The sequence below is a fragment of the Triticum urartu genome, chromosome 4A (genome assembly GCF_056163025.1).
Source record: "Triticum urartu cultivar PI428250 chromosome 4A, HENAU_Tu73, whole genome shotgun sequence".
Classification (NCBI taxonomy): Eukaryota; Viridiplantae; Streptophyta; class Magnoliopsida; order Poales; family Poaceae; genus Triticum; species Triticum urartu.
Window position 1 is genome coordinate 72,426,166 of NC_141876.1, and position 144,179 is coordinate 72,570,344.

At 46.6% G+C, this 144,179-nt stretch overlaps 5 protein-coding genes across 5 annotated transcripts; all 5 read left to right on the forward strand.

The window, feature by feature from the left end:
• Positions 1-2,544: 2,544 nt before the first annotated feature.
• Positions 2,545-48,062, forward strand: LOC147974837 (uncharacterized). The gene is made up of 5 exons (XM_087520166.1): positions 2,545-2,706; positions 2,821-3,189; positions 3,288-3,495; positions 47,362-47,642; positions 47,754-48,062. The coding sequence occupies exons 1-5, from the start codon at positions 2,545-2,547 to the stop codon at positions 48,060-48,062; spliced, it is 1,329 nt and encodes a 442-aa protein (XP_087376292.1).
• A 4,793-nt stretch (positions 48,063-52,855) lies between these two features.
• LOC147974838 (protein neprosin-like) lies at positions 52,856-59,746 on the forward strand. The gene is made up of 5 exons (XM_087519561.1): positions 52,856-53,111; positions 53,846-54,001; positions 58,481-58,534; positions 58,629-58,760; positions 59,258-59,746. Exons 1-5 carry the CDS (start codon positions 52,899-52,901, stop codon positions 59,630-59,632), a joined length of 930 nt encoding a protein of 309 aa, XP_087375687.1. The 5' UTR covers positions 52,856-52,898; the 3' UTR covers positions 59,633-59,746.
• A 3,574-nt stretch (positions 59,747-63,320) lies between these two features.
• On the forward strand, positions 63,321-67,258 carry LOC125550731 (uncharacterized). The gene is made up of 3 exons (XM_087517817.1): positions 63,321-63,555; positions 64,963-65,134; positions 66,940-67,258. Exons 1-3 carry the CDS (start codon positions 63,411-63,413, stop codon positions 67,028-67,030), a joined length of 408 nt encoding a protein of 135 aa, XP_087373943.1. The 5' UTR covers positions 63,321-63,410; the 3' UTR covers positions 67,031-67,258.
• Positions 67,259-67,653: 395 nt separating this feature from the next.
• On the forward strand, positions 67,654-69,400 carry LHCB5 (light harvesting complex of photosystem II 5). The gene is made up of 6 exons (XM_048713822.2): positions 67,654-67,958; positions 68,071-68,155; positions 68,363-68,413; positions 68,535-68,655; positions 68,752-68,886; positions 68,970-69,400. Exons 1-6 carry the CDS (start codon positions 67,751-67,753, stop codon positions 69,228-69,230), a joined length of 861 nt encoding a protein of 286 aa, XP_048569779.1. The 5' UTR covers positions 67,654-67,750; the 3' UTR covers positions 69,231-69,400.
• Positions 69,401-75,242: 5,842 nt separating this feature from the next.
• On the forward strand, positions 75,243-76,603 carry LOC147974839 (serine/threonine-protein phosphatase 7 long form homolog). Its single transcript, XM_087519562.1, has 4 exons — positions 75,243-75,335; positions 75,413-75,850; positions 75,941-76,233; positions 76,312-76,603. Exons 1-4 carry the CDS (start codon positions 75,243-75,245, stop codon positions 76,601-76,603), a joined length of 1,116 nt encoding a protein of 371 aa, XP_087375688.1.
• The last annotated feature ends 67,576 nt before the right edge of the window (positions 76,604-144,179 follow it).

Sequence of the window (144,179 nt, forward strand, 5' to 3'; positions counted from 1 at the left end):
GTTATGTGTTTTGGTGACCGAAGTTTGTTCGGAGTCCCGGATGAGATCACGGACATGATGAAGAGTCTTGAAATGGTTGAGAGGTAAAGATTGATATATTGGAAGGTTATATACGGACACCGGAATGGTTCCGAAGAGGTTCGGGGATTTTTCGGAGTACTGGGAGGTTACCGGAACCCCCCGGGAAAGTTAATGGGCCTCATGGGCCATAGTGGAGAGAGGGAGGAAGGCCACAAGAGGAGCTCTCCGTTGGAAGGAAGGGGGTCCGAATCCTACAATGAGTGGAGTCCTAGCAGGACTCCCCCCCCCATGGCGCAACACCCCTAGGGTCGGGCACCTCCTCCTCCCCTACTTTATATACGGGGCGGGGGGCACCCCAAAGACACACCAATAGTTCTCTTAGCCGTGTGCGGTGCCCCCCCCCACACAGTTTACTCCTTCGGCCATAGCATCGTAGTGCTTAGGCGAAGCCCTGCGTGGATCACAACACATCACTATCACCACGCCGTCGTGCTGACGGAACTCTCCCTCGACCCTCTGCTGGATCAAGAGTTCAAGGGACGTCATCGAGTTGAACGTGTGCTGAAAATGGAGGTGTCGTACGTTCGGTACTTGGATCGGTTGGATCATGAAGATGTTCGAATACATCAACCGCGTTAACCTAACGCTTGCGCTTTTGGTCTACGAGGGTATGTGGACACACTCTCCCCTCTCGTTTCTATGCATCTCCTAGATAGATCTTGCCTGATCATAGGAAATTTTTTGAAATTGCATGCTACGTTCCCCAACACCATGTACTATGTCTGAGCTTTAAAGCGCCGCACCGTGGCCATGCAGCAGGCGCCACCGTTCCCGGCCGCCCGTCAGCCCCCTTGGCCCACCCCCCCTGCACCGGGGCGTCCCGCCCAGGCTCCCCCAGCACACAAGGCCACGGCCGCGGCGCGCCCGCTCCGTCGGTAAACCTCGGCCGAGCAACTCGAGCGCCGTCGTTAGGGGATGTCCTACAACTGTGACGAGCCCTACGTTCCGGGGCACTTCCGCCCGCGACTCTTCTACTTGGAGGTTGTGGACTACATCGAGGAGGATGCCGCCGCCGCCATGTTCGGCGACCTACCCACCCCATTTGACATAGAGGTTGCCCCGAGACCCGCCCATGCGAACGCCCTCGTGGTATCACTCCATGCCCTCGTGGGTATACGGGTGAAAAAATTATGCTGCTACCGGTGATGATCAATGGGGAGCGCTTCCTCGCCCTGCTGGATATGGGCTCCACCCATAACTTCCTGCCCGGGTCCACCATGCGCCGCTTGGTGCTCCAAACGACTGGCAGGGAGCAGCTCCAGGTTATCGTGGCCAACAATGATCGCTTACACTGCCAGGGTATTGCTCAGCATGTCCCCATCATCATCAGCGACAAGCACTTCACAATCACATGCATCGGAATAGACTTGCGTTGCTTCAACTTCATCCTCGTCGTCGACTTTTGCGGACCCTGGGTCCCATCCTTTGGGACTTCGATGCCATGACGATAATCTTCTGGCGCCTAGGTCGCCACGTTCGGTGGGAGGGCATGGGTGGCGCCGCTGCCCAGCTGATGGTGACCGCCATCGACCCTGAGCAACCCCTATTGGCTTGCCTTTTGCAGCAGCACAGTGCCCTCTTCGATGAGCCATAGGGCCTCCCACCAGCCCGACCCTACGACCACCGCATTCACCTGCTACCGGGCATTGCCCCCGTCACCGTGCGACCATATCGCTACCACCAGCTGCAGAAGGATGAGCTGGAGCAGCAATGCTCGGTCATGCTCGCCCAGGGCATCATCCGGGCCACTACCTCGCCGTTCTCGGCGCCGGTGCTCCTCGTTCGCAAGGCCGACGCTCGTGGCGGTTCTACATCGACTACCGTGCTCTTAACACCAAGACATGCAAGGACAAATTTCCCATCCCCGTCGTTGATGAACTCCTGGACGAGCTACACGGGGCACGCTTCTTCACCAAGCTCGACCTCCGCTCGGGCTACCACCAAGTGCGGATGCACCTGGACGACATCCCTAAGACGACCTTTCGCACACATCACGGTCACTTCGAGTTCTTTGTGATGCCCTTTGGCCTCTCCAATGCCCCAACGACATTTCAAACCGTGATGAACGATGTACTCCACCCCTACTTGCAGCGGTTTGTGCTCGTTTTCTTTGACGACATCCTCATCTACAGCTCGTTGTGGGCGGAGCACCTGCAGCACGTGGCCATCGTATTCAACGAGCTTCGGGCGCACCATCTGCACCTCAAGAGCTCGAAGTGCTCATCCGGCACGCCATCTGTTGCGTATCTCGACCACGTCATATCGGTGAAGCGAGTCGCCATGGATGCTGACAAGGTCGCAGCCATCGCGGCTTGGCCAACGCTGCACTAGCCGCGGGCCCTCCGTGGTTTTCTGGGCCTCGTGGGCTATAACCGGAAGTTCATCCGGGAGTTCGGCCTCATCACGGCGCCGCTCACATGACTATTGCGCCACGACGCCTTCACCACGGGGCCGGTCCTCCAGATGCCTAACTTCGACAAGCTGTTCACAGTGGACTGTGATGCCTCGGGCGTGGGGTTTGGCTCCATCCTTCATCAGGGCGCAGGGTCGCTCGTGTTCTTCAGCGGGCCTTTCACCGTGTGCCATCACAAGCTCGCGGCCTACGAGAAGGAGCTCATCGGCTTGGTGTAGGTTGTGCGCCACTAGCGGCCGTATCTATGGGAGCGGTCGTTCCTTATTCGCACGGATCACTACAACCTCAAGTTTCTGTTGGACCAGCGCTTATCCACCATCCCGTAGCACCAGTGGATCAGCAAGCTCTTTGGGTTCGACTTCATCATCGAGTACCGGCCGGGTCGCCTCAAGACCGTGGCGGACGCACTGTCCCGCCGCAACGCCGACCATGACGCGGGCGCCGTCAACACCGAGGGGGCTGCCCTTTGCACCCGCTCAGGGCCCTCGTTCACCTTCATCGATGACATCCGCCGAGCCACGGCAACCTTCGCAGATGTGCGGCACCTCCATCAGCGCCTCGATGCAGGCGAGTTGCAGGAGCCGTGCACCTGGACGACGGCTTATTACTCCTGCACGGGCGGCGCCTCTTCGTGCCAGATCACGGCGATCTACGTCACCAGACCATGTTGCTGGCACACTCGGCCGGCCACGAGGGTGTGCAGAAGACCCTCCACCGCCTCCGATCAGTTTTCTACATCCTCGGTGACAGTGCGCTGGTACGAGACTAGGTGCGGTCTTGCATGATGTGCCAGTGCAAAAAGACGGAGACATTGCAACCGGCGGGACTGCCACAGCCCCTGGAGGTTCCCTCTCAAGTCTGGGCGGACATCTCCATGGATTTTATCAAGGGCCTTCCCAAGGTGGGCGGCAAGTCCGCTATTCTTACGGTGGTCGACCGCTCCTCCAAGTACGCGCACTTCATCGCGCTCGGCCACCCCTACACCGCCACCTCCCTCACACGTGCTTTCTTCAATGGCATCGTCCGCCTCCATGATACGTCCATTTTGCATCATGCTTTTATATCGATATTTATTGCATTATGAGTTGTTATTACACATTCTGTCACAATACTTATGCCTATTCTCTCTTATTTTGCAAGGTTTACATGAAGAGGGGGAATGCCGGCAGCTGGAATTCTGGGATGGAAAAGGAGCAAATATTGGAGACCTATTCTGCACAACTCCAAAAGTCCTGAAACTTCACGGGAGCACGTTTCATAATATATAAAAAATATTGGGCGAAAGAAGTACTAGAGAGGGGCCACCCATCATCCACGAGGGTGGGGGCGTGCCCTACCCCCTGGGCGCGCCCCTACCTCGTGGGGCCCATGGCAGCCCTTTTATGCCCATCTTTGGCTATATGGAGTCTTTCGTCGAGGAAAAAAAATCATAAGCTAGCTCACGGGACGAAACTCCGCCGCCACGAGGCGGAACCTTGGCAGAACCAATCTAGGGCTCCGACGGAGCTGTTCTGCCAGGGAAACTTCCCTCCGGGAGGGGGAAATCATCACCATCGATCCTCTCATATGGAGGGGGTCAATCTCCATCAACATCTTCACCAGCACCATCTCATCTCAAACCTTAGTTCATCTCTTGTATCAAATCTTTGTCCCAAAGCCTCAAATTGGTACTTGTGGGTTGCTAGTAGTGTTGATTACTCTTTGTAGTTGATGCTAGTTGGTTTATTCAGTGGAAGATCATATGTTCAGATCCTTTATGCATATTAATACCCCTCTGATTATGAACATTTGTTCCTGAGGACATGGGAGAAGTCTTGCTATAAGTAGTCATGTGAATTTGGTATGTGTTCGATATTTTGATGAGATGTATGTTGTCTTTCCTCTAGTGGTGTCATGTGAACGTCGACTACATGACACTTCACCATTGTTTAGTGTAGGATCGAAAGTATGTCTAGAGGGGGGGTGATTAGACTACTTGACCAAATAAAAACTTAACCTTTTCCCAATTTTAGTTCTTGGCAGATTTTAGCTATTGTAGGACAAGTCAAGCAATCATCACACAATTCAAGCAAGCATGCAAAGAGTATATTGGCAGCAGAAAGTAAAGCATGCAACTTGCAAGAATGTAAAGGGAAGGGTTTGGAGAATTCAAACGCAATTGGAGACACGGATGTTTTTCCCGTGGTTCGGATAGGTGGTGCTATCCTACATCCACGTTGATTGAGACTTCAACCCACGAAGGGTAACGGTTGTGCGAGTCCACGGAGGGCTCCACCCACGAAGGGTAACGGTTGCGCGAGTCCACAGAGGGATCCACCCACGAAGGGTCCACGAAGAAGCAACCACCCACGAAGGGTCCACGAAGAAGCAACCTTGTCTATCCCACCATGGCCATCGCCCACGAAGGACTTGCCTCACTAGCGGTAGATCTTCACGAAGTAGGCGATCTCCTTGCCCTTACAAACTCCTTAGTTCAACTCCACAATCTTGTCGGAGGCTCCCAAGTGACACCTAGCCAATCTAGGAGACACCACTCTCCAAGAAGTAACAAATGGTGTGTTGATGATGAACTCCTTGCTCTTGTGCTTCAAATGATAGTCTCCCCAACACTCAACTCTCTCTCATAGGATTTGGATTTTGTGGAAAGAAGATTTGAGTGGAAAGCAACTTGGGGAAGGCTAGAGATCAAGATTCATATGGTAGGAATGGAATATCTTGGTCTCAACACATGAGTAGGTGGTTCTCTCTCAGAACATATGAGTTGGAATTGTGTATGTGTTCTGATGGCTCTCTCCACGAATGAAGAGGAGGTGGAGGGGTATATATAGCCTCCACACGAAATCCAACCGTTACACACAGTTGTCCAATCTCGGTGGGACCGAATCAACAAACTCGGTCGGACCGAAAAGGTAAACCTAGTGACCGTTAGAGATTTTCGGTGGGACTGACATGCAACTCGGTAGGACCGATATGGTTAGGGTTTGGGCATAACGTAATCTTGGTGAGACCGATTACACAAACTCGGTGAGACCGAGTTTGGTAATAAGCTAACCAGAGAGTTGGTCAGGTAAACTCGGTGGGACCGATTTGCTCTTTCGATGAGACCGAAAAGTTACAAAAAGGAAACAAAGAGTTTACACTGCAATCTCGGTGGGACCGATTCGCTCTTTCGGTGAGACCGAAAAGTTACGAAAGGGAAACAGAGAGTTTGCAATCCCATCTCGGTGAGACCGAGATCCCTATCGGTAGAACCGAATTGATTAGGGTTTCTGGCAGTGGCTATGACAGGTGAAACTCGGTGGCGCCGGATAGGAATAATCGGTAGGTCCGAGTTTGGCTTTGGGTTTAGGTCATATGTGGAAGTGGGAAAGTAGCTGAGGATTTTGGAGCATATCATTAAGCACATGAAGCAAGAGGCTCATTAAGCAACACCTTATCCCTCCTTGATAGTATTGGCTTTTCCTATAGACTCAATGTGATCTTGGATCACTAAAATATAAAATGAAGAGTCTTGAGCTTTTGAGCTTGAGCCAATCCTTTGTCCTTAAGCAAGAGGCTCATTAAGCAACACCTTATCCCTCCTTGATAGTATTGGCTTTTCCTATAGACTCAATGTGATCTTGGATCACTAAAATATAAAATGAAGAGTCTTGAGCTTTTGAGCTTGAGCCAATCCTTTGTCCTTAGCATTTCGAGGGTTCCACTTTCACATCCATGCCATGCCAATCATTGAGCTTTCCTGAAATAGTCATCTTGGAATAGCATTAGCTCAATGAGCTATATGTTGTTATGAATTACCAAAACCACCTAGGGATAGTTGCACTTTCAATCTCCCCCTTTTTGGTAATTGATGACAACATATAGATCAAAGCTTCGACAAATGATAATAAGCATGAAATATATCGTCGCTTTGAGAAGTATGTGACAAGTAAGAGCTCCCCCTAAATTTGTGCATATTTAAAATTTGCTTTGGACTGCAAATGCACAAAGAGTTAGAGTCATGGGTTACTCTTCCATGTCACATACATCTTGGTGGAGCGCTTAAAATGATAAGAATGAAATACATGCACTCATCACCAAGAATAGTGAATGATCACATAAGATAGATAAGATGATAATATTAAGCAAACATTAAGTGTAGCTTATGATCAAACACATGATCATCAATGTCTCACGAGCAATGACATAGTATCTCACACAAAAGCAAACAAAGTTCGAAAAACCACCAAATAAAACAAGAGAGAATAAAAGCAACACTCTCTCTCGAAGCCTATGATCTATACATTTTCTCCCCCTTTGGCAACAAGTTACCAAAAAGTTCCTAGAAAATGCATAGTGCTAAGTCGACACTCAGGCTTGATCTTCAGGTGGTGGTGGAGTCCGGAGCACTCCAAGGACGAAGCCTTCTGTAGACATGGTCAAAGTCGAGGCTGAAGTGGACGCTGGAGCTGGTGGAACTGAGGCTGTAGCTGGTGCAAAAGTGGTGGCTCTGGTGTCAGCAACTGGCACTGCATGTGATCTCTGAGCTCTTGGCACTCTGGCAAATGCATCAGTTGTAGTCTTGCCTCTCCTCTCCTGCATGTCATCCTGAAGTTGTTCCACTGCAGACTGAATCTCTGTTACTTTGACATCCAAGTCATAGAACTTTTGTTCCATGATCCTCTCTAAGCTCTGCTGATTCTGAGTGAGGGTGGCCAGTCCTTGCTCAATCCTCAGTGTGGATGCAATCAAGTAACCAAGCTGCTCTTGTTTGGTTTTCAAGAAATACTCAGATGCCTCCTCTTGAGTTGGCATCTTGGCAGCTTTCTCCTTCCTCGCCTTCTCCTTCTTTGCTTGTGCGTGTGCAGATGATGGTTCATTCTCATTCATGACAACTTGATTATCTTCAAAATCTGGACGGATGGGCAGGTGTTCCTTGTCCAATAAGTATATGCCTGTGCCCATCTTGGAGTTGATTAACTCCTGAATTTTTGGGGCATATCCACAGCTCCTCTTCTGATCAGTTGCTGTCCTCTTAATGGTCTCTACCATGAGGCTCATCACTTTGAACTTCTGTGGCACATCAAATATATGAAGCAAATTGATCGCATGGCCTCTGATCATCTTGTGATCTCCAGACTTGGGCAGTAGGGTGTGCCTAAGAATCCAGTTGATAGTTGGCAGCCCTGACAGAAGATAGTGTACTGAGCCAAACTTGAACGTATCAAGTGCTTCATTTGGAATCTCCTTGTACATGTTTGACATTGAGTTGTGGTCCATCTTCTTCTTGGCATAAATGTCCAAGTCATCGTCATGCTCTTCTGGGGCATTAATCAGCTGAGCCCATTCAGCAACTGTAGACTGGTACCTTGTACCTTCAGACATCCAAGTTATCCTACCATCTGGATAGAAGTGTGCCATGGAGTAGAATTGCATAATAAGTTCCTCGTTCCACTTTGTGAGCTTCTGCCCAACAAAGTCTGCTACTCCACAAGCATTGAAGCTGTCTTGCACTCCAGGATAGTGCTCTTCATTGTCCTTGATGTACTCCCAATCAACCCATCTCATGTTACAAACTATGGGCTTCTTGTCCAACAAAACAGTCTCATAGAAGTCCTGTTGTTCCTTAGTGTGAAACTTGTAATCAACAGTAGTTCTTCTCCTTGAAGCATACGGATCTGCTTCTCTCCACTTGCTCAGCCTTGAGTCTCTTCTGAGCTTTATGTCCTCAGCCACAGGATGAGCATCATTGTGGTCTGGGATCTTGGGCTTGAGCTTTCTCAGAACATGCTCTTCATCATCTTCTTCAACAACAGTCTCAGGCACTGGGACCTTGTTCTTTTCAGTTGCAGGTATGCTCCTCGTATTTCTCTTTGGAGCTGTCTTGACCTTTGATGCAGCCTTGGGTGCTTCCTTGGGCTTAGATGCAGTAGCCCCTGATTTGATAGCATCACCCATTATCTTGGGTGCCTTAGGTGCTGGTGCAGCAACCTCTTCTTCTTCCTCTTCTTCCATGATGGAAGCCTTTCCAAGCACTCTGGCTACGGTCTTCTTGACCCTTTCCTTCCTTTTCTTTCCTTCAGCAGCAACTGGCTCTATGGTTGCAGGCTTTTTAGGAATCTGAGTTGAGGCTCTGGCCTTTGGCATAGGCTGCCTACCTGCTGGCCTTTTGATTTTCAATCCTGGCTTTGTGCCTTGAGCTGAGCCATGTTCCTTCTCGAGCACTACTCTCTTTGAGGTTGCTTCCTCTTCTGCCACATAGTCCTCATCCTCTGATTCTGAGGTTCTCTTCTTCCTTTGTCTTGTGGCAGCTTTTGGCAGATTGCTAGGGGTGCTCCTGCTGCCTTCATCTGAAGAACTTGAGGGACTAGTGCCCTCACTCATCTGCACTGGCTGTTCTGACATGTTCTGGCTATCACTTTGGTCTGACATGATGAACAAGCTGACTGCTGACCCTGTGAATAGTTTATAGATGAGGTAGAGTGGATGAGCATCACAAAATGCAGAGATTTTTGCAAAAGAATGATTCAAAATCTTAGTTTTAGTTTCCCACTGAAAGCATCTCGGATCTACCGATTTTTAAACTTGGTGATACCGAAGCAGTTTTGGAACCTAAACTAGTGAACTCGGTCAGACCGAGTCACAGTTCGGTGGCACCGAGACTGCTAGGGTTTCACAAAGTTCCAAAATTGGTCACACCGATAAGTAATTCTCGGTCAGACCGAGTCTCACTTGTACAATGGCATGAGCCAAATCGGTGGGACCGAGGTTTTCAACTCGGTGGGTCCGAGATGGTTTCGGCGGAAACCTAACCCTAAAATTTTCGAATCAAAACTAATCTACGAACGCATTGACTGGATAGGAGTGTTTCAATCGTGGCAAGAATCATTAAGAACACAATGTGCTAGGAATCGGACGGGGAATAGCACTGTGATTGAGTCCATACCCTAGTTCGGCGGAGACTCGCTATGGCGGCAACGACAGGGTTGAATTCCGTTGACGGCGATGGAGACCAGCGACTGGAGGCGGCTGGCGGCGAGGAGACGACCCGGAGACCAAGTTGGCAGAGCAGGCTATCGCGCGGGCGAAGGGGTTCGGAGAAATTTCCAAATTTTTTCCCGTGACTATATATAGCCCGACCCTGTCGGTGTGACCGAGTGGAACAACTCGGTGGCACCGAGATGCAAAACTGTATACAGTTGTTGCAACTCGGTGTGACCGAATGGTTCAAATCGGTTGCACTGAGATCGAAAACCTAGATCAACTTAATGATCTCGGTAGGACCAAAAGTAGGGTATCGGTCAGACCGAGAATCATAAAGAGGTTTTGGAAGTTTAAGTCTATGACGAATCGGGGACTCCGAGCGCTCCTCACACAGAGTGGTTCGAATCTGACTTGATCAAATTTTGTGATGTAGCATGAATAGAGTTTGAGACGAGAAAAGCATAGATAGCTAGAGGAGGTTCTTAGGCATTCTTGTCCATCCACTTGGCAAAAGGAAATAAAACCAAACAATCAAAACAACAAGTGGATGTCCTCGAATGAGTAAAATATGCAACCAGCATGCTCACACAATAAGATGGCAATTGAAATATGTGACAAGGCATGCACAACCAATTCTAGCATCTATCAAGCAATTTGCGATGACAAGGTCATCTACATATGAGTATATTGACTTAGGAGTCAAGTGAGAACACTTGATCATAGGTCATACTCGTCGTTTAAGCTCAAGTGGGGTTACCACTTTTACATAAAGCATTGTTGTGTTCACATCTTTAGAGTTGCTTTAGCTCAAGTCTTAGAGTAAAGCTCCCCCTAGATGTGATATCCCCCCTTAGAGGGATGAATTAACCTCGGGTTTTGTCGATGATGACTTCATGTAGATGTTGAAGATGTGGATGCTCAATGTTGATGTAGATCACTTGGAGCTATCCATTTGAGTGAATTGCACTTTCAATACCTACATGGGTTAGTCCCACAAGGAACAAACAAGGATATCCATGGACATAGAGTGATGCACACACAAGATTATGTCCATGGAAACTTTTAGGTTACCTTGTCCCTTATCTTACCAACAAGAGGGTTTGTGACTCCTTGAACTAGTGCAAGATGTGGAAGTTGATTGCACTTGTTCTTGCCAAAATGATAAGAGTGAAGTATGTTGGCGGAGTCACCCTCAAGAACTTTCTAGTTCTTCTTCTTTTGGATCCACACCATCTTGATGGGAATCCTTGGAGTTGTAGTCATACTTGATGAAGTGGAACTTGAAGTAGTCTTGGGAATCCACTTGACTAAGGTCTTAGGAGCTTCTTCAAATGCATCAATTTCCTCTTGAAGCTTGTCCTTGCCTTTTTGCTTGTAGTCTTGTGGTGGGAGATCATCTTGAGCTTGTGTCCCCTTGAAAGAAGTATCATACTTCTCTTGTTGAGGAACAAACTTTGTCTTGGGGTATTGATCTTCTTCCCACTCAACTCCATTGGCATTGAATTTTCGTTCAAAACCAACACCTTGATTCTTCCGGTGCATTCCTTGCTTGCGCACAATTTCCTCGAATTGCTTACTCCCGGCAAGGCTTTTGTACACTCCTTTCTCTATAATTCCCTTCAATAAGCTATTTTCTTGCTCAAGTGTAACTTGGCTAAGAGAATCATTAGTGGAATCAAGAGAACTACTAGAAGCAACAATATTGGATTTAGCATGATCATTGTTACTGCTAGAGGAAGAATCTTTCTTGTTCTTGTTACTAGACTTGACTTGAGGCATGTAAGTGGATAAGAGTAAACGCTTGGCAATGTAAGAAGAACTTTTCTTGCGGAGATCATCATTGATTGCTTTTAAGAACTCATGCTCTTGCTCAAGATTGAGCTTTTCAAAGCGTAATTTCTCATGAGCTCTTAAAAGTTCTCGATGATCTTCGAAGATAGTTTCATGAGCTAACTTAAGAGTGTTTAGTTCTTTAGTTAGAGCCTCAATCTTCTCCTTAGCATTGTCATTCGTTTTATCTTGATTAGCATGATTAATTGACGTTTCATCATAGTATTCATCACTAGAGTTGTCAACAAGCAAATCATCACCTAACAAGTCATCTTCATCACTATTGAAATCAACATACTCGGGGTGTGTTACCTTAGGACCTTTGGCCATGAAGCATCTTCCAATTCCTTCATTTGGTGAGTCAAATATGTCGTAGGAGTTGGTTGACACAAGTGCTAGACCGGCAACACCTTCATCTTGAGTATCTTCGGAGTCGGAGTGATAACTTCTCTCGGAGTGGCTGTCGGAGTCGGAGCCAGATACCCATTCACCAACATGAGCTTGATGTCTTCGTTTTGTGTAGCTCCTTGATGATTTTTCCTTCCTTTCCGAATCCTTGCTTCTCCATGAGTATCTTCGTTCATAACGATCATCTCTACTCCTTCTCTCTCTTGGTGGTGATTCTTTGCTTCTTCTTTTTGGAGAATCTTCTCTTCTCTTGTAGGGAGCTGTACACTCATTGGAATAGTGTCCGGGTTTTCCACAACTGTAGCAGTTTCGCTCTCGACTAGAAGATCTTTTGTCATTGTAGGACCTTGACTTGAAGCTTCTATCTTTGCTTCTACTCTTGTAGAACTTGTTGAAGTTTTTCACCATTAAGCTCAATTCTTCATTGAATTTTTGTTTCTCACTTGATGTTGTAGGGGCTTCACATGAGGCTTTGTAGGCACCACTTGATTTGTTGTGAAGTTCCTCTTTATCCTTAAGTGACATCTCATGAGAAACAATTCTTCCAATCACCTCCGTTGGCTTGAGATCTTTGTAATTGGGCATCATTTGGATCAATGTGCACACGGTATCATATTTTCCATCCAAGGCTCTTAGAATCTTCTTGATGATGAATCTATCGGTCATCTCTTCACTTCCTAAGCCGGCAATCTCATTTGTGATGAGAGCAAGCCTAGAGTACATTTCAGCGACACCTTCACCATCCTTCATTTTGAACTTGTCAAGTTGACTTTGAAGCACATCCAACTTGGATTCCTTGACGGAGTCGGTACCTTCGTGCATATCAATCAAAGTGTCCCAAATTTCCTTTGCATTCTCAAGACGGCTGATTTTGTTGAATTCTTCGGGGCACAATCCGTTGAAGAGAATATCACAAGCTTGAGCATTGTATTGCAACATCTTCAACTCATCCGCGGTAGCTTCACGGTTTGGTTCTTTCCCATCAAAGAAGTCACCTTGCAAACCAACACACACAATAGCCCAAACGGCGGGGTTATGTCCAAGAATATGCATTTTCATTTTATGCTTCCAACTAGCAAAATTAGTACCATCAAAGTAAGGACCTCTACGGTGATAATTTCCCTCGCTAGACGCCATACTCTCCTAGGTTGTGAAACCAAGGCTATGACCACCAAAAGCTATGGAGATCAAAGCAAATGGAGACCAAAGCTCTGATTCCACTTGTAGGATCGAAAGTATGTCTAGAGGGGGGGGTTATTAGACTACTTGACCAAATAAAAACTTAACCTTTTCCCAATTTTAGTTCTTGGCAGATTTTAGCTATTGTAGGACAAGTCAAGCAATCATCACACAATTCAAGCAAGCATGCAAAGAGTATATTGGCAGCGGAAAGTAAAGCATGCAACTTGCAAGGATGTAAAGGGAAGGGTTTGGATAATTCAAACGCAATTGGAGACACAGATGTTTTTCCCGTGGTTCGGATAGGTGGTGCTATCCTACATCCACGTTGATGGAGACTTCAACCCACGAAGGGTAACGGTTGCGCGAGTCCATGGAGGGCTCCACCCACGAAGGGTAACGGTTGCGCGAGTCCACGGAGGGCTCCACCCACGAAGGGTCCACGAAGAAGCAACCTTGTCTATCCCACCATGGCCATCGCCCACGAAGGACTTGCCTCACTAGCGGTAGATCTTCACGAAGTAGGCGATCTCCTTGCCCTTACAAACTCCTTGGTTCAACTCCACAATCTTGTTGGAGGCTCCCAAGTGACACCTAGCCAATCTAGGAGACACCACTCTCCAAGAAGTAACAAATGGTGTGTTGATGATGAACTCCTTGCTCTTGTGCTTCAAATGATAGTCTCCCCAACACTCAACTCTCTCTCATAGGATTTGGATTTTGTGGAAAGAAGATTTGAGTGGAAAGCAACTTGGGGAAGGCTAGAGATCAAGATTCATATGGTAGGAATGGAATATCTTGGTCTCAACACATGAGTAGGTGGTTCTCTCTCAGAACATATGAGTTGGAATTGTGTATGTGTTCTGATGGCTCTCTCCATGAATGAAGAGGAGGTGGAGGGGTATATATAGCCTCCACACAAAATCCAACCGTTACACACAGTTTTCCAATCTCGGTGAGACCGAATCAACAAACTCGGTCGGACCGAAAAGGTAAACCTAGTGACCGTTAGAGATTTTCGGTGGGACTGACATGCAACTCGGTAGGACCGATATGGTTAGGGTTTGGGCATAACGTAATCTCGGTGAGACCGATTACACAAACTCGGTGAGACTGAGTTTGGTAATAAGCTAACCAGAGAGTTGGTCAGGTAAACTCGGTGGGACCGATTTGCTCTTTCGGTGAGACCGAAAAGTTACAAAAAGGAAACAAAGAGTTTACACTGCAATCTCGGTGGGACCGATTCGCTCTTTCGGTGAGACTGAAAAGTTATGAAAGGGAAACAGAGAGTTTGCAATCCCATCTCGGTGAGACCGAGATCCCTATCGGTAGAACCGAATTGATTAGGGTTTCTGGCAGTGGCTATGACAGGTGAAACTCGGTGGCGCCGGATAGGAATAATCGGTAGGTCCGAGTTTGGCTTTGGGTTTAGGTCATATGTGGAAGTGGGAAAGTAGCTGAGGATTTTGGAGCATATCATTAAGCACATGAAGCAAGAGGCTCATTAAGCAACACCTCATCCCTCCTTGATAGTATTGGCTTTTCCTATAGACTCAATGTGATCTTGGATCACTAAAATATAAAATGAAGAGTCTTGAGCTTTTGAGCTTGAGCCAATCCTTTGTCCTTAGCATTGTGAGGGTTCCACTTTCACATCCATGCCATGCCAATCATTGAGCTTTCCTGAAATAGTCATCTTGGAATAGCATTAGCTCAATGAGCTATATGTTGTTATGAATTACCAAAACCACCTAGGGATAGTTGCACTTTCATTTAGGCCTAGGTGAAGGCATTGGGAAGTAATAAGTAGATGATGGGTTGCTAGAGTGACAGAAGCTTAAACCCTAGTTTATGCGTTGCTTCGTAAGGGGCTGATTTGGATCCATATGTTTCATGCTATGGTTAGGTTTACCTTAATACTTCTTTTGTTGTTGCAGATGCTTGCAATAGGGGTTAATCATAAGTGGGATGCTTGTCCAAGGAAGAACAGTACAAAAGCACCGGTCCACCCACATATCAAATTATCAAAGTACCGAACGCGAATCATATGAATGTGATGAAAACTAGCTTGACGATAATTCCCATGTGTCCTCCGGAGCGCTTTCCTTTATATAAGAGTTTGTCCAGGCTTGTCCTTTGCTACAAAAAGGATTCACACATATTGATGCACCTTATTTACTTTTATTGCTTGTTACCCGTTACAAATTACCTTATCACAAAACTATCTATTACCGATAATTTCAGTGCTTGCAGAGAATACCTTACTGAAAACTACTTATCATTTCCTTCTACTCCTCGTTGGGTTCGACACTCTTACTTATCAAAAGCACTATGATAGATCCCCTATACTTGTGGGTCATCAAGAATCTTTTCTGCCACCGTTAACGGGGAGTGAAGCACCTTTGGTAGCTGGAATTTGGTAAGGAAAATTTTATATAGTGTGCTGAAATTTACTGTCACTTGTTACTATGGAACAAAATCCTTTGAGGGGCTTGTTCGGGGTATCTTTACCCCGACCAGTAGAGCAAAGAGTTGCTCCTCAACCTTCTGAAAATGTTTACTTTGAAATTCCTTCGGGTATGATAGAGAAACTGCTAGCTAATCCTTTCACAGGTGATGGAACATTACATCCCGATTTGCACCTAATCTATGTGGATGAAGTTTATGGATTATTTAAGCTTGCAGGTATGCCCGAGGATGTTATCAAGAAGAAGGTTGATACGTCTCCATCGTATCTATAATTTTTGATTGTTCCATGCCAATATTCTACAACTTTCATATACTTTTGGCAACTTTTTATACTATTTTTTAGACTAACATAGTGATCTAGTGCCCACTGCCAGTTCCTATTTGTTGCATGTTTTTTGTTTCACAGAAAATCCATATCAAACGGAGTCCAAACGGGATAAAAATGGACAGAGATTTTTTTTTGGAATATATGTGATTTTTGGGAAGTGAAATCAACGCGAGACGATGCTCGAGGGGCCCATGAGGCAGGGGGCGCGCTCCAATGGGGCAGGCGCGCCCCTGACCCTCGTGGCCACCCCGTAAGGCGGTTGATGTCCTTCTTTCGCCTCAAGAAAGCTAATATCCGGATAGAGATCGTGTTAAAATTTCAGCCCAATCGGAGTTACGAATCTCCGGGAATATAAGAAACGGTGAAAGGGTAGAATCTGAGAACGCAGAAACAGAGAGAGACAGAGAGACAGATCAAATCTCGGAGGGGCTCTCGCCCCTCCCGTGCCATGGAGGCCATGGACCAGAGGGGAAACCCTTATCCCATCTAGGGAGGAGGTCAAGGAATAAGAAGAAGGAGGGGGGATCTCTCCCCCTCACTTCCGATGGCACCGGAGTGCCACCGGGGGCCATCATCATCACTGCCATCTTCACCAACAACTTCACCGCCATCATCACCAACTCTTCCCCCCTCTATGCAGCGGTGTAACCTCTCTCTTACCCGCTGTAATCTCTACTTAAACATGGTGCTCAACGCTATATATTATTTCCCAATGATGTATGGCTATCCTATGATGTTTGAGTAGATCTGTTTTGTCCTATGGGCTATTTGATGATCAAGATTGGTTTGAGTTGCATGTTTTGTTATTGGTGCTGTCCTATGGTGCTCTCCGTGTCGCGCAAGCGTGAGGGATCCCCGCTGTAGGGTGTTGCAATGCATTCATGATTCGCTTATAGTGGGTTGTGTGAGCTGGTCCTTTAAGTTTGAGTGGGAGGTATTTGATGGCGTGTAGGTCATCACCGCGGGCCATGTGGATATGAAGGAGATAGTCCTCGATCCATACCGCAGGATCTGTTGTGCCATCGTATGATTCAATGTTCACGGGTTTGAAACCCCCGGGAATTTGATGATCCATTACTTCATCTATGAAGCATAGTGGGTGTGCGGCGCCTCTGTATTGGGCTATATCACGATGCAGCTCAAACGAGCTTTGTCTACTGTGTTCGGCCCGGCCGGATTTACTGTATCCGGCGTGACGGGTATCGTCTCGTGCCGTGGGGCGCCCACGTGATCCGTAGATCGATCTTGTTTGTCTTGCCTTGCCTCCAATATGTCTCGCAGGTCTGGCGCATTTTCCCATGCCTTGGTATTTTTTAGCGGCATCGGGGTGCAGCTTGAGTGGAGGGCCGAGAGGCCTCTCTGTCGCAGCCACGGGGTGGCTGGTCGGCCGCATCACGCACTGGTGATGTAGGTTTAGGTGCTTCCTCCTCTAATTGGGGTAGCAACCTGCGCTCTGGCTAGCTCTTGGAGGGGCGTTCAAGTTCATACTCTTCGGCCGCAAGGACTTCAGTCCATCTGTTGGCTAGCAAATCTTGATCAGCTCTAAGTTGTTGCTGTATTTTCTTGAGGCTGCTCGCCGTGGCCATAAGCCTGCGTTTGAAACGCTCCTGTTCGACGGGATCCTTTGGCATGACAAATTTGTCGTCGTCGAAGCTTGCTTCGTCTTCGGAGGGAGGCATATAATTATCGTTGAGGGAGTCCTGGATAAGGGGGTGTTCAAATAGCCGGACTATACCTTCAGCCGGACTCCTGGACTATGAAGATACAAGATTGAAGACTTCGTCCCGTGTCCGGAAGGGACTTTCCTTAGCGTGGAAGGCAAGCTTGGCGATACGGATATTCATATCTCCTACCATTGTAACCGACTTTGTGTAACCCTAACCCTCTCTGGTGTCTATATAAACCGGAGGGTTTTAGTCCGTAGGACAACATAGACAACAACAATCATACCATAGGCTAGCTTCTAGGGTTTAGCCTCTCTGATCTCGTGGTAGATCTACTCTTGTACTACCCATATCATCAATATTAATCGAGCAGGAAGTAGGGTTTTACCTCCATCGAGAGGGCCCGAACCTGGGTAAAACTTCGTGTCCCTTGCCTCCTGTTACCATCCGGCCTAGATGCACAGTTCGGGACCCCCTACCCGAGATCCGCCGGTTTTGACACCGACATTGGTGCTTTCATTGAGAGTACCTCTATGTCGTCGCCATCAGGAAGGATGCCTCGCCCCGTCTTTAAAGACGGCACCGTTGCTAAGGGAGCTTTGGCTGTCAGCCAAACCCTTCGGCTAGGTGGTTTTCTTATGACCGCCTGTTCGGCTTCTGCGCCGACGATGACCTCTCGAGCCATCGAAAACAATCTTCATGTCAGCTTGGAACTTGCCGAGCAGTTAGATCCAATGGAGCTCTCCTCCATAAACGAGCTCTTGGATCGCTTCGCCGCCCTGGGAGTCGCTACGGATTATGACCAGATTGGGCCTAAACCCGATCTGAGAGAGATTAACTCTCCCCAAGTCACCCATCATGTTGCCATGGTAGAGGGACAGTGCGACGGCCCCTCATCTATCTTAAGGACTCGTTACGTCCGGATTCCCGATCCCTCCAAGCCGGATACCCGTGGAGGGGAGGATATCACTCAAGACCTGAACTTAGAGTCAGGCGACGGACTGGATTCATTGGACAACATCCAGGAATCCAAATTCTCGAGTTCAGAAATTCCTCGGCCTCTGAGCCTCAGATGGGGTGAGGCTTCGGATTTAATTCCACCCACCCACCCGAACATTAGCGATCTATCCCAAATTAGGCAAGAGCCCGAAGAGACAGTACATCATTACTGGGCCAGATTCCTCCTGGTTATGAACAGGATAAAGGACTGCCGCGAGGAAGACGCGATTTCATTCTTCTGCAATAATTGCACGGACAAGGGAATCCTCAACGCCATAAGTCGTCGTGATATCACACGTTTCGCTGACTTGGCGTCCATAGTATGAAAGTACTGTGCGATGGAAAGCGCCTGGAAAACCGAAATAAAATTTTGGGACAATCCGGCCCTGAATGCAAACCCAGTCCGAAATAAAAGGGTGCATCATCGCCAGACACCCGGGTCAAACACCAAAAAGCAAAAACCCTCTACAGGGCATGGAACCGTATTGGAAGGATGGCTTAATGGACCCTGTAAAATTCACAGTACAGAGGACGCCACACCAACTCACAGCCTTAGAGCATGTTGGATACTCCGGCATGTGGCCAAAATTGGTGAAAATCTCCTAATTCCGGAGGCCACAGAAAGCCACCCCAGAGACACCAATACGATATTAACAGTCTTCGAGACTTTCGCATCAAATAATATGCGAAAAAGGACACTCCGCAGCCTTGCCAAACTCTACCAAGTAGCAACAATAAATCCATGGAGTGACACGGCTATTACCTTTAACGCCAGTGATGAACCTAAATTCCGAACAGCCCGAGCACCTGCCGCATTGGTCCTCAGTCCAGTAGTGGACGGCTTTCGTCTTACCAAGGTACTCATGGACGGCGGCGGCGGACTGAACCTCATTTATGAGGAAACCCTTCAAAAAATGGAAATATACTAGAACCGCATTGAGCGAAGCAGCACAACCTTTAGAGGAATAATCCCCAGTCGGGAAGCGCGCTGTACAGGGTACAGGAAAAATCACACTAGATGTGGTGTTCGGCACGCCGGATAATTACAGGTCCGAAGAGGTCACATTCCATGTGGCTCCGTTCAGCAGCGGTTATCACGCTCTACTAGGGCGGGAAGCGTTTACAATCTTCCAAGCAATACCCCATTACGGGTACATGAAGCTCAAGATGCCCAGGCCCAACGGGATCATCACTCTCGCTAGTGATCCGGACATAGCACTCTGCGCCGAAAACAAGACAGCCGCACTGGCCCTTGAGGCACTATCCGAAGCCCTAGCGGCTGAGGAACTAACTGCGTTGCGCTCCACGGTGAATAGAGACGACGTGGTACTCGACAAAAGATCCAAGTCCACCTCCTTTAAACCGGCGGACGAAATAGTCAAATTCCAGGTCCATCCAACGGACCCCAATAAAACAGCTTCCATCGGGGCACATTTAAGCCCTGATGTAGATGCCACACTGCGAGAGTTCCTACGAGAGAACTGGGACATTTTCGCCTGGCACCCTTCAGACATGCCAGGAATCCCACGCAGGCTGGCCGAGCACAGCTTAAATATCCTAAAAGAATTCAAACCTGTCAAGCAAGCTCTTCGGCGTTTTTCCGAACCTAAGAGACAGGCCATGGGAGAAGAGCTAGCAAAGTTATTGGAGGCCGGATTCATAGAGATATAAAACATCCGGAGTAGCTAGTAAACCTGGTGATGGTACCAAAGAAGGACAAATCCTGGCGCCTGTGTGTTGATTTTAAGGACCTTAACAAGGCTTGCCCAAAGGATCCCTTCCCACTCCCCCGCATCGATCAAATTATCGACGCTATCGCAGGACACGATTCGTTGTGTGTCCTCGACGCATATTCCGGCTACCATCAAATCAAGATGGCAGAACCAGACCAAGCCGCAACGGCATTCATCACACCATACGGCCCATTCTGCTTCACCACAATGCCCTTCGGGCTCAAAAACGCCGGCGCAACATATCAGCGCATGATTCAGACATGTCTGGCAAACCAGATCGGCAAAACAGTGGAGGCATATGTAGATGATGTGGTCGTCAAAACAAGACATGTCGAATCTCTAGTAGATGACTTGAGGCTCACATTCGATAACCTCCGAACATACGACATCAAGCTCAACCCGGAAAAATGCGTTTTCGGTGTTCCAGCCGAAAAGCTCTTGGGCTTCATTGTATCCGGTAGAGGAATTGAAGCAAATCCAGCCAAGATCCAAGCTCTGTCGCAACTGGATATCCCAAAGGACCTCAAACAAATACAAAAGTTAACCGGATGCGTGGCGGCTCTAAGTCGCTTTATCTCCCGCTTGGGAGAAAAGGCCCTACCCCTTTACCGCCTCCTTCGGCGCACCGAACACTTCGAATGGACGGATGCAGCCACGGCCGGACTCAATGAAATAAAAGCCATATTGGCAACAAACCCAGTCCTGGCCACACCAAACACTGGCGAACCAATGCTATTGTACATTGCAGCAACACATCAGGTTGTAAGCGCAGTACTCGTCGTCGAACGAGAAACGGACGGACACAAATTACCCCTTCAAAAGCCGGTCTATTATGTGTCCACTGTCCTCACTCCTTGCAAATCACGATACCCGCATTATCAAAAGATTGCGTACGCGGTATTCATGGCATCCCGAAAGCTACAACACTACTTTCAAGAGTGTTCAATAACAGTAGCCTCGGAAGTACCACTTAACGACATTATAAACAACCGTGACGCAACGGGCCGGATTGCAAAATGGGCCATTGAGCTCCTCCCGTTCGACATAACTTATAAGCCACGGCGAGCCATCAAGTCGCAAGTCTTGGCCGACTTCGTCGCAGAATGGACGGAGGCCGAACTCCCTAAAGAGTACGACACATATTCAAATTGGATCATGCATTTCGACGGCTCCAAGATGTTGGCCGGACTGGGGGCTGGCGTTGTTTGGACGTCCCCCACAGGAGACACAGTTCAATACGTACTCCAGATTATGTACACGGACTCCAACAATGCAGCCGAATATGAGGCCCTTTTACATGGTCTCCGGATGGCAGTATCCATGGGCATTCAACGCCTAGAGGTGCACGGGGACTCGAACCTCGCAATATCCCAAATAAATGGAGACTTCAATGCCAAGGATCCAAAAATGGCAGCTTACCGCAATGCCGTCCTAAAAATGTCAGCTCGGTTCGAAGGGCTTGAATTCCACCATGTAGCCCGGGAAAATAATCAGGCGCCAGATGTCCTGGCATGCATCGGCGCAAAACGCGATGTAGTCCCCCCAACATCTTCTTGGAAAGGCTGTTCAAGCCATCCGTAGTATGGGAAGGGCAGCCAAACAATAACAGCCCGGACCCAACCGCACTGCCCGACACCGAACATTCTGACACAATTGGAGGCTCTGCCAATGAAATAACACCTTCAGCCCACGTAATAATGGCCGTTATTGCCCCGTGGACGGAACCATTCCTCGCCTACCTTATTAGGCAGGAACTCCCCGAGGACCAAAACAAGGCACGCTGCATAGTGCGGCGATCCAAAGCCTACAAAGTCCACGAGGGAGAGCTTTATAAGAAAAGCACTACCGGAGTCCTTCAAAGGTGCATCTCCGAAGAGGAAGGGCGGAACCTCCTGGCTGAAATTCATGCCGAACTCGGCGGTCATCACGCTGCAGCTCGGTCCCTTGTGAGCAAGGCCTTCCGCACAGGCTTTTACTGGCCGACGGCCCGGGTAAACGCCCAGGACTTAGTCCAACGATGCACCGGTTGCCAGCTCTTTGCAAACCAAAGCCATATGCCACCCACCGCCCTCCAAACTATCCCCATCACTTGGCCCTTCACGGTCTGGGGGCTTGACATGGTTGGACCCCTTAAAGGCGGAACCCACAAGCAAAAATACTTACTGGTCATGGTGGATAAGTTCACCAAATGGATAGAAGCCAAGCCTGTTAAGACGGCCGAATCCGGACCTGTGATAGACTTTATATCCGGGGTTGTACACCGTTACGGCGTCCCCCACAGCATCATCACTGATAACGGCACGAACTTTACGGCCAACGAGGTAAAACTCTGGTGCAAAAACATGGGCATCAAGCTCGATTATGCTTCTGTCTATCACCCACAAACTAACGGCCAGGTTGAACGTGCAAATGGTCTTATCATGAGCGGCATCAAACCCAGATTAGTGCGGTCCCTCAAGGAATCTAACACGCACTGGGTAGAGGAGCTCGACTCCGTACTCTGGGGGCTGCGGACCACGCCGAATCGCACCACCGGATACACACCATTCTTTATGGTGTACGGTGCAGAGGCAGTTTTGCCTTGCGACATAATTCATGACTCACCTTGAGTGCGCATGTACGAAGAAAGAGAAGCCGATCTCGATCAGCAGGACAGTTTAGACGCATTGGAGGAGGAGCGTGACGTGGCAAAAGCCCGTTCCGCATTGTATCAGCAGCAAGCTCGAAGATACCAAAGCAGAGAAGTACGGGCCAAAAATTACAACGTTGGCGAATTAGTTCTACGCCTGCCGGACAAGAAAAAGGACAAACTCAAGCCCAAGTGGGAAGGACCCTTCATAATTGACCAAGTCCTGAATGGTGGAGCGTATCGCCTGCGAAATGCATCGGATAACCGACTCGAGCCGAACCCATGGAACGCAGCCCGTCTCCGAAGATTCTATGCCTAGCGCCGGACTCTGTGTTCGTCTCCTTCCTCTGTCCATTTTTTATATACTTTCTGTCTTACATTCCTCTTCTTCTCTGTCTCTCTTATAGCCTTTAAAAGCTCATAAAGCGACGCGCTATCCACGCTCATTAAACCTGGGGGCTTCTTTAAACAGAAGCTATTTTATACGGGCTTCATGCCCAACACATGTGTCACACTTCCGCATGTACCTTTTATTCACCATTATATGCATCGATATGACTTAAGTTTTGGCCAAGCTGGGTTGCCTGGCTCCTGTGCTTGCCCCTACGTTCCCGATTGTTCGTCTAGGTGGTAAAGAGAGCACCTCTGCGATTGTTACTGCTGGGTCAGCCGGACGTGTACCTCAGACTGGGTGAAGCCTAAAGCTAGCGTTCTTAAGGGAATATTCGGTCGGTGAACTAAAGATCATCTTTTTTATTTTATTTATCTATATGCCCCCAGATGTTTTTCCTGCGTTTCTTTTCGCAGCATGGACATGCACCTTAGGGCATGCCTCCCAGGGAAAGGAACCCCTAACGGAACTATTCTCCCTGGAAGATGTTTCTTACTAACCATGTAATATAACACAACTAGTTGGGCACTTGTCTGTTCACGCACTAATGGCCCCTACGCCTGGTCTCCATGCATTCCTCGGTTCCTATATAACCGCATGGGAATTCGGACACACTCCGGACCGTCAGGTCCCGAGGCTGAAGTGAAAAGGTCGGCCATGACAAATGATCTACAATCCGGCTAGAGGGCATTATAAATGTCAATTAAATTACATAGTCATTTTGACTGATTGTATTCCTCTTCAATACCATCTAACAGGCTGTCTAATTTACAGTCCTGCTGGGAATACTTTGCGGCCAACTCTACTTGACCGTATACTAAGCTTACAGGGATCTCCTTCCCATCGGGCCCTACAGGACCGACCTCGGCCATGTGGTTGGGGTCAGCCTTTGTGTACCGCATCTTCACCATGGCCCAGGCCTCCCTAGCGCCTTGATGGCAGGCCGATATCTTCCACAATCAGAAGCGCCGCCGTGCTCCCTTTAGCTTCTCCGCAAGCTCTCCAAGACTTTCGGGCATGGAGACAGATGGCCACAGGGCCTGGGCGACGCCTTGCATCGACTGCCGAACTCGATCGAGCAGTTGCGAGAGCTCGGGAAGAAGGTCACCCGTAGAACCGGGCATCTCCTCTGCAGGACGACCTGTTAGCACACCTACAGACATTGCTCTATTAGTCGACTTCCTCGCTGAACTTTCTTTCAAAGGTTCGTTCAAGCACTTACTAAATATGCCGCACCGAAGCCGCTGATTCTCCTTTACGGAGTCTGACAGCTGGGCACGAACATCTTTCAGCTCGACGCCCAGCTTGGTGTTGGCATCTTGGAGATCGTTCTTCTCCCGCCTCACCTTTGTCAGCACCTTCTCACCAGCCTTTAGCTGGCGTAGGAGGTGTTGCCTTTCCAGATTCAATTCGGCGCCATCTGCAATTTCATTTGTCAGATTCGCACCCATGTCGTGCTTCGCAAAATACTTATCTTTTGAAGTGTATATTACCAGAGGGGGTCTCCTTGGGCTCCCCTACTGTGGCTAGTGCGGCCTCAAGTTGGGCTTTGCACTCTTCCAGCTCCTTGGACAGTAGGGAATTCTTTTCTGTAAGAACCTGCATAACAAATGATCCTTAAATCAGTTATTCTAACTGTTTCAAGTCTCAGGGGCTACTGGTATATATATATATATATAATTACCAAAATTTTCTTACCCGTATGTCCTTTACATATTGCTCCGTGGCTCTGGCTAGACCATTTTGAGCGGCACGGAGGTACGCATCTCCCGAGTTGAAGGCATCTAACGCCCCTTGGGAGAAACAAGCATCACGAAGAATTGTCGGCGACGCCTGTGGTTCATGGCACTCTCCACCTCAGAGTTGGTGGCAGACAATCCGTCCACATCCTCCCTCGGAGGAGCGGCTGGCGTGCGCCTTGTGTTCGCCTCCACCTCCGGACTAGGCTTTGGAGCCTGGCTGGTGGAGGCGCGATTGGCAGCCTCTCCGGATATAGTCCGGCGAGGTCTCTTTGTCCTGAAGAGAGCATGAGTGTCAATGTGCCTCGAAGGTATAACACCTAGGATAAGGGGGCGCGCCATACCTTTGCACTGACGCCTCGGTCCGGACTGCACTTCTTTTTTGCCCACGGGGCCCTGCGGCCCCTCGTTGGCTTGTTGCCGCATGTTCGGCCTTCCGCCTCAAAAACCTCCCCTGCAAAGCTCGGTTGTAATCAGGAAACTGAAAACACGAGAGGGCGGACACCTATTTGGGGTACTGGGACTTCGACCTCAGTTACCTGGGAGGCCGGGATTAGCCCCGGGTAATTGGCCGTAATGGCAACCAAGGCGTTGTCCTTGCTCAATTGATGGAACACTCCATCAATCAGCTCCACAGATATGTCCGGATCCTCTTGAGAGGCCGGGTCGAGGGACCGTCCTGGGTCCTCGGGTTGTGGAGGAGGGCTGCTTATTTCCTTAACAGCCCGGCGCAGTTCCTGCATTGAAGTCGTCAGACTGAATATTTAACAATGGGAATACAAAATACAAAACGGATGGGCAAGTAAATGCGACCACTTACCCAGCTTGGGGGATTGTGCATAGAGAATCCACCCTGTGGGTTGACGCGGAGGAATTCCTCCTCTTCTCCCTTATACAAAGTGGACAAGATCTTTAGTAGAGCGGCAGCTGAATCCGGCCCCTTACGACCATAGCGGGTGGCGTCGTCCTCCCCGTTGAAGTCCCACATGGGGTGGCTTCTATACTGAAGTGGCTGCACCCCCTGCATGATGCATTCGGCCATAACCCCGATCATGGTTAGTCTGGAATGGGCTAACAATCTTATTCGGCCTATCAGGTAAATGATGTCCCTGTCACTTTCCCTCTGAGGGCTCCGTGGACGCCAGCTTAGGTGCTTCTTTAAGGGAGCACTGTCAAATTCAGGGAGACCGATCCGGACAGGATCCGGCAGCGGGACGTCTTCTATATAAAACCATTCCGAGGGCCAGTCTTCGGACGCCTTCTTTGGGGTTCCGGACAGATATCCGGTCCCGGCGATGCGCCACACTTCGGCTCCACCCACTTGATACATTGACCCCTCCTTAGAGCAGGGAACAAGGCAGAATAACCTTTTCCATAGCCCAAATGAGCCTCGACACCCAAAAACAGCTCGTAGAGGGCTACGAAGCCCGCGATATGCAATACGGAGGCAGGCGTGAGATTGTGTAGCTGGAGGCCGTAGAACTCCAGCAGCCCCTGGAGAAATGGGTGGATTGGAAACCCGAGACCCTTATTAAATAAGGGACTAGGCATACCTGCTCTCCTTTGGAGGGATTGGGGGCACTCTCCGCTTGCTTTCCGCCGTTGTAGACGGCAAGACCGGCTCGAACCGGGATCATGTAGGCCGGGGGAAGAAATCCCTTGGTCTGGAGCATCACTAGCTCGCTATACGGGATGGAGCATCTCTCCCAATATCCAGGCTGAGGGCTGGAAGGGCGAGAGGAGGAGTTGCGACGGCTGGCCATGGTGGAATGGACCTTTGTCGGATGCGCTCTGATGAACACTGCGAAGGGGGAAGATGTGGTTTGGATCTAAATCCTCGTCCCCTTAAATAGGGCAGCTCATTTACGCGGCTAGGGGTGTGAATGTAAAAACACTCAGACTTTTCATATTCGTTTGACACGTGGGAAGCGGCCATTATTGGGCGTAGAAGCCAAGGAGCGCAACATCTACAAGAAACCGGACTTTATTCAACAGGTACACGGAATTTGGGGGAGAACCCGCCTTGCAATGCCGAAGACAATCTGCGCGCCGGACTCATCGTCATTGAAGGCTGGTTCGGGGGCTACTAAGGGAGTCCTGGATAAGGGGGTGTTCGGATAGCCGGACTATACCTTCAGCTGGACTCCTGGACTATGAAGATACAAGATTGAAGACTTCGTCCCGTGTCCAGAAGGGACTTTCCTTGGCGTGGAAGGCAAGCTTGGCGATACGGATATTCAGATCTCCTACCATTGTAACCGACTTTGTGTAACCCTAACCCTCGCTGGTGTCTATATAAACTGGAGGGTTTTAGTCCGTAGGACAATATAGACAACAACAATCATACCATAGGCTAGCTTCTAGGGTTTAGCCTCTCTGATCTCGTGGTAGATCTACTCTTGTACTACCCATATCATCAATATTAATCGAGCAGGACGTAGGGTTTTACCTCCATCGAGAGGGCCCGAACCTGGGTAAAACTTCGTGTCCCTTGCCTCCTGTTACCATCTGGCCTAGACGCACAGTTCGGGACCCCCTACCCGAGATCCACCGGTTTTGACACCGACAATCGTCCTCGACCTCTCTGTCTGCCGCTCTCTCATGAGGGCTGGCTTCTCTATCCTCCTGTGCTGAATCTTGCTGGAGGTGGTTGTCTTCGGCACTGTCCGGGGTGTTATTATCTCCCGTGCTGGAATCACCGTTTTTGTTTTGGCAGGATTTAGAGCGGTGCCGCTGACGCCGGTGCTTAGGCTCCTTCTTGGAGGGGTCATCCTCCGCTGTTCCATCGCCATTGCCTTCTTTTGGGATGTCCACCATGTATATATCATACGACGAGGTGGCTTTCCAGTGCCCTATAGGCGCTGGTTCTTGATCGTCTCCTGCATCGGCGTCCATACCGTCGATGTCTTCGGAGTCGAAGTCGAGCATGTCGGTTAAATCATCGACAGTGGCTACGAAGTGGGTGGTGGGTGGGCTTTGAATTTCTTCATCATCCGCATCCCAACCTTGCTGACCATAGTCCGGCCAGGGCTCTCCTGACAAAGAGAGAGACTTTAGTGAATTCAAAATATCGCCAAAGGGCGAGTGCTGAAAGATGTCCACGGCGGTGAACTCCATGATCGGCGCCCAATCGGGTTCGATCGGTCGGGGGCGGAGGGCTCGGAGTCTGGAGAGGAGTCCGGCTCCTTGGAGTCACGGGCTTCGCAGAGAATAGGGCTGGTGTTCGGCTCAATCGCCGTAGAGATTGCAGCCCCCGAGGCGGTGTCTAACCACCCATCCTCGGTTGGTGTGATCGGCTCCGAGCTAGGGGTCGGAGCGGACACAGGTGCGGCCTCCAGGGCACTGTTCGGCGGCGGAGCTAAATCATGCCCATCGTGACAGTGCGGCGCGCTTGGCTGTGGATCGAATCCGTCACAGATCAAGCCTCCGCGGATGTCGGCCGTGTAGTTCAAACTTCCAAATCTGACCTGATGGCCAGGGGCGTTGCTTTCAATCTGCTCCAGATGACCAAGCGAATTGGCCCGCAGTGCAAAGCCGCCGAATACGAAGATCTGTTCGGGGAGAAAAGTCTCACCCTGGATCGCATCGCTGTTGATGATCGGAGAAGCCATCGGGCCTAAAAGTGACGACACAGAGGAACTCTCAATGAAAGCACCAATGTCGGTGTCAAAACCGGCGGATCTCGGGTAGGGGGTCCCGAACTGTGCGTCTAGGCCGGATGGTAACAGGAGGCAGGGGACATGATGTTTTACCCAGGTTCGGGCCCTCTTGATGGAGGTAAAACCCTATGTCCTGCTTGATTAATATTGATGATATGGGTACTACAAGAGTAGATCTACCATGAGATCAGAGAGGCTAAACCCTAGAAGCTAGCCTATGGTATGATTGTTCTTCGTCCTACGGACTAAAACTCTCCGGTTTATATAGACACCGGAGAGGGCTAGGGTTACACAGAGTCGGTTACAATGGTAGGAGATCTACATATCCGTATCGCCAAGCTTGCCTTCCACGCCAAGGAAAGTCCCTTCCGGACACGGGAAGAAGTCTTCAATCTTGTATCTTCATAGTCTAGGAGTCCGGCCAAAGGTATAGTCCGGCCATCCGGACACCCCCTAATCCAGGACTCCCTCAATGGGCATCTCCATAGCCCGTTGATACGCCTAGTTGATGTGAGACTATGTTCTCCTTTTGACTCCTCCACAACCACCATTCTATTCCACCTATAGTGCTATGTCCATGGCTCACGCTCATATATTGCGTGAAAGTTAAAAAGGTTTGAGAATGTCAAAAGTATGAAACAATTGCTTGGCTTGTCATCGGGGTTGTGTATGATGTGAATATTTTGTGTGGTGAAGATGGAGCATAGCCAGACTATATGATTTTGTAGGGATAACTTTCTTTGGCCATGTTATTTTGAAAAGACATGATTGCTTTATTAGTAGGCTTGAAGTATTATTGTTTTATGTCAAATGATAGACTATTGCTTCGAATAACTTGTATCTTAATATTCATGACATGATTAGATATGTGATCAAGATTATGCTAGTTAGCATTCCACATCAAAAATTATCCTTTTTATCATTTACCTACTCGAGGACGAGCAGGAATTAAGCTTGGGGATGCTGATACGTCTCCGTCGTATCTATAATTTTTTTATTGTTCCATGCCAATATTCTACAACTTTCATATACTTTTGGCAACTGTTTATACTATTTTTGAGACTAACATATTGATCTAGTGCCCAGTGCCAGTTCCTGTTTGTTGCATGTTTTTTGTTTCACAAAAAATCCATATCAAACGGAGTCCAAACGGGATAAAAACGGACGGAGATTTTTTTGGAATATATGTGATTTTTGGGAGGTGAAATCAACGTGAGACGATGCTCGAGGGGCCCACGAGGCAGGGGGCGCGCCCATGACCCTCGTGGCCACTCCGTAAGGTAGCTGATGTCCTTCTTTCGCCGCAAGAAAGCTAATATCCGAATAGAGATCGTGTTAAAATTTCAGCCCAATCGGAGTTACGGATCTCCGGGAATATAAGAAACGGTGAAAGGGTTGAATCTGAGAACGCAGAAACAGAGAGAGACAGAGAGACAGATCCAATCTCGGAGGGGCTCTCGCCCCTCCCGTGCCATGAAGGCCATGGACCAGAGGGTAAACCCTTCTCCCATCTAGGGAGGAGGTCAAGGAAGAATACGAAGGAGGGGGCTCTCTCCCCCTCGCTTCCGGTGGCACCGGAGTGCCACCGGGGGCCATCATCATCACCGCAATCTTCACCAACAACTTCACCGCCATCATCACCAACTCTTCCCCCCTCTATGCAGCAATGTAACCTCTCTCTTACCCGCTGTAATCTCTACTTAAACATGGTGCTCAACGCTATATATTATTTCCCAATGATGTATGGATATCCTATGATGTTTGAGTAGATCTGTTTTGTCCTATGGGCTATTTGATGATCAAGATTGGTTTGAGTTGCATGTTTTGTTATTGGTGTTGTCCTATTGTGCTCTCCGTGTCGCGCAAGCGTGAGGGATACCCGCTGTAGGGCGTTGCAATACGTTCATGATTCGCTTATAGTGGGTTGCGTGAGTGACTGAAACACAAACCCGAGTAAGGGGGTTGTTGCGTATGGGATAAAGAGGACTTGATACTTTAATGCTATGGTTGGGTTTTACCTTAATGATCTTTAGTAGTTGTGGATGCTTTCTAGAGTTCCAATCATAAGTGCATATGATCCAAGTAGAGAAAGTATGTTACCTTATGCCTCTCCCTCAAATAAAATTGCAATAATGATCACCGGTCTGGTTATCGATTACCGAGGGACAAATAACTCTCTCGTAACAACAAGCTCTCTACTAAAACTAATTTAGTTGTGTATTTATCTAAACAGCCCCTAGCCTTTATTTACGCGCTCTTTATTATCTTGCAAACCTATCCAACAACACCTACAAAGTACTTCTAGTTTCATACTTGTTCTAGGTAAAGCGAACGTCAAGCGTGCGTAGAGTTGTATCGGTGGTCGATAGAACTTGAGGGAATATGTGTTCTACCTTTAGCTCCTCGTTGGGTTCAACACTCTTACTTATCGAAAGAGGCTACAATTGATCCCCTATACTTGTGGGTTATCAAAGGTCTTCCATTTATCTTTGGAGGGAAAGGCATTGACATGGTTTAGGCTATGTGATGATATGGGATCATGGAACTACAACCGATTGAAATTGGAATTTCATCAGAAATTTTATCCTATGCATCTTGTTCATCGTGATCGTAATTATATATATAATTTTTAGCCTCGCGAAGGATAAAGCATCGCTCAAGCTTAGGGGAGGCTTAAGTCAATGTTATATTCATGCCCAATCATGAGCTCTCAAGAGAAATTATTATTCAAAAAATTTATGCTCGGCTTTCTCTCAATAATCGCTCCATGCTCGATACTTCTTGTACTGGCTCTTTTATGATGAAGACTATTGAATTCAAATGGGATTTATTGGAAAGAATTAAATGCAACTCTGTAGAATGGGATCTCGACGAAGGTAAGGAGTCAGGTATAACACCTAAGTTTGATTGTGTTAAATCTTTTCTGGATACCGATGCTTTCCGTGAATTTAGCACTAAATATGGACTTGACTCTAAGATAGTAGCTTCTTTCTGTGAATCCTTTGCTACTCATGTTGATCTCCCTAAGGAGAAGTGGTTTAAATATAATCCTCCCATTTAAGTAAAAGTAGTTGCACCTATTAAATTTGAAGAAAATACTATCACTTATAATGATTTTTTTGTTCCTACTGCTTATATTGAGAAACCACCTTTCCCTGTTAGAATAAAGGATCATGCTAAAGCTTCAACTGTGGTTCGTAAGAGTAATACTAGAACACCTACACCCTCTGAGCAAATTAAAGTTGAACCTAGTGTTTCTATGGTTAAATATCTCTTGGCCTATAATATTGATGGGCATGTTGTTTACTTCTGTGATGAAGCTGCTAGAATTGCTAGACCCGATACTAAACATAAACATAGACATGTTGTAGGCATGCCTGTTATTTCAGTTAAAATAGGAGATCATTGCTATCATGGCTTATGTGATATGGGTGCTAGTGCAAGTGCAATACCTCATTACTTATATAAAGAAATTATGCATGATATTGCACCTGCTGAGATAGAGGAAATTGATGTTACAATTAAGCTTGCTAATAGAGACACTATTTCACCAGTTGGGATTGTTAGAGATGTTGAAGTCTTGTGTGGGAAAGTTAAATATCTTGCTGATTTTCTTGTTCTTGGTTCCCCACAAGATAACTTTTGTCCCATTATATTTGGTAGACCCTTCTTGAATACTGTTAATGCTAAGATAGACTGCAACAAGGATATTGTTTCTGTTGATTTAGGGGATATGTCTCATGAATTTAACTTTGCTAAATTTCGTAGACAACCCCATGATAAAGAATTGCCTAGTAAAGATGAAATTATTGGTCTTGCTTCTATTTCCGTGCCTCCTAATGATCCTTTAGAACAATATTTGCTAGACCATGAAAATGATATGTTTATGAATGAAAGAAGGGAAATAGATGAAGTATTCTTTAAACAGGGACCTATTTTGAAACACAACTTGCCTGTTGAAATTCTAGGGGATCCTCCTCCACCCAAGGGTGATCTTGTGTTTGAGCTTAAACCTTTACCTGATACTCTCAAATATGCTTATCTTGATGAGAAAGAGATATATCCTGTTATTATTAGTGCTAATCTTTCAGAGCATGAGGAAAATAAATTATTGAAAACTCTGAAGAAGCACCGTGCTGCTATTGGATATACTCTTGATGATCTTAAGGGCATTAGTCCCACTCTATGCCAGCACAAAATAAAATTGGAGAAAGACGCGGAACCGGTTGTTGATCACCAATGACGGTTAAATCCTAAGATGAAAGAAGTGGTAAGAAAAGAATTACTAAAGTTTCTAGAGGCGGGTATAATTTATCCCATTGCTGATAGTCAGTGGGTAAGCCCTGTCCATTGTGTCCCTAAGAAGGGAGGTTTTACTGTTGTTCCTGATGATAAAGATGAATTGATCCCACAAAGAATTGTTACAGGTTATAGAATGGTAATTGATTTCTGCAAATTAAATAAAGCTACTAAAAAGGATCATTACCCTTTACCTTTTATTGATCAAATGCTAGAAATATTGTCCAAACATACACATTTTTGCTTTCTAGATGGTTATTCTGGTTTCTCTCAAATACCTGTGTCCAAAGAGGATCAAGCAAAGACAACTTTAACTTGCCCTTTCGGTACCTTTGCTTATAGACGTATGCCTTTTGGTTTATGTAATGCACCTGCTACCTTTCAAAGATGTATGACTGCTATATTCTCTGACTTTTGTGAAAAGATTGTTGAGGTATTCATGGATGATTTTTCTGTTTATGGAACTTCTTTTGATGATTGCTTAAGCAACCTTGATCGAGTTTTGCAGAGATGTGAAGAAACTAATCTTGTCTTGAATTGGGAGAAGTGCCACTTTATGGTTAATGAAGGTATTGTCTTGGGGCATAAAATTTCTCAAAGAGGTATTGAAGTTGATAAAGCTAAAGTTCATGCTATTGAAAAGATGTCGTGTCCTAAGGACATTAAAGGTATAAGAAGTTTCCATGGTCATGCCGGTTTTTATAGGAGGTTCATTAAGGACTTCTCTAAAATTTCTAGGCCTCTGACTAATCTCTTACAAAAAGATGTTCCTTTTGCCTTTGCTGATGATTGTGTAGAAGCATTTGAAATACTTAAGAAAGCTTTGATTTCTACACCTATTGTTCAGCCTCCTGATTGGAATTTACCATTTGAAATTATGTGTGATGCTAGTGATTATGCTGTAGGGGCTGTTCTAGGACAAAGGGTTGATAAGAAATTAAATGTTATCCAATATGCTAGTAAGACTCTGGACAGTGCCTAGAGAAATTATGCTACTACTGAAAAAGATTTTTTAGCAGTTGTATTTGCTTGTGATAAGTTCAGACCTTATATTGTTGATTCTAAAGTAACTGTTCACACTGATCATGCTGATATTAAATATCTTATGAAGAAGAAAGATGCTAAACCTAGACTTATTAGATGGGTTCTCTTTCTACAAGAATTTGATTTGCATATTATTGATAGAAAGGGAGCTGAGAACCCCGTTATAGACAACTTGTCTAGGTTAGAGAATGTTCTTGATGACCCACTACCTATTGATGATAGCTTTCCTGATGAACAACTAGCTGTCATAAATGCTTCTCGTACTGCTCCATGGTATGTTGATTATGCTAATTATATTGTTGCTAAATTTATACCACCTAGTTTCACATACCAGCAAAAGAAAAAGTTCTTCTATGATTTAGACATTACTTTTGGGATGACCCACACCTTTATAAAGAAGGAGTAGATGGTGTCATTAGACGTTGTGTACCTGAGCATGAACAGGAACATATCCTACACAAGTGTCACTCTGAGGCTTATGGAGGACACCATGCTGGAGATAGAACTGCACATAAGGTATTGCAATCCGTTTTTTATTGGCCTACTCTCTTCAAGGATGCCCGTAAGTTTGTCTTGTGATGAATGTCAAAGAATTGTTAATATTAGTAGACGTTAAGAAATGCCTATGAATTATTCACTTGTTATTGAACCATTTGATGTTTGGGGCTTTGATTATATGGGACCGTTTCCTTCCTCTAATGGGTACACACATATTTTAGTTGTTGTTGATTACGTTACTAAGTGGGTAGAAGCTATTCCAACTAGTAGTGTTGATCATAACACCTCTATTAAGATGCTTAAAGAAGTTATTTTTCCGAGGTTTGGAGTCCCTAGATACTTAATGACTGATGGTGGTTCACATTTTATTCATGGTGATTTTCGTAAAATGCTTGCTAAGTATGATGTTAACCATAGAATTGCATCTCCATACCACCCACAATCTAGTGGCCAGGTAGAATTGAGTAATAGAGAGCTTAAATTAATTTTGCAAAAGACTGTTAATAGATCTAGAAAGAATTAGTCCAAGAAACTTGATGATGCATTATGGGCTTATAGAACTGCATACAAAAATCCTATGGGTATGTCTCCATATAAGATGGTTTATGGAAAAGCATGTCATTTACCTCTCGAACTAGAACATAAGGCATATTGGGCCATTAAAGAGCTCAATTATGATTTCAAACTTGCCGGTGGGAAGAGGCTTTTTGACATTAGCTCACTTGATGAATGGAGAACCCAGGCTTATGAGAATGCCAAACTGTTTAAAGAAAAAGTTAAAAGATGGCATGATAAAAGGATACAAAAGCGTGAGCTTAATATAGGTGATTATGTATTATTATACAACTCTCGTTTAAGATTTTTTGCAGGAAAACTCCTCTCTAAATGGGAAGGTCCTTACGTCATCGAGGAGCTCTATTGTTCCGGTGCCATAAAAATCAACAACTTCGAAGGCACAAATCCGAGGGTGGTGAATGATCAAAGAATCAAACATTATATCTCAGGTAATCCTATAAATGTTGAAACTAATGTTGTTGAAACCGTAACCCCGTAGGAATACCTAAGGGACACTTTCCAGAATGTTTCAGACTCTGAAAAGGAAGAGGTATGAGGTACGGTAAGTAAACCGACTCCAAAACAGTTCTAATAGCAATTTTTCTCTGTTTTGGAATATTTAAGAAAATAGGAAAATAAGAAGCAGTCCGGGAAGGACATGAGGCGTCCACGAGGGTGGAGGGCGCGCCCCCTGCCTCGTGGGCTCTCCGGAATCCATTTTCTTGCATGATACTTCTTTTGGTCGGTAAAAATTCATTATATAATCTCATGAAGGTTTTGACCATGCAAATATCTCCTGTTTTTGTTTCGAGTTGTTTCTGCTGCAGATTAGAGCAACATGTCATCCCAAAATTCGGAGGGAGAAAGCTATGTGGCTGATTACCTTGCAGATCATAAGGCCTATGGGGACTTAGAGCATTGTTGTTGGACCACGGAGGAAGAAGAAGACTATGAGCCTAGGGGAAAGAAGGAGACGAGTTCGGATGAAGATGAAGTCCCACTACCTCAACCTGGGGACATGCATGTGGAGTTCAAAAAGTCAAGCCTCCCTGCTAGAGCAAAGAAACCTAAGATCAAGTTTATCCCTTTTCGCCTATTGCAGGAGAACAAACAAGAACTTTGCAAAAAGGTATTAAGCCTTGAGCAGGAGATCAGTGACCTAAGGGAGCAAAATTCTATCCTCAAGCGCAAATTAAGGAAGAAGCACACGCACCAACAACTCCATCATCACCACCTCCGAGGAAGGAGACATAAACACATGGGTATGGGCACTCCCCTTGGAAACTATCAAGCTTGGGGGAGTGCCCCAGTATCGTATCATCATCACACTTTTATCTTTACCGTTTTTCTTAGTTCGATCCTTCTGGTAATACCTTGATCTAGTAGAATAAAGTTTTAGTATATGATCTAGTTTTGAGTTTTTCTTTATGATCCTTCTATGTAATCGAGTCCGTGAGCTATATATAATAAATATTAGTGTCGAGTCAAGGGCTTGATTATCTTGCTATGATCTTGAGGGAATAAAATAAAAGAGAAAGAATAAAAATAAATAAAGAGATCTTATGGAGAGTAATGACTTCACATATAAAGAGTATGATGAATAAAAATTGTTGAGGGTTGACAAGCATAGTTTTGGTCATCATTGCAATTAATAGGAAGTAATAAAGAAAGAGATATTTTCACATATAAATATACTATCTTGGACATCTTTTATGATTCTGAGCACTCATTAAAATATGACATGCTAAAGAGTTGACGTTGGACAAGGAAGACAACGTAATGGGTTATGTTTTCTTACATCTGAGATAAATTATATTGTCATGGATCATCCAACATGTTGAGCTTGCCTTTCCCTCTCATGCTATTCAAATTCTTTGCACCAAGTAGAGATACTACTTGTGCTTCCAAATATCCTTAAACCCAGTTTTGCCATGAGAGTCCACCATATCTACCTATGGATTGAGTAAGATCCCTCAAGTAAGTTTCCATAGTTGCAAGCAATAAAAATTGCTCTCTAAATATGTATGATTTATTAGTGTGAAGAAAATAAGCTTTATACGATCTTGTGATGTGGAAGAAATAAAAATGACGGACTGCATAATAAAGGTCCATATCACAAGTGGCAATATAAAGTGACGTTCTTTTGCATTAAGACTTCGTGCATCCAACCATAAAAGCACATGACAACCTCTGCTTCCCTTTGCGAAGGGCCTATCTTTTATTCTTGTCTTATACTTCATGCAAAGAGTCACAGTGATCTTCACCTTTCCTTTTTACATTTTATCCTTTGGCAAGCACAATATGTTGGAAAGATCCAGATATATATAGCCAATTGGATGTGAGTTTTCATGAACTATTATTGTTGACATTACCCTTGAGATAAAAGGTTGGGAGGCAAAACTATAAGCCCCTATCTTTCTCTGTGTCTGATTAAAACTTCATAACCATAAATATCGCGTGAGTGGTAGCAGTTGTGAAAGACTAAATGATGGTTGAGTATGTGGACTTGTTGAAAAGCTCTTATTGAATCTTTCCTATGTTATGATAAATTGAAATTGTCTCAATGACTGAGATTACAGTTTGTTGGTTCTCAATGAAGTTTACGATTCATACTTGAAACTGTGAATGAATTGTTACTTTAGCATAAGAGATCATATGACAATATATATATATTGTTCTTCTAAGAATGATCATGATGCTCTCATGTCCGTATTTTATTTTTATCGACACCTCTATCTCTAAACATGCAGACATATTTTTCGATATTGGCTTTCGCTTGAGGACAAGCGAGGTCTAAGCTTGGGGGAGTTGATACGTCCATTTTGCATCATGCTTTTATATCGATATTTATTGCATTATGGGATGTTATTACACATTATGTCACAATACTTATGCCTATTCTCTCTTATTTTACAAGGTTTACATGAAGAGGGGGAATGCCGGCAGCTGGAATTCTGGGATGGAAAAGGAGCAAATATTGGAGACCTATTCTGCACAACTCCAAAAGTCCTGAAACTTCACGGGAGCATGTTTCAGAATATATAAAAAATATTGGGTGAAAGAAGTACCAGAGGGGGCCACCCACCATCCACGAGGGTGGGGGCGCGCCCTACCCCCTGGGTGTGCCCCCTGGCAGCCCTCTGATGCTCATCTTTGGCTATATGGAGTCTTTCGTCGAGGAAAAAATCATAAGCTAGCTCATGGGACGAAACTCCGCCGCCACAAGGCGGAACCTTGGCAGAACCAATCTAGGGCTCCGGCGGAGTTGTTCTGCTGGGGAAACTTCCCTCCGGGAGGGGGAAATCATCACCATTGATCCTCTCATCGGGAGGGGGTCAATCTCCATCAAAATCTTCACCAGCACCATCTCATCTCAAACCCTAGTTCATCTCTTGTATCAAATCTTTGTCCCAAAGCCTCAGATTGGTACCTCTGGGTTGCTAGTAGTGTTGATTACTCTTTGTAGTTGATGCTAGTTGGTTTATTCGGTGGAAGATCATATGTTCAGATCCTTTATGCATATTAATACCCCTCTGATTATGAACATGAATACGATTTGTGAGTAGTTATGTTTGTTCCTGAGGACATGGGAGAAGTCTTGCTATAAGTAGTCATGTGAATTTGGTATTCGTTTGATATTTTGATGAGATGTATGTTGTCTTTCCTCTAGTGGTGTCATCTGAACGTCGACTACATGACACTTCACCATTGTTTGGGCCTATGATACGTCTCCAACGTATCTATAATTTTTGATTGCTCCATGCTATATTATCTACTGTTTTGGATGTTTATGGGCTTTATTATACACTTTTATATTATTTTTGGGACTAACCTATTAACCCAGAGCCCAGTGCCAGTTTCTGTTTTTACCTTGTTTTAGGGTTTCGAAGAAAAGGAAAATCAAACGGAGTCCAATTGACCTGAAACTTCACAGAACTCATTTTTGGAAGGAAAGAAGCCTAGAAGACTTGGAGTGCAAGTCAGGGGACCTTCGAGGAGGCCACAAGGTAGGGGGGGCGCCCACCCCCTAGGGCGCGCCCTCCACCCTCGTGGGCCCCTCGTGCCCCCTGACGTACTTCTTCCACCTATATATCTCCATATACCCTAAAAACATCGGAGAGCACAATAGATCGGGAGTTCCGCCGCCAGAAGCCTCCGTAGCCACCGAAAGCCAATCTAGACCCGTTTCGGCACCCTGCCGGAGGGGGGAACCCCTCTCCGGTGGCAATCTTCATCATCCCGGTGCTCTCCATGACGAGGAGGGAGTAGTTCTCCCTCGGGGCTGAGGGTATGTACCAGTAGCTATGTGTTTGATCACGAGAGAGAGATCAAACACATAGCTACTATTATACTTGATGTATGTCTTGCCGTGCGTATCTATGGTGACATGTATCGCGAGCTTTGCTATTATAGTTGGATCTTATGATGTTTCTTCCCCCCTCTACTCTCTTGTAATGGATTGAGTTTTCCCTTTGAAGTTATCTTATCGGATTGAGTCTTTATAGATTTGAGAACACTTGATGTATGTCTTGCCGTGCGTATCTGTGGTGACAATGGGATACCACGTGATTCACTTGATGTATGTTTTGGTGATCAACTTGCGGGTTCCGCCCATGAACCTATGCATAGGGGTTGGCACACGTTTTCATCGTGATTCTCCGGTAGAAACTTTGGGGCACTCTTTGAGGTCCTTTGTGTTGGTAGAATAGATGAATCTGGGATTGTGTGATGCATATCGTATACTCATACCCACGGATACTTGAGGTGACATTGGAGTATCTAGGTGACATTAGGGTTTTGGTTGATTTGTATCTTAAGGTGTTATTCTAGTACGAACTCTAGGGCTGTTTGTGACACTTATAGGAATAGCCCAACGGATTGATTGGAAAGAATAACTTTGAGGTGGTTTCGTACCCTGCCATAATCTCTTTGTTCGTTCTCCGCTATTAGTGACTTTGGAGTGACTCTTTGTTGCATGTTGAGGGATAGTTATGTGATCCAATTATGTTATTATTATTGAGGGAACTTGCAAAGTATGAACCCTAGGCCTTGTTTCAACACATTGCAATACCGTTTATGCTCATTTTTATCATTCGTTACCTTGCTGTTTTTATATTTTCAGATTACAAAAACTATTATCTACCATCCATATACCACTTGTATCACCATCTCTTCGCCGAACTAGTGCACCTATACAATTTACCATTGTATTGGGTGTGTTGGGGACACAAGAGACTCTTTGTTATTTGGTTGCAGGGTTGCTTGAGAGAGACCATCTTCATCCTACGCCTCCTACGGATTGATAAACCTTAGGTCATCCACTTGAGGGAAATTTGCTACTGTCCTACAAACCTCTGCACTTGGAGGCCCAACAACGTCTACAAGAAGGTTGTGTAGTAGACATCAAGCTATTTTCTGACGCCGTTGCCGGGGAGTTTAGCGCTTGAAGGTATATCTTTAGATCTTGCAATCGAGTCTTTTAGTTTCTTGTTTTAGCACTAGTCTAGTTTATAAAATAAAACTATAAAAAATGGAATTGAGTTTACCTCATACGCTTCACCTTTTTAATATCTTTCGTGAGTATGATGGAAAGGAAAATTGTGCCAAAGTGTTAGAAGAAGAATGCATTAAAATGTTTGGCACTAAATATTTGAATGATGAGCATGATTGCAATGTTGTTAGTATGAACTCCTTGAGTATCCATGGTACTAATGATGATTGCACTAGTTATGATGAAAATGTCTCCTATAAACATGTAAATTTTTGTGGAGTGCATTGGGTTTGTAAGTACACACCAAATAGGGAAGATAGATATTGCAAGAGGCATAAGTACTTAGAAACTAAATTGTTGCAAGAAAGGCTAGATGATTGCGCTGAAGATTTAAATTTTCTTGGCCGTACTTGTATACTTTGCAATGAACAGGGTCATTTAGCTATCCGATGCAAATTGTTCCATGATCTAATCATGTCCAAAAATTGTGATGACTTGATTTCCCTTGCACATTATAATGAACTTAGTTTGCTTATGGTCTACGAAGAAATGAAATGTATAACTAAACATCTTCCAGAATTTGCCCGTTATAAACTTCTTGGTTTTGATCTAGAGGAAATTTATATGTATTGTGCGGTGAATTGTATTGAAAATCCTTATATTGCCAATTACATAAAGAAAAGAAAACAAATAGAAGATGAAGAGAATACTAATGAAAGGGAAGAGACTTCCCAATACCCTCCTATTATTTCTTATGATGAATCAGGTAACGAGGAGGAGCCTCCTATTCAACCAATCCCATTAATAAGGAGCTCCAAAAAGAGGATTGAACCCACACATGATGTGGTGAAGAAGAAGAAAAGAAAAAGGAAGAGAGGTAAAAAGATATCTCCCCCAAATAGTGCTGCTCCTATTACTATTGTGCCTCATGAAAATATAATTGTGGAAGATAATGATACTTCTTATGATCTTGAAAATATTTTTGGCACTTGCTTGGAAGAATATGATAATTGCTATACTATTGGTGCTATCCATACTATTAATGATGAGAGTGATTATGCTTATAATATGAAAAGGCCCAAGCTTGGGGATGCTATGTTTGATGAAGATGATGTTTTGAGAATATATTTGCTGCAATTAATGTTTGTCCCAAGCTTGGGGATGCTACGCTTAATGAAGATGATATTTTTAGTATCCCAAGTTTTTATATGCAAATTTATAATGATAATAACATGCCTCCTACTTATGATAATTATTGTGATGATACATATGCTATAAAAAGTAGTGAGGATTATATTTATAAAACTTGTCATGATTATAGTTACCCCTTTTCTGAACATTACTCTCTTATTGTGGAAACAATTTATAGTATTCGAGTCTCTTATGATACTCTCACTATTACGAATGAGAAGAATCTTGCTTATGTGGAGAGTAGTAAATTTTCTATGCTTGTAGATCATGAAAAGAATGCTTTAGGTACTGGTTATATTGTTGAATTCATTCATGATGCTACTGAAAATTATTATGAGGGAGGAACATATGCTTGTAGGAGTTGCAATAATATCAAGTTTCTTCTCTATGTGCTTAAAGTTTTGAAGTTATGCTTGTTTTGCCTTCCTATGCTAGTTGATTATTGCTCCCATAAGTTGTTTGTTCACAAAATACCTATGAATAGAAAGTGGGTTAGAATTAAATGTGCTAGTAATATTCTTCATGATGCTCTCTTTATGTTTCAATTCTTACCTTTGTGAGCATCATTGAAATCATCATGCCTAGCTAGGGGCATTAAACGATAGCGCTTGTTCGGAGGCAACCCAACTTTATTTTTATTCCTTGCTTTTTGTTCCTGTTTAGTAATAAATAATTCATCTAGCCTCTGTTTATATGTGGTTTTATGCTTTTAATTAGTGTTTGTGCCAAGTAGAACCGTTGGGGAGACTTGGGGAAAGTCTTGTTGATCTTGCTGTAAAAAACAGAAACTTTAGCGCTTACGAGAATTGCTGCCATTTTTATTTGGAAAGTGATATTTAGTTAATTCTTTTTGCATATGATTAATAGATAAATTCCTCAGGTCCAGAAATTTATTTGAGAATTTTATGAGTTCCATAAGTATACTTTTGATCCATATTACTACAGACTGTTCTGTTTTTGACAGATTCTGTTTTTCATGTGTTGTTTACTTATTTTGATGAATCTATGGCTAGTAAAATAGTTTATAAACCATAGAGAAGTTGGAATACAGTAGGTTTAACACCAATATAAATAAAGAATGAGTTCATTACAGTACCTAAGTGGTGATTTATTTTCTTATACTAACGGGGCTTACGAATTTTCTGTTAAGTTTTGTGTTGTGAAGTTTTCAAGTGTTGGGTAAACATTCGATGGACTATGGAATAAGGAGTGGCAAGAGCCTAAGATTGGGGATTCCCAAGGCACCCCAAGGTAATATTCGTCTTCGTTCATCGGTAACTTTACTTGGAGCTATATTTTTATTCGCCACATGATATGTGTTTTGATTGGAACGTCATGTTATTTTATTTGGTTTTGCTTGCTGTTTGAAAAAAATACCAAGATCTGAAATTATTAAATGTTAGAGAGTCTTCACATAGTTGCATAATTATTCGACTACTCATTGATCTTCACTTATATCTCTCGGAGTAGTTTGTCATTTGCTCTAGTGCTTCACTTATATCCTTTTAGAGCACGGTGGTGGTTTTATTTTATAGAAATAGATGAAGTCTCATGCTTCACTTATATTATTCTGAGAGTCTTGAATAGCATGGTAATTTGCTTAAATAATCCTAATATGCTAGGCATCCAAGAATAGTAAAAACTTTCATATAGAGTATTGAATACTAAGAGAAGTTTGATGCTTGATGATTGTTTTGAGATATGGAGGTAATAATATCAAAGTCGTGCTAGTTGAGTAGTTATGAATTTGAGGAATACTTGTGTTGAAGTTTGCAAGTCCCGTAGCATGCACATATGGTAAAATTGTGTAACAAATTTGAAACATGAGGTGTTATTTGATTGTCTTCCTTATGAGTGGCGGTCGGGGACGAGCGATGGTCTTTTTCTACCAATCTATCCCCCTAGGAGCATGCGCGTAGTGCCGAGGTTTTTGATGACTTGTAGATTTTTGCAATATGTATGTGAGTTATTTATGACTAATGTTGAGTTCATGGATTATATGCACTCTCACCCTTCCATCATTGCTAGCCTCTTCGGTACCGTGCATTGCCCTTTCTCACATTGAGAGTTGACGCAAACTTCGCCGGTGCATCCAAACCCCGTGATATGATACACTCTTTCACACATAAACCTCCTTATATATTCCTCAAAACAGCCACCATACCTACCTATTATGGCATTTCCATAGCCATTCCGAGATATATTGCCATGCAACTTTCCACCATTCAGTTTATCATGACACATTCATCATTGTCATATTGCTTTGCATGATCATGTAGTTGACATCGTATTTGTGGCAAAGCCACCGTTCATAATCTTTCATACATGTCACACTTAATTCATCGCAATCCCGGTACACCGCCAGAAGCATTCATATAGAGTCATATTTTGTTCTAGTATTGAGTTGTAATCATTGAGTTGTAAATAAATAGAAGTGTGATGATCATCATTTTCTAGAGCATTGTCCCAAGTGAGGAATAAAAAAAGAGAAAGGCCATAAAAAAAGAGAAGGCCCAAAAAAAGAAGAGAAAGGCCATAAAAAAGAGAAGGCCCAAAAAATGAAAAAAAAATGAAAATGGGAGAAAAAGAGAGAAGGGACAATGCTACTATCCTTTACCACACTTGTGCTTCAAAGTAGCACCATGATCTTCATGATAGAGAGTCTCTTGTTTTGTCACTTCCATATACTAGTAGGAAATTTTCATTATAGAACTTGGCTTGTATATTCCAACAATGGGCCTCCTCAAGTGCCCTAGGTCTTCGTGAGCAAGCAAGTTGGATGCACACCCACTTAGTTTCTTTTGTTGAGCTTTCATACATTTATAGCTCTAGTGCATCCATTGCATGGCAATCCCTACTCCTTGCATTAACATCAATCGATGGGCATCTCCATAGCCCATTGATTAGCCTCGTTGATGTGAGACTTTATCCTTTTTGTGTTCTCCACATAATCCCCTCATTATTCTATTCCACCCATAGTGCTATGTCCATGGCCCGCGCTCATATATTGCATGAAAATTTATAGGTTTGAGATTACTAAAGTACGAAACAATTGATTGGCTTGTCATCGGGGTTGTGCATGATGAGAGCATTCTTGTGTGACGAAAATGAAACATGACTAAACCATATGATTTTGTAGGGATGAACTTTCTTTGGCCATGTTATTTTGAGAAGACATAATTGCTTAGTTAGTACGCTTGAAATATTATCATTTTATGTCAATACGAACTTTTGTCTTGAATCTTTCGGATCTGAATATTCATGCCACAATTAAGAAGAATTACACTAAAATTATGCCAAGTAGCACTCCGCATCAAAAATTCTGTTTTTATCATTTACCTACTCGATGACGAGCAGGAATTAAGCTTGGGGATGCTGATACGTCTCCAACGTATCTATAATTTTTGATTGCTCCATGCTATATTATCTACTGTTTTGGATGTTTATGGGCTTTATTATACACTTCTATATTATTTTTGGAACTAACCTATTAACCCAGAGCCCAGTGCCAGTTTCTGTTTTTACCTTATTTTAGGGTTTCGAAGAAAAGGAAAATCAAACGGGGTCCAATTGACCTGAAACTTCATGGAACTCATTTTTGGAAGGAAAGAAGCCCAGAAGACTTGGAGTGCACGTCAGGGGACCTTCGAGGAGGCCACGAGGTAGGATGGCGCGCCCACCCCCCTAGGGTGCGCCCTCCACCCTCGTGGGCCCCTCATGCCCCCCTGACGTACTTCTTCCGCCTATATATCTCCATATACCCTAAAAACATCGGAGAGCACAATAGATCGGGAGTTCCGCCACCAGAAGCCTCCATAGCCACCGAAAGCCAATCTAGACCCGTTCCGGCACCCTGCCGGAGGGGGGAATCCCTCTCCGGTGGCCATCTTCATCATCCCGGTGCTCTCCATGACGAGGAGGGAGTAGTTCTCCCTCGGGGATGAGGGTATGTACCAGTAGCTATGTGTTTGATCTCTCTCTCTCTCGTGTTCTTGAGGTGATACGATCTTGATGTATCGCGAGCTTTGCTATTATAGTTGGATCTTATGATGTTTCTTCCCCCCTCTACTCTCTTTCGATGGATTGAGTTTTCCCTTTGAAGTTATCTTATCAGACTAAGTCTTTATAGATTTGAGAACACTTGATGTATGTCTTGCCGTGTGTATCTGTGGTGACAATGGGATACCACGTGATTCACTTGATGTATGTTTTAGTGATCAACTTGCGGGTTCTTCCCATGAACCTATGCATAGGGGTTGGCACATGTTTTCGTCGTGATTCTCCAGTAGAAACTTTGGGGCACTCTTTGAGGTCCTTTGTGTTGGTTGAATAGATGAATCTGAGATTGTGTGATGCATATCGTATAATCATACCCACGAATACTTGAGGTGACATTGGAGTATCTAGGTGACATTAGGGTTGTATCTTAAGGTGTTATTCTCGTACGAACTCTAGGGCTATTTGTGACACTTATAGGAATAGCCCAACGGATTGATTGGAAAGAATAGCTTTGAGGTGGTTTCGTACCCTACCATAATCTCTTCGTTCGTTCTCTGCTATTAGTGACTTTGGAGTGACTCTTTGTTGCATGTTGAGGGATAGTTATGTGATCCAATTATGTTATTATTGTTTAGGGAACTTGCACTAGCAAAAGTATGAACCCTAGGCCTTGTTTCAACACATTGCAATACCGTTTACGCTCATTTTTATCATTCGTTACCTTGCTGTTTTTATATTTTCAGATTACAAAAACTATTATCTACCATCCATATACCACTTGTATCACCATCTCTTCGCCGAACTAGTGCACATATATAATTTACCATTGTATTGGGTGTGTTGGGGATACAAGAGACTCTTTGTTATTTGGTTGCAGGGTTGCTTGAGAGAGACCATCTTCATCCTACGCCTCCTACGGATTGATAAACCTTAGGTCATCCACTTGAGGGAAATTTGTTACTGTCCTACAAACCTCTGCACTTGGAGGCCCAACAACGTCTACAAGAAGAAGGTTGCGTAGTAGACATCAACCTAGGGGAAGGCATTGGGGAGTAATAAGTAGATGATGGGTTGCCAGAGTGATAGAAGCTTAAACCCTAGTTTATGCGTTGCTTCGTAAGGGGCTGATTTGGATCCATATGTTTCATGCTATGGTTACGTTTACCTTAATACTTCTTTTGTAGTTGCGGATGCTTGCAACAGGGGTTAATCATAATTGGGGTGCTTGTCCAAGGAAGGACAGTACCCAAGCACCGGTCCACCCACATATCAAATTATCAAAGTACCGAACGCAAATCATATGAACGTGATGAAAACTAGCTTGACGATAATTCACATGTGTCCACGGGAGCGCTTTCCTTTATATAAGAGTTTGTCCAGGCTTGTCCTTTGCTACAAAAAGGATTGGGCCATCTTGCTGCACCTTATTTACTTTTATTACTTGTTACCCGTTGCAAATTACCTTATCACAAAACTACCTGTTATCGATAATTTCAGCGCTTGCAGAGAATACCTTACTGAAAATTGCTTATCATTTCCTTCTTCTCCTTGTTGGGTTCGACACTCTTACTTATCGAAAGGACTACGATAGATCCCCTATACTTGTGGGTCATCACTCCACGGGTTTCCCTCCTCGATCGTCAGCGACCGCGACCCGGTGTTCACCGGCCATGTCTGGCGCGATCTTTTTCGGATGGCGGGCGTAAAATTACGCCTGAGTACGGCATTCCACCCATAGACTGATGGTCAATCCGAGGTGGTCAACAAGGTCATTGCTATGTACTTACGCTGTGTTACAGGTGATCGTACACGTGCTTGGGTGGACTGGCTTGCTTGGGCGGAGTACTGCTACAACACCTCCTACCACCCCATCCTGTGTGCCACAACCTTCAAGGTGGTCTACGGTTGTCCTCCACCACCCATCATGTTGTTTCAACCCGGGACGGCCCGAACTGAGGCGACGAGCAACCTTCTCTGCAGCAGGGATGAGATCCTTGCCGAGGTGCGCCGGCGTCTTCTCCAGGCCCAGCAGTTGTCCAAGAAATACTACGACGCCCACCACCGCGAGGCAGAGTTTTCGGTGGGTGACTGGGTGTGGCTGCAGCTCCTCCACCGCACCACGCAGTCACTGGACCCTTGAGCCAATCGCAAGTTGGGTCCTCGCTACGCATGCCTATTTCCGGTGTTGAAGCGCATCGGCAACATCGCCTACCGACTTCAGCTGCCGCCTGACGCCCGCATCCAGGACGTCTTCCAAGTGGGCTTGCTGAAGCCCTTCCGCGGCGACCCGCCGACGGCCGCGCCGGCTCTTCCTCTGACCTGCGAGGGTCGTCTACTTTTGGGCCCAGAGAAGGTGTTGAAGGCCCAGCAGAGCCGAGGTATTTGGCGCCTGTTGATCCAGTGGCAAGGCCTTCCGGAGGAGGACGCCACTTGGGAGCACCTCGAGGAGTTCCGTAAGCACTTTCCCGACTTCCAGCTCGAGGACGAGTTGTTTGCGTAGGCGGGGAGAGATGTTATGACCGGCGTACACTATAGCCGGAGGAGGCCCAATGGCGCATGCAGTTAGGGGCTTGGCTCAACTTATCATTATTTTTATTAGCACATACGAGGATTATATAAACACATGTAAAGATTCGTTTTGGAAATAAGCAATAAGAAATCTCTATTGCTCGGCTCCCTTCGGGAGCTGGGACCCCCAAACCCTAGCCACCCATATGTCTCCTCCTCCTCGCTCGATCACGGCGCCCCAGCGCCGCCGCCTGCGCCCTTCACCTCGCCAACTCTCCTTCCACCCCTATAACCTGAGACCACGTCCTGGTAGGGACTCCGTTCCTATCAACAACCTTATTTCTAAAGCTTGTTTGAGTTGTGAAAGTAGCTTCAGGAGACCATGCATTGCAAAAGTAACTGACGTGGAAATAGTGTTCAGCGGATCGTGGATATATTCTTTTTTTTGCAATAGGATCGTGGATATATTCAGTTAGACTGGAACTTAAATCCACATATATAGTTGGCTGCAAGTGTCCATGTTGTTGCAGATAGCCAGATACAACCCGGCATCCCTGTGCACGGCACAAATTTTGTGATTCCAGGAAAAGATTGGAGCACCCAACAATGTCTTATTACTGTTTGTATGGTACAAGGAAAAGTGTTGCAGATAAGGTCTCATCTAGGTGTTAACTTACCTTTTGTTAAAATAAACCACGTTAGGCGTACGTATGTGTGGGTGTGCTCCTCCAGTTTAGAGCCAGCGATGTAGTCATTGAAAAGATAAAGAAGATTAGGGCGTGCGTGCGCCAACTGCGGTGTTCGTGCGCCGGCCCGGAATTTCTTGTGTCTTGTGTCTTCTTCTACCTCTAGCTGATAGTGAGAGAGGGTTGCGGTTCCAACAATTGGTATCAGAGCTTGGTGTCTTGGGCGTGCTTGCCGTGTCGGAGGCGTGGCAGCGATGGCGGCGCTCGCCGGCGGCTGCACGATGGAGCTCCGGGCCGTGTGTCGGCCCATGGAGGTGGGCGGCTCTGTGGCTGTCATGGCGCGTGGCGGATGCGGCGGGCGATGACGCCGTACGTGCGGCGACCGCGGAGGCCGCCGAGGCGCTGCGTGGTGGCACGGCGGTGCAGCACGGCGTGGTGGCGTGGAGGCACTGCATGGCGGCATGGAGGCCGCGGCGGTGCAGGGCAATAAGTCGCGGCGGGGAGCCAGGCGCGACCGGTGCGTGTTATGGGTGCGCACCGGACGCGTCGAACACGTCGGGACCGCGGGCGCGCGTACGAGCGTGCAGTTGGCGTTCGGAGGAGGCGTATGTCGCCGTGGTGCTCGAGTCCGTGCTCGAGTTCGGCTACATCCTTCCGGCGTTTGTCGCTGGCGGCTGCCATGGCGGACGCGGAGGCGGCACGCGGTGAGCGTCTGGTGCTGTCGGGCTCGTCGGGCGCGTCGGGTGCGCGCGGGACGTGCGGGGCGCGGAGGGAAGCCAGTCGCCGGCGGAGATGGAGCTCGGCGTATGTCGCCGGGGTCGTGATGGAGCACGGTGCGACCGGCGTCGGTGCGCCAGGTCGGGTCTGTGGCGGTGCGACCGGCGTCGGTGCGCCTGGTCGGGTCCGCGGGCTGGGGTCAGGGCCGTGACGACGACAATAGCGGGAGCTGCAACAACTCCGGCAAGTCGGCAACGGCAAAATCGTGGTTCAGGGAAAGTATGTTAAAGTAAACCACGTTAGGCGTACGTATGTGTGGGTGTGCTCCTCCAGTTTAGAGCCAGCGATATAGCCATTGAAAAGATAAAAAAGATTAGGGCGTGCGTGCGCCCACGGCGGTGTTCGTGCGCTGGCCCGGAATTTCTTGTGTCTTGTATCTTTTTCTACCTCTAGCTGATAGTGAGAGAGGCCTGCGGTTCCAACACTTTTTCCCTGAATATTGATCATGTACGTGCATGCAATTTATCTGCATTCCTAAACTATTTATTTGGGTTTTAACCAGAGGTAAAACTAACTTTGTCGAACTTCCTTATTGTTGATTCACGTCGTCTAGGTTCTGGAACTACTTCTTCATGAGTTTCCATGCCTGTTTTACACAATTCCAAAATGAAGTTTGAAATCATATGCCATACTTTTTTTATGTCTATCCCCTTTTGTTTATCCCCCATGGTCCTTAAAAGTTTGTTCATTTCTATTTTTTCCATACAAACCAGAGGATCCCGTTCTTTGTTGGAAGAAATTAAGGAGAAATGCAGCTCATTAATCTCCAGCAAGGAATTCAAGAAATATTAAACTGCACCATTCATGTCCAACAAAATTATGGCCAGTTTTGAGTATGGAGAAGTGTAAGAGAAGACATATTATTTTCTTGATGTAATGGAGAATAATTTGGCTCATGCTTATCTAATCCGGTCTGTTAGTCTGCTCCTTTTGATCATTAGTTATCAGTGCCTGAAATTTGTGGCATGATTATTTTGTCAGTGTAACCAGTCCTAGAAATTTATACCTAGACTTATTTTAGTTATAGATACATTTATTTTATCCATTTCTAGGACAAGTATTTCCGGGCGGATGGAGTATAAGAGAGTAATAGTAATTAACCCCATTAATTAGCATCATGAATCAGATGTTAGCTTTAGTTAACTCATAATACTCCCTTCATTCCCTTATACAAGGCCATTATGAAAAATACATTTTGCATCTATACAAGGCCACTAACAGTAATCGAGGCAAAAATTAATGGTGCTTTTTCGTACTAGCAACTTGTTTAATACTTGCATGCATGTAGTCATAATGACACTATACTACTTCCTTCCCAATCCTTCCTTGCATGCATGTAGGCATATTAATGATTCCGGTTAACGAAAAGAAAATTAGCTTGCAAAGCAGTCATTGAATTTTACCTTGGTACCTGTAATCTGAGTTTGTGGCCTTGTATAAGGGAATGGAGAGAGTATATATTTGCTAACCAGCTGTGTTCCATAGTTGCCATTGAAAGAACCAGCACGTTTTCTAGGTTATTATAATCCTGGAATTGCATAGTGCTAATTATTAGATTGGACAGTTTACTATGAAATGGAGGTAGTGCTATTTTCTTTAGCAGGTTTTTGGTTGTTAGAAAGGTTGTCTGAATCTTAAACAACATAGTCCTGTCCAAAAGGTGGTATATCTATGAAGAGTGGCGACAAAAGGATTGTGCTTCCTTTTAGATAAAAGTTGTATAATTAGTAAGAGAAGTATAACAGTTATAGTCATATGTTACTCGTGGTACGATTTATATGTTTGTTTTTGCCATTTGCCTAAGAGAATGTCACTTAGATGTTAGCATGTTCGGATATATCTCTGCAGATATCTGTTGTCTGTTGAGTAATGACCGAGGAGTATATAACATAGGCAATGATCCAGAGGAAACAAAGAACTTAGTCTATATTACTATTGCTTTAAGAAAAAATGCGTAGGCAAATGGGTTGGCTGTGCTCTCCATCCTTCAAGAATTTTCCAAAAGGAAAAGCCGGATCTAAATGGTATCATGTGCCATTATAGCCAAAAAAATCCGTTGGACAAATTTCGAATATACTCAAAGGGCACAGCAAAGCGCGCGTCCACTTCTAGTTCCAAGATGAATACCAAGTCTATAGTACTTCACAACATACTCAAACTCACATGATCCAACTCAAATGAAAATCTAAATGCATTTCATAATTATTAATTAGTCAGATGCAACAAAACCAACCATAACTCTACATGATCCAATCCAAAACAATATTTGAACACATCACAATGTGTGAATTCCTGCGTGCATGAATGAAATGTAGAGAGAGAGAGAGAGTATGTGAAGATGTAGCAATGGAGGGAGAGAGATGTGTGCGCGCAACACACAAGATATATACCTCATGGAAGAGAGAGACAGAGGGGGAGAAAGATTGTATATATGTGTTTCTATAGAAGCATCAAAATATATGTTCGCAAACCTATATGCAATATATTTTTCCAGCCAAGTGAGTAGTACATTAATTTATTGCATCTTTATGAAAAAAATCATTCTATACTTGGGCCATATCTTCTAAAGAGTGAAATTAATCATTGTCGAGATGGAAGATATTACATGGCATATATTGTAATGAAGAATAATTAATTTCAAGGTATGGAAGAATCAACGAAATTAAGTTACTTTTCGATATTTGGAATTCTAATATAATTCCATAAGAATTACAAGGGCGAATATTTACTCTTTGTTGTCTTATTTGTTAATGTATAGACTTACCAAATAAGATAATTTTTAGGATCTTCCATATCTTTCAAATAAGAATGAATTTCAGGAAAATAACTTTCATATCTCGAAATAAGAAAATTTTGATTAAAAGATATTCGCCATGTATATGCTATAAATTCTATTTAATCAATACTACATATCAATCTTCTATTTAAGATTGTGCCAGCACAACAATTTAGACGAACCAACCGATGGGATAAATGCTTTCCCTTTGCAATTTTCTTAGAGAATCAACGATGATTTAGTCAGATACTAGCTTTAAATGTATGCAATATATACACAAATAGATTGCATAAAATATCACCATCTTTAACAAATACAGTGCATGCCTTTTAAAAAAAGATACTCCTACATCCGAGGATAACATGGCATATAGTGCATTCTTTTCCATTTATCAAATTAATTAATTGTTTTGCTGTCTGCAAGATATGTCTTGAATGTACCACTAATGAATACTTCCAAACAAAGGATGCAAGGCATATCAATCTTCTATTTAAGTTTGTGGTAAACACAAAATTCCTCACTATAACTTGTTAGTTTGTAGGCGATTTTTCTATACCAAACTCACTGCAGATCACAATCACGCTCGCAAATGCCACATGTGGTACGCCTTTTGGCACTAGTACTCTGTGTGGTTTCTTTAAATCCTAGGGCATCATATTCGGCAACATCAAGCTATCATGAGTATCCTAGGAGATTAGGACATCACATACGAATGCCATCCTTGAATAGCAGTTCCAAGGTCACACGCACAGGTTCTGAGAGAGCAGAGGCTTCGATCAAAGGAGTGGAAGAAATACCATACGTAAGTTTTAAATGCTTATCTTATTTTGTTTCCTTCACAATTTTATGCCTTAATACTGTCAGCTGGAAGTCTCTTGCATAACTCTTATTCTTAAGTATGTCTGTTTTTTTTTGCATCAACTATGCATGATTCTTGTTATTATCCAGAGCATCACATAGATAATCTTCATAGAATTACCCATGTGTCCAATCAGCGTTGGGGCAAATGCTCATAGCATGAGGCCAAAACCAAGCTCTAGATAACAAATTCTAATTCTAGTGAGAGTTTCTTTTTAGCAATTGACTGTTTTTTCTACGTCCAATAGTCAGCGTGTATCCACCCTAGAAATTAGATCAGGCATTCGGGGTCGTCACTTCATCTTCTAGCTTATCATCAACCTGACCACAATTACCCCACACTACACTTCGTACCTATGGCGTGTCCGACTAACCTACATCTAATCTCAGGTAACTAATACTAATTAGAAAGGATTCAAGGACCTAATACAAGTATTAAAAAATATCACCTGTACCTATAGTTTTTGCAATATACCATTTATACAGAAAATATATGTGCTCAGGCGATTTTTTTTTCATAAGATTTGCTTTGAGGTATCTAGAAATTAATAATGAAGTATGTAAAAATAATAATGTGGTATAATTGGTCCATCTATGTGGCATATATGTTCAAGGAATGCTATCCAGCACATAGTAGTTTATTTCAAACTTCAAATTAACTCACAACATTGTCTACAGTATTGTGCATATCAATCAGGTGAAGCGGCATATGTTGGTACTATAGCGACTATGGATGTCTATGCTTTTCCAAATTTGAAGAAGGGCCAATCAATTTCAGCCCATATCTCAGTGGCTGACAGCCAAACGTCGAACCAAGTTATATCCGGATGGGAGGTAAAATTCGTCTCTATCTTGCAATCTTCATTAGCAATACTAGTCATGAGCACGTGCAAAAAGATGATATGAAAAGTTTTGAATAGTTTGATATATATCATTGAATAAATTAGACATATAGAAGAAGGATGCCTCAGAATTATGCATTTCAGGTATCTTTGTATTATGAAAACATAAGGTAAACAACTCACCTCATTAGTCCATAATGGCTAAGCATAAGTTGTCGATCATGCAGTGGGTCTAGATTTGATCTGACAATGCATGCAAACTGAGGGTAATTCAAGTGTTTGAATTTAATTCCAGAACATACACACACATAGCAATCGAATTGCCGGATCTCCGTAGTCCAATATCTGATTGTTATGAAAGCATGTCGCATGGATGCACAACCAAGTTAACTATCATGCATGTACATCCATGTTAACTAGCAAATCATAGCTCCAAAACCTTTACATGGAACTAAAGGAAAACTAGGGAAATTAAATACACATGTACGACTTGGGCCTATGTTAACGAATGTAAAAACAGTATTTTGTGCGGGGCCCAAAATTCACCAAAGTATAGATGTGTTCTGCAAAACAATGCATTTGTTTTTTAAAAAATCAAACTATATTAAATTAAAATATAAAAAAATTAATGTGATGAAACAATAATAAAAATGGCTTAGCAACTTTTTTTGGCAATATACATTCAAATAAACATATAAGCAATGTTGAAAAGCTAGAATATAAGATGAGAATTTTGTGCATGCATCTTGGAAGAATGTCATTGCACTAATAAAAATATAAGATGGATTGAGGAAGAAAAACAAATTTATTATACGTCACTAGTGTTTTAGATTTAGATATTTTAAAAAAATCCTCAAAAGAAATAAGAAGACGATCAGATCACACTAAGGTGCTCTTTCTTTCCAATTTCTATTGACAACGTAGCATGGAAGAAAGACACACATGGTAGAGGAAGATGCATAAGTAGAAGACAATAAGAGATGCAAACATGTGAATGCGAAATTCAAATGATACGGTAGATATATTTATTTTAAGATAATGCTTTTCACAAAAGGTGTATTTCGATAATATGGAAGGTTCACCAAAGGCAATAATAAATAAGATGTGAATTAGGAACAACCAAAGATGGATGCATGCGTAATGATTACATGGCATTGGGTAATAAGGATTAGAGATCTCCGTCAACTAATTTATGTGTGCGACAGAGCATATATCATGAAGAAAGTGAAAAGATGTTGTGACTACAATAGTAAAGGTATAAGCAAAAACCATGTGAAGTGGCTAAACAATCATCTCAACCAGGTTAAACTATTAATAAAGCAAAACAAGATCGATGCGATAAAATAAGCAGAACCAAAGCATCTGTTTACAAAGTGCCGACATTGAAGAGTAGAAGAGAGACATAAGTAGATTACAAATAAGGCACATGAATATAGAGTAAAATTATATGCAGGTGCATTTATTTTTGAATATAATTTTCACAAAAATCAAATTTAATTATTAGTTTAGTACTAAAATAGCACACTAATCAAATACATGAACTGTAATGCAATTAATGATCAAAGAGAACACAAGATTTAATTACGAATAATCGATCTACAGATTTAATTCTATATGGAGATTTTTGCAAGAATCAATGGTGAAAATCAGTCATGGCAAAATGAAAATGTATGTTTTTTATGTGGGGACACAAACCTCAAGGCTATCAATTTTTGGTTGTCAAAATCATGGTCAATTCCAACAACTAATACACGCAATGAAAGGACTTATGCCAAAATATATTCACGTGTTATGGAAACATACTTTTGGCTAAAAAATACCTATACCATTTATATATAAAAAGGTAATAAAATAATTAAATAAATAAATAAAATACAATTAGAGACCTGGGATAATAACAGGTAAAAAATACCAAATGTAAAGGATGGAGGAAATCTAGCTGGGTAAATGTTTGTGTCATCTTCCTAGATAGTATATATGGTAAAAGTGTAAATTTCACTGGACTATTCCTATAGCTGTTGTTTCTTAGCAAGAATATTTTCCAACAATTTCTATCTCGACCATTTTAACAGTGTTTGTAAACAGTAGTGTTGCTTGAATCAACTAATGTCACAAACGCCAAATTACAGCTTTCTTCAATTGAAAACAAGAAATTTGTTGCTGTGTAGCGGACTCACGTTTAGACTAGTCATAGTGGGAAGTAAGTTAAACTAGTAACATGTATATGTTACTTGTCTATTTTACGGCCTTGTTCAATTAGCTGCATATTTTATTTTATTTTTTGAGAACTGAGATGCATGTGTGCAACCTCTCAATAATATCGTGTGGCTCCCGCAGTGAGGACCGATGTCTTCCGCCAACCACGTGATGTAGAACTTGTGACTTGTGATGCGTGCATTGATGCTAGGCTTGACATGGTCATTCGTTGGCAGGTGTGGTCAAGGCTTTCATGATGATGAGAATTTTAGTATTTGAAAGAAGTAGAGAAAGAATACAAAAAATAAGCCTTTGCCTCCGTTCATTTACTGTACTACGCAACAGCTGCATTCGTATGGCGACACGAGTTGGACTGCTAGCTGCCATGCCAAAAACTCGCAGGGGTACGAAGGTGTAGGGGCACACTCGCGATTCGCAAAGTAATTAGATCCTGCATAAGAGCATCTCTAGCATACCCCATATAACGCCGACCTGCAAAACGTGTATGCAATTCGTGGAAAAATGACTTTGCGGGCCGGCGTGGACGGCCGCAGAAACAGATCCCGCAAAACAAACCTGTATAAAAGGATATTCGCGGAATATACTTTTTTTACGGGTCGGCTTTGCGAAGTTTGGTCTGGCGCCGCTCCCGCCGGCCCACAAATTCTAAATTTGCATCTCAATTTGACACAAGATAATGCATTTCTTTACTTTTCAACAACATTGCATACATAGGACATCACCAAATCTTTGCTAGAATAGCAAGACCAAAGAAAACAAGAATCACAATTATGCATTTTAGAAGATTTTCAACTTCCATAACTGCTCCCACTAGTTGGACCAACATCTTCTCCATGCATTCATTGTTGATCTGTGGATTCTTGATTTTGCATTCTTCATTCTTCTTTTTTGGTTCTAAAGAAGTAGACGTTGCTTCCCCTCTAGTTGCACATGCAGCCGCTTCATTGCCTTCGATTCTACTAAGAAGTGCACGAACGTCTATTAAGTTTCTTTCTATCAATAAATCAATGCATTCGCCTTCCCAATACCAAAACGAGCATCCGTCTTCCTACACACATGATGATATTCGAAATGAGCTATCGCAATTTAACCAAAGAATGCGGTGTCAAAGCCGAATGAAAACAACACGTACCCTATCGTTTTCACATTTGAAGAACACCCATCCGGGGTGCTTCGGCGTGTCCGAAGTTAGCCGCAGCACTGTCACTGGCCCACAACGCGGGGGGGGGGGGGGGGCAACCTCGTGCGTGTGGCGGCCTTTCGGCGTGATCCCGCCGGCTACTTTTGCCGGAATCGTGGGCGGCGGGGCGAGAGGGAAAGGGGAGGTGGTAGGTGGGGAAAAGTGCGGGCTGAAATGTCCTCCCCATCAATCGCTCCCGCTATATGCAGGGCACCAACGGGCCGGGGGGGAGGAGGACCCGCGTATTCACGGGGTCAAGATTTTGTCGCGCCCCTCAAAAAATTTTACAGGCCGGCCACGTTTGCGGGGTCTGTTCGGGCGGGATTTTCCGTGCCGACCCGCACTTTGGCGATTATTTTGCCGGTCGGGGCTTTTTGTGGGGTCTGCTAGAGATGCTCTAAGAGCATAGTGAGTTTTAAGTTTCAATCGTCGAAACTTTTGAGTTCTCAACTCAAACTTGCGATCTTCTCGCTCATTTTTACCAAGTTTTATAGATAAAATTGTAAGACATTTTTTTGTCAGTGATAGATACAAAATTCGAGATTCTCATACTAAGTTTCAAGAGTTGAAACTTAATGTTTATTTTCAAATTTTGACAAAACGTATTCAAAATGAATCTTATTTGAAAGTTCTCATCCCCAAAAACACAAATGTGAAAACATAACTTAATTTAAACTTTTTGTTATAAAGATATAAAGTTTTAAAATCGAGAGCCAAAAATAATAGCACGCGTGCTTCAAGTCCTCTCCCACTGCCATGCATGCCTTTGACTATCACCTACCCGCTGGTATTGCATGTGCATGGAAAGGAGGGGTCTAACTAATTGATCAAAAATTACTAATCCTTTTGCGCAGCTAGAGGAACAATTCTGTGAGTCGGCCAGACACATATATAATTCTGAACTCAAGCTGCTGCTGCATAATATTGTGTTTGTTAGTTATAGACGTTGTACTCAAAGTTTTATGTCCCTTGGCCAATCCTAGCGGCAAACTCAAGACCTCACGGCAAATATTCATGGTCTGGATTAACGTTGTTCACCCATTTATAAAGAAGTTAACCTGTTTCCTTTTACAGATTGATCCAGATCTATATGGTGATAGCAAAACACATTTCTTCGTATACTGGACGGTATGATGTGATCAATTTACAAATTTCATTTCATAATACAAAGACTGCATTTAACTGATATGTTCTTGAAATGTGTTTTTAATTTGAACGGAAGGCTGATAGGAAGAATGGATGTTCTAACTTGGATTGTGACGGCTTTGTACCTGTAAACTTGGCTACTATTACTCCTGGAGATACTTTGGAGCCATCTCGTGGACACATGAATATTACATTGAAGATATTTAAGGTATGATTTTCAAAACACGGTAACTCTACCAGTCATACAGACATAATCCTTTTTTTAGATTACGTAATAGTTTGCACATGCTTATATTATTATTTAGCATCAAAGTATCCAAAAATCGACTTCCAAATGAAGCCAGAATAATACTATGTCCATCTTGAAATACATTTTTTTCAAAACTCGACTATTTCTGTGAGTAACAATTCAATAGAAAAATACCAACATCTATAACACCAAATTGATAAAATATGAAAAATATATTGTATGATGGATATTTTTTTACAAATTATTTCACGACGAACCTAATGATACTTTTGGTATTGTAGATATTGATGTCTTTACCTGTAAACTTGGTCAATTGAAAAGTTGAACTTTTCAAAAAATTAAGCATCTTTTATGTTTTCAAAATGAAGGGAGTATGCATTTTTTGCCATTATATTTAAGTATGTTTTGTTGTGGCTGACAGGTCATGTAACTATCTTTTTACATTGATATTGTAGAGTAAAGAAGATGGAGATTGGTGGTTACACTTTGGACATGATATCAATAATCTTAGCCCAGTAGGGTATTGGCCAAAAAGTCTTCTCAATGGCATGCAAGACCATGCCGACGATATAGAATGGGTAGGAAGTACTTTTTCCTACTCCGGGGAGATTAGTCCACCAATGGGCAACGGGAATTGGCCAAGAAGCAATTCAGCAGCATCTTTTCGCAATGTTCAGTATATTGATAGGAATGGTAAAGGCTATGATCCTCCTATGGGTAGTCTTCATGCTTTTGAGAGCCACAAACAATGCTATCGGACTGGTGTATTTCAGCTTCAGGTCCAAGGCAACATGTTCTACTATGGGGGGCCAGGTGGTTGCACTGGTTAATTAGATTAATTTTGAATGACAATAACTCCAATCTAGCTTGTATTTAAAAAATAATCTGGTGAAAGAAATTGCTTCAGTTAATCTGATGTTTTGTTATGCGCCCCCTTTCAATGTATGCTCACAGTTATATGCAATTCAATTTCCTTATAGCCTATACGACAAATGCTGGCTAGAGAAAGAAGATACGAGAGTTATCACATTTCATATGCAAGTGGATATTCTTGCATGCTCCCGCGAAAAGAAGTTTTTTCATGAATGTTGTGATGTCAGTGAGGTTAGAAATCAACAAAGGATTTCTTTTCATGGTGAGGTGACAAAGATTGCTTGTCGTTTTCATTAAGATTGGAAGCAAGAAATTTATAGGAAGAAATACATTAGGGCTTAACCACCTGCACACAAACACATAAACTTATTCTTCTAGCCTACCCGTGGCTAGTTGGGCAACATTTCACAAATCAACGTCATCGATCCTAATTTCTAAGGTTTTCTTTTTTTCAAACTAGCTGCCACTATCACGAATCCAATCCTAAATAAATGTCGATATTGTTTGCAAACCGGAGCAGCTCAACGAACAACAAATAAACCACCCATTCAATCGACTAATCATAATTGCTAGGGTTTCGATTAGAAACGTACCCGTTGCCCACTATATCAAATGGTTCCTGTGGGATGCGATGTATCACCATGTCGCTTCGCCATCAGAGCTCGGGCGGACGGTCGGAGTGGGCAGCAGGGCTGCTAGGGCATGGCGGCGGTGGGACTGCAACGGGAACGGCGGTGATGGCTGGGTGGGGATGCGGCTGCTCTCTCAGGGTCGGGCTATTTTAGGCAAAAGAAAAGTGATAGCTCACCGAGCCCAGGTCCCACTCGTCATAAGCGGTCATGGTCACAGTCCACATGCCATTCGCCGCCCACATGTCCAAGGAACTGAGGCCCCACACGTCAGTAACTGATGAGGATGTAGCGGTCAACTGCATTGACCTGACGACAAGGCTCCGTTTGGGCTTTTGTGAGAATGGGCCAAGTGGTGGAAGGCAAAGGTGAGGAAAGTTAGATGCTATGGGCAAAACTGAGCACAACTAAGGAAGGAGGTGCACAAAATAGAAATCCCATTATGGAATAATCACTTTGGTGCCTAAGGTGCAAGATGCTAGACAATTCAAAATTTTAGTCCAATCTATCTGCTCAATGTTAGCTTTAAAATCATTACTGAAGTTTTGATGAACAGATTGAGCAGTGTGATCAAGCCAAATATTTCCCCTACACAAACTGCCTTAGTTGTGCCACATGACTGCCTTTATTAAATGGAGATATATTATGGAGGGGTGATGATGCCACATGAGGCCCTAAATACTATCCATCATAAAAAAACAAAGTGCACTCTTATTCAAGGTGGACTTTGAGAAGGCTTGTGATAAGGTAAAATGGCCATTTGTTTACAAAATGTTGAAATTAAAGAATTTTCCTGACCAATGGTGTGACTTGGTGATGCACACTATGATTGTGGGACATGTAGGAGCCAAGGTAAATGATATGAGTCATAAAGAGTTGAGACAAGGGGATGCCATGTCTCCCTGCTATTTGATTTAGTTGCTGATGTCTTGGCCATCATACTAGATAAAGCCAAACAAAATGGTTTTGTTAAAGGGGTAATGTTCGAGTTTCGTAATAATGGTGTGAACATGCTTCAGTATCCAGATGATACCATATTTCTTATACAAGATGATGAAGAAAGTGCTAGAAATTTAAAATTCATTCTGAGCGTAGATATCAGGATTGACTATTAATTTTCGCAAGAGTGAGATATTTTGTTTGGTGAGGCTATTAATAAAGCAGAAAAATATCGGGAAATTTTCACTTGTGAGCTTGGGAAAATGCCATTGAAATACCTAGGTTTACCTGTTTCTGATGTGAGGCTAGGGAATAAGTTTTGGAAGACTATTACTGAGAAAATTGAAAAAAGATGTGCCTATTGACAAGGGAGATTATTAAATATAGCAGGTAGATTGATCTTGGTCCGGTCCTGCCTATTTAACATACCCATATATATGATGTCTTTTTATCCCTTACCTGCTGGAACTAGAAAAAAACTGATTTCTTCAAAGCTAGACTGGTCTGGCAAGAAAATGAGGACAAGAAGAAGTATCATTTAGTCAACAGGAAAACCTGATGCCTCCCAAAAAACCTAGGGGGTGGGGGATTGGGGATCTTAAATCTAGAGCTTATGAATAAAGCTTTGCTAGCTAAATGGTTTTGGTAACTTGAAACTGATGAAGAAATCTGGATCGATATATTACTTAACAAATATGTGAATGGCAAATGCATTTCTAGCATTAGGAAAAAACCAGGAGATTCTCGGTTTTGGGGCAGCCTCGTGCAGGTTAAAAATCTTTATTATCAACATGTTAAGAAGCTGATGGGTGATGGGAGGAACACTAGGTTTTGGGAAGATTGGTAGGTAGGTTCCAAACCTCTAAAGGAGGCCTACCCCAGTTTATACAACATTAACTTTGAGCAAGATATTTCTGTTGTAGAGGCTATTGAAAGGGGGTGGGATAATTTCACTTTTAGAAGAAGTTTACTTGGAGATAAGGCTGAGCTGTGGGCTAGTCTGAAAACTAGATGTGACGAGGTTAGAATGTATAGAGGCAAAGACAAACCCTTGTGGATGTTTACCAATGATAGAAAATTCCCTGTGAAATCTATATCTTTTCCTAGTCAAATCTGATGCAGGTTTCCCACACAAGTTTTTGTGGAAAATAAAAAAATCAAGCCAAGATTAAATGTTTTTCTGGTTGACTGTTCGTAAAAGACAGTTTAATCAAAAAGGGGTGGAAAGCAAAAAAGAGTATGTTTACTCTGGACAAGATGAAAGTATAGATCACATGTTCTTTAATTGTTCTGCTACCAGGCTTATATGGAGCTTGGTGAAGTGCTCTTGTCATTTGGGATCAACTCCCAGTGGGTTGGATGATTGTTGAATGTATGGCCAAAAACCTTTCAGAAATTTGAAAAAAAAAACTAATCTTAGTTGGAATTTCTGCTATGTTCTGGTCCATTTGGAAGTGTAGGAATGCTATTGTCTTTAGAACAAAACAAATTCACGATCCATGATTCTTTTGAGGCTAATGTGCAACTGGATAGTTTACTGATCTATTTTGCAGATAAAGAACCCAAAGCAAAAGCTACTGATGCTAGGGGCAAAAATAATCGAGCGGGTGACAAATGAAATCTATCGTGCGTCGCAGGACTAAAGATCAGGGGTGCAAAGGCTGGAAAACTAAAAAAAGCGTTGGGTTATCTTTCCTTCGTCTATCTGGCGACGATGGATGTGAGCTACCTGTGTATCTTGACTTCTTCAGCGATTTATGTCTATGCATATGTTGCTTTCGTCTAGACTTTGTTTATTGCTTTCAATCCGCGGGTTGCGCCCCGTAGTGTGTGGATTGTGTTCTGTTATGTCGTCTAAACCTTTGAACTTGTCTAGCTTCTGGTAGATTAAATAGATTATGGCCTGGATTTGTGATATATGATATCTTTTTGATGGTTTCGCTAATGAAATCGGAGGAAACCCCCTCTTTTGATAAAAGGAAAATCGATTGAAAGTGTTTCAAAAAAAAAAAGTCACACAAGACTACCAGAGTCCCCAACGGGTCATCTGGGATCAGACCCCGGGTCCTGACCCCTTTCAGTTCAACACGAATAAACGCGACAGGGAGGGGAAAAAATCTTATACGACCGGGTCAGGGAGAGAGAGGAGAGCAGAGAGGGGAAGGCGATGGGGGCGGCGAAGAGAAACGGGGGTGAGAAGGGGCTCCTCTGGAGGCTGCCGGAGGTCACCTCAAGGGAGCTCGGCAAGATCGGCCCCGCCTTCGGGCTCGGCATCGGCTGCGGCGCCGGCGCCGGAGTCGGCTTCTTCGGCGGTAAAACCCTCCTCCTCCTCCTCCCCCTTCCTGTACAGTTCAACCTTTGTGCTCCTTTCTTTCCAGCTCCTTGTTTCCGCGTTACCCTGCGCTCTTGGCGGGCTGATTGATTCGGCGGATTGTGCTACTTGAGCGCCATATCGCTTCCGTGCCCTGGTTTCTGTCTCGTTGGTTGATTGGATGGTTATTGCCAGGTTCAGATGCTCCTGTCCTCCACGGTTCAAAATATTGATAATTGCTAGTAGTTCTTGTTCAGATTGTGACTTGTTTTGAAGTTAGTCATGATGGGGTTTAATAGAGCAGGGCTAGGGTTTGCTCTCGGACTCATCTGGTTAGAGCAGCCTCATTAGGGAGGCATACATGTATATAGGCATATATGACACAAATTTCTTAATGGGGATGTTTTCACAGATTGGGATAATTTTGTTTAATGCGTCGGCAGTAATTTTAGATACTTATGGCTTGGCAAGTGGTGTAACAACATTGGCCTTGGATGTATGACAATTTGGCTTCTGACGGTTTAGCCAAGGTTTATCCTAATTACTGCGCCCAGATAGTCCACTTGCCTGTATCATTAAACTTTCTGACAAATACAGTGTAGACTGAATAGCTTGCTGGCCACTTGAACTCTGAGAATTTAAGATGTGTCATCCAAGACATTCACATCATCACAAGAGACACCAATGCATACATAGCTAAAATATCATTAAGGCAAGATCGATGGTATGAAAATTATTGTAGTTTTATTTTCTGTAAATGTTAAGGAATGTATTATAAGTGCTGTTCAAAGTGTATTATTAAACAGGGGCCCATTTTAAAATTTTGAGCAATCAAAACTTTTAACTTTTCTTACTTTGTTACTTTAGATAATTGTCGATGTAGTGTGTAAAGAAGTAAACATGACGATGCAAGCAAGAATATTGATCTATTCAAGTGGTTAGCTATTACTGAATAACACTTCAGTAATTGTATAGTGTGCCCCTATACAAATTGAGACAATGTTTCTTCTCTCCAAACTATAGTTGCAACTATAGATATGCCATACTCAATTGGGTATATTTCTTGTATGAAATTTATAAATTCTGAAAGTTTTGTAGTTGTTAAAAGTGTGATCATTGAATGGTATATCACATGGTGAGATCTATTCTTTTGCTCCCTTGTCGTTTGCTATCAGAAATATAAGGTAGAAGAATGCTTGCATATTTATTTTCTTGCATTGAAATAAGCTTAAGATGGCATACCGACAAGTTTTTTAATGCGTAAAAATGTTGAGCTCTTTTTTTTCCAAAGCTAATCCATCTTTTATATACAGTTCATTGATTCATTGGAATCTCCTCCCTCCCCTATTGTTTGTCTCATTTTTTTAATGAACTCTGTATAATTTTATCTTTTTCATGAATAATGTAGGTGCAGGATTAGGTTATGGATTTCCTGGACTCACTTTAGGCTTCGGAGTTGGAGCTGGCTGCGGTATAGGATTTGGTTTTGGTTATGGCTTGGGCAAAGGAATTGCTCGTGATGAAAAGAAAAGACATTCAAACGTTGGTAAAATATTCCAGGAAACTCCAAATCTGCCTAAGTAAGTACTGTATGGGCATGAAATATTTAGAGGGATTTGTGCAACAGACATTCCTATACGTGCTATGCCTTGTTGCCTAACCTTGTAATATCTATTATCTTTGAAGTTTTTACTCTAGTTACAGTTGGTCATGTAAGTGAATTTGGAAGAAGAGCAATCTGGAGGGTAAAGTGGAATTATACCAACTGGCTTGAAACAAACACTCCCAGTAGTTGCTAAAAGAACAACAGAAAACTGACTTGTGTATCTTTTTTTTATTGATATTGTTTGAACTTAAAATACGTAGCTTACCAAATGAGATTGGAGAAAGAACCTTAAACAAGCTTTGCTTATGCTTTGAAATGAAAAGATATCTTCAAGCATTCCCACATAATAGTTATCCAAACTGGGGTGATTGGCAGTTTGACTGGAATACCCCAGAACAAGAGCTTTACTCAGTATTGCAGTGTGAAAGACAAAAGGAAGAAAATGAACAGAGTGGTCAATTCCATGCCAGAGCCAAATCTATTTTAACTTAAGCTCCATCCTGGCCCACATTTGGCATTACAATATGACCTTATAGTTATATTATTTTACCGTAACATATTAGCACCTAAGAGTGTTCAAGTACGGATTGATCCCAACACGTCCAAAACCGGCTGTGAAGCCATAGTTCATTTTCCTTCTTTCCATGTGATGTCAGCAGTGGTGCCATTTCGAAAATTTATATGCGATAGTTCACTAATGACTGGTTGAACTGAGACCATTTTTGAACACCCCTATTAGCACTACTTGTTTCGTCCAGACTCATAAACTATACACATATTATAGGCATGCAACACTTGATTACTTGAACGCCTAAAATGAAGTGGAAATATTTAGCGATAAGTGCAAACCATGGAAAACCACACCAATTTTTTTGTGTTCCTCACTAAACATTGTAAAATGGCATTTCTATGGGAACTAATGCTAACTTAATGATTGTGTCGTGTCTTGTTGAAAACGATCCTGAAAGGCCGAAACGGTGCAAATTGCCTGGAGGAATCTAATCACACAACCTAATCCCTGAAGCCTGAACCCACGAGCTTTTAGAGGACCAGTGCAGATTCTTCACAATCTCATTCTCTATCAGGATGGTAACAGGTGCAACAGTGGGATATTTGAAGTGACATCCAAGTATCTCGTGTACGCATAATGTAACTATGCCCACAAAAACAAACAAAAATAGCATCTCATTCGTGACTTCTGACATAAACTACAATATCAAACTGTGCTATTACTCTATTTCTGACAGCATGAGGGTTTTGAATAAATAGACCTGGTAGGATGTTACAGAAAACAGATTTGTTAGTATTAATTTCAGAATTTGAGCTATTTCAGCACTAATTGTTTGAGATTTTGTTTTATATGAACAAAAACTGCATTTTTTTCTCGTATTAGACATAACTTAATCAGTTTTGTTTTGTCATGGTTAAAAATCAAGTTGAGGCCCCAACACTACTCATTCCTCTCTCAGTTAATGCACATGTGTTTTACTGCACTAATATGCCAACATTTCTGAAAATTGTAGTCTAAAATAGAACATAATTTGATTTGATGTTTACTTTGAAATCTTGAAGATCTGTGCAAGTTCTCTGTTTGGGATGAGAAGGAAACTAAGTATTATATCACCTTCGCATAACTTAATCTTTGTTTCTCATGGTTGAAATTCGTCAAGTTGCTACCTTATGGCATTTGCCACACCCGGAAGATAACTTCAATTTGCATGCAAAAGAATGTGTATTGTTCCATGGTTGCTCACCCTTTCCTCCTCTTCTCTATTCCAGGGACACCATTGCCGGTTTGTTTGACGAGTTGGTTGTAAACACCAAAAAGCTTGCCACCGCAACTTCAAAACAGATTGAAAAATGGCACTGAGCTGCACCACCAGATGGCTGCTGCTATTTGCTATCTTAGATGGTGATTAGTTGGATAGAGACTACCGTGTCACATTAATATCCCATTTTGAACATTTGTAAGTAGGTTTGTATTCAAGTAGGGTTCTGACATTATGCTATAGGGATTGTTTGAAATTCTGGAAATGTTGAACATTGTGGTAGTTAAGAAAGAAAATTCGAACCGATGAAGATTTTTATGATCGTTGTACATGTCGGCTTATGTTCTGTTACTGGTTTTCCTCATCTCATCTGTTAAAACTTGAGCCTGATTTGGTGCTGTCAAATTGTGATGGAACTCTCGGGGGGGGGGGGGGGGGGGGGGGGGGGTGGTCTGGAACTCTTGTCTTGGTTCTCTCCATCTCTCATTGGATATCTGTCCCTATCTGTTATGTTTGGACCAATTGGTATCTCATGGCTCCTGATAAACGAGATAGCAAGCGGCCCTAATGGTGCCACATCAGCACCCTCATCTGCCAAGTCAGCACATACCGCCCAATCAGGCCCAAGCAACAGATAGCCCTCCTGAATACTGAGCCAATCACAGCCCCCTTGGCCTATCCTTGATGGGCCCACAACATCCTCCAATCCTCATTTCCAACCATTTAAACTACCCCACATTTCCCTCCACAACCACCCATCACATCCTCCCTTCTTGCTGAGCTGAGCACGCCCCTTCTCCCTCAACTTTGGGCTCGAGGCAATGGCGGCGCTCGCTCCGACGAAGATGCTCGGCACCCGGCTCAACTTCGCCGGCTCCTCCAGGTACGCCACAGCGGCACCAACTGCTGGCGCACAGAAGATCGTCTCCCTCTTTGATCGCTTCAAGAAGAAGCCCGCCCCGAAGCCGAAGCCCGCCCCCGTGGCCACCTCGAGCGTGGGCATCGACGACGAGCTCGCCAAGTGGTACGGTGAGTACAAAGAAATCTGACGGGCTCTCAGCTGAGATTTCACTCTTATCAGGTAACTTGTTCAGTTCTGAATATTCGTGTGTGTCTAAATCTGTCTTCTATTTTGTTTCAGGTCCTGACAGGAGGATCTACTTGCCCAACGGTCTCCTTGACCGGTCGGAGGTGCCGGAGTACCTCAACGGAGAGGTTCCCGGAGAGTAAGTCATAGGCCTCAACTCCATTTACTCTACACACCATACACATCAGTCATGCTTTGTCATAGCTCTGCAAGAGCAAAGCACAATACTGTTTCCTTTAGCAGCATGGAGTACATCACAAGTTCTCACATAACTGAAATGCTCATGTATGTAAGCATAAGTGATATCCATCTGAACTAATTGCTTGCTTTCCCTTTGGACTTGCAGCTACGGCTATGATCCTTTTGGCCTGGGCAAGAAGCCAGAGGACTTCGCCAAGTAAGTACAGACAGTAGTAATCTGCATTTTGCAAGTATAGACTAATCTGTGAAGTGTTCTGTCAAATTTCAGAACATATTCTCTCGACTAAGCGATCCTGCTCTACACCTCAATGCTGCAGGTACCAGGCCTTTGAGCTCATCCATGCCAGGTGGGCCATGCTCGGCGCCGCCGGATTCATCATCCCCGAGGCGCTCAACAAGTTCGGCGCAAACTGCGGTCCCGAGGCAGTTTGGTTCAAGGTAATTGCTGAATGCAGATCGTCATTTCTCACGGCTTCAGATTCAGAACTTTGGAAGTTTGAGCTCACGGTGCCATAAACAACATACATCCTGCAGACCGGCGCCCTGCTCCTTGACGGCAACACCCTCAACTACTTCGGCAACAGCATCCCCATCAACCTCATCCTCGCCGTCGTCGCCGAGGTCGTCCTCGTCGGAGGCGCCGAGTACTACAGGATCACCAACGGGCTGGTCAGTATCCTGAAACATAGATATGCGTTGCCGCAGCCAGGCGTCCTTGTACTGACCAACGGTTTGGTCAACTTCTCCGGCAGGAATTTGACGACAAGCTCCACCCCGGTGGCCCATTCGACCCGCTCGGCCTCGCCACCGACCCCGACCAGGCGGCGCTGCTCAAGGTGAAGGAGATCAAGAACGGGCGGCTGGCCATGTTCTCCATGCTGGGCTTCTTCATCCAGGCCTACGTCACCGGCGAGGGCCCCTTCGAGAACCTGTGCGCGCACCTCAGCGACCCCTTCGGCAACAACCTGCTCACCGTCATCTCCGGCGCCGCCGAGAGGGTGCCCAGCCTGTGAGCTGGCCGTTGATTGCCCGTCCGCCGCCGTCGGTTGCTGATGATCAGCTGCGTGCGCGCGATGCAGCAGCATGTGCTGTGTGAATTTTACCGGGAAAAGTTTGAGAGTACGAATGTGCCGTACGTGTAAATTATCAAGGGCAGAAGAAACATGACCGTTCTGATTTCTGATGGGAGTATCGGACCACTGCTACTTGAGTAATTTCTGAAATGGTTTTCATCATCGTTAAAAACCAGATTGACTCTTTTTGAAACTTGATTGGTTAAGTCCTTGCATATATATAGTGAACCCGTTATCGATTAGTACATTGTATGCATAGATTACAAATATATTATTGCCGAATCTGAAGTGCTGGAATTATACCAAAATCTTACAGACTCTAGGCTATGTTCTTCACATATAGCAAAATTTCTATGTCAATAGTAATTTAAAAAACTTTTGTATATCACAAGAATATAAAGACAACATGTATGTATCATATAGACCGAAGTTGCAAATGCATATTGAATCCAATATTTGACATACCAAAAAAGAACTCAAAAATACTTCTTTGAATGGTATTTTCTAAAATACCATTGACAACAAATTCAAATTTGCTACTATTGAGATCAAATGCGCGTATTTTTAGTTTCTCCATTTTTGGATTAAAGTTTGATCCAAAAAGTTAGATGGGACAGGGTAAATGCATGCAGTCGTGATTGAAGATGAATACATTGGAAGTTTTCATGCAAAGAAAAAGAAAATGCATGCAGTATCAGTGCTTCCTAATTTTATTAAAGTTTTTCATGATTAATAGAGGTGCTACTAAAGTTCATGCATGGGCCCTCTAACACACTTGTATGTAAGGTGTCTTGCTTCTACCACCAATGGCCCATGCAAATAATATCTTACGGTGAGTTTGGTCCATGGTGCACATTGACCATGTTTACAATGCAATGGGCCAAGCTGACTTGGCCCATCAGAAGGCCCAAATCATCCATTGCCCTTTGATCCTTTTTCCTTTACTAAGGTTATTACATGTTTTCTTCTTCTTTTCATTTTTTTTAACACAGTGCAGACGCGGACGCTCATACATACGCACGTACACTCACCTCTACAAACGCACATACTCACACACGTGCTGCATTCAAATAGTACATTTAGGGCAGTTTCACTATTTCTTGTTTTTTGCGGGGGTAGGACAATTTTATTCAGAAGGCCGATTGCTCCGAGCATCCAACAGCCGAGGAGCCAGGCAGGCAACCAGGATTTTTTTTCAAAACTATCATGTTCTTTGTAGCAATTTCGGAAACTATAGCGTAGAATGAAAAAAACGCAAAACTAGTAGCCCATCGGCCAGGAGTGGGCCGAAAAGGGAGTTTTCGGCCAGGCCATGGCCGAAGTAGGCTTTTCGGCCGCGCTTGGGCCAAAAACTCGCTGTTGGCGGGGGCCCGGCCGAAAATAGTAGCTTCGGCTGCTAGGCGGCCGAACTGGGCTGTTTTCGGCCCACCGGTGACCGAAGCTGGCCTTTTCGGCCAGGCTTCGACCGAAGACGTTTTCGGCCAGGTCTAGGCCGAAAAGGTGCGGATAAGCACCCGTTCGCCCCTGCGCTGTGCTCTGTTCTTCGTTTCCCTTTCTCTCTCTCTCTCTCTCTCTCTCAGTTCTTCTCTGTAGAACTCCCCCCCGCGCCGATCTCCTCCATTTGCCACACATTTGCAAATCCAACCCACAAAATCGGTAGATCATAGCAATCCCCCCGGCCTACGGTGTTATTTTTTGCTATGGGATAGTTTTTGATGTGTTTGGGGAGGAGTAGCCATGGTGGGGAGGAGGAGCCATGGTGGAGAGGAGGACGGGTAGTAGGTGGTGGTGACTAGTAGCAGCAGCTGCAGAGGAGGAGGTGGTGAGGAGGAGGAGCAGGTTGGGGGCTGACCGGAGTTGAACCTCCGGTCGTCGGGGGCGGCCTTGTCGTTCTCCGATGGTGCAAGCAAGAAGCGGACACACACTTCGAAGGTATAATCACGTCGTCACAAATATTATGTAAATATTAGCGCATAGTTCGTGTAGCGGATAATATTAGTGTTCGTTGTGAATTTCAGTGTTAATTTAATTTAGGAGGCATTTTAGCGCATAGTTCGTGTAGCGAATAATATTAGTGTATATCGTGAATTTTAGTGTTAATATATTTTTGGAGGCATTTTAGCGCATAGTTCGTGTAGCGGATAATATTAGTGTATATTGTGAATTTTAGTGTTAATATATTTTTGGAGGCATTTTAGCGCATAGTTCGTGTAGCGGATAATATTAGTGTATATTGTGATTAATATAGTTTAGTTAGTGTATATAAGTCATATTGTGAATTTTAGTGTTAATATATTTTTGGAGGCATTTTAGCGCATAGTTCGTTGTGATTAATGAGAAGATGACAATGTCTGACAGGTGAAAATGTTTGAATCAGTAAATCTGAATGTTTACTACGGCGCTGGTAATGTTCGATATAATGAGTTGGGGGTTGATCTTAGCGAGTTTAAAAATGGCGTCATGACACTAGCAGACCCGGACAGACTGGACATTAGATAATTGAAGTACTGGTTGACAACTAGTTTCGGGCTGGATCCTGAAGTATGTTCCGTCAGTATTCATGCATTGTCGACCAAATCTTGTAAAAATGTCAAGTGGGAGTTGATGCCGGTAGATAGGAGCCAACATTGGTTGTCCCTGTTAAGACGCTGCCGAGACCAAAGAATCCACCCATATGCACTTGTGCAACCTGTGCCGAAGGAGGAGAATACCGTACAACTCCACAGGGGGTATGAACCCGGCCAAGGCAGTGAAGTGGCTAACGAGATTGTTTTATCCGGGTCACAGCCACAAGATGTGGATGGTAGCCAACCCGAGAAACAGTCAGACTACGTGCCACACAATGTTTGTGGTCCTGATACTGGGCAGAGTAGCCATTCGATAATATTAGCTAGTTCTGGTTTTGCTGATGGGGATGAGGAAGGGGATGAAATGCAGAGGGTGATGGAGGAAGAGGACGAGGATGGATTGGTGGAGGAACTGGATTCTGAAAATTCTGAGGATAAAGTTGAGGTACCAATTCCTTCTGCATGGGAGCAGGACATATCCACCGGCCTTACGGTGAACAATGGCCATGAGACTCCATGGCAGTATAATTTGAACCAAGTACAAATAGGGGCTATGTTTGATACAAAGAAAAAATTGAAGTGTGATGTGATAAAGTGGGCTATGTCTACGCAGAGGGTTTTCAAGACACACATATCAAGTCCAACAAACTATATCGTGAAATGTGTTGTAACAGGTTGTCCTAGGAAGGTGCACGGGCACGTGCCGAAGTATGACATCCACTGGGTTGTCACCATTGTCGTCCCACATAATTGTGTGAGGACGAACCTGCTGGTCAAGCATCCGAACCTGACTTCAAGTCTCATTGCGCAACTCATGTATACTGAGATAGTAGAGAAGAAAGATATGGAAGCAAAACACATCCAGACAGCAGTGAAGGTCAGATGGAATTATGTCATTCCTTATGGGAAGGCTTGGAGGGCTAAGCAGAAGGCTATGGAGGAAAGGTTTGGGACGTTCTTCGACTCATATGATAATGTTGTCCATCTCCTGGGCATACTGAAGGAGAGGAATCCCGGCACTTATGTGAACGTACAACACATGACGTTGCTGAGTATACCAGATTTCAAGGTGTTGAAACGAGTGTTCTTCTCTTTTGCTATGTGCATCGGAGCTTTCCGGCATTGTCCTCCTGTTATATTTGTGGATGGTACATTCCTGACCGGTCAGTATAGAGGGCAAATCCTGACTGCTATTGGTGTGGACGGGAACAATCAAATCATCCCACTTGCCATGGCATTTGTGGAGGGTGAGAACTTTCTCAGCTGGGTATGGTTCTTCCGCCAAGTGAAAATTGCCATCGTGAAGGACCGACCAAACGTGTGTGTCATTCATGACAGACATGCTGGTATATTGAAGGCCGTGAAGACACTTCGTAATCCAGCAGATGACGAACCAACACCTTGGAGGGACTTGCAGAGCCGGTGGTGCATGCGCCATCTTGGGGCTAATTTTTTCTCACAGTTCAAGAACAAGCGGTTGATGAACTTGTTCAAAAAATTATGCAAGCAGAGCCAGCAGCGGAAATACGAATTTATTTGGTCAAAACTAGATGAGTTTACTAAGAAGCAGGTCCATGCAAGGAAGAAAATGGAAGAAGATCAGGTTAAATTAGCAGCACTCATCGCGGAGCTAGAGGAGCCAGTTAGTCTTTGTGACTTGCCAGCAATTGACCCTCCTAATACTAAGAGAAAGAAGGGAATGGCAATAAAGAATTTTTCTGAGTGGATAGAGAAAGAGCCTCCAATGAATTGGTCTTTGCTGCATGACACACATGGAGCTAGGTATGGCCACATGACAACCAATCTTGCAGAGGTGTATAACTTTGTGCTGAGAGGGAATAGAGCATTGCCACTCACAGCTATTGTGGAGGCTGTATTCCATGGCACTTTGAGATATTTCAGAGAAAGGCACGAGTTAGGAAAGAAGCATATTGAAGATAATCAGAACACACCTTATTGTAGCCGTGTCATGGAATACATGGCAAAGAAGATAGAGAAAGCAAAGAAGCACAGTGTCAGACTCATAGGGAATCAAGAAAGGAGGTATGAGGTTCAGCTTCCTACCGATGGTTTTGGTTCTGGAAATGAGGTGAAGACACACGAGGTAAAAATTGGAACGGAATTATATCCAACGTGTGAGTGTACATGCAACAAACCGAAGTTGTTGCACCTACCTTGCTCTCATGTGTTGGCTGCCTGTGGCCAGATTCAGTTGGATGATATATCCTTCGTGTCCCCATACTATTTAAAAGAGGAAGTGCTCAACACCTGGACAGGCGAGATGACAGGGTTTAGAGTCGTCGGCAATTTCAACAAGGTAAACGACGGTGAGAGAGTATACATCCCGCATCCAGACCTTCGGCGAACAAGTAGGGGCAGACGAAAGGCCCGTCGCATCCGAAACGATATGGACCAGTCTGAAGCTGGTGGAGCAACCAGACAATGTTTGTTATGCGCGGCTTATGGGCATAGGATGAAATATTGTCCCGGCCTGAACAAAGATGGTGCTTCCGCATCGACGAGTGCTTCCACATCGACGGCTGCGACAACAGGAGCAAGAGGCGGACGTGGTCGTGGCAGTCGAGGCCGAAGGGGCGGACGAGGAAGAAATAACTCACAAGCTATATAATGTGCCGTAGTGGGTTTTAATATGTAATATGTCAGGACTATGTTTTAATTTGTAATATGTGAGGACTATGTTTTAATTTGTAATATGTCAGGACTATGTTTTAATATGTAATATGTCAGGACTATGTTTTAATTCGTAATATGTCAGGACTATGTTATAATTTGTAATATGTCGTACTATGTTTTATTTGCACCTGAGATTTGTTGTTTGAATTGCAGATATGTCTTCGTATCCGTTGCTTAATGGTAACATCGATAGAAAGCACCGGGACGCCCTTACGGAAGCGGGCAACAACTTAGACGTGTTGGTCACTCGTACCCCAAAGACTAACTGGCTGATACACGATTCATGGGTTGATAGGTATGTGTGCATATAATGGAGACCATATAATGACTTACTATGTTTGACATACTTTTCATAACCGCTAACAATCTCTTTATTTTGTAGGTTAAGTTGAGCTGGACTTCTACCCTTGGCACGGCTGGTTGAGGGTACTTGGATGAGTGGATTGATGGTCCGGACTTAGATGAGGCAGGTGAACCATTGCAGTTACACAAGAGGCAAGTGAAACGTTTCTCTTACGACAAGTCACTCCTTACCTGCTTAGTAGATAGATGGAGACCAGAGACACATACGTTTCACTTTCCTTGGGGAGAGATGGCGCCTACTTTACAGGATGTGTCTTACTTGTTGGGATTACCTTTGGACGGTGCTGCCATAGGTCCCTTAGAGGCAGAATCTGGGTGGCAAGCAGCGATGCAGACCCGTTTTTTGGCTGCAGTCCCGACTGCTAGGGCTATAGACAACAATCCTCATGGACCTCTTTTTAGATGGTTGAGCCAGTTTCAGGTAACCATCACGGCCACTTAAACAAATGTTGTTTTTTAGTTGTCCGATGTTCATACAATTATTACGTTTCTATGTAGATTGTCTCGTTAGGACATCCCGACGTTCAGTTGTCGGAGGCACAGATTGACCGGTCCCTAGAGGCATATATTCTTTGGCTGTTCGGCAAGACAATGTTTACGGAGAACCACGTGACCACTGTCGATGCACGACTCATCGGTATTGCACGAGAGATAGCTGAAGCACGTTGCCCTGCGGATATTCTACAGAGGAGTTTTGGTTCTGCTGTGTTAGCGGCTACGTACAGAGGCCTGTGCAAAGCTTGCTTGTTGAAGTCTAGAAAATCTAGTCTTGTTGGATGTCCATTATTGTTGCAGCTTTGGTCATACGAGAGGTTCCCTATTGGACGACCCTATGTCTACATTGATAAACCTTTTGGTTTGGAGGACTTAGCTGGGACTTATGTGCCTGCTATCGGCGACTTACCTACTATGGGATCTGTTTGGACACGGCGAGAGGTACTTTTATATTAAGTAACAATTAATTCAATTATTTCTTGCCATTTAATAGTATTACTAATGCTTATTTGTTGTCATGCACAGAGACAGTTTGCGCATACTCAGGTTAGGGGATGCTACCCGTCCTTCATGGCGCAGTTTGATAGTTTGCACGAGGATCAAGTTATTTGGGAGCCATACTCGCCTCAGGCTATATCATCGAGGTACCCAGTTGGGATTTCTGGATTGTGCACTAGAGATCGGCACTTTTGGATGACCAAGGCCAAGTTGGTGTTCGACGTGACGGTTGAGGAGATGTCTCTTCATAGGGTGATGAGACAGTTCGGCCTATATCAACAGCCTGAGATTCCAGATATTCCACACTTGCCAGACCACGTGCACAAGTAAGTACTAATACTATTTTAGTTGGCAGCTCTGCATTCATAATATACCTAATCATGTATCGCGCATGTCAATCTCAGGGACAGTCGCCTAGGAGGAAACAAGTCCATGGCTTATTGGATTCAGAGCATTACCCCTTACGTTGACGAATGGACTACCGCTGCGACAAATATCTGGGGTGAGGTTCGGCCCTTTAACTGGGAAATGTTCGGGTTGTATCTGCAGCGTTACCCGCATACAACGAGGATCTACTTGGTTCCATCAGCTGCTCCTGATCAGATCGAAGCCCCTCTCACCAGCGATATGTACCCAACTGCCTCTGTTGTGGGAACCAAACACCACGCGGTAAATGCTTTGGTTCTCATATGTTAAGTCTTTTGTTAATCTGGACATATTCGCTTGGTTGTCTATTCGTGGTGTCTATCATACAACAAGGATATAATTGGTTCACTCTTTGTGTACAGGGTGACTTGACACTACAGGCGCGAGAGGAGGTTTCCGCTTTAATGCGGCGCTTTCAGAGGGGAGAAACTATCCCACCGCGAGAGGGCGTCTCATGGTTGAGGCGTCTTGATGACAAGCTACGCGGGATTTACGCAGCTGTTACGTGTAGACGGACTTCGGATGTTGCACTTCCTCCTCCAGCACATCGTCCGCCACGTCCCTCTGTACAGCATTCAGAACCACGACCCTCTGTGCACCGTTCAGAATCACGACCCTCTGTGCACCGTGCAGAACCTCATCCTTCACAGCCAGGGAGATCTTCCTGGCATGAGCCACCTCCTTCATAGCCAGGGATCTCTTCCTGGCATGAGCCACCTCCTTCACAGCCAGGGAGCTCTTCCTGGCATGAGCCACCTCCTTCACAGCCAGGGAGCTCTTCCTGGCATCAGCAGATGAATCTAGGTAACACTACTCACTACATTCTTTTGAACAATGTAGTAATCGTTCTTGCATTCTCAGCAGTCACTGATACTTACTGGTGGTGCTTCGTTCATGCATTTGTATGAATTTTACTTCACCGCAGGCGGCAACCATTCGCAACCGTTCATGCATTCAGAGCAGTCATCGATCCTTAGTGGTGGTGCTTCGTACTTTGAGGGCGACCGCGAGGATGATGACCAAGCTACAAACATTTATGGCTTCTCGCAGACAGTGTTTCACACTCCACCACCACCACCGACGCAGGAGACAGAGACCGTGACAGACGAGGTTAACTATGGTCGTGGTTATCGCGAGCCTCGTCCACTGCCTCAGCGCGTATCGCCTTCCGGTCCTCGCCCGAGGAAGACCCAGACTCGTCGTCGTCCCCCGCAGTGATATGCTTATCTATCTATGTATGACTCATTATCTATGTTAGTTTCAGACTATTTGCAGCTGTGTGTCAGTATTTATGTATGAGACATGCTTCATGTATGTGTTACTATCGCACTTGCTTCTATGTGTTCAGGAGACATATATTGTTTTATGTATGCGAGAGACATATTACTATTAATTCGCATTCTTATTTCAGTTACATTTCCAAATAGACTACAACCGATAATTAAGATACAAGTACATCTGAATTAAACGGTGCGGCTGAACTTGTGCAATACATCTTACATACTACAAAATGAAATTCAGATAGAAGATAATGCCCTACAATAATACAATACAAACTAATAATGCAAATACATCTGAATAAAACGATACAACTGGAATACATCTTACATACTACATGAAGTCATCCTCCGTTGATGCAGCCCTCTTGCCCTTCGACGATGCGCTCCTCTTGCCCTTCGTCGATGCAGAACTCTTGCCCTTGGTCGATACAGAACTCTTGCCCTTCGCGGATGCAGAACTCTTTCCTTTGGACGATGCAGAACTCTTGCCCTTCGACGATGCAGAACCCGGAAGCGGCGGCATGAAGATATCATCGTCGTCCTCGCTCCCCTTAGTCCATAAAAATGGATGCTTTTCTGCAGTCCTTCTGAAAGTTTCACTCTTCGGCTCCACCACCTTCTTCCACCTTTCATGCAACCTAAGAAGTTCTTGACGTACCTCCTCATAGGTCCTTTCAGGCCACCCAGACCTACATAATTGGTGAGCCAACTCATTCATTATGGTGTCACTACCGGTGAGTTCGTCCCATGGAACTATCCTATTGTCCATCCTGAAATCGGTAGCTAGACTCAGCAGAGTGCTGCTCATCTCAGGGTGAAAACTACGATCGAATGGATAATGGGACATCTCGACTACACTACACTGGAATGCTTATCCACCTCCGCCTGAAGCGGGTTTTATAGATACAGAGGAGAAAATGGCGGGAAAGAATAACTGCGGTATGGCGGGAAAGGGTTGGCGGGAAGGGATTGGCGGGCAAATAAGGCGGGAAGGGATTGGTGGGAAAATAAGGCGGGAACGGATTGGCGGGAAAATAAGGCGGGAAGGGATTGGCGGGAAAATAAGGCGGGAACGGATTGGCGGGAAAATAAGGCGGGAACGGATTGGCGGGAAAATAAGGTGGGAAGGGATTGGCGGGAAAATAAGGCGGGAACGGATTGGCGGGAAAATAAGGCGGGAAGGGATTGGCGGGAAAATAAGGCGGGAACGGATTGGCGGGAAAATAAGACGGGAAGGGATTGGCGGGAAAATAAGGCGGGAACGGATTGGCGGGAAAATAAGACGGGAAGGGATTGGCAGGGAGGGGTTGGCGAGAAACGGGTGGCGGAAACATATGGCGGAAAGGGGTGGGCGGGAAACGGGTGGCGACAAAATACATTTCAGCATGAGCCATGCAACTTCGGCCTAGGGTTGACCAAAAAGTGACTTTTCGGCCTAGACTAGACCAAAAAGTCTATTTCGACCTAGAGTTGACCAAAAAGTGTCTTTTCGGCCAGGGATGGCCGAAAAGTACTACTTCGGCCTAACTGTGGCCGAAAAATAGTAGTTCGGCCAAAGAATGGCCGACGGGCTACTAGTTTTGGTTTTTTTGCATTACGTCCTATAGTTTCCGAAATTGCTAAAAAAACATGATAGTTTTGAAAAAAAATCACGTAGCACCAGCCTCTCCTAGTCTCCTGCAACGCCTGCAACACACGTTCTCTGCACTTGCCCACGACATGCAGCAGCAGCAGCAGCTGATCATCCCATCTCATCTCATCTCATCTCCTCGTCACGCTAAGCCAGCGCCCAGTGCGCAATAACTTGAGGATCAAAACATCCTCCTGGACTCTCTCTGGAGCCGGGACGGAGGTTGAAGGCAGGATCGACCGATCGGAGCACCATCAATTCAGCAGCAACGCTCTTCCTCGCGTGGTCCTGCTCTGCTCGATCCGCCGTGATTAGCGCCCATCTCCCCGCCCTTGCGTGCACGGCTTTATGCCACCAGCAGCAGCAGGATCGCAGGCGCTCGTTGCTTCACCCTCACCCCCACTGGCGTGAGTGAATTCCTGCTGCTGCTGCTGCTTTGTGCACTGCGATGCTACTACTGCCTCCAGTGGACCACCTCATATGCAATGCAGTGGATCACAGGATCTTTCTGATTTTCCCACACAAGTGTTCTAAAACAACACTTCGTTCTGCTCTCTCCACATGTGATTTAATTGCTTTTGCTCCTGTTTAAAAATTTGACTACACAAGCCGGCTGTGATGAGAAGGTGGATGGATCTCCTTTTCCTTGATTGGTTGGCTCGGCTGGTGCCAACTCAAGAACAACTGCCCTTGTCCTGTGGCGCGGCAGAGTTCACATGCATGCAAGCATGCATGCGTGAGCTCTTCTCTTGCACACAAAGATAGGACGAGCCGAGCATTAGTGCTGCATCATCGTGTCCCTCCTTGGAGCACTTGTCACTCACTCTCCCAACCCTAACCCTAACCTATGGGTCAACTAGTAGGAAGCATGTGTACACCATGAAGCTAAAGCTAGGGGTGTTCGTCCTTTGATTATTCTTCTAGGGCCTGCTTCTCGTGCTTTCCTCTCAAGAAAGACTTGTCTTTGTGTCTTCTGACAGGGGAACCATAGTCCATAGAGTATACCCTAACTATTGTTATAGGGTAACTTCCAAAAAAAAAAACTACGCATTTTTGTAGGGCTAGGCCGGGAGATGGATGAGATGGGAACAAGGCAGCAACCCCTCCAGCTTTTCTTGCCCTATTCTTTCTCTTGACGTGGACGACGAGCTGATGCATGCGGTCAAGAGAAAAGTAAATGCTCGCCTCCCCTCCACGTCGATCAACATCAACATCAACATCTCGTATCATCATCCCTCTGCTATGCAACAGTAGCATGGCCTGTTCATAATTTTATTTTATTTTTGTAGTAGTAGAGCGTAGTACTTGGGTGCCACCACAGCAATGAGCCAAAATGCACCACGCCGCTTCCTTGGGCTGCTACATTAAATTGGCAGAGTACTGTAGCAGTGAAAAAAGTTAAATGAGGTCTCGAAAGCACCAAGCTGTCATGCCAGAACGAGCATGGTATTTATTTAAGCCCCCCTCCAAATAAATTCCCCTGGCTGGCTTTAGCTCCTACGGCCTCTCACAGTCTCATTACGTCACTCAGCCCGTCTTTTCTTTTCATTTTTGCATGGATGGATGGATGGGTGCAAGATATATCGTCTGAAAACATAGTACCGCCACGTGCGCTCCCACTGAGCTGCAGCAGAGAAATGACACCACGCTGCAGCGTACGTACGGGTGGCCGCCCGTTCGTCTGATGCCCGTGATGCGTGTGCGCGCGCGCGGGGGCCGTATCCTGATCCCGGAATCCGGTTCCCTACGTAGCGCAGCCGATAAGCGTGGATGGATTGGCCGGAATCCCATCGTGGTGTACTACCGCGCGCTCGCTCGCTCGCACGCGCAGGATCACGCGCACACTCAAGCCGGGCGTCTGATGTGATTTGATAACACGGCCCGGCCCGGGAGGGATCCCGCCCCTTCTTCCTCCTCCGCTTTCTCGGTTTTTTTCCGGCGCGGCGGCCGATGCTATCTCTCTCTCTCTGTTCTCTCGGCGCCGCTGGAGAAAACTTTGCGACGCACGCACGGCCCCGTCCGTGCATGCGCGGTCAGTGCCTCATTAAACCCTCGTGCTGCCGCCGCTGGGGTTTCAGAGCTTTTTCGCTGTGGGGGTTTGCGCGCGTGTGTGATGGATAGAATGTTTGGTGCAGAGGCCTTTAATTTGTCCGAAAGTTGGGCGCCGGGTTTGCCTTTCCCGGCCTCTTGTTTTCTGCTGCTGCTCGCCCTCGTCACGTTGCAGTAATAATGGAGCTCAGTACGCGGTGTTCAGGCTCAACTCTTGGCCGGTGGCCGCAAAAATAATCAGGCTCGGTACGAAAGATGGAGACGCGCAGGCCACAGCCGCAAGCATACTACTACGTGAATAATTTTGGGGGTTTCTGCATGGTAGTGTAGTACTAGTGTTTCTGTTAAACGAGATGCAGTACGGATGTTTTACTGCGCAGACCATTCAATTTTTTTGAGGTTGACAGCTATGCCGGCACAGTCGGCAGTGCTTGCAGATGAGAGTACACTCACTCATCCATGGACATGCTAACACTAAGCCGGCCTCTCACTTCTCTCCTATCTATCCGTATTTACTTGCTACGTACAAAGATGCAATTTAATGCACGTCCCTCGTCTCTCTCCCTCTCAGCGCAGAGCACACAGCATTGGCATGCGTGATAGTACTGTGTGTTTTCTTGTAGTACTACGTAGTACTATTTCTCCAGGACTCTGGGGCCAAGATAAAACCGCACTGAGCTCTATCCGTTGTTGGCTAGAGCCTTGAGGGCTATTAGGACGTACATATGGGTGTTTTTCTGTAGAAACAAGTGCACATGCTCTTCCTTCGAATGAGCTATCAGCACCAAGAATGAGTAGTTGAGTACCATCTACTCGATACCTACTAGTAGATGAACCGGAAACTTCCCTAAGAAAAAGATACTCTGAAACACGCCTCATTCCTTACAAAAAGTATTTCCACTCTTCGATTTTTTCCTTGAAAAAAAGTCATACATTCGACTGAGTATTACGTGCATGATTTTAAGTTTGGTGCAAAAACACTCATCAGCGCCCCATGTGCAAATATAATAAATTTAGTGCATAAATAGCTGCTATTCTAGTCATCTCATGTTTTTGTAAGAACACAAACTAGCATGTTTTCTCATGAAAATGTAGAGGTGCATGATATACTACCATGTGTACAGCATTAAAAGAATAAAAATAAAACATCCAAAAAAAACTCTTTTATACTAGTATTTTTCTATAAACTAAATGGTATAACCAATCCCAGAGCACAAAATCCACATCCCCTATGTACCAGATTCAGTCTATTTGTGTTCTTTATTGTTCTTCTATGGTACTATATAATGATCTCACTTTAGGAAGATGTTCAGATATTATACATGTGTTTGTGTGTTAAAAAAATTGAAATGAGCTTCCTGTAGCTCGAGCTCTGTTGGCATTTTTTATTTTGAGTGCATGGAGCTTGGTATTTAAAAAAACCAAAAAACATATTTAAAAGTTAACAAAAATCCGTAAAAATCCCATTAAACATATATGTGTTCCGCATGAACGTGTGAAGTTTTGTTTAAAAATATTGTGGTTTGTAGGCTATAAAAAAGTCTGGCCCAACAAAAAAAATAAAGGGCCCATTTTGGAAATATGTATTTGTCTTTTTGCTGTATGCCACGTGTGAAAGTATAGTGTTATCAAATTTTGCACATACGTAGTATACACGTGTATGTGTGTTCACAATTTTTTTTACATCACACTATGGAAATTTGAAATTTGAAAAGACCTCCCTATAGCTCGAGCTCCGTGGCATTTTTAGATTTTGATTGCAGACTTTTGGTGACCGTGCTTCAGGGAGCTCGGTATTTAAAAAAAATCATATTTCTTTCAAAAAAATCGGGAAAATCCATTGAAACATATATGTGCTCCTCATGAATGTATCAAATTTCGTTTAACAATATTGTGATTTTTAGGTTGTACAAAAAAAAATCGGCCCAACAACAAAAATAAAGGGCACATTTTGGAAATGTGCATTTGTCTTTTTTCTTTAAGCCACGTGTGAAAGTATAATGTTGTGAACTTTTTCACATATGCAGTATACATGTGTAGGTGTGTTCATAAAAAGTTTCAAAAGAAATCACATTGTCGAAATCTGAAAATTTAAAATGAGCTCCGTGTAGCTCGAGCTCCGTTAGCATTTTTCGATTTTGAGTGCAAAATTATGGAGGAGCATGGTATTAAAAAAAAACATAAATCATATTTAAATTTAAAAAAATTCGTGGAAACATCTATGTGTTCCTCATGAATATGTGAAACTTTGTTTAAAAATCTTGTCATTTGTAGGCTGTACAAAAAGAAAACAAAAATCCGGCCCAACAACAACGATAAAAGGACCGTTTTGGAAATATGTATTTCTCTTTTTTCTGTACGCTACCTGTGAAATAATAATGTTGTGAAATTTTGCACATACATAGTATAAATGTGTTCACAAAAAATCGTGTTGCGGAAATTTGAATTTTAAAAACGAGCCACCCTGTAGCTTGAGCTCCTTTGGCATTTTTCGATTTTGTTTTTTTACATAAAGCTAACTTGGTGGGGGGAAATATTGCAGGCCTAGTAGAGATCGATGAAGGATTTTATCGATACACAAATATTGAGAAAGAGAAAAGGTGTATGCAACATACATTGAAATATTTTTCTAAGGTTTAATCTGTTGTTAGAAATCATAAACTAGGGTGTACAAAAAATAGCCTCATGTATAAGGGGTGCTTGGTGGGTTGTGGTTTAAAAATACGAAAATGATACCTCGCGAACGTCTGAATTCCGCCACCTCTGAGTGAATGCCTTCTTCTATGTTGGTTTCTTTGCACGAACTTGACGTGTGCCACACTGCCATGTCACGCTTTGCCAACCATTCCCTAAAGCGTGGTGACTAGCGAACTCCCTCCTCCGCACTATTTCTCTTTGCTCACACTCACCGCATTCTCCTCCTCTCTCTCTCTCTCTCTCTCTATTGCGGCGGTTCGAGACGATTGTGGCTTCCTTGCCGCTGATTTCAGCGTCGTTAGGTCAAGTGGTTTACTCATGGCTGGGACGACGGTTTTCATCTTTTTTGTCGGCATCGAGCTCATGGCCAATGGCGGTATTTGTGCATTTGGTGATGGTGGTTGCGGATGGTGGTCGGGGATATGGTTTTCTTTAAGTTTTTTGGTGCCGACGCGTGTAGGAAGCACCATGGTTTTCTTCGGTTTGTAGTGTGGTGGCAGCAACTGTTGTGAATTCACTGGCGAGGGGGCGTGAGTGTTTTTGGGGGAGGGGTTGCAACGTAGATGGGGATAGTAGTTTCCACCCATCCACTCTTCATCTAAGCAATTTTATACCATTTTTCATGCTTTCACTTAGTCTAAAATTTGCTAGAACTGTTGTATGTGGGTAGATGGTATTGTTTTTTGAAGGAGGGGTAGGTGCTATTTTTTAATTGTGTAGAGGGTCTTTTTCTCCCTATTTTTTGCCATGTCGAGTCCTATTTATCCAGTATAAACCGCCATGTTGTGTAAATGGCATATGCGCATATGAGAGACAAAATTGCCATGATATGTGTGTGTGATTGGTAAAACTGTCATGGGTATATATGTGTGAGAGAGACTTAGGCCAACTCCATCGCACGATCTTATCCTGTCCGCCTCCGTCCGTTTGGGGTAAAACGGACAAACGAGGTGGCCCCAGCGCGCGGGAGCAAACGGACTTTTGTCCTTTTGTGTCCGATTTCAACCCATCCGCGGCCGAAGTTTGCGCCGTTTTTGGGGTGAAACGGACACCACGCGGACACGTGGGTTGTCTGCGCGCGTCCTCCCCAGACCCGCCCGTCGGTGGCACAGGGCGGGCCTTTTTCTATCCGCCCCACTCCCTCCCTCAGGCCGCACCCCCCTCCACTCTTCCCCACTCTTCCCCTCACTGCCGCCGCCGCTGCCATTGCAGCCATGCAGTTCGGACGCGCGCTCGCCCAGCCCCTTCCCCTCGGCGCCGCCGAGCTACCCAACCACGGCCACCTGGTTTGCGCACCCGCCGGCCGGATTTGGGGAGGATCCGGTCGGTCTTGAGCTCGCCCGGCTGTGGGAGGCCGGGTCGCGCCATGGACTGGCCGGGCACCTCGCCGAAAGGCCCTGGCAGGGCCGCAAGGTCACATGCAGGCAGTGGCTCCTCCTCTAGCCGCTCGGATCTGCACCGTCGGTGGTCCGCCGGCAGATACACGAATGGCGGTCGGCCGGGCTCGGTGCTTGCCCAAAAGCTCACCGGCGCACCGTTGCCACTCATTAAGTGCGACCACTGCCCAAGGATGGTCGTGCGCCGCGTGTCTACAATGCCGGAACATCCCAGATGGGTGTTCATCAAGTGCTTAAATGATGGGGTATGTGCTCTTTTTAGCTTCGGTTTGTGCTCTACTTTTGACTAGTTGTGCTAACTACAAATTTTATTGTGTAGCATCGATGCAAGTTTTGGTATTGGGAAGAAGAGTACATCGATATATTGATAGAGCGAAATTTAGTACATGTTCGTGCACTTTTAGCTAGCATAGAGGCTGTAGATGAGACAAGTGCACTTGTTGCTAGATTAGAGGCTAGACACGAGACTAGGTGTGAGGAAGCAACATCGACTTCTGGCTTGAAGAAGAAAGGAGGATGCCAGATCGAGCCTCCTCCACAGATCAACAATGAGTGCATCGAGAAGGCCCTAACCCAACTCAAGGGAGCAGTTATGGAAGTTGGGTATCTTCTAAAATGTATTCTTGTTGTTCTTGTTTTTTTGGTCTTGCTTTACTAGTCAAAATGTGATAATGTATTTTTCATGTACCGAAAATGAATGATGAAAAGAAGTGAAGGACTTGCAAAGAAAAATGTGCGCGGATAGGATGCGTTCGGGATGCATCCGCGCGATGGGCGCACGGCCACTGCATCGCAGGACAGATCCGGACATGACCCCATCGCCTTACCCAAATGGACAGAATCCGGACAAAACGGACGTCCGTTTAGGGTCGCGCGGTAGAGTTGACCTTATATTGTCGTCGCATATTGTGTGTCTGAGAAACAAACTTGCCATGGCATGTGTGTTTTTCTAGACATAACTACCATGGCATGTGTGTTTTTCTAGGCTAAACCATAAACGGATACACTTTTATTCATGCGTGATTCTCCAATAGAGCAAGATCCTGCATGGAAGTCTCCACATGCTTAGATAGCGGATTACATTGAGTGAAGACTAATGATCAACATTTAACTTGGTAATTCGTATGTCCACGTGAACCTCCTTGGAGTCCCCGTGCACTGCGTCGGCGAGTAAAGGGTGCCATGGGTTTTCCAAGTCCACATTGGCGGGATAGTCCCAGCTCCCCAGAGTCCAAGTCCGTTCAATGAGGCCGGTGTCGCCGCCTTCGCGACCCGGAGGGGTAGTAACACTCACCACGCACCCGTACATCGGCCTCGTGTCAGTGTCAGCGTCAGCGGCGTCGCCCCTGACACACATTACAAAGACGGGGCGGCGGCCTACGCGGGCCTCGCTGGTGCCCATGATCAAGAGGAAGACGCTGCCATCCTCCTCCGAGACTAGCAAGCGGTGGTGATCCTCCAGCGACTCTGGCATGGTGAATGGGTAGCACGTCTCGTACTTGATGTTCTCCGCCAAGGGCCAGCAGTGACCGCTGCACGCATCTGTGAGGTGATGCACCATGTCTGTCGGCGAGCCACAAAACGGCATCGGGCACTCATAGCAGTGGACGAAGGGCTCCTTGGAGGCATCGACCAGGCCGTCCATGAAACAGGAGTGGCTGTAGGGGACGTTGCACCAGTTGAATATATGAGCAAGTTACTACGAGATTTAATCCGAATAAGCACAAAATAAATCATGACGGCTATAACAGAGATGAAACTAATCATGTGGACTAGCATAGTAGTAGGATATAGAGTAGAAACATGAATTCTACCACGATTTCGAAGAGGAAGGACAGAAACACATACGGTGCAACGGGAGCAGCACCGTTGGCGTTGAGGTTGTCGCCCATGTCCAAACACCACGTAGACACATGCCCTATTTGGATACTCTAACTCGGTTAGAGGTTAGAGTTAGATTCTAACCTTGAACTAGCTCTGAACTAACTCTAACCAAAAAGATGTTTGGATGGGAGGGTTAGATGGAGCGTAGATACGGCGAGGCGCCTTCATGGACGGTGCGAGATGGAGGGAGGAAGAGGACGAGAAGCTTCGAGGAAGTGGGGTGGGATCTACCACGGGAAGAGCGAGAGAAAAATGTGTTTTTTAATGGCCCCGAGAAGAACTAACTCAAATAAGCACCTCTTGGGTGGGTTAGTTTTTTGGGGTGGGTTAGATGGATCTAACCCAAACTAACCCTCCTGTTTGGATATTTTTGGGTTTGAGTCCAAACTAACCCAAACTAACTCTAACCCTTGGATCCAAACAGGGCCACGGTCTTTGAGCACGGTTCGTAGTCGTTCCATGCTCGGGCATTGAAGTTTGTAACTATTTTAGATTAGAATATACTACTCCTCCGGTTCTAGTAGTAGAGCATAGTCCTACTCTACTACTCTACTCAAGCAAGTTAGGGCATAGCACTGTAGGGAGTACCAGTACTGTGATCACTCAAGCAAGTTGTCTGGCATCGACATGACCCTACGCTGCTGGTATGTGTCTCGTAAGTCAAGCGGCGTGCTGTAGTCATCATCACCTGTCCACTTCCCGCAGCACATATTCGCTTCTCCATCTTTGTCCGCACATAATCTCGTCCAATCTTCCATCCCCGCTAAGGCGCCTCCCCCCTCGTCTGAAACCCAAGCACTAACAATGGAAGAACTGAGCAGCGTCCGCCGAAAGAGTGGCTGGAATTCGCTCCCCACAGAGGTAATCAAGCTCATTGTTTCGCGTGTGAACAATCTCAGTACCATGCAAGGATCATGATGGCAACGCGGTTTCGTTCATCAGGCAAAACTGTGTGTACCCAGCGTACCATGTGTCTCTGCATGCACCATACCCTGATATGTGCCGCCACGCTCTGCAGCCCAAAGTAGGAGAGAGGGTCGCAAGTATCAGACTTCGACCTGCTGGCTGGAGTTTCCCCCGCCAGGCACCCATCTGGTTCAAACCGTCAGCCAATCTCCACAGCTTAATAAATAGTAACGTCTAACTGAGCCAGCTAGTTAGATGCGTACACTTGGTGTAGTAGGATCTTTAGTTAGTTTGATGCATACACTTGTTCTTTTTTGGTAGCCCTTTTGTAATGATGGCCGATGTTTGGTTTGGAAGAGAGAGCTGCGTCTTCACTCTTTTGGCCTGCTTACTGCTTCTGTTGCACCCCCAGCCCTGGTTGCTGCTGCTGCCGCTGTTGTTTTCAATGTACAATCAATAGTATATTTCGTCCGTTGGTTGAATAAATGTGTTGTTAGAACGACAAACACAATGTTTTGGAAGTCGTTGCACGGTTCGATCCTTTAGTGCTCCGTACCGTACGTAGCGCATACTATTTTTCGTACGGAACACATTTCCCACTTGTTGCTAACATGCAGCCCACTGATGAAGGCCCAATAGAGAAGCCCATAATTAACTACAAGGGAGGCTCTCACATAAATCCGGCCCAGGTACATGCTCATGGTCCCCTAAACATAAATAAGTAAATAAATAAATAAATAAATAAAGCTAAATGCTCATGCACCAGTTCTTTGGGAAAATAGGTAGCCCAGTATTTCTTTTTGAAGAATACCCAAGCTAGGCCTATTTGTTTTCTCCGAATTACCGGGCTGCAAATCTTTCAAGACGAGGAGGAATGCATTCTGGCCTGGCTTAAGAGTATGGTCAATGTCTGTTAAAAGTAATATCAAAAGGGGTATAAGTTTCTTTTTTTGTTTTTGTTCTTCACTAATATCTTATACGTATTTCATTGGATTTAACATGACATAGTACTAATTTATTTTTAAATTTGTTTTAGTATGGCTATTAATTTGTGGATTAAGAATATTTCGTTCCCCAGCAAAAATTTACGAATTTTCAAAATTTCCCACATATTTAGTTGATTTTTTAACCCTGGTACTGACCAGAAAATGGCCAGCAATTCTAAAAATGGAAAACGGGCTGCAATTAATTCCATATGAATTAGAAAATGAGTAAAAATTATAAAAATAATAGCAAATGGGCTGTACACGCCACATATTTCGAGGTTGACTTGTTTACGCAAGGCTTTGTCAGTGAACACACGATTCTAGCAGCAGTGACTGTTGGATGTCCATCCAACGACCGGCGTGCTTCTTCAATCTCTGATCTTCCTGCTCCAGCCGCCTAAACTAGCGCCGGCGGGACTGCCTGCTCCCTCCTCTTGTGGCCCGCTGTGATGCCGCGCAGGCTTCCCCGGCCCACCCTACTCCCTCCGCTGGCCTGGCCGCATGCAATCGACTGCCTCCTTATTACGCAAAAAAAATATTCCTCCCACTGACATCTGGGGCGCACCGGTTGGGAGGCTGACCTGTGGGCCTACTAAGTTGACGCGTACGCAGGGCTTGTCAACTTAGTCAACAAATGATTCTAGCAGCAGTAACTGTTGGATTTGAATCGAACGATCCTGCTGCTTCTTCAACCGCCGCTCTTCTTGCACCAGCCGCCCAAACTAGCGCCGGGGAGACCGCCTGCTCCTGCCTCCAGTGGCCGGCTGTGCTACCGTTGAGGTCTCATCGCCCCCTACTACTCCCACCGCTAGCCAGGCCCTGCGGCGACGGCAGCCTCACACCGCAGCCGAACCAGTGAGCCCTCGTACTCCTCTCCGCGTGGGCATCCACTGCCGTGTCTTCCCCGGGTCCGCGTCGTCCCCTTCCTAGGCCTCACCGTCGTCCACCGCCTTGGTGCTCTCGGCGCGGCGTGGTCAACTTTGTCAACGACATTCCACCGGAAAAGTACTATACGTGGAGAGGCTGACAGCTGGGTCCACGGCCACAGCCTAGTTTTTTTTTGTGATTTGCCAAGTAAGTCGCTTTGTCAGGCCTGTTGGGCTGCAAATCTTTCAAGACGATGAGAGATTTCATTCGGCTGGCCGAGAAAATGGCCCATCAGTAATGAGAAATGGGCTGTATATTTTTAAAACATATCAAACCGGCAATTAGTTTCAAATATCTTTTTTTTCATTTCGAGATTTTAAATTACATTAATTTTTATGCGTGGAGAATTTGTTGGATTCTATATTGATATACATTTATTTTTAAAATCAGTTTGAATGTGAGTCGAAATTTCCGGATTAAAAACAGTTCGGACCGCACCGAAATATGCAAAATTTCGTATGATTTTTTAACCATGGCCACAATATGGGCTGTAATGCTAACAAAAAGAATATGGGCTCCAAAAAAACCTTAATAATTAGAAAATGGGCTGTGAATTATTAGAAATAATGGCAGATGGGTTGTATGCTGTTTTCCACAGATTTGAGGCTTTCCTAAAAAAAAGGTTGACGCATAAGCAGTGACTGTTGGATGGCCATCCAACGGCCATCGTTCTTCTTCAATCTCTGCTCTTCCTGCTCCAGCCGCTCAAACAAGCGCCGGCGGGACTGCCTGCTCCCTCCTCCCCGCGGCCGGCTTTGCTGCCGCACAGGCCTCACCGCCCCACCGTACTCCCATCGCTGGCCTAGCCATCCCTCTACTCACCCACACCTGCTGTTATTCTCCGGCGACGGCAGACGAACCAGTAAACCCTCGTACAGTCGTACTCCCCTCCGTGTGGGAAACAACTGCCGAGTCTTCCCTACCTCCGTGGCGTTCCCTTCCTAGGCCTCGCCGTCGTCCACCGCCCTGGTGCTCTCGGCGCGGCCTGGTCAACGTGGTCAACGACCGACATGCATCTGAAGTGGACTGTACGTGGAGAGGCCGGCAGCTGGGTCCACGGCCGCAGGCAAAGAAATTCCTCCTTATTACGCGCAAAATAATGATTCCACCACCGAACATCAGGGACCCACCGAAAGGGCCTCTGTATTTCGTGAAAAAAACGTTACCGCCGCTGACAGCTCGGACCCACCAGCTATATCTTCGCACGCTAGGAAGTACCTCCTTATTATGCACAAAAAAAATGAATACTCCCCCTGTTAGCTGGGACCCAGTATAGTGGCAGGCTGACTTGTGGGCCTACTAAGTTGACGGGGACGGAGGGCTTTGTCAACTTAGTCAATATGCACGATTCTAGCTCCAGTGACCGTACGATGTCCATCCAACGGCCGTAGTGCTTCTTCAACCTCTGGTTTTCTTGCTCCAGCCACCCAAACCAGCGCCGGTCGTGCCTCGTGCTCCTGCCTCTCGTGGCCGGCTGCGATGCGGCGGAGGCCTGACCGCCCCCTACTACTCCCACCGCTGGCCAAGCTATCCATCTACTCACCCACACCCCATGTTATTCTGCGGCGACGGCAGCCTCACACCGCAGCGAACCAGTGAACCCTCGTACTCCTCTACGCGTGGGCATCCACTACCGCGTCTTCCCCGGCTCTGCGTCCTCCCCTTCCTAAGCCTCGCCGTCGTCCACCGCCCTGGTGCTCTCAGCGCGGTGTGGTCAACATGGTCAAGGAACGGCTTCCATCGGACGTGGACTGTACGTGGAGAGGCTGACAGCTGGGTCCACGGCCGCAGCAAGGAAGTGCCTCCTTATTACGTGCATAATAATTATTCCTCCACCTGACAGCGGGGACCCACCGGACGGACCACCGTATTTTGTGAAAAAAACATTTGCCCCTGACTATTGGGACCCACCAGCTACACCTTTGCACGCAAGAAAGTGCATCCGGGCAAAAAAAAAACCATTCGCCCCCTGACTCCTGGGACCCACCAGCTACATCTTCGCAAGCAAGGAAGTGCCTGACAGTCGGGACCCACCTGGGCGAAGCGTACGTAGCGTTGTCATTCTGGTCGTGAACGTGTACGTACATATATACTGGTGGATGTAGAGGTGCGCACGTGTCGTAGTAGAGGCGCGTACGTGTCGTAGTAGAGGCGCGCACGTAGCATGTACACGTACGTACAGCGGCCAGGGTGCAAGAAAGAAAATACGGCCACGTATGTGTACATACGGGCGGGGTCTCGAACGCCTACTCGCGCATACGTACGGCCAGGGCTCGTGTACATGGCTGGGTCGGAACGGAGAAACATCGTCGTCGTCGTGTTCATGGGGAGGCAACGGAATGTGTCGTGTTCATGGGGAGGCAACGGAATGCGTCGTGTTTATCGGGAGGCAACGAAACGCGTGGGAGCCAACCGGCTGGGTCGGAACAGAATGCGTGCTCGTGTTCATCGGGAGGGCTTGGACGGAACAGGCGATGGAAACGAGGCCTGGCGTACCGCACAACGGAGGAAACGGACCTCCTACGTTCAAAACGGGGTCCTGTTGATCAGGAGGGGTCTGGCGTACCGCAAAACGGAGGAAACGGACCTCCTACGGTCGAAACGGGGGTCCTGTTGATCGGGAGGGGTGTGGCGTACCACAAAACGGACGAAACGGACCTCCTACGATCGAAACGGGGATCCTGTTCATCGGGAGGGGTGTGGCGTACCGTAAAACAGACGAAACAGACTTGTGTTGGAGCGCTACGGTCGAAACGGGGGTCCTGTTCATCGGGAGGGGTGTGGCGTACCGCAAAACGGGACTCCACGGGATACTGTTCATCTCCACCGTCGACCTCCTGCAGCCTCCACGGGCTACCCATCGACCTCCTCCAGCCTCCACGGGCTCCTGTTCATCCAGCCTCCACCGCGCGCTACTCCACCGGCTACTGTTCAACCACCCCTCCATGGGCACCCCTCCACCGTCTACTGTTCATCCAGCCCTCCACACCACGGGGTCCTGTTCAACCACCCCTCCACGGGCGCCCCTCCACCGTTTACTGTTCATCTAGCCCTCCACCACACCATGGGGTCTTGTTCATCCAGAGGCAACGCCACCGCTCAATGTTCATCCAACCCCCCCGCAACACTCACTGTTCATCCCAGAGGCAGCATCGATCGGCTTCAGTTAGCAGCAGTAGCGAAGGAATCGCTCGATCGGGTTCAGTTAACAGCCATCGATCGATCGCTCAGGTTCAGTAACACGTAGCCTGCAGTGCAATCGCTCGGATTCAGTTAGAGCCCAACGCCTCGCTCGGGTTCAGTTAGAGCCAACGCCTCGCACACACGCGTGTACGTGTACGAGAGAAACGCGCATCGCTCGGCCCCCGACCTCCCACCGTAACCGGGAACTCCCCGAAAGTTTCCTCGCCCTCTCTTCTACCACGTTTTTTTCCGTCATGGATGGCCCAAAGAATGACATGCAGCTGCGTGTCCGACCCGCGCAGGACGAAAAGCCCATTTTCTGTCATGATTTTTTGTCATAGAAGTAGGAGCCCACCACATCTATGATGATACCGGGTTTTGTCACAATTATTGTCATATGTATGACAGAAAAAAATTTCGTTCGGCCCAAAATGTCACGGATGTGTCTTTTTTTGTAGTGAAGGCAGTAATAAACTGCACTTTGGATGGTTGAACTCTATATCTGAGGTTACAAAAATCAGACTTAAATCTTTGTTTCCAGGATGCATAAGTGGGCTTCACTTGTCTGAAATGGTTGTTGTTGCGCTTTTTCCAAAGGCTCCAAGCAGCCACTAGGAATATATCCATCCACATCTTGCGGGGGTGGAGATGTTTCTGCTGTTTAATAAGCTCGAGCCTATGATCATGAGTGGACCAGTGAATACCGAGGGATTGCCGACATTCCCGGCAATATTATAGTGTCGTCGTTTGAGCATGTTTCTTGTGTTAAGACGGTCAGCAGGAACCATCCAAAGTCTTTGATCTTGGGTGTGCACTTGGCTTTCCATAACCAACCGAATGCTTCATGGGCAATCACTTCTCTGAAGTAGAATTTGTAATAGGCTGCGGTTACAAACTTCTCCCCCCCCCCAAATACATGTCCAGGTATCATGTCGTTGAGAAGGAACCGTGTTAGTTACTCCCTCTTGGATTTCTCTCACTTCCTCACGAGCTTGCATTGAGAGGGGGAGGTGAAAGGCCGTTTGCATGTTGGTGGTAGCCATGAAGTCCTTAACCGAGGCATCTTCGATCAGCGTGTAAGAGCAATCCCTAGGATAGGTGTCCGCATAGTGTTGGGGAACGCAGTCTTTCAAAAAAATTCCTACGATCACGGAAGATCTATCTAGGAGATGCATAGCAACGAGAGGGGAGAGTGTGTATACGTACCCTCGTAGACCAAAAGCGGAAGCATTAAGTAACGTGGTTGATGTGCTCGAACGTCTTCGCGATCCAATCGATCAAGTACCGAACGCACGACACCTCCGCGATCTGCACACGTTCAGCTCGGTGACGTCCCTCGTACTCTTGATCCAGTTGAGGCCGAGGGTGAGTTGCATCAGCACGACGGCATGTTGACGGTGATGATGAAGTTACCGACGCAGGGCTTCGCCTAAGCACTACGACAATATGACCGAGGTGGAAAACTGTGGAGGGGGGCACCGCACACGGCTAAAGATCAACTTGTGTGTCAATGGGGTTCCCCCCTCCCTCGTATATAAAGAAGGGGAGGAGGCGAAGGGCCGGGCTCAAGGGGCGTGCCCAAGGGGGGGATTCCTACTCCTAGTAGGAGTAGGTTCCCCCCTTTCCTAGTCCAAGTAGGACAAGAAGGAAGGAGAGGGAGAAGGAAAGAGGGGGCGCCACCCCCTCCTCGTCCAATTCGGACCAGCCCATGGGGGGCGCGCTGCCTCCCCTTGTGGCTCTTATCTCCTTTCCACTAAAGCCCAATAAGGCCCAATACTTCCCCGGGTGAATTCCCGTAACTCCCCGGTTCTCCGAAAAATACCCGAATCACTTGAAACATTTCCGATGTCTGAATATAGCCTTCCAATATATGAATCTTTACCTCTCGACCATTTCGAGACTCCTTGTCATGTCTGTGATCTCATCCGAGACTTCAAACAAACTTCGGTCATCAAATCACATAACTCATAATACAAATCGTCATCCAACGTTAAGCGTGCAGACCCTATGGGTTCGAGAACTATGTAGACATGACCGAGACACATATCCGGTCAATAACCAATAGCGGAACTTGGATGTTCATATTGGCTCCTACATATTCTATGAAGATCTTTATCGGTCAAACCGCATAACAACATACATTGTTCCCTTTGTCATCGGTATGTTACTTGCCCGAGATTTGATCGTCGGTATCATCATACCTAGTTCAATCTCGTCACTGGCAAGTCTCTTTACTCATTTCGTAATGCATCATCCTGTAACTAACTCATTAGTCACATTGCTTGCAAGGCTTATAGTGATGTGCATTACCGAGAGGGCCCAGAGATACCTCTCCGACAATCGGAGTGACAAATCCTAATCTCGATCTATGCCAACTCAACAAACACCATTGGAGACACCTATAGAGCATCTTTATAATCACCCAGTTACGTTGTGACGTTTGATAGCACACTAAGTGTTCCTCCGGTATTCGGGAGTTGCATAATCTCATAGTCATAGGAACATGTATAAGTCATGAAGAAAGCAATAGCAATAAACTAAACAATTGTAGTGCTAAGCTAACGGATGGGTCTAGTCCATCACATCATTCTCTAATGATGTGATCCCGTTCATCAAATGACAACACATGTCTATGGTTTCGAAACTTAACCATCTTTGATTAACGAGCTAGTCAAGTAGAGGCATACTAGGGACACTCTATTTGTCTATGTATTCACACATGCACTAAGTTTCCGGTTAATACAATTCTAGCATGAATAATAAACATTTATCATGATATAAGGAAATATAAATAACAACTTTATTATTGCCTCTAGGGCATATTTCCTTCACATAGATTGTTTGGTTCCAATTATCCTTCCAAAAGAGGCTCGAAGATCCATTGCCAATTTCAACCTTGGTCACTCCACATTAGATAGGCATAAGTTGAATCGGACCCTTCCACCAAACTGATCCACATGGGCCCATTACGTGCGGGACCGAGTTGGCATAGTAAGACCCCCAGATCAGCGTGACCCAAGGAACATAATATTTGTTGTAAAACTTATGAAGGAATTTGAGCAGCAATGCATCATTTTGAACACGTAAGTTGATAATCCCTAAGCCCCCGCTCTTATTGGGTCTGCATACCATGTCCCAAGTGTTGGAAATATTCCCTAGAGGCAATAATAAATTAGTTATTATTATATTTCCTTGTTCATGATAATCGTTTATTATCCATGCTATAATTGTATTGATAGGAAACTCAGATACATGTGTGGATACATAGACAACACCATGTCCCTAGTGAGCCTCTAGTTGACTAGCTCGTTGATCAATAGATGGTTATGGTTTCCTAACCATGGACATTTGGATGTCGCTGATAACGGGATCACATCATTAGGAGAATGATGTGATGGACAAGACCCAATCCTAAGCCTAGCACAAAGATCGTGTAGTTCGTATGCTAAAGCTTTTCTAATGTCAAGTATCATTTCCTTAGACCATGAGATTGTGCAACTCCCGGATACCGTAGGAGTGCTTTGGGTGTATCAAACGTCACAATGTAACTGGGTGACTATAAAGGTGCATTACAGGTATCTCCGAAAGTATCTGTTGGGTTGGCACGAATCGAGACTGGGATTTGTCACTCCGTGTAAACGGAGAGGTATCTCTGGGCCCACTCAGTAGGACATCATCATATGCGCAATGTGACCAAGGAGTTGATCACGGGATGATGTGTTACGGAACGAGTAAAGAGACTTGCCGGTAACGAGATTGAACTAGGTATTGGATACCGACGATCGAATCTCGGGTAAGTAACATACCGCTAGACAAAGGGAATTGTATACGGGATTGATTAAGTCCTTGACATCGTGGTTCATCCGATGAGATCATCGTGGAACATGTGGGAGCCATCATGGGTATCCAGATCCCGCTGTTGGTTATTGACCGGAGAACGTCTCGGTCATGTCTGCATGTCTCCCGAACCCGTAGGGTCTACACACTTAAGGTTCGGTGACGCTAGGGTTGTAGAGATATTAGTATGCGGTAACCCGAATGTTGTTCGGAGTCCCGGATGAGATCCCGGACGTCACGAGGAGTTCCGGAATGGTCCGGAGGTAAAGAATTATATATAGGAAGTGCTATTTCGGCCATCGGGACAAGTTTCGGGGTCATCGGTATTGTACCGGGACCACCGGAAGGGTCCCGGGGGTCCACCGGGTGGGGCCACCTGCCCTGGGGGGCCACATGGGCTGTAGGGGGTGTGCCTTGGCCTATATGGGCCAAGGGCACCAGCCCCAAGAGGCCCATGCGCCAAGAGATGGGAAAAAGAGGAGAGTCCTAAAAGGGGAAGGCACCTCCGAGGTGCCTTGGGGAGGATGGACTCCTCCCCACCCTTGGCCGCACCCTTCCTTGGAGGAAGGGGCAAGGGCTGCGCCTCCCCCTCTCCCTTGGCCCTATATATAGTGGGGAAAAAGGAGGAGCAAACTAATCTAAGGCCTGGCGCCTCCCTCTCCCTCCCGTGACACATCTTCCTCCTCCCGCAGCGCTTAGCGAAGCCCTGTTGGAATCCCGCTACTTCCACCACGCCGTCGTGCTGCTGGATCTCCATCAACCTCTCCCTCCTCCTTGCTGGATCAAGGCATGGGAGACGTCTCCGTTCCGTACGTGTGTTGAACGCGGAGGTGCCGTCCGTTCGGCGCTAGGATCATCGGTGATTTGAATCACGACGAGTACGACTCCATCAACCCCGTTCTCTTGAACGCTTCCGCTCAGTGATCTACAAGGGTATGTAGATGCACTCTCCCTCCCCTCGTTGCTAGTCTCTCCATAGATAGATCTTGGTGATACGTAGGAAAATTTTGAATTTCTGCTACGTTCCCCAATAGTGGCATCATGAGCTAGGTCTATTGCGTAGATTCTATGCACGAGTAGAACACAAAGTAGTTGTGGGCGTTGATTTTGTTCAATATGCTTGCCGTTACTAGTCTTATCTTGATTCGGCGGCATCGTGGGATGAAGCGGCCCGGACCAACCTTACACGTACTCTTACGTGAGACAGGTTCCACAGACTGACATGCACTAGTTGCATAAGGTGGCTAGCGGGTGTCTGTCTCTCCTACTTTAGTCGGATCGGATTCGATGAAAAGGGTCCTTATGAAGGGTAAATAGCAATTGGCATATCACGTTGTGGTCTTTGCGTAGGTAAGAAACGTTCTTGCTAGAAACCCATAGCAGCCACGTAAAACATGCAAACAACAATTAGAGGACGTCTAACTTGTTTTTGCAGGGTATGCTATGTGATGTGATATGGCCAAAAGGATGTGATGAATGATATATGTGATGTATGAGATTGATCATGTTCTTGTAATAGATGATCATGGAGCCCCAAGATGGAGATCAAAGGAGCTACATGATATTGGCCATATCATGTCACTATTATTTGATTACATGTGATGTTTATCATGTTTATACATCTTATTTGCTTGGAACGACGGTAGTAAATAAGATGATCCCTCATTAAAATTTCAAGAAGTGTTCTCCCCTAACTGTGCACCGTTGCTACAGTTCGTCGTTTCGAAGCATGCCGTGATGATCAGGTGTGATAGATCCTTACGTTCACATACAACGGGTGTAAGATAGTTTTACACAGCAAAAACACTTAGGGTTAACTTGACGAGCCTAGCATGTACAGACATGGCCTCGGAACACAGAAGACCGAAAGTTCGAGCATGAGTCGTATAGAAGATACGATCAACATGAAGATGTTCACCGACGTTGGCTAGTCCGTCTCATGTGATGATCGGACACGGCCTAGTTGACTCGGATCATGTAATCACTTAGATGACTAGAGGGATGTCTATCTGAGTGGGAGTTCATAAGATGAACTTAATTATCCTGAACATAGTCAAAAGGATTTTGCAAATTATGTCGTAGCTCACGCTATAGTTCTACTGTTTATATATGTTCCTAGAGAAAAATTAGTTGAAAGTTGATAGTAGCAATTATGCGGACTAGGTCCGTAAACTGAGGATTGTCCTCATTGCTTCTTAGAAGGCTTATGTCCTTAATGCACTGCTCAGTGTGCTAAACCTCGAACGTTGTCTGTGGATGTTGCGAACATCTGACATACACGTTTTTGATAACTACATGATAGTTCAGTTAAACGGTCTAGAGTTGAGGCACCAAAGACGTTTTTGAAACGTCACGGAACATATGAGATGTTTTGAGGGCTGGAATTTCAGGCTCGTGTCCACGTCAACAGGTATAAGACCTCCGACGATTTTCTTAACCTGCAAACTAAGGAGAAAAGCTCAATTGTTGAGCTTGTGCTCAGATTGTCTGAGTACAACAATCACTTGAATCAAGTGGGAGTTAATCTTCCAGATGAGATAGTGATGTTTCTCCGAAGTCATTACCACCAAGCTGCTAGAGCTTCGTGATGAACTATAATATATCAGGGACATATATGATGATCCTTGAGATTTTCGTGATGTTTGACACCACAAAAGTAGAAATCAAGAAGGAGCATCAATTGTTGATGGTTGGTGAAACCACTAGTTTCAAGAAGGGAAAGGGCACGAAGGGATACTTCATAAAACGGCAATTCAGCTGCTGCTCTAGTGAAGAAACCCAAGGTTGAACCCAAACCCGAGACTAAGTGCTTCTGTAATAAGGGGAACAGCCACTGGAGCAGAATTACCCTAGATACTTGGTAGATGAGAAGGCTGGCAAAGTCGATGGAAGTATATTGGATATACATTGTGTTAATGTGTACTTTACTAGTACTCCTAGTAGCACCAGGGTATTAGATACCGGTTCGGTTGCTAAGTGTTAGTAACTCGAAATAACAGCTACGGAATAAACGGAGACTAGCTAAAGGTGAGCGGACGATATGTGTTGGAAGTGTTCTCAATGTTGATATGATCAAGCATCGCACGCTCCCTCTACCATCGAGATTGGTGTTTGCGTTGAGCATAGACATGATTGGATTATGTCTATCGCAATACGGTTATTCATTTAAAGAGAATAATGGTTACTCTGTTTATTTGAATAATACCTTCAAATGGTCTTACACCTAAAATGAATGGTTTATTGATCCTCGATCGTAGTGATACACATGTTCATGCCAAAAGATAGTAATGATAGTACCACCTACTTGTGGCACTGCCACGTAAGTCATATCGGTATAAAACGCATGAAGAAGCTCCATGTTGATGGATCTTTGGGCTCACTCGTTTTTGAAAAGTTTGGGACATGCGAACCATGTCTATTGGTATATATGCATGAAGAAACTCCATGCAAATGGACCGTTTGAACTCACTTGATTTTGAATCACTTGAGACATGCAAATCATACCACATGGGCAAGATGACTGAAAGCCTCGTTTTCAGTAAAATGGAACAAGAAAGCAAATTGTTGGAAGTAATACATTTTGATGTGTGCAGTCCAATGAGTGCTGAGGCATGTAGTGGATATCGTTATGTTCTTTCTTCACAGATGATTTGAGTAGATGTTGAGTACATTTACTTGATGAATCACGAGTCTGAATTATTGAAAGGTTCAAGTAATTTCAGTGTGAAGTTGAAAGATCGTCGTGACAAGAGGATAAAAGATCTATGATATGATCATAGAGATGAATATCTGAATTACGAGTTTGGCACAAAATTAAGACATTGTGGAAATCGTTTCACAACTAATACAGCCTGGAACACCATAGTGTGATGGTGTGTTCGAACATCATAACTGCACCCTATTGGATATGATGCATACCATGATGTCTCTTATCGAATTACCACAATAGTTTATGGGTTAAGCATTAGAGACAACCACATTCACTTTAAATAGGGCACCACGTAATTCCGATGAGATGACACCGTATGAACTATGGTTTAGAGAAACCTAAGCTGTCATTTCTTAAAAGTTTGGGGCTGCGACGCTTATGTGAAAAAGTTTCAGGCTGATAAGCTCGAACCCAAAGCGGATAAATGCATCTTCATAGGACACCCAAAACAGTTGGGTATACCTCCTGTCTCAGATCCGAAAGCAATAAGGGATTGTTTCTAGATTCGGGTCCTTTCTCGAGGAAAAGTTTCTCTCGAAAGAATTGAGTGGGAGGATGGTGGAGATTTGATGAGGTTATTGAACCGTCACTTCAACTAGTGTATAGCAGGGCACAAAGAGTTGTTCCTGTGGCACCTACACCAATTGAAGTGGAAGCTTATGATATTGATCATGAGACTTCGGATCAAGTCACTATCAAACCTCGTAGGATGACAAGGATGCGTACTACTTCAGAGTGGTACATAATCCTGTCTTGAAAGCCATGTTGCTAGACAACAATGAGCCTACAAGCTATGGAGAAGCGATGGTGGGCCCGGATTCCGATAAATGGCTCGAGGCCATATAATCCGAGAGAGGGTCCATATATGAAAACAAAGTGTAGACTTTGGAAGAACTACTTGATGGTCATAAGGCTGTTGAGTACAGATGGATTTTAAAAGGAAGACGGACAATGATGGTAAATGTCACCATTAAGAAAGCTCGACTTGTCATTAAGAAGTTTCCCAACAAGTTCAAGGAGTTTACTACGGTGAGACTTTCTCACTCGTAGCGATGCTAAGAGTCTGTTGGAATTATATTTGCGATTACTGCATTATTTATGAAATATTGCAGATAGGATGTCAAAACATTGTCTCCTCGACGTTTTTCTTGAGAAAAGGTTGTATGTGATACAACCGGAAGGTTTTGTCAATCCTGAAAAGATGCTAATAAGTATGCAAAGCTCCAGCAATCCTTCTAAGGACTGGAGTAAGCATCTCGGAGTTGGAATGTATGCTTTGATGAGATGATCAAAGATTTTGGGTGTATACAAAGTTTATGAGAAACTTGTATTTCCAAAGAAGTGAGTGGGAGCACTATAGAATTTCTGATAAGTATATGTTGACATATTGTTGATCAGAAATGATGTAGAATTTCTAGAAAGCATGTAGGGTTATTTGGAAAGTGTTTTTCAATGGAAAGCCTGGATTAAGCTACTTGAACATTGAGCATCAAGATCTATAAGGATAGATCAAAACGCTTAATGGTACTTTCAAATGAGCACATTCCTTGACATGATCTTGAAGGTGTTCAAGATGAATCAGTCAAAGAAGGAGTTCTTGCCTGAGTTGTAAGGTATGAAGTTAAGACTTAAAGCTCGACCACGGCAGAATAGAGAGAAAAGACGAAGGTCGTCCCCTATGCTTAAGACGTAGGCTCTACAGTATGCTATGCTGTGTACCGCACCTGAAATGTGCCTTGCCATGAGTCAGTCAAGGGGTACAAGAGTGATCCATGAATGGATCACAGGACAGCGGTCAAAGTTATCCTTAGTAACTAGCGGACTAAGGAAGTTTCTCGGTTATGGAGGTGGTAAAAAGAGTTCGTCGTAAAGGGTTATGTCGATGCAAGCTTAACACCTATCCGGATAGCTCTGAGTAGAGATACCGGATGCATATAATGGAGCAACAATTTAGAATAGCTCCAAGTAGAACAGTTATTTGGAATAGCTCCAAATAGAGCATGGTAGCTACATCTAGGAGATGACATAGAGATTTGTAAAGCACACACGGATCTGAAAGGTTCGGACCCGTTGACTAAAACCTCTCTCACAAGCAACATGATCAAACCTAAAACTCATTGAGTGTTAATCACATAGTGATTTTAACTAGACTACTGACTCTAGTAAACTCTTTGGATGTTAGTCACATGGCGATGTGACCTGTGAGTGTTAATCACATGGCGATGTGAACTAGATTATTGACTCTAGTGCAAGTGGGAGACTGTTGGAAATATTCCCTAGAGGCAATAATAAATTAGTTATTATTATATTTCCTTGTTCATGATAATCGTTTATTATCCATGCTATAATTGTATTGATAGGAAACTCAGATACATGTGTGGATACATAGACAACACCATGTCCCTAGTGAGCCTCTAGTTGACTAGCTCGTTGATCAATAGATGGTTATGGTTTCCTAACCATGGAAATTTGGATGTCGTTGATAACGGATCACATCATTAGGAGAATGATGTGATGGACAAGACCCAATCCTAAGCCTAGCACAAAGATCGTGTAGTTCGTATGCTAAAGCTTTTCTAATGTCAAGTATCATTTCCTTAGACCATGAGATTGTGCAACTCCCGGATACCGTAGGAGTGCTTTGGGTGTATCAAACGTCACAACGTAACTGGGTGACTATAAAGGTGCATTACAGGTATCTCCGAAAGTATCTGTTGGGTTGGCACGAATCGAGACTGGGATTTGTCACTCCGTGTAAACGGAGAGGTATCTCTGGGCCCACTCGGTAGGACATCATCATATGCGCAATGTGACCAAGGAGTTGATCACGGGATGATGTGTTACGGAACGAGTAAAGAGACTTGCCGGTAACGAGATTGAACTAGGTATTGGATACCGACGATCGAATCTCGGGTAAGTAACATACCGCTAGACAAAGGGAATTGTATACGGGATTGATTAAGTCCTTGACATCGTGGTTCATCCGATGAGATCATCGTGGAACATGTGGGAGCCATCATGGGTATCCAGATCCCGCTGTTGGTTATTGACCAGAGAACGTCTCGGTCATGTCTGCATGTCTCCCGAACCCGTAGGGTCTACACACTTAAGGTTCGGTGACGCTAGGGTTGTAGAGATATTAGTATGCGGTAACCCGAATGTTGTTCGGAGTCCCGGATGAGATCCCGGACGTCACGAGGAGTTCTGGAATGGTCCGGAGGTAAAGAATTATATATAGGAAGTGCTATTTCGGCCATCGGGACAAGTTTCGGGGTCATCGGTATTGTACCGGGACCACCGGAAGGGTCCCGGGGGTCCACCGGGTGGGGCCACCTGCCCCGGGGGGCCACATGGGCTGTAGGGGGTGTGCCTTGGCCTATATGGGCCAAGGGCACCAGCCCCAAGAGGCCCATGCGCCAAGAGATGGGAAAAAGAGGAGAGTCCTAAAAGGGGAAGGCACCTCCGAGGTGCCTTGGGGAGGATGGACTCCTCCCCACCCTTGGCCGCACCCTTCCTTGGAGGAAGGGGCAAGGGCTGCGCCTCCCCCTCTCCCTTGGCCCTATATATAGTGGGGAAAAAGGAGGAGCAAACTAATCTAAGGCCTGGCGCCTCCCTCTCCCTCCCGTGACACATCTTCCTCCTCCCGCAGCGCTTAGCGAAGCCCTGTTGGAATCCCGCTACTTCCACCACGCCGTCGTGCTGCTGGATCTCCATCAACCTCTCCCTCCTCCTTGCTGGATCAAGGCATGGGAGATGTCTCCGTTCCGTACGTGTGTTGAACGCGGAGGTGCCGTCCGTTCGGCGCTAGGATCATCGGTGATTTGAATCACGACGAGTACGACTCCATCAACCCCGTTCTCTTGAACGCTTCCGCTCAGCGATCTACAAGGGTATGTAGATGCACTCTCCCTCCCCTCGTTGCTAGTCTCTCCATAGATAGATCTTGGTGATACGTAGGAAAATTTTGAATTTCTGCTACGTTCCCCAACACCAAGCTGCAAGTGAGTTGCACTTTGTACCGTCATCTGTCTTTTTCCTCCAGAGATAATGTCTCTAGATTTTATCCAGTTGGGCAATAATCTTTGGGGGTAGTTTAATAGTGCCCATGGAGAACATAGCAAGCGATGTGATCAAGGAGTTCATGAGGTATAGTGTGCCAGCATACGACATCAGGGACATAGCCGTAGTGATATTCCTCTCAGCTTTGCAGACTAACGGAGTCATATCTTGAACAGATGGCCTCGTGGTACCCAGGGGGAGCCCTAGATAAGTGAACGGCATGGTGGCTACCGAACAACCAAACAAGGCGGCAATAGTATTGCATTTATCAGTTGGGGTGTTGATCGGGACCAGCGTAGACTTCCGAAAATTGATCATGAGCCCAATATACTCGGCATAGTCAGCCAATATTTCTTTGATCTTGTTTGCTTGGATAAGGCAGGCTGGCATGATTATGATAGTATCGTCCGCGTATTGAATGACTGGATAATCATCGTTGGTAGAGGGAGAAGGGGGTATTCGGGCAAATTGCTGCATAGAGCCTCATTGATAGTAGACTGGAGATGATCTGCAGCAAGAACAAAGATCAGGGGAGATAACGGGTCTCCCTTTATGACACCACACTTGCCATGGGATGTCTTCCCTGGGATTCCATTTAGGAGGACGGATGATTTGCCCGGAGAGAATATACATTCAATCCATTGGATCCATTTGTCGTTGAAGCCCATGTTCTTCATAATTTGCAAAATGGCAGAGTGTTGCACAGTGTCGAAAGCCTTGGAGAAATCAAGTTTAAGTATAACCATCTCTTTCTGTGATGTCTGACATATGTGTATGAATTCAAATGCCCACGCCAAACAATCGTGTATCGATCTCCCACGAAGAAATCCATACTGGTTATGGTGTACAATTTGGAGAATGATTTTCTGGAGGCGGTTGGCCAGGAGTTTGGTGATCATTTTAAGGCAACCGTTGAGGAGTGTGATCGGACGAAAATCGTTGACCATTTCCTGAACATTGTTCTTAGGTATGAGTGTTATGTACCCATAGTTTAAACACTCCAGGTTGAGATCACCTTTATAAAAATCCTCACATAGCTTGTAAAATTCATATTTGATGATTAGCCAGCAAGCTTTCAGAAAAGCCCCATTAAAGCCATCTAGGCCTGGGGCTCTGCCTGGGGGCATCTCATTAAGTACCACATCAATCTCTTCATGAGAGAAGGGTGTGGTTAGACTGTCAAAATCCACATTTGATCTGAGTAGGACCGACAGATTAAATTTCATGATTGGAGTAGTGCATGTGCCCAAGCGTTGTCTGAATGCCTCTAGTAAGATGGATTCTTTGCCAGCATGGTCGTCGAAAGTACACCCCGTATCGGTCTTTAGAGTTGCAATGCGGTTACTGAAGGAAATATGCCCTAGAGGCAATAAAAAAGTTGTTATTTATATTTCCTTATTCATGATAAATCTTTATTATTCATGCTAAAATTGTATTGATCGGAAACCTTAATACATGTGTGAATACATAGACAAGCATTGTGTCCCTAGTGACCCTCTACTTGACTAGCTCGTTGATCAAAGATGGTTAAGGTTTCCTAACCATGGACATGAGTTGTCATTTGATAATGGGATCACATCATTAGGAGAATGATGTGATGGACATGACCCATCTGTTATTGATCGTTCAGTTTTATTGGTATTGCTTTCTTAATGTCAAATACATATTACTTTGACTATGAGATTATGCAACTCCCGGATACCGGAGGAATGCCTTGTGTGCTATCAAACGTCACAACGTAACTGGGTGATTATAAAGATGCTCTACAAGTATCTCCGAAGGTGTCTGTTGGGTTGGCATAGATCAAGATTAGGATTCGTCACTCTGAGTATCGGAGAGTTATCTGTGGGCCCTCTCGGTAATGCACATCATCAGAAGCCTTGCAAGCAAAGTGACTAATGAGTTAGTTACAAGATGATGTATTACGGAACGAGTAAATAGACTTGCCGGTAACGAGATTGAACTCGTTATGTAGATACCGACGATTGAATCCTGGGCAAGTAACATACCGATGACAAAGGGAATAACGTATGTTGTCATAATGGTTCGACCGATAAAGATCTTCATAGAATATGTAGGAGCCAATATGAGCATCTAGATTCCACTATTGGTTATTGACCGGAGAGGTTTCTCGGTCATGTCTACATAGTTCTCGAACCCGTAGGGTCCGCACGCTTAACTTTCAATAACGATTTAGTATTATATGAGTTATGTGATTTGGTGACCGTATATTGTTCAAAATCCTAGACGAGATCACGGACATGACGATGAGTCTTGAAATGGTTGAGAGGTAAAGATCGATATATAGGATGATAGTATTCGGACACCGGAAGTGTTCCGGATAGTATTGGGTATTTATTGGAGTACCGGGGGGGGGGGGGGAGATATGGGCCATATGGGCCATAAGAGGGGAGCACACTGTCGGTGTCAAAACCGGCGGATCTCGGGTAGGGGGTCCCAAACTGTGCGTCTGAGGTTGATGGTAATAGGAGACAGGGGACACGATGTTTACCCAGGTTCGGGCCCTCTTGATGGAGGTAAAACCCTACGTCCTGCTTGATTAATATTGATGAGTATAGGGGCTACAAGAGTTGATCTACCACGAGATCGTAATGGCTAAAACCCTAGAAGTCTAGCCTACGTGTTTATGATTGTCCCTATGAACTAAACCCTCCGGTTTATATAGACACCAGAGGGGACTAGGGTTGTACAAAGTCGGTTACATAGAAAGGAAATAGTACATCCGGCCGCCTAGCTTGCCATCCACGCAAAGGAGAGTCCTATTCGGACATGGGAGAAAGTCTTCTATATTGTATTTTCATGGCCCAATAGTCCAGCCCATGTCCAACAAGCCGGATGCCCGAGGACTCCTTAGTCCAGGACTCCCTCAGTAGCCCCTGAACCAGGCTTCAATGACGAGGTGTCCGGTGCACAGATTGTCTTCGGCATTGCAAGGCGGGTTCCTTCTCCGATTACTTCAAAGTCCCAGACTTAAAGAGCAGTATTCGGCTTTTCCATTTAATGTCGTGCCCATCGGCTTCCACGCCTTCCTGGCTTCAGCTTCCACGTGTCGAGCAAACATGAGAGGTCGGGGTATTTTTGCACATACCACCCTGACCATACAAGAGAGGTGCCTATTTAAAGAGAATAGATCTCAGATCCATTCCACACCCTGCGAAAAAATCCGCAGAGTTTGCTAGGAGGAACCACTCCAACATGGCTAGTGCTCCCAGCTCTTCCTCTCGTCCCCACGGCTCCGAAAAAGGTGATTGGGATAGATGTTCCGTATCTCATAGCCAGCTAACGCAGCTGCAAAAACATGTCTTTCTTCCCCCCGCGGATCTAGTCCCTGTCCGAGCAGGATTAACTTCCTTCAACGGCGGGGTTCATGTGGAGAATTTCCCCAATCCGTCCAGGGGAACGAGTATGCTTCATTCCCTACTTGCTAAGGGGACGTCGGATTTCCAATCCATCCCTTCCTCCGAGGACTTCTGGAGTATTCTGGCCTCCAACTGCACAGTTTCACTCCCACATCCATCCTTCACATCACGGGCTACGTTGCTCTGGGTGAGTTATTCCTGGGCTGTGAGGCCCATTTTGAATTATGGAGAAAACTGTTCTGCCTCGTCCCTCGTAACCAAGGGGGATCAATATTCCAAGTGGGAGGAGCCGAGGTATGGCACATCGTCGGGACCGGATACCCGTCCGGCACGCCGAAGAAGGCTTCTGAAGAGTGTCCTTCCGAATGTTTCTATATTGACGATGTCGCTCTTCCTGACCCAGTCCGAATGGGTCTCCCTGAATTTTCAAGTGCTCTGTTGAAAAAACGCCACAGCTGGCGCCCTCGGAGCCTCGAGGAGGAGGATAGCGCAGAAGTCAGTCAGTTGATGGGCTAGATTAAGACGCTCGCCCAATCCGGATTATCAATAATCGAGGTAATGGCGATATCCATAGTGCGGGGGGTCCAACCACTCCAATACAAAGGGCTTCCCATGTGGCACTATAACGGGGAAGATGACGCCTCACGCTGCGGCCGGAAGGGCCCGAAAACCCCCGCTGCTTTGGCCAAAATAGTGGCCGAACTGTACAAAGGGGAGAAGGAGGAGTTCACCCGTCTCCAATGTCGAGATGGATTTTCCATGTATAATCCTCCTAGTTGGGTATGTTCTAATTCCATCATTTTACTCAATCCTCTCCCTGAATCATTTCTAATGGATAGCTACCTATCCACACGCAACAGGAATGGTGGAAGGCCACCAAGGGGATCCATAGCCCCGCCCCCTAGCCGGAGGGTCACAACCGGTACCTTGACCCCGGATTCGAAGAGGATTCGGACATATTTGTGGAGCTTGAAAATGGAGTGTTCTACCAGACGAGCTACGATGGTACGGAAGTGCCCATCATTGTCGATTATCCCGGCCTCCTCCCTGCTTCGCATGTAAGTAATTTTAACAAACACCTTCTTCGAAAGAGCTTCTTTATTATGCCTCACCCACCGCACTATTTCATGCTCCGAAGGGGAGGCGCTCGACACCGCAATGCACACCAGAGGAATCTCCGAGGAGAGCGGCTCCCACGCCGAGAACGTCTTCGAAGAGAAAGGAAAACCATAATACGGCAAAACCTTCATCAAAGAGGTAAGACTTTCTTTTAAAAATACGCCTCCTGGTCGCCACATCAAATCATGATGTCATCCGCCGCATTCTATCAGGAAAAGTGTCCGCCTGACTATGTCCCAGGATCCTGCCAGTCGTGCCTCCACTAGTCAGGTTCCAAACCCTGCCCTAAGGACGAGGGCTGACACGGGAGTGGTGCAAGACTATCCTTCCGCAGAGGATTCAGACGATATGTTCGTCACGAACTCTGAAGTGGAGAGCACCATGAATCATCGTCGTCGGAGGGCCGCTCTCTGTGACCCCGACTTTTCAAAGGAGGCATTTGATGCCTTCGGATCGACCGATGCGTACATCCAAGCTGCTCAGGATGGACTGGCCAGAGCCATGGACTAGCATCTAAAAGATATGCGGGTAAGTGTAGATTTAATAATCGTATACCAGTAGCCCCAGAGACTTAAAGCAGTTGATACAACTAATTTAAGGATCATTGTATAATTAGGCACTTATGGAGAAGACTAGCCTGCTGTCTCAAGAGCTGGCAAAGTGTCAGACTCAGCTGACTGCGGCTACCGCCGAATTGGAAAAGTCCAAGGAGGCACCTCCTGGTAATGCTTCTCGCTGTCAGAAAAAGTATAATCATATACCAGCTGTGTTAATGTTGTTGTGTTTCTGCTGACAGAATCAGTAGAGCAACTGAGAGGGAAATTGAAGGAAGCCCAGGCTGGTGAACAAGAGGCCAAAAGGCAATATGTGGCAGGCGAATGCGTGCTAACGCGGGTCAGGGATGAAAAGAACAAGCTGCAGGATTCCCATACCCAGTTGGGTGAAGAACTGAAAGATGTTCGAGCCCAGCTAGCTGACGCGGTCAAGGAGAATAGGAGGCTACAAGGTGGCATATTCAGTATGCTTTTCAAACTTGCCTCCCTATAGTTCGGCGAGGGTCAAAACTGACAGATTTATGTCTGCAGGTATGCTGACTGGCCGTCCCAAAGAGGAAATGTTCGGATCTCAGGGCGACCTGCTACAAGAGCTATCCCAGATGCACGAGCGAGTTCGGCAAGCAATGCAGAGTGTTGCCAAGGCTTTATGGCCATCCGCCTCTCCTCCAGGAGGTATGGTGGAGCTTGCGGAGCTGTTCAAAGGGGCACGACGGCGTATTCAATTATGGAAGGTATCTGCCTGCCGGGAAGGTGCGCGAGAGGCCTGGGCCATGGTAAAAACACGGTATACCAAGCTTGACCCGAATCATATGGCCCGGGTCAGACCTCTAGGGTCAGATGGGAAAGAAATTCCTGTTAATTTGGTATATGACCAAGTAGAAGTTGCCGCCCAATATTCCCAACAGAATTGTAAGCTAGACAGCCTGTTAGACGGTATAGAGGAGGAAATTTTTGAGTCCAAGTGACTATTTACTTTCCTTGACATATTTGTCCCTAGCCGAATTGTAAAACTTTTGTCATAGCCGACCTTTTCGCTTCGACCTCTGGAACCAAAGGTCTGGAGTGTTTCTGAATACCTGAGCGGCGAAATAGACCGGGGTATGTGTGGAAACCAGGCGTAGGGGTCATAGTTGCTTGAACAGACAAGTTGTATCCAGCTAGCTATGTTATATTACATTGTGATTGTAAGAAACATCTTCTAGAGAGAATAGTTCTGTTAAGGGTTCCTTTCCCTGGGTGGACATGCGTTGATATGCATGTCCGAACTGTGATTGAAAAGATCGCAATATACGTGACATCTAGGGGTTCATAGTGGGAGAAATATAAAAACATCTTTAGACCGCCGACTGAATATTCCCTTAAGAATGCTAGCTTTCGGCTTCACCCAGTCTGAGGTACACATCCGAATGACCCGGCAGTAGCAATCGCAGAGGTGCTCCCTTTATGCCCTAGCCGAACTAACGGGAATGTAGGGCATAAGCATAGGAGCTAGGCAACCTACCTTTGCCAAAACTTAAGTCATATCGATGCATATAATGGCGAAAAAAGGTACATATGAGGAGAAAACGCATATGTGATGAGCTTGATGCTCAAAAAATAACAATAATAAGCTTCTGTGCAAGAAGCCCCTAGGTATAATGGACGTTTACATTTGAAGATGTGTACGTCATATGTGCATGTTTTGGTCGTATGAAAGCTTTAAGGCTAAAAAAAGAAAAAGCAAAAAGAGAGGAGAAGAAATAATGGAGAAAATAGGGAGAAGGAGACAAACGAAGAGTTCGGCGCTAGGCATAGAATCTTGGGAGTCTGGCCGCGTTCCAGGGGTTTGGCTCTAGGCGATTGTCTGATGCATCACGCAGGCGGTACGCTCCTCCAGTGAGAACTTCGTCAATGATGAAGGGACCCTCCCACTTGGGCTTGAGTTTGTATTTTTTTTCTTCTCCGGCAAGCGTAGAATGAGTTTGCCAACATTATAAGTCTTGGCCCGCACTTCTCTGCTTTGATATCTGGGCTTGCTGTTGATAAAATGCGGAACGGGCTTTTGCAACATCTCACTCCTCCTCCAAAGCATCTAAGTTGTCCTGCCGATCAAGCTCAGCCTCTCTCTCTTCGTACATGCGCACTCAAGGTGAGTCATGAATAATGTCGCAGGGTAGCACAGCCTCTGCGTCGTACACCATGAAAAAAGGTGTATATCCAGTAGTACGATTGGGTGTGGTCCGCAGCCCCAGAGTACGGAGTCTAGCTCCTCAACCCAGTGCTTGTTTGATTCTTTCAAAGACCGCACTAGTCTGGGTTTGATGCCGCTCATAATAAGACCATTAGCACGTTTGACTTGACCGTTTGTTTGTGGATGATAAACGTAGGCGTAATCGAGCTTAATGCCTAGATTAGCGCTCCAGGCTTTCACCTCATCGGCTATCAAATTGGAGCCGTTGTCGGTGATGATACTGTGTGGGATACCATAACGGTGCACGACACCGGATATAAAGTCTATCACAGGTCCGGCTTCGGCCGTTTTGACTGGTTTGGCCTCTATCCACTTAGTGAACTTATCTACCATAACCAGCAGATATTTTTTCTTATGGCTGCCTCCTTTAAGGGGTCCGACCATATCCAGCCCCCAGACCGCAAAAGGCCAAGTAATGGGGATTGTTTGTAGAGCGGTGGGCGGCATATGGCTTTGGTTGGCAAAACGCAGGCATTTGGCGCAATGTTGGACAAGGTCCTGTGCATCTGCTCGAGCCATCGGCCAATAGAAACCTATACGGAAGGCCTTGCTTACAAGGGCCCGAGCAACGGCGTGGTGACCAGCGAGACCGGCATGAATTTCAGCCAAGAGTTGTCGCCCCTCTTCCTCGGAGATACATCTTTGGAGTACTCCGGTGGTTCTTTTCTTGTAGACCTCTCCTTCGTGGACCTTGTAGGCTTTCGAACGCCGAACAATGCAACGAGCCTCATTTTGATCCTCAGGGAGCTCTCGCCTGTTAAGGTAGGCCAAGAAGCATTCGGTCCATGAGGCAATGACTGCCATGATAATATGGGCGACGGTGTTATTTCGGTGGCTGATCCTCCGATTATATCAGTGTGTTTGGAATCTGGGGTTATGGTCGGATCCGGACTGGTTTTGCCGCTCTCCCCTTTCCACACCACGGATGGATTGAAAAGCCTTTCCAGAAATATGTTAGGTGGGACCACTACAAAAAAAGACACATCCATGACATTTTGGGCCGAACAATTTTTTTTTCTGTCATACTTATGACACTTCTATGACGATAATTGTGACAAAACCCGGTATCATCATAGATGTGGTGGGGTCCTACTTCTATGACTAAAAATCATGACAGAAAATGGGCTTTTCGTCCTGGGCGGGCCGGAGACGGAGCTGCATGACATTCTTTGGGCCGTCCATGACGGAAAAAACCATGGTAGAAGCGAGGGCGAGGAAAATATCGGGGTGTTCCCGGTTACGGCGGGTTGTCGGGGCCGAGCGATGCGCATTTCTCTCGTACACACACGCGCATGGGTGCGAGGCGTTGGGCTCTAACTGAGCCCAAGCGAGGCGTTGGGCTCTAACTGAACCCGAGCGATTGCACTGCACGGTACGAGTTACTGAATCCGAGCGATCGATCGATGGCTGTTAACTGAACCCGATCGAGCAATTCCTTCGCTACTGCTGCTAACTGAAGCCGATCGATGCTGCCTCTGGATGAACAGTGAGTGTTGTGAGGGGGGGGGGTTTGGATGAACAGTTCTCGGTGGGGGTGGATGAACAGGACCCCGTGGTGTTGCCTCTGGATGAACAGGACCCCGATCGATCGAGTCGGTTGGGGCTGGATGAACAGGACCCCATGGAGGGCTGGATGAACAGGACCACCCCGTGGAGGGCTGGATGAATAGTAGACGGTGGAGGGCTGGATGAACAGTAGCCCATGGAGGGGTGGTTGAACATGAGCCCGTGGAGAGGGCTGGTTGAACAGTAGCCGGTGGAGTAGCGCGCGGTGGAGGCTGGATGAACAGGAGCCCGTGGATGAACAGTCACAGGTGGAGGTTGGAGGAGATCGACGGTGGATGAACAATAGCCCGTGGAGGCTGGAGGGGGTCGACAGTGGAGATGAACAGTATCCCGTGGAGTCCTGTTTTGCGGTACGCCACACCCCTCCCGATGAACAAGACCCCTGTTTCGACCATAGCGCTCCAACACAAGTTCGTTTCCTCCGTTTTGCGGTACGCCACACCCCTCCCGATCAACAGGACCCTCGTTTCGACCGTAGGAGGTCCGTTTCCTCCGTTTTGTGGTACGCCAGACCCCTCCCGATGAACAGGATCCCGTTTCGAACGTGGCCAGTCGAACATAAGGCCGTTTCCTCCGATATGCGGTACGCCAGGCCTCGTTTCCATCGGCTGTTCCGTCCAAGCCGGTTGGCTCCCACGCGTTCCGTTGCGTCCCGATGAACACGACACATGCTGTTGCCTCCCCATGAACACGACGACAACGCAGTTTCTCCGTTCCGACCCAGCCATGTACACGAGCCCTGGCCGTACGTACGCGCGAGTAGGCGTTCGAGACCCCGCCCATATGTACGTACGTGGCCGTATTTACTTTCTTGCACCCTGGCCGCTGTACGTATGTGTACATGCTACGTGCGCGCCTCTACTACGACACGTGCGTGCCTCTACATCGACTAGTATGTACGTACATGTTCGCGACCAGAATGAGAACGCTACGTACGCTTCGACCAGGTGGGTCCCGACTGTCAGGCACTTTCTTGCATGCGAAGATGTAGCTGGTGGGTCCCAGCTGTCAGGGGGGCGAATCATTTTTTTCCCGGACGCACTTCCTTGCGTGCGAAGATGTAGCTAGTGGGTCCCAGCAGTCAGGGGGAAACATTTTTTCGCGAAATACGGTGGCCCGTCCGATGGGTCCCCGCTGTCAGGTGGAGGAATTATTATTTTGCATGTAATTAGGAGGCACTTCCTTGCTGCGACCATGGACCCAGCTGTCAGCCTCTCCACGTACAGGACTCTTCCGATGGAAGTCGTTCCTTGACCACGCCGCACCGAGAGCACCAGGGCGGTGGACGACAGCGAGGCCTAGGAAGGGAACGACACGGAGCCGGGGAAGACGCGGCAGTGGAATCCCGTGCGGAGAGGAGTACGAGGGTTCACTGGTTTGGCTGCGGTGTGAGGCTGCCGTTGCCGCAGGGCCTAGCCAGCGGTGGGAATAGTAGGGGCAGTGAGGCCTCCGCGGCAGCACAGCCGTCCACGGGAGGCAGGAGCATGCAGCACGACCGGCGCTGCTTTGGGCGGCTGGAGCAAGAAGACCAGAGGTTGAAGAAGCACTACGGCCGTTGGATGGACATCGTACGGTCACTGGAGCTAGAATAGTTCATATTGACTAAGTTGACAAAGCACCCCGTCCCCATCAACTTAGTAGGCCCACAAGTCGGCCACCCACCAAGGTGGGTCCCAACTAGCAGGGGGGTATTCATTTTTTGTGCGTAATAAGGCGACACTTCCGGTGGGTCCGAGCTGACAGCGGGAGGGCCTTCTTTTTCGCGAAATACGGTGGCCCGTCCAGTGGGTCCCAGCAGTCAGGGAGAAATGTTTTTTTCGCCAAATACGGTGGCCCATTTGGTGGGTCCCTGCTGTCAGGTGGAGGAATAATTATTTTTCACGTAATAAGGTGGCACTTCCTTGCAGCTGCCGTGGACCCAGCTGTCAGCCTCTCCACGTACAGTACTCTTCTGATGGAAGTTGTTCCTTGACCATGTTGACCACGCCGCACCGAGAGCACCAGGGCGATGGACGACGACGAGGCCTAGGAAGGGGACGACGCGGAGCCGGGGAAGACGCGGCAGTGGATGCCCACACGTAGAGGAGTATGAGGGTTCACTGGTTCACTGCGGTGTGAGGCTGCCGTCGCCGCAGAATAACAGGGGGTGTGGGTGAGTAGAGGGATGGCCTGGCCAGCGGTGGGAGTAGTAGGGGCGGTGAGGCCTCCGCCGCATCGCAGCCGGCCACGGGAGGCAGGAGCACGAGGCACGACCGGCGCTGGTTTGGGCGGCTGGAGCAAGAAGACCAGAGGTTGAAGAAGCACTACAGCCGTTGGATGGACATCGTATGGTCACTGGAGCTAGAATTGTACAAATTGACTACGTTGACAAAGCCCTCCGTCCCCGTCAACTTAGTAGGCCCACAAGTCAGCCTGCCATTATACTGGGTCCCAGCTAGCAGGGGGAGTATTCATTTTTGTGTGCGTAATAAGGACGTACTTCCTTGCATGCGAAGATATAGCTGGTGGGTCCGAGCTGTCAGCGGCGGTTACGTTTTCTCGCGAAATACAGAGGCCCTTTCGGTGGGTCCCAGATGTCAGGTGGCGGAATCATTATTTTGCGCGTAATAAGGAGGCATTTCCTTGCATGCGGCCATGGACCCAGCTGGTAGCCTCTCCACGTACAGTCCACTTCAGATGCATGTCGATCATTGACCACATTGACCAGGCCGCGCCGAGAGCACCAGGGCGGTGGACGATGGCGAGGCCTAGGAAGGGAATGACATGGAGGCAGGGAAGACTCGACAGTTGTTTCCCACGCGGAGGGGAGTATGACTGTACGAGGGTTTACTGGTTCGTCTGCAGTCGTCGAAGAATAACTGCAGGTGTGGGTGAGTAGAGGGATGGCTAGGTCAGCGATGGGAGTAAGGTGGGGTGGTGAGGCCTGCGTGGCAGCACAGCCGGCCGCGGGGAGGAGGGAGCAGGCAGTCCCGCTGGCGCTTGTTTGAGCGGCTGGAGCAGGAAGAGCAGAGATTGAAGAAGCACGACGGCCGTTGGATGGACATCCAACAGTCACTTTTTGTGCGCCAATCTTTTTTTAGGAAAACTTCAAATCTGTGGAAAACAACATACAGCCCATCTGCCATTATTTCTAATATTTTACAGCCCATTTGCTAATTCTTAAGGTTTTTTTGGAGCCCATATTCTTTTTGTTAGCATTACAACCCATATTGTGGCCATGGTTAAAAAATTATACGAAATTTTGCATATTTCGGTGTGGTCCGAACTGTTTTTAATCCCGAAATTTCGAGTCACATTCAAACTGATTTAAAAATGTATATCAATATAAAATCCAACAAATTGTCCACGCATAAAAATAAATGCAATTTAAGATCTCGAAATGAAAAAAAGAAATTTGAAACTAATTGCCGGTTTGATGTGTTTTAGAAATGTACAACCCATTTCATCCACTCCCACTAATACTCTAGTAGCGTACAAGTACTAACGTACTCTTAGCTAACTAGACGATGCCAGCCGCCATCTGCGGTACACGCTAAACGCCGGCACCGGCGTCCTTCGCCTCACCTCGGACCTCCCAGAGGTGCGATAGGGCGCGTTGCTCGCGCGCGTTGGCCCTTTCCATGCTGGTGTGGTCCACCGAAGCTTCGGCCTCTAAGCGGGAAACCCACTTGACGAGATGGTAGTAAAATCGGCGTCATGAACGCATGCATGCCCGACAGCCTCCAGGGATATTTGTCGGGCGCAGGCCTCCATGTAGCCGGCCCAGTTGCGGGCGCTTTGCTCGCGACTCAGAGCGTCGGTGCGCTGCTGCTCCATGTCCCGCTGGCGGCGCAAATCGGCGATACGCTGCTCCTCCGCCAAGCGGTCGCGCTCCAACAACTCCTGCTCCTCCGCCAAGCGGTCGCGCTCCAACAAGTCCTCGATCTCCGCATTGCCATCTAAAGACCGATAGAATGCCTCCTCCCTCCGTCTGCCTTCCGGTGAAAAACCAAACACTAGTTCCGGCGGTGACCGCCTCCGGCCTCGCCTATCATGGACAAGCGGGGGCATGGCGGATGTGGCGAGAGCGAGGATAAGTGGCGAGCGACGTCGGGCCGGTGGGGCTTATGAGAATAGGGCAAGTTGGGTCACGGTGCCACCATAGAAGGCCGGGAAACAGTACTTATAGGTGGAAGGTAGCGCGATGGTCATTGGAATTCAATGCATAATTAAGTAGGCATGGCTTAGCGCGCCAGCTTGCCATGGAAAACTAGAGAAACTGAAATTCTGACTGTGCCGTCCCGTCCCGTCTGTGCTGGGTCGCACGCCGGCATGACGGTCAAACGAGTGCACTGAAATCATCTCCCTCCTTGTCAATAATGATTCCACGGATTTAAAAGGCCCACAACAATTAAAGCACATCTTCTTTCGCATCAGTTAGCTACCTTAATTACGGCCGGCTGCATGCAGGCACTCAAAATCGCTCGTAACCAGTACGCGGAGCAGCATGCACTGAGTCGCAGACGAGGGCATTAGTTGATGAACTTTAGCTGGGAAATAAGGCATTTGCGAACGTTTTTGCTGGCAGTTTCTTCAGATTCGCATGGCATTTTCTTCAGAGCAGCTTGTCAGTTTCTTCAGAGGTAGGCATTTTTATTCAAAAAACTACCACTTCGGATCTTGCGTCGCAACTAAAACTGCCAGGAGCGCATTAGTAGGCTAGCTAGTGATCGATCAATAACTTATAAACACTGAGCGAACAGATATAAGGAACTGTTAATGCATCTCAATGATTCACAGATCATATACAAATATGTAGCTCCAAAAGGAAGGATCAGCCACAACTAAAACCAACTAGTACGATTCCCATACATAAGATCAACATGTTAATGCATCTCAATGATTCACAGATCATATACAAATATGTAGCTCCAAAAGCAAAGATCTAGAAAAAACATATGTTCTTCCTACTAACATGGATGCTTCTCTTGGCCAACATTCAGTACAGACTGAAAGACAAATTTGTTTGTGAAGTCTACAATTCTTCTTGCAAACGTAAGTGGTTTCACCAACAGCTGGAACCATGAGAATGAACCACACATGATGGAGGAACATCCACTGCAATATGATTTGGTCTTCTCTCGACCACACGGCGAGACTATTTTCGAAATACAAACTTTAACTTAGGCAAAATGATGCCCATTGTATAATCATACCAAAGCAATGAAGCACCTAGTGTTGGCCAATAAATAGTACAATACTACTTTTCTGCAGTCCATGAAGTGACTATCCAATCTTTCTGTGTCTATTTTCAAATGGCACTGCATGCAGTGACTATACTATTCTCTTGTGCAGTTCAACCAAAATTGCGGTCACTTTGTGTATTTGCCAAATAGCAACGGGCAGGCATCTCTGTCTTCACAAATATCAAGCAGCTAGTAAACATATACCCCACCTTGTATTTTCGGTTTAAACATGTCTCTTCCGCTTAGCATCTGTCATGTTTTGCACAAGACAATTTGATACAGTCATGTTTTGCCCTGGACAATTTCATACTGAATTGATTTGCTTGTTCGGAGCAGAAATATAGCGCCTATTCTTCATCAGACCAAGGATATCCATGTTCGCAGTGATGGAAGATGTGAAATCGATACAACCGAAATTGAGCATCCAATCATTGAATCCTGTCCTGCACCTCCTGTAGGTCCACCCTGCCAATAAATTCACATGCAAACCACTAGTATTACTATCTAATGACAGTACACAAAGAGTAGCAAGATAGTAGCAAACCATGTACCTTCTTAATGAACAGCTCATAGTGCCACCAATGGGATATAAAGGTTTGGAAGAAAACATGCTCCTAATGTTGAACCAGGTGGACTTTTTGTGCAGTTCCACTAAAATCGAGCATCCCTGTTTGCATAGATATTGAAAGTGTGATTACTATAAAAGTGGCACTAGTTGAAGCATAGACTCACAAATATAAGCATTCCAATTTCTTAATGGGAAAAGGTAGCAAGACTGTTTCTAACCACCTGTTTGAAGGAACAAATATGGCAACATCGGCTGATGTCAGAAAGGCATATATAGTTCTTTCTGAAAGAATGATCGATTCCTGACCTTTCCTCTTCTTTTAAGCATATTTTGTGCAGTTCAACTAAAATAAAATGCCATCACCGCCTTGACAATTCAGTTACACTGTACAAAAGGAAATGACTTAACATTACATCATGATGTCAGGTATGTAGTCGACAGGTATTAGAGACAAACTTACAGACCTCCTCCGATAACATAATGAACATTAATTTTAACAAAGGTGTGACTAGCTTTACCGGGATAATTTGAGTGAACTCTACACCCTCTGTTCCTTAATGTAAGACGTTTTCGCTGTTCAGTTTAAAGTACCCAAACGTCTAGTATTTAGAAAAACATGTAGTAGTTTTTTTGAGCACATATATGGGAAAGCTTGCCACACTTTATTTATGTCCATACGCTAATGCAACACCATTCGAAATTTCTAATACTACAAATATACAGTAATCCAGTGGCTAGTGCAACAGTAGAGTAGTTCTTTTATTATAGGGTACAGTACAATGATTTTACTAAACAGATTTCAATAAACTCTGGAAATGGAAGATTTCTATAAGAATTAACAATACAAAATGTAAAGGTAACAAGTTTCAGCATTGGTATACTAGATGTGCATGAGCATTAAACCAAATAAAAAAGTGTGAAGGTAAATAGCATTATTAACTAATGACAGTATAATTTTATTGCAAACCATGTACCTCCAAGGTAAATATCATTTCGAACTCGGGGGGACCTTAAAAATTGCCATCCCAATCTTGATAATCGATCAAACATAAAAACTTGATCGAACGAATGTCGGGGGACTAATCCACGAACACCTATGGGACCGGCGGACCGAGTCCCTTTCGGTTCGGCGGGGGCGGAGGTCGTGCAAAGAGCAGATCGAGGCGAAGCACACGAGCAGTTTACCCAGGTTCGGGCCGCACGGATGCGTAAAACCCTACTCCTGCTTTGTGGTTCGTATTGAGTTCTTGCTCGGGAGCGCCGAGTGCTACAGTACACATCAGCAGCTAACGAGACCAAGTGTGAGTGTTCTGTTTTCCCCGAACCCCCCTCTACGTTGCGCATGGGCCTCCTTTTATATGCTCAAGGGGTCACCGATAGGTGGCAACGGAGACAAAGGGTAAAAATGAAAAAGGTGATGTGGTAGGTACAGCTACCTGCTACAGTGTATCATACCTAACCCTGACGGCAGGGGACAAGGGCCTTAAATTCCCGTCTGCGTCGCCTAAACAGTGTAAAAGGGACCGTCAGGGACGCCACCGCTCGCCACGATGGCAATCTTGTCAGCGCCGCTTGCCACCGCTCACCGCTGGCTGCACAGCCGCCCGCCACGCATGCCTGGAAGGGTCCCAGAGCGACACGTTGGTGGATGTGCTGGAGCGCGGGCACAGAGTGGTGGCTTGCCGCGGCAAGCGCCTTGCCGCGGTCGTTGTCTTGTCGCGTCCGGGAGCTTGTCGCTCACCGGGCCTTGTCGGGACGTGTGGCGCGCCGCGGCAAGTTCCTTGAGATGCCTTGGGTGGCCTTCCCGGCAAGCTCCTCTTGCCGGGGTCTTGAGGTGCCTTGGTTGGCCTTCCCGGCAAGCTCCTCTTGCCGGGGTCTTAACTTGGATACTTTGTTCTTGAATGGCTCCAAAGGAACCACGGAGGACCTTGGCGGTCACCCGGCAAGCCTTGCCACGGGATGCTGCGACTGCCCGTGCACAAGTTCGGGATACTAGGGTACCCCTACTCTAGTACACCGACAGGAGCCCCCGGGCCTGGGCCATACACGGTGTCGAGCGCTGTTGGGGCAGGCCCAAAACAGGGCACGGGCACGCGCGGCCTAGGTTACGCCGTATCTCTCTCCGCATCCATCGCGCCCTCCTCAAACGGCACACGTTGAATGCGGCGTCGTGGGAGAGATCGTGGGGGGTTTCTTTATTCGGAAATGCGGAACGTCCGCCCCCTCCCTCTTTATAAGTAGAGGAAACAGGGGTAGTTCGCCCATTTGCCAGTTGCTGCTTCAATCTCGGAAATCTCCGCTGCTCCCTTGTCTTCCCAAAGTCGAAAGAGAGCAGCGCTCCGCCCCCCATCGCCACCAGCACCACCAACACGGTCGACCTCCTCCACCACTTCCGCCATGGCTCCAAAAGCCGACAAGGGGAAGGTTGTGAAGTCGACCGAGGCGCAGTGGCTTGCGGTGCTGCGGAAGGAGCGGGCAGTCTTCCCCCCCAAGCTCGCCGCGAAGGAGCTGAGGGAGAACTACTACCTCTTCTGGTCGACGGAGACGCGGGCGCACCCGCGCACGAAGGTACTTCCCGCTGCCGCTTGGAAGAAGGCTCCAAACGGATACCCTTTCTTTGCCTTGTTCTTCTACTGCGGGCTCTGCCCGCCCTTCTCTGAATTCTTCTGCGATATCATGAACACCTATGGGTTCCACCTCCTTGACTTCACCCCCAATGTCGTTCTGACCATGGCAGTTTTCGCGCATCTCTGCGAAAACTTTGTCGGAGTCCATCCCAATGTAGCCCTCTTTCGCCATTTCTTTATACCCCGGGTAGAGAGAGGAGAGCCTTTATCCGGCAGAATCGCCTGGATCTCAAGGGCCGGCAAGAAGGAAACTTATCTGGAGGGAGAGTTCCGCGGCAAGTGGGAGGAATGGAGAGCAGACTGGTGCTGGATTGACGAGGAGAACCCGCAGCCGTTTACCACCCGGCGCCAAACCCCAGTAGCACGCAGCAGCGACTGGAGTGACGTGGCCCCGAAAGACGACAGGCTGAAGATTGCTGTCACCCGGATCCTACGCCTCAGGCTTGCCGGGCTCACTGTAGGCGCTGTTGGCGCAGATTTCCTTCGCCGCCACATCGCCCCTCTGCAGGAACGAGGAAGACCCGCCTGGGAGTTCAAGAATGCGGCGGATATCATGAGGCTGCAGCCGGGCCTCAACTTCAACTTCACTGTTCTGGAGCTCAACGCGATGCTCCAGGAGCTGTTCAAGTATGACCCCCAACATCCCGAAGTCTTCAGGTTGCCGGGGGGTGTCGTTCTGCCGTGCAACAATTCCTCGCTCGACCGCATCCGGGCAATGATGCCGCAGTGCGACTCGCACGGGATTGTCCCAACTTGGCAAGAGCCTGCGGATGATGTCGTGCAGCAATTCTTCGATGGCTTGGTAGAAGTGCCGATCCGTCCCGACGAGAAGGACAGCCTTACCCGCGACACCACCGATGAGGAGATGACACGCATCGCCACCAGGCTGGAAGAGGCGGCGGCAGCCGCAGCCGCGGGCGAATTTGGATTCACCGTGGAGGAGGCAGATGCAGCAGAGGCGGGAAGCCGCGCCGAGCGAGAGGAGCGCATCGGCGAGAAAGAACTTGCCGGGCATGGCGCCGGGTCAAGCGAGCCCGCCAAGGATACGAGCGGCTCGCTGGAGATCAACTCGTCTTCCACCTCATCTTCAGACAGCTCGCCACAAGCAGAGCCTCCATCTCCACCAAGAAGGCGCCTCCGCAAGGCCGGGGAGGTAGCGGAGCGGCAGACGAGTCAACAGCCGCCGCGCCACGCGACACGCTCCACCGCGGCAAGCACCGTTGCCGCGGGAGCATCTCACGCTGCAGCGGCAACTGGAGCGGGGTCCTCCCGGACCACCGCTTCTGCTCCTGCCGCTTCTCATGCCACGACGACAGCTGGAGCGGGGTCGTCGCAGACCACCGCCACTGTTCCCGCCAAGCGGTCAAGGGAAGCCACTCCTCTGCCTCCTCGCGCCGGACGTGAGCCGGACTTCGACTTCTCCGCGTTCAGCTCCGACGAGGAAGAAGAAGAAGAGTAAGATCCTCTTGTTGTACTTGTAGTTCTTTGATTCTTGCTGTTTTGTCTTGCATCTCACTTGCTTTACTCTAAACTTATTCCTTTTCAGGACTCTGGCCTAGAGAGCAGCGAAGAGAGCCAAGGCCCCGGTGATTATCATCGAGGATGAACCCACGGCGACAACGGGGGGTGCACCCGAGACAACCTTGCCGGACCCGACAACTTTTCTCCAGAGCAGCCCCCAGCGTAAGTATCTGGTTTGCTTTCCACTGTGAGGCGCGGATGGATACTCTGTCTTTGCTGATATCTGACTGCTGGTTTGTGTAGGAGCAGAGCAGCCCCACCAAGAGCCAAGGGAGAGTCCTCCGACAAGGGAGAGCTTTCTGGTAAGGGAGAAGTCTCCGGCAAGGGAGAGTTCTCCGGCAAGGGACAGCACCCGGTACAGGTAATCCTCTTGCTTCGAAACTTCCCTTGGGTTCTTCTTCTTTTGATCTTCTTCTTGTTGAATATTTGCTTGACTCTTCTCACTTTTCCGGCCGTCAGACCCATCTGCTGCAGAGCAGATGGAGACCGAGGTTGCCGCCGATGAAGCAGCCGGTGCTGGCGATCCCGCCGGCGCAGAGGCCGCCAAGGCTGCCGCCGCAGCAACTGGCGAGGGGTCTGGCGATCCCACTGACGGCCCTGAGGCCGCAGGAGCGCCGGGCGCTACGTCGACCGCCGACCCGTCCGCCGCTGCCGCAGCGCCAGGCTCCGAAGAGCCCCAGCCAGGCGTCTACTTGAAGGCCGGCGAAGGCGTCTTCATCAACCTCCCCTGGGCGTCAAGCTCCAGGGCGCCGGTTGAAGGGGAGAGCTTCGACGGAGAAGTGCTCGCCTCCGCTGGGCTGACGCTGGTTGACGCGCCAAGCAGCAGCAGCAACGAGTCTGAGAAGGAGCGGCTGCTGCGGAAGCTGTTGTCGCTCTACCGCGCGCGGCAAGCCAAGCTGGAATCCCGCGAGGCGCTTGTCGCGAAGGCGGGGGCAGACATCGAGAAGCGCGCGGAGGAGCTCCGGGGTCTCCACCAGGAAGCTCTCCGGTCCCTGGCAGAGGAGCGAGAGCAACTTGCCGAAGCACAGAAGGTCTTCTTCCTCGAGAAGGCCGAAGTCGAAGAGCAACAACGGCTTGCCGCTGTGAAGCTATCCGCGGAGGAGGGCGAGCTGGTGCAGCGGAAGGTCAATCTTGACGCCCACGAGGAGGAGCTTGCCGTGCACGAGGAAAAACTCGGTGGAGCCCTCAAGCAAGCAGAGGATGCTGCCGCCGCCGCCGAGGCCGCCAAGAAGGAGCTGGAGACGAAGGTGGCGCAGCTAGAGGCCGATCTCACCGAGGAGGGCAAAGAGCTTAGCGCCGCCAAGGACTCCAATGCGGATCTTGAGTTGAAGCTGTCCACTTTGACCAAGACGCTGGACGGCGCCAAGGAACAGGAGGCGGCCTTGAAAGAAGAGATCAAGGCCGACAAGGCGCTGCTGGAGAGTGTTGCCACCACCCAGAATGCTTTCAGGGAGACTGTGGAGCACTGGACGGAGAGTCTTGTGAATGCTGCCACAGACATTGACAGGGAGTTGGCGCAGCTGGGGATGGAGGATCTCGGGTATCCCTCCGACGAGAACCTCCAACCCAGCGCCAAGCTCGTCTTGTTCTTCAAAGGCATGGCGACGGCCCTTCAGCGGCTCCGGGAGAAGATCCCAAAGCAGCTGGCCGACGAGTCGCGCAAGATCTGCGCGGGAGCTCTTTAGAAAGTGTTGGTGAAGGTGGCCTTCCGCAATCCGGGCCTCAACCTCACCAACGTCCTCAAGACCCTGCCGCCGGATGCTGATCTGGAGGCGCTCAAGATCCTTGTCGCACCCATTGTGGACAAGGTGAGCGGGATCAAGAGGATCGAAGGCGATCGCGTAGACTAGGCCACCCGTTTCTTCTTTTCTTGTCGCTGTCCGCCATGTTATGAAAACAATCTGTTAGAGCCGCGACAAGCTATCTTCGTAATATAACTCTATTCTGGGTAATGATTGCAATGTTATTCCCTTTACTTGATTCCTTCCTTTGTATGTTTTTGCCCTACGCTTTTAGGGAACTTGCCGGTGCAGGCACCTTGGCCGCGAGCGCTGAGTGCGGGACGTTAGCAGCCTGCTGGCGGTGCTGCTACCGACAAGAAACCTTGTCGCAACTAGTCGCAGCTCACTTAAGTTGATGAGCAGACTCGAAACAAAGTAAGGGCGCAACTAGCTACGAGTTGGTTCCTCCGCGCACAGGTTTTCCATACAAAGTGCGGTCGTCCAAGGGAGATAACTTAAAAATTTAAAAAATCTGATTGCTCAAACTTTGGCAACTTAGCTTTTCTGTCGTTTGCTTCCCGGTAAGGCGAAACTTTCTTGAACGACGCCATTATCTTCTCCTTTCCCCCCTGGTAAACTTGTGGGCGAGGGAACCTTCCTTTCCTTTAGAAAATAGAAAGAAGAGAAAATAAAGATATGGAGCCTTACAGCTCGTTGTTGCTTACCGGGGAGTAGGTGCTGCACAAAGTGTCAGATAACACATGCAAAAAATAGAAAGCATGAAATTGACAAGGCGTGCGGTGCACATGAGCTTTACTTATGCACGGGGTCTGCGCCCGGCTTTGTACAAAGGATTACATGCAGCAGCTGCAAGACTTGTACAAAAAGTGGTTGCCAGAACAGGTTCCGGCAACCGCGCCTTACGGGTAAAACTTACGAAGATGCTCAATGTTCCAGGAGTTGCTCACCGGAATGGCATCTTCGGTCTCAAGGCGGACAGCGCCAGGCCTAGTGACTCGTTTCACCCGGTAAGGGCCTTCCCACTTCGGCATCAACTTGTTGGAATTCTTGGCGGACTGAACACGCCGAAGAACAAGGTCGCCTTCCTCGAAACTTCTGGCATTAACTTTGCGGCCATGGTAGCGGCGCAAAGCTTGCTGGTAGCGAGCAGCTCGCACAGCAGCCTGAAGACGGTCTTCCTCAAGGAGCAGCGCGTCATCTTGTCGCAGCTGCTCTTGCTCAAGCTCATCATAAGCGAGCACTCGAGGTGACCCGTATACGAGTTCCGTGGGGAGAACTGCCTCTGCTCCATAGACTAGAGCGAAAGGTGTCTGTCTAGTGGCTCGATTTGGCGTCGTTCTGATCGACCAAAGAACCACCGGCAGCTCCTCGATCCAGTTTCTTCCACACTTGTGCAGCCTGTCGAAAGTTCTGGTCTTGAGCCCATGCAGCACTTCAGCATTTGCCCTCTCCGCTTGACCGTTGCTTCTCGGGTGAGCAACAAAAGCGAAGCGAACCTTGGCGCCAAGATCTTGGACGTACTGCATGAAGGTGCGGCTCGTGAATTACGTACCGTTGTCGGTGATTATCCTGTTAGGGATCCCGAAGCGGCAAACAATCGACCTGAAGAACTTGACTGCTGACTGTGCTGTCACCTTCCTCACTGGTTCCACTTCCGGCCACTTTGTGAACTTGTCGATTGCAACGTACAAGTACTCAAAGCCCCCGACTGCTCGGGGAAAGGGGCCGAGGATGTCGAGCCCCCAGACCGAAAATGGCCAGGATAAAGGGATCGTCTGGAGAGCTTGAGCTGGTTGGTGTATCTGCTTGGAATGGAACTGGCACGCTTCACACTTGGTTACTTGTGCAGTTGCATCCTCGAGGGCTGTCGGCCAAAAGAAACCTTGCCGGAACGCTTTGCCGACAAGTGCTCTTGCGCCAATGTGGTGACCACATATGCCTCCATGTATCTCTGCCAACAGCTTTTGTCCGTCTTCCCGGTGAATACACTTCAATTTCACACCGTTGAGTCTTCTTCTGTACAGTGTCTTGTCGACAAACTGGTACATACTTGACTGCCGGGCTACTCTTTCCGCTTCTTCTTGCTCTTCGGGAAGTTCTCCTGTCTGCAGGAAACGGACAATCTGCTGCGCCCATGCTGGAGCTTGTGGCTCGACAACAAGGACTAAAGGCAAATCTGCTGCTGCGGGAACATCCGCTTCTACGGCGAGAACCTGCGGCCCTGCCGGAGCTTGACGCTCCCCGGCAAGCTTGCCGGAGCAAAACTTGTCGGGAGCTTTTGCTTCAACGAAACAAACCCTAGGGCTTGCCGGAGCAGACTGCTCCTCAGCGCCTTTGGCGTTGATCTTAGGGACCTTCTTGGCGGCGGCTTCGGGAAGCTCTGCCGGAAAATAGTCACCAGAAATCAACTTCCTCTTCTTGCTCTGTCTAGTTGATGGCGTTACGGACGGTTGAGTCAGCTTGAGCACAAAGATCCCAGGTTCCACAGGTAACTTAAGTGCGGCGCACTTTCACAGGCCATCAGCAATAGCGTTCTGAGCTCTTGGAACATGCTCCATCTGTAGGCCGTCAAAGTGCTCTTCTAGCTTTCTCACTTCGTCGACGTAGGCTTCCATCAATGGACTTTGATAGCTCTTGTTCACTTGGCGGACGACAAGCTGCGAGTCACCCCTGACAATGAGCTTCTTGATCCCAAGGTCTGCCGCGATCTTGAGGCCGGCAAGCAAGCCTTCATACTCTGCAGTATTGTTAGTTGCTTGCTCCTTGGGAAAGTGCATCTGGACTACGTACTTGAGGTGCTCTCCGGTGGGTGCGACAAGCAGCACGCCAGCGCCGGCGCCTTGCAGCGAAAAGGCACCATCAAAGTACATCAGCCACTCTTTGCTTGCTTCCTTGACGGGGATGCTCGTTTCTGGAATTTCTTCACCTGGTGTTGACGTCCATTCTGCTATGAATTCTGCCAATGCTTTGCTTTGGATAGTTGAAGTATTCTCAAACTTGAGGCCAAAGCTTGACAGTTCCAGTGCCCACTCAACAATCCTGCCTGTCGCTTCTGGATTCTGTAGTATCCTCTTCAGCGGAAAGCGAGTGACAACTGTGACCTCATGTGCTTGGAAGTAATGGCGCAGCTTTCTCGAGGCCATGAGAAGGCCGAAAAACAATTTCTGCACGCCAGAGTACCTTGACCTAGCCCCCTGCAGAAGGGAACTGACAAAGTAAACTAGGCGCTGCACCATTCTCTTCTATATCTCCTCGCACGCCTGCGCAGACCCATCCTTGTCGGGACCAGAGCTTGTCGGGGAAGCCCCCTGCTTGTCGCTGGATGTGCCTGCCATGGTTGTTGGCTCGTCATCTGCCTCCCTCTCCGCTACTAACGCAGCACTAACCACTTGATTGGTTGCTGCTATATACAGCAGCAACTTCTCTTGTGGTTTAGGTGCGACAAGTATTGGAGGAGAGGACAGGTATCTCTTCAAGTCTTGCAGCGCAGCCTCCGCTTCTGGAGTCCATTTCATTGGACCTGCCTTTTTCAATAATTTGAAAAATGGCAGGGCGCGCTCAGCAGACCTAGAGATAAACCTGCTGAGAGCAGCCACGCAACCGGCAAGTCTTTGTACATCCTTGACGCGCTTTGGTGCTTCAATCTGCTCAATGGCCCTGATCTTGTCGGGATTGGCTTCAATTCCCCGCTGAGACATGAAGAACCCGAGAAGCTTGCCGGAGGGGACTCCAAACACACACTTCTCGGGGTTGAGCTTGAGGCTAATCTTGCGCAGATTTGCAAAGGTCTCGTCTAAATCTTGGATCAGAGTTGCCTTGTCCTTGCTCTTGACCACTATATCATCCATGTAGGCTTCCACATTCCTGTGTATTTGTGGCTCAAGAGCGACATGGACTACTCTTGCAAATGTTGAGCCAGCATTTTTTAATCCGAAAGGCATCCGTATGAAACAGTACATGCCACATGGAGTAATGAATGCGGTATTCTCCTCATCCTCTTCTGCCATGAAGATCCGATGGTATCCTGAGTATGCGTCAAGAAATGAAAGCAAATCACATCCGGCTGTGGAGTCAACAATCTGGTCAATGCGCGGCAAAGGAAATGGGTCTTTGGGACAAGCTTTGTTAACATCGGTAAAATCGATACAAAGTCTCCATTTCCCGTTCGCCTTGCGCACGACTACAGGATTGGCCAACCACGTAGGATGGAGCACTCCTCTGACAAGGCCTGCTGCTTCCAACTTCTTGATCTCTTCTGCAATGAACTCTTGGCGCTCCACTGCTTGCTTCCTGACCTTCTGCTTGACGGGCCGCGCATGAGGACAAACGGCAAGGTGGTGCTCAATTACTTTCCTGGGAACACCGGGGATGTCAGACTGTTGCCACGCAAACACGTCGACATTCGCCCGCAGGAAAGCAATGAGCGCGCTTTCCTATTTAGGGTCGAGAGTGGCACTGATGGTGAAGGTACCACCAATGCCGTCCCCCTTGGCGGACACCTTCTTGGTCTCTGGCGGAGCTGCCATTGTCTTCTTACACTTGCCGGTGGAGCTCGATGGTGCGTCCTCGACGGCAGCGCAGCACTCCGAAGAGGTGCGCTTGCCGGAGTGGGCATCAGAACTCTTGCCGGACTTGGTCTTCTTCTTCCCCCGGGAGCTTCAACGGCAAGTGACTTGCGGTCTGTTGCGGCTGCCGCTTCCCGGTAGATCTTGTCGGCGCAGATAAGAGCATCCTTCTTGTCGCCGGGGACAGAGATGACGCTTATCGGGCCTGGCATCTTCAGCATGTTGTATGCGTAGTAAGAGGCTGCCATGAACTTGGCGAGTGCTGGACGGCCAAGTATCCCATTGGAAGGCAATGGAATATCGGCAACGTCAAAAGTGACCCTCTCAGTCCTGAAGTTCAGCTCGCTGCCAAATGTTACTGGCAACATGACCTTCCCCTTCGGCTTACTCCTTCCCGGGTTGATTCCTTGGAATGTGCCGGTCTCTTCGAGCTCGCTGTCAGGGATCTGGAGTTTCTGGAGTACAGCGGAGAAGATCAGGTTCAAGCCGGCCCCGCCGTCAACTAGCATCTTAGTGACCTTGAGGTTGCGGATAGTTGGTGAAACCAACATCGGCAAGCACCCGACCGCAGTTGTGCGATCAGGGTGGTCCTCAATATCAAAGATGATAGGCGTGCTGGACCATTTCAGAAGCTTGCGTGAGTCGACAGGTGGTTCCGCTGCATTGACTTCCCGCACCCACTGCTTGAGTTGGCGGTGCGAAGTATGCAGAGAAGCACCGCCGTCAACGCACAAGACCTCTGTGGCTTTCTGGAACTCCTGCTCACTGGTCTCAACATCATCCATGTCTTCGTCGGCGTCGTCGTCTTCATCCTTGTCGCGGCCGCGGGGAGGTCTGTCTTCTTGCCGCTGCTTGGCCTTGCCGCGGTGTTCTCCCCGGCCGGCGCGCTTCTTGCCAGATTCTCCAGCGCCTCCTTGGGCCCTCTCCTTGTCTCGTCGCTCGTACTCAGCCTTTTGTTGCTGGACAAGCTGCTCGACCTTCTTGCAGCTCTGGAGGTCATGGCCCTTGGTGCGGTGAATCTTGCAGTACTGCTTGTCGGTGCCGTCCTGCTTGTCGGCGACCGCCACAGCCTGGCAGTTGGTGCATGCGGCAATCTCCTTGCCGGAGCTACCAACTTTGGCTTTCTTGGCGCCACCTTCGTTGCCGGACTGCTCAACGACTAGCACATCTTTGCCTTTCTTCTTCCTGTTCCGCCGCCGGTTTTTCTTTGCCGGGGCTGCATCCTCGCTGTCAGATCCTCCTGCTCCTGTATTCTCTCCAGGGAGTTTCCTCCCTTCCTCAGCACGTGCACACTTGTCGGCCAGGGCATACAGCTCACTGACGTCTCTGATCTTGCACATCGCCATCTCCTCCCGCATCCCGTGGTTACGCATGTTCTGATGGAACGCGCTGATGACCGCGGCAGGGTGGACATCTGGGATGTTGTGCTGCACACGACTGAATCTCTGAATATACTTGCGCAGGGGCTCTCCTTCCTTCTGGGCGAGTAGATGAAGGTCACTCTCTTGGCCATGAGGTTTGTGGCCGCCTGTAAAGGCGCCGACAAACTGATGGCACAGGTCTGCCCAGGAGGATATGGAGTTGTCCGGCAAGTGCATGAGCCAGGACCTGACGTTGGGTTTGAGCACCAGCAGGAAGTAGTTGGCAAGGATCTTGTCGTCCCGTCCCCCGGCAGCATGCACCGCGATGGTGTAGATGCTGAGGAACTCCGACGGATGCGACTTGCCGTCGTACTTCTCTGGTACGTTTGGCTTGAAATTCTTCATGCTGGGCCACTGGACTTGCCGCAGCTCACGAGTGAACGCAGGGCAACCTACCGCGTACGGCAAGTCGCCTGGTTCCCCTGGCGCATGCATGTCGACAGAGGGCCCAGCGCGCTGGTCTGATTGACGTCGCGCTTCTCTTCAGCGCTCGATGCGAGTACGAGCGTCTTCTTGCTGTCGTTCATGAAGAACTTGGTGCTGATCTCGACGAGCTCGTGGATCTGATGACGCGGTGGAGTCACTGTCGAGGTGGATCCGGCGAGTCGGCGATCTTGGCCTTCGGGGCGGAGAGTGCACAGTAGTTGCACCCCCACCGGTCTTGTCGCCACTGGCTCATGCCTGGCTGACTTGCCGCGGCTGCGACGTGCTCGGCTGCCGTTGAGTGTCGCCGTTGGCGAAGCCGATGAGACTCTGGATGGTGGCCCTCCAGTCGTCGATCTTGTCTGCTGTTGGAGGGTAGTCTAGGAGCAGTTGAGCTCGCACCAAAGCTTCTGCTGCAGTGGCGGGTGGTGGTGGCGAACGGTGTGAGGAGCGGGATATGCTCGGACTTCTAACTATGTTAGAAGGAGCAGTATCCCGTCCAGGCAACCGCGCCTCGCTCGTGCCAGCATGTTGGTGTGCATGCTGGTCTAGAGCACTCCGAGACCCACCAGCTCGATCTTGGTCCAGCAAACGCATGGTACCGTGAGTACCATGATGCTGCCGGTCCCGCGCCTCCTGAGGTGGGCGCGGTGCATGTACGGACGCCGAGGTCTTGGAGTGCGCCCAGTCGTTGTGGGAGCCGGCTACGCCGCCGATGTGCAGCGCGGCCTTGTCCTTGGACCTGGCAGCACCGTGAGCTCCTTCGTCGATGCCCGTTCTTCCGCCGACGTCTGCCCCATCAGCCGTTTGCTCCGGCGGTGGTGGGTTCGGCGCGGACGGAGCAGCCGCCTCTGAAGCCTTCTTCTTCGGCGGCATGTCGATGAAGATGATGAAGATCTAGCTCGCGTGAACGCCAGATCTGGTTCACACAACCTCGAGGCCCCCTACCTGGCGCGCCAAAGATGTCGGGGGACTAATCCACGAACACCTATGGGATCGGCGGACCGAGTCCCTTTCGGTTCGGCGGGGGCGGAGGTCGTGCAAAGAGCGGATCGAGGCGAAGCACACGAGCAGTTTACCCAGGTTCGGGGGCCGCACGGATGCGTAAAACCCTACTCCTGCTTTGTGGTTTGTATTGAGTTCTTGCTCGGGAGCGTCGAGTGCTACAGTACACACCAGCAGCTAACGAGACCGAGCGTGAGTGTTCTGTTTTCCCCGAACCCCCCTCTACGTTGCGCATGGGCCTCCTTTTATATGCTCAAGGGGTCACCGACAGGTGGCAACGGAGACAAAGGGTAAAAATGAAAAAGGTGATGCGGTAGGTACAGCTACCTGCTACAGTGTATCATACCTAACCCTGACGGCAGGGGACAAGGGCCTTAAATGCCCATCTGCGTCGCCTAAACAGTGTAAAAGGGACCGTCAGGGACGCCACCGCTCGCCACGATGGCAATCTTGTCAGCGCCGCTTGCCACCGCTCACCGCTGGCTGCACAGTCGCCCGCCACGCACGCCTGGAAGGGTCCCAGAGCGACACGTTGGTGGATGTGCTGGAGCGCGGGCACATAGTGGTGGCTTGCCGCGGCAAGGCGTTGTCTTGTCGCGTCCGGGAGCTTGTCGCTCACCGGGCCTTGTCGGGACGTGTGGCGTGCCGCGGCAAGTTCCTTGAGATGCCTTGGGTGGCCTTCCCGGCAAGCTCCTCTTGCCGGGGTCTTGAGGTGCCTTGGTTGGCCTTCCCGGCAAGCTCCTCTTGCCGGGGTCTTGACTTGGATACTTTGTTCTTGAATGGCTCCAAAGGAACCACGGAGGACCTTGGCGGTCACCCGGCAAGCCTTGCCGCGGGATGCTGCGACTGCCCGTGCACAATTTCGGGATACTAGGGTACCCCTACTCTAGTACACCGACAACGAATCAAGAGAACAGCTGGAGGAGGAGGTGCCCACTCTTGACCTTTCCTCTTGTCTTCATAATTTTTTGTGCAATTTAACCAAAATAAAATGACATCAGCACCTTGACATTTTGGTGACACTGTACAAAAAATTAACTTATCTCATGAAAGTGAGGTATGTAATCTATAAGCATTAACAGTGCAAAAATCTGAAGGTAGTAACAAGTTTCATCGTTGGTATACTGGCTGTGCAACAGCATTAGAATGCCTTAAGTGAAAAATCTTTAATACATCCACAATTAACAGCTAACCCTGAATGCGGCATTAGTTAAATGTGGCATCACTTTAGCAGTAGCATTGCTTGACTTGACTGGTGGCGTTATACTAACACCAAAAAAGTGACAATAAGAGCATGGGAGGCCCATTCGGACAGTGGGCGCACCAGTACGATGTACCTCCATGGACGCATCGAGTGGTGAGGGAGGTATGGTTGTCCAGAGCAACAAATATCCAGGCAGCATATGTGGATTACGTCCCATTTTTGTTATGTTTAGCCACCTTTTTCCTATGTGAGGGCAACAAACCGATCGATCCCGGTCATTCTCTATTGCGTTGTCATGCCTTTCTACCCTTCTTCAACCAAGATACACGAGACTCGTTCCTTAGCTACTACCTAGATGTGGGTTCGATGCCTACTCTCTTGGATAGTACAATCTCCCTTCCTTTCCTTATTCAACCCAGACATGGATTAGTCTGCATGAAGTAGGGTTTCCTTTAATAGTGCAAATTAAGGTTTTCATCTACGTGACCAGTAGAGCAGAGGATAGCAAATTGGGAAGATGGTGGAGTGGAAAAAGATCCACCTACAGGGACATGGCAGATGGGGCAATAGAAGAAGGGTATGGTTCGAAAAGAGGTAGCATACCTGAGGGTCGGCGGGAAGTGGCTTCGCTCGTAGTCGTCGTCCTCCGCACGCACTACGGCAGCAAGCTTGGGGACGGAGGCCATCCCACGCGGGCGCTAGGTCTGAGAGGACGACCATGTCGTCAGTGCGTGACCTCGCTCGTCGACGACGAGTGCGTCAACGTTGCACGCCCTTTTCTTCCCCGGCGGATCTGTGACCACCGGTGAGGAGGGAGAGAGAGGCCATCTTTTTTAGATCTGGAGAGAGGGTGATAGTGTCAGAAGCAAGTGGGCAGCCCTTAGCAAGAATACTTTGAAGCTCCAGCCTATATATCTTTTTATACTACTAGTACTAGAGGCGGAGTAGTGGCAGAGTAGTTTATATTTTCTCTACAAACAGTACTAGTTAGTTGTGCTTCAAAACTGAACGACACGCTATTAAAAAAATAAAGTCGAGAAATAATGCGGTACCTCAGGCCAACGCGGCCAGATTGCATTTTGCACGAGAAATTACACACCATGTTTCATTAACATGTGGTCCCGTTCCAACATGTCAGTGAGACGACAACGAGTCCTTTTGTACAATTTCCAAAAGGACACGTAGGCCGGGGCGCCTCTTCGTGTATTGTGATATGGCAAACTGGCAACCGTCCACCGACTCTTCGCCTTTCCCTCTCGATTTGGAACTGTTGTCGCACGCTCTTCCTCCCTCCTCCATTTGCCTTCACCCTTCCTTCTGCCATTGTTCGATCATCTTCTCCATGGAGGGAACAAGCTAGAAATGACCACGTTATTATTGCCCCGATCTGAAAGATGACGTGGTGGGGGAACTCATTGATCGGTGCGACGTCATCACCTCGGCTAGCATGGTAGGTTCGTTCAAGAACATTCTCAACTCAACTAATAACATCGTTACAAGGAACCCATGGGTCAAGGAGCGGTTTGGTCTCCCTTATCTTCTTCGCTATAAGCCTGTTCGCATGGGCGCGGACGACGGAGGCCTCACCTTGTGCAAGTTGATGCCGCTTGATAATGATACGTGTGATGTCAAGATGCCATCGCTTCAGGGTAAGGCATGGGCTGGAGCAAATGGAGATTGGGTTGTTTATATTGGGTACAATTGCGAGTGGGAACTTGTGAATGTGTACACTCGTCTGCGGATTCCACTTCCAAAAATCTCAGAGTGCCCTGAGGTTGAGCACACAGATGATCTACGTACGTTCAAATACGATCATGGTGACTGTCGTCTACGGAAGATAGCAATTTGTCGAGTTCCCAACCACTCTTGGAATTACAAGAACTATCAAGTTGTTGCTATCTTCGACAAGCTTGTTGCCTTCCTTACTGATTCCATGGTTCGTCCATGGATATTGCTCAAAAATCAGTTTTTGTACACGGATGAGTACTGTATGCAATTGAATACGAGGATCTTGTGTTTGCTGCCACCACTCGTGGCACTGTTTTTGCATGGGATCCTCGTAGTTTCGGTACGTTTGTCTTCCACCGTAATTATAATTGTTTCAGCCACATGCATGCGGGTTAGCAAGTTTCCCTTTACTAATTAACCTTCTTGTGTTTCCAAGGTCTTGTGAACATTCCACCACCTATACTTGAAAAAAATTATAACCCAGGGGGAGATGGCGATGGTGATGATCACGAGCATGAGGACGAGCAGAACTTATATACTCAGTGGCGGCTGGTAAGTAATTCCGATGGATCACCTCTTCTTGTATGTATACAGTGCACTGAGATTGTTACTACTGAGGGAGCACGTGTTGTCTCCCATGGTCGCTCTCTCCGGACCTATTCCAACACCCGTTACAGGGTATTCGGGATGGATACTGGTGTGCTAGCGCCAACACCTTCTCCCTGGTACAGTATTGATAGTCTTGGAGCAAACTCACTCTTACTTGGACCAAACTATCCAATGATGGTTAAAGGCGATCCAGCTGCCGTTGACACAATGTTACTACCATTTATGAGAAGCAACTATATCTATACCTCGGACATTGCGGTGGTTCCCTACCCTGCTCCTGATATATGCCGCTTTCGCCATGATGATTAGTCCTGTGTTGCCCTCGATATTGACAATAGCTGGCCCTTCCCAGAGCACCTATGGTTCAAAGAAAGCGTTTCCAATGCCAAGGATTGGTTGAGTTGAAGTTCATTTCATTGCTTGTTATTTGTTGTGTGATGAAAACTTCAGTATTTACTAGAATGTTTTGTTGGAAATAATCTATAATCCAACATGTATCATCGTTGTCGTTGTGTGTTGATGACTTGTTGTATGTAATGAATGGTACATTTGCCAATGCGTGTCATAGACTCAATCTATGAATGGTTTTCAAGTCACTTCTTGGAGTGTGAGTACCGTAGTAGTATAGCCAGCATCCGGTTATTATATGAAGTTGCCACATCACATAGAGCCAACCTAATATTGGAGTACCAGATCTGAGATGCCACGTGTACCAGATGAATGACTCCAAGTTCGACCACCGTGATGCTAGGTGCGAGCCGAGGAACACTGTTGGAGAGACCCCCCTCATAATTTTCCTACATTGGTCGTTTGATTCATAGGATAGAATGCTATAGGATTTTTCCCTATGTAATCATGTTTTAATTGGCAATCTAGCATCCACTCCAACTTTTGTTTCACTTCCTTTGATCCTACGAAGAGAGTACTTGCTCTAAATGATGTGCCGCTGCAAGAGCCGCCTATATTAATTAACCATGCTCTAAAAAGGTGGACCAGCTTTGGCTATACTAGTACTGTACTAGGTTAGTAGGTGACCTTGCGCTTGGCTCTTCTCCTCTTTCGGAAGTCGAACAATAATGATGGTACTACTTCTGGCAATCTGACACCAAATGAACTGCTGCACGTCCATCGCTTGTAAGCAAAAGTTTCTCCTCGTGCTGCGAGCCACCACGCACGCGTTGGCGAGGGAGAAGGCGTAGTAAGCAAGCTTCTCGTCGTTCTGCAAGAGCCACCACGCACACATCAAAGTTACGTATTTATTAGTACTCTCTTCAAAAAGGGCCGACCATGTCCATGGCTACCATCCTGTGCTCTGTCATTGAGTACGTTCACTATTCACGTGCCATCGAGGAGAATAAATATTGCGTAGTACTACTAGGTGCCATCGAAGTGCACGACTCACTTACGCACTGCATATCTCCATTTTCTTGGATGACACGCCACCTTGATACTAGATGTCCCGCGTGTCATGGAGGCATATAGTATGATTTTGTAAAATGGAGGCATATAGATGTCTCGCGTGCCGGCAACAGGATGAACAAAGCTCATGTCTTGAACGAAAGAGTGGAAGAACATAGATTCCCGACGACCGAGAAGGAGCTACAAACCTCGGGGTGGAGCGTCTGCACCCATAATATTTTATATTATTCAACGATATAAAATCAACCAAATCTCTCCACGTTCCTATACCATTCTATAGTACTATGAGAATAACTTTGAACGTAAGCCATTGATTCACTCTATCCAATGGTCATGGTTGGAAAACCCAAACAAAACAAAGCATTGGATCAACTCTTTTTTCAAGATCAACTCTTTTAGTACTTAGATTGTTGCCGCCTGCGCACCTAGCCCACCTATATATCCGCTCACGTGTGATGACCACAGGAGCTATCCACTCAGATTGTATGTTAAAAAATAAAGGTCCATAACTAATGCGGCACCTCGGGCCAACGCGGCCAGATCGCATTTTACATGAAAAATTGCACACCATGTTTTGTTGACATGTGGTCCCGTTCCAACATGTCAGTGAGACGACAGCGAGTCATTTTGTACAATTTCCAAAAGGACGTGTAGGCCGGGCACCTCTTCGTGTACCGTGGCAAACTGGCAACCGTCCACCGACTCTTCGCCTTTCCCTCTCGATTTGGAACTGCTGTCGCACGCTCTTCCTCCCTCCTCCATTTGCCTTCACCCTCCTTCTGCCATTGTTCGATCGTCTTCTCCATGGAGGGAACAAGCCGGAAATGACCCCATTATTCTTGCCCCGATCTGAAAGATGACGTGGTGGGGGAACTCATTGATCGGTGCGACATCATCACCTCGGCTAGCATGGCAGGTTCGTTCAAGAACATTCTCGACTCAACTAATAACATCATTACAAGGAACCCAAGGGTCCAGGAGCGGTTTGATCTCCCCTATCTTCTTCGCCGTGACCCTGCTGACTGGCGCGGGGACGGGGGAAGCCTTGCTTTGTGCAAGTTGATGCCGTTTGATAAGGATACATATAATGTTAAGATGCCATCGCTTGAGGGCAAGGCTTGGGCAGGCGCAAATGGAGATTGGGTTGTTTATATTGGGTACAATTGCGAGTGGGAACTTCTGAATGTGTACACTCGTTAGCGGATTCCACTTCCAAAAATCTCCGAGTGCCCTGATGTTGAGCACACAGATGATCTACGTACGTTCAAATATGATCATGGTGACTGTCGTCTACGGAAGATAGCAATTTCTCGAGTTCCCAACCGCTCTTGGAATTACAAGAACTATCAAGTTGTTGCTATCTTCGACAAGTTTGTTGCCGTCCTTTGTGGTTCGACTGGATGGATATTGCTCAAAATCAGTTTCTATACACGGATGTGTACTGTGATGCAATTGAATACGAGGGTCTTGTGTTTGCTTCCACGACTCGTGGCACTGTTTTTGCATGGGATCCTCGTAGTTTCGGTACGTTTGTCTTCCATCGTAATTATAATTGTTTCATCCACATGCATGCGAGTTAGCAAGTTTCCCTTCTCTACTAATTAACCTTCTTCTTGTGTTTCCAAGGTCCTGTGGACATTCCACCACCTATACTTGAATTTTTTTATAACCAAGGGGGAGATGAGGACGAGGAGGGCCGATATACTCAGTGGCGCTTGGCAACTTCTGATAGATCACCCCTTCTTGTCTGTATATAGCCCACTGTTGATGTTAGTACTAAGAAAGCAGGTGTTGTCTCCCATGGTCGCACTCTCCAGACCTATTCCAACACCCGTTGTATGGTATTCGGGATGTTTACTACTGTGCTAGCGCCAACACCTTCTCCATGGTACAATATTGATAGTCCTGGAGCAAACTCGCTCTTCCTTGGACAAAACTATCCAATGATGGTGAAAGGCGATCCAACTGCTGTTGACACAACATTACTACCATTTACGAGAAGAAATTGTATCTATACGTCGGACATTGCGGTGGTTCCCTACCCTGGTCATGATATAGTAGGTCGCTTCAGCCTGGATGATCAGTCTTGCGTTGGTCTCGAGATTGACAGTAGCTGGCCATTCCCAGAGAATCACTTGTGGTTCAAAGCAAGCGTTTCCAACGCCGAGGATTGCTTGAGTTAAAGTTCATTTCATTGCTTGTTATTTGTTGTGTGATGAAAACTTTAGTATTTGTAATGTATCCTCGTTGTCGTTGTGGGTTGATGACCTGTTGTATGTAATAAAATGATATGCCTGTGATAAACATACTAAATTTATGAATGGCTTTCGAGTCGCTTCTCTGAGTGGGTGCTGCGATGAGGCAAAAAAATATTTTTTGAATACATAATTGTACGTGCATTGCAACGGGTTATCGGATGAGGCCAATCAAAAATAGTACACTATTTGTACTAGCTTCACATACTGCACTATCTCTACGTCTACATACGTAATACAACAAGTTTTAAACTTGAGACCAGCCACCCATCCTCACAAAGAACACTTTTTAACCTAGCACAGACTCCAAGAAATTTGGCCATGGTGTGAGGTGGGTCACATGTTAATGTGTTCACTGTACGTAACCAGCACCTCGAATCCTTGATACTACTACTATAAGTAGTAGGAGTAGTAGGGTGGCATGGGCCAGAACAAGCATTCACGTCCAGGAGTACGGCGCACGCCACTAGCACGACTTCCATCTGACACCATATTTTTTGGAGTCCATGCTACAACAATCTCTCATCAACCTCGCCATTTCTCTAACTCAGCCATCGCGCGGCGGGCGAGGTGGGGGTTTGTCGATAGTCGGTTTCCTCAACTGCGGTCCCACTTGTAAGGCCAACTCCAACGCATGACCCCAAACAGACCTCCGTTTTGCCCGGATTCTGTCCGTTTGGGTAGGGCAATGGGGTCATGTCCGGGCCACTTCTCGGATGCGGTGGTCGTGCGCCGAACGCGCGGACGCATCCTGGCCGAGTACATTTTTCTTTGCAAACACATATCTTTTTTTCATCATTGATTTTTTGGTACATGGAAATACATCACCAAAATTTTGACTAGAAAAGCAAGACCAAAGAAAACAAGAACCACAAGAATACATTTTAGAAGATATCCAACTTCTATAACTGCTCCTGTAAGTTGGATTAGTGCCTTCTCGATGCATTCATTGTTGATCTGCGGAGGGTCGATCTTGCGTGCTTTCTTTCTTCTTCGAGTGTAAAGAAGTAGACGTGTCTAGCCTCTATTATATCAACAAGTGCACTAGTCTCATCTCTAGCCTTTATGCTAGCTAAAAGTGCTATAACATATACTAAATTGTGCTCTATCAATATATCGTTGTACTCTTCTTCCCAATACCAAAACTTGCATCCATTCTACACAATAAAATTTTAAGTTAGCACAACCGAAGATTTGGTCGAGTTCTTCCTCCTTTTGCTGACACGTGGGACATCCAGCATCCAGGTCATGTCATGCAAGAAAATAAAGTGGTAGTTGAAGCTACCTGATGTGCATCTTGAGTTAAATTGTAAATAGAATCTTACTACTCTTGAGTAACTCCAAAAGCGGCCATCGAAGATCTTTATTGGATTTGTTTTTCATCACCAGCACGTCGAGGTGAAAGATGTGCAGGTTCAGTGGGTCCTCTTGTGTTTTCACTGACATGTGGGACCACATATGAGCAAACAAATGATGGGCTCCGCGTGTTTGCTGGCTGGCTGAGAAGAGAGATAGAGGAGGGCTGAGCACGGACTCTGGGAAATTTGTTCTCCATAACCAGCACCTCGATATAGTGGGGTGGCATGGGCCATAACTAGCATTCATGTCTAGCAGTATGGCACACGCCACCCACACAGATCCCATCCAACACCAATTTTCTTGGATTCCATGCTACATCCATCTCTTCTCCCTCCTATTTACTTAGCCATCGCGCAGTGGGCGGGGTGGGGGTTTGCCGATAGTCGGTTTTCTCAACTGCGGTCCCACTTGTAAGTGAAAATGCAACACAACACGCATTCCCCCTTGAGCGGCATGCCGGACCAACCGTGTGGGGGTGCGACACAAACACGGCAGGCTTTTCCTTTTGAATTTGTAACTTGTAAAATTTGGTTCTGCTCCATGGTGCGACCGATAGATAGAAATAATGATTTTCCCTAGAGTAATGAGAAGTTTGGTTCTGGCGTGGTTCATGCATGGAGTACGTAGGAAAATTATGAAGTTGATGCAAAAGGTAATATAATTACTAGTAGTACCATATACTACTACATGGATTTGATGGAAAGATAAAGATACATACGGATCCATCAACGACATCCTCACGCCCTAGTGCACCGGGTCACCAGCCAACGTGTGAGGAGCAGCGGTGTTGGCGGCAAGCTCGACGTGCTTCTGAACAATGCCATCCAAGGTTGCCTTGCGGTCCAAGAAGGCCAGCGTCCTATCCTCCTCCTCTTGCATGTAGTAGTCCTTGTGGACGATTTGCGCGTAGACGTGGGTGATTATGTCGATGGTGTCTTGCTGTGCCAGGCGCTGCGTGACGAGCGCGACCTCGAGGTGGACATTCTCCGGCGCGACAGCGGGCAGTCGCAGGGCCACTAGTGTGTCGAAGAGGTTGTCACCATAGAGGCCGTTGAGGTTGGCAGGCATCGCAGAGTCTGGGCTCATGGGCTGGAGGCGTACGTCAAGGTCGTCCACGAGCTTCTTGATGATGGTGAACTTGTCGAGGAAGCCGACGAGGACCTCGTCGAACATGGAGACGAAGATGTCGTCCAAGCGGCCCCTCGCCCTGGCGGCCTCAAGCACTACCTGGAGACGTTCCTCGGTGTAGGGCCGCAGGCCGGCGTCATGGACCATCTGGCACAACCAGCTGATGCTCGCGCTCATCGCCTCCATGGGTCTAGCTTCTAGTCAACTGATCTTGCGATTGGAGTGATCACTCTTGCCCTTGGGTGTGTAGGTGCGTAGGATTTCGTAGATTGGACTGGCGGGAGCCTTTATATGAGAAGTGCAGACTGCATTGAATTCATGTGCGTGTTGGCCATCTACTCCTCGCCCCTCTACTGCACCTGCCTTTGGCTGTATAACAGGTTGGCCAGCCACCCGTTGGGCCCACGTGTCATACACCCAAAGGCAGGTGCAGTAAGTCAATGAAGCTGCGTCCCCCTCCGTGCCCCTGCATGCTTTCAATGACTTGAGACTACCAAACATCACATGCAGTGGTTAGTTCATTGCATGTAATCCTATTAAGTAGCAAAAAGACATTAAGTTATCTCGCCGATAGGAATAAAACAATACACCATGTATTTATTTACAGAGGGAGTAGTACATTTTTTGTGACATGCATTACTAGATATTGCTAGTCAAATACTAAATCCAGATGGACGTGGTAGTACTACTAAATCCAGACGGTGGTGCTAGTACTACTAGTAGTAGTACTACCAATGTAGTAGCACTGTACTACCCGTTGGTCAAATTATTATGTGTTGCTCCTCACAGTGAAGTGACAAGACCCTACGCCGGAGATGACACCTGAGTATAGGCACCGTGTTCGGCATACCATAGTCAGCCTCACCATCTACAGTCACTATCATCATGGCTGTAGACCTAGCCTGCTTACAACTAGCCATGTTCGACATAATTTCCCGTGCGTAGATGCCCGTGCATTGCACGGAACACCAAGACTGGGGGGTGGACGGCGCCGGTCGCGGTCATTGTGCCAGATTTTTCCATGGCCTTCTAGATGTGGTGTGTCAGGGGTTTGGTGCGACATATGCCAAAGGATGGCTTATCATGGTGGGGGTGAGTAGAACGTCGCCGGTGCCTGGAAACGGGATGAGGCAAAGACATGCACACCGGCGAATCTTACCCAGCTTCAGGGCTCTCCAAGGAGATAATACCCCTACTGCTGATCTGCGGGGTCTCTGCATGATCACTATGGCCAAGTGCTTACACGGTTGCTCCTTGAGCTGTTTCTTGGAGGTAGGAGAGGGCAAGGCTAGCTCTCTCCCTTCTATATGATCTGGTCTAGAGCTAATGGGTTCCAACCCTTTGCATGGGTGCCCTGGGGGTTTATATAGGCCTACCCCCAGGGGTACAATGGTAATCCGGCTGGACGCGGGCCCAGCCGTCAGTGCCTTTGGCCTCCGTCTTCTCTGTTGACCGCTGGGGCCCGCCGACTGGCGGGCCCCGCCGACTGGCCTGGTACGGAGCTGACAGGCCGCGTCCATCGCGGGCGGGTCTTGCTGGCTGCTGATTACTGTAGCCATGCTTCCGATGACGCAGGCTTGGTCATGAGGTCGTGGCAACAGCCCCACCGCCTGGCGGCGATCACTGTTGCCACTCCCCATCACATCTTAAT

Coding starts and splice junctions, on each gene's coding strand:
- LOC147974837 (XM_087520166.1), top strand. CDS start 2,545: ATGCCTAACTTCGACAAGCTGTTCACAGTGGACTGTGATGCCTCGGGC. Junction 3,496..47,361: donor CACCGCCACCTCCCTCACAC/GTGCTTTCTTCA, acceptor GCTGTGTTACAG/GTGATCGTACACGTGCTTGG. Junction 47,643..47,753: donor ACCGCGAGGCAGAGTTTTCG/GTGGGTGACTGG, acceptor CCGGTGTTGAAG/CGCATCGGCAACATCGCCTA.
- LOC147974838 (XM_087519561.1), top strand. CDS start 52,899: ATGCCACATGTGGTACGCCTTTTGGCACTAGTACTCTGTGTGGTTTCT. Junction 53,112..53,845: donor GAGTGGAAGAAATACCATAC/GTAAGTTTTAAA, acceptor CATTGTCTACAG/TATTGTGCATATCAATCAGG. Junction 54,002..58,480: donor AAGTTATATCCGGATGGGAG/GTAAAATTCGTC, acceptor TTCCTTTTACAG/ATTGATCCAGATCTATATGG.
- LOC125550731 (XM_087517817.1), top strand. CDS start 63,411: ATGGGGGCGGCGAAGAGAAACGGGGGTGAGAAGGGGCTCCTCTGGAGG. Junction 63,556..64,962: donor CGGAGTCGGCTTCTTCGGCG/GTAAAACCCTCC, acceptor TGAATAATGTAG/GTGCAGGATTAGGTTATGGA. Junction 65,135..66,939: donor GAAACTCCAAATCTGCCTAA/GTAAGTACTGTA, acceptor TCTCTATTCCAG/GGACACCATTGCCGGTTTGT.
- LHCB5 (XM_048713822.2), top strand. CDS start 67,751: ATGGCGGCGCTCGCTCCGACGAAGATGCTCGGCACCCGGCTCAACTTC. Junction 68,656..68,751: donor CCGAGGCAGTTTGGTTCAAG/GTAATTGCTGAA, acceptor TACATCCTGCAG/ACCGGCGCCCTGCTCCTTGA. Junction 68,887..68,969: donor ACAGGATCACCAACGGGCTG/GTCAGTATCCTG, acceptor CTTCTCCGGCAG/GAATTTGACGACAAGCTCCA.
- LOC147974839 (XM_087519562.1), top strand. CDS start 75,243: ATGCAGACCCGTTTTTTGGCTGCAGTCCCGACTGCTAGGGCTATAGAC. Junction 75,336..75,412: donor GATGGTTGAGCCAGTTTCAG/GTAACCATCACG, acceptor GTTTCTATGTAG/ATTGTCTCGTTAGGACATCC. Junction 76,234..76,311: donor TTGCCAGACCACGTGCACAA/GTAAGTACTAAT, acceptor TGTCAATCTCAG/GGACAGTCGCCTAGGAGGAA.